Raw genomic sequence first — 112,088 nt, forward strand, 5'->3', positions numbered from 1 at the left:
TTCCATACCCAATTTCCTTGACTTCCCCACACCTGCCCTTCTTGTATTCCAATTCCAATTTTTAGCTCAGCAAATTTTTGTCCCCACACTTTACCTTATTTCCTCTGATTCATTTTAATTACCCAATTTTAACTTATAAACCTCCATCTTTATATTTCAAAACTTATTCTTCAAATACTTTTCCTAAATTCACCCCATCAATTTAATTAACCCATTTTAACTTAAAAACCTCAATCTTTATACTTCAACACTTATTCTTAACAATCTTTTTCTAAGGTCGACCCCAAATCCCTTCCCCAAAATCCCCATTTTTATGTTAGTGGCAAAACCAACTTAATTAAAACAAAATATATTTGTACACCCTTTGGATTCCCAAAGCCCTACCACCCCCTTTCCCGGTTTCGAACCCCAACCAAAGTCCAACAGTCCATCTACAATCAGCCTGGCGACCTCACATCCGAGGCACTTAACTCTCTCTTAATTTCTCTCTGCCGGTTTTTTTGATAGTCCTTTATTTTAAATTCCGAATCTCGAAGAAGCTCTGTTCCAATAAGGTCCATATTTCTTCCAGCCAGACCTCCATATTTAACAATGGAGCTCCATTGTCAAAAATGGGCATATTAAGCCAAATTGCATACAGAAATGTGTATACAGTGGTAACTTGGTTTGCATAAGTTTTGGATTACAAACCAGTCAAACCTGGAAGTGCGTGTCCCGGTTTGCAACCTTTTTTTGGATTACAACCCATTTTTTTTGGATTGTGAACACTTTTTTGGGGGGAGGCCCCATTGGCAAAAGCGCGCCTTGGGTTACAACCTGTTTTGGTTTACAAACAGACCTCCGGAACAGATTATGGTCCAAACTTTTTTCAAAGACGGCCAGATTTGATGAAGTGAAGGGCCATGAGGGCCAATCAAAGGGCCGACCAAAGTTGTTGAAGTTGCTGAGGTTTTCTTAGGATTTTACCCTAAACTGCAACAGGGGCCAGATTAAACCGATCGGAGGGCTGGATTAGGCCCCCCGAAACAGACTTTGGACATGCCTGTGTAAACCAAGGTACCACTGTATTAGGATAAAGGTAAAGGTAAAGGGACTGTGATGGTAAAAAATGCCTTTAGGATGTTGTGACATGCAAGATCCCCACCCTGTCCATGTCCATGTCTACACTTAAAGGTGAAGGTAAAGGGACCCCTGACCATTAGGTCCAGTCGTGGCTGACCCTGGGGTTGCGGCGCTCATCTCGCTTTATTGGCCGAGGGAGCTGGCGTACAGCTTCCGGGTCATGTGGCCAGCATGACTGAGGCACTTCTGGCAAAACAGAGCAGCGCACGGAAATGCCGTTTACCTTCCCGCCAGAGCGGTACCTATTTATCTACTTGCACTTTAACATGCTTTCGAACTGCTAGTACGGCAGGAGCAGGGACCGAGCAACGGGAGCTCACCCCGTCGTGGGGATTCGAATTGCCAACCTTCTGATCGGCAAGTCCTAGGCTCCGTGGTTTAACCCACAGTGCCACCCGCGTCCCTATAAATGCTGCTACACACAGTTTATTTTAGACCTCTGCTGTATGCAGAGAAGGAGAGCTTTTATTCCCCTATCAACACATCTATAATATGGGCCGCATCACCCTGCAGCCACCTTCAGTGAGGTTTATCTGTCACGATTCTCACGTCTCCGAATTTTGCAATGCAATTCATTGGCCAAGGAATATGTACGTGAATGCAGGTGGTGCTGTGGTCTAAACCACTGAGCCTCTTGGGCTTGCCGATCAGAAGGTTGGTGGTTCAAATCCGCACAATGAGGTGAGCTCCTATTGCTCTGTCCCACCTCTGCCAACCTAGCAGTTCGAAAGCACGCCAGTGCAAGTAGATAAATAGGTACCACTGTAGAGGGAAGGTAAATGGCATTTCCATGTACTCTGCTTTCTGTCACGGTGTCCCATTGCACCAGAAGCGGTTTAGTCATGCTGGCTACACAACCCAGAAAGCTGTCTGTGGACAAATGCCGGCTCCCTCGGCCTGAAAGCGAGATGAGCGCCGCAACCCCATAGTTGCCTTTGACTGGACTTAACCATCCAGGGGTCCTTTACCTTTACCTTTTTACCTTATACTAGGGTAAAGCATGCATATATAAATGCACGTGTGAAGAACGGAAACTAAAGAGAAATGAGAAACAGAGAGAATCCATATTTGCCCATCCTTGGCTGCCAGTTGAAAAGTCACATGAATCCAAAGAAGAAGAAGAAGAGTTTGGATTTGATATCCCGCTTTATCACTACCCGAAGGAGTCTCAAAGCGGCTAACATTCTCCTTTCCCTTCCTCCCCCACAACAAACACTCTGTGAGGTGAGTGAGGCTGAGAGACTTCAGGGAAGTGTGACTGGCCCAAGGTCACCCAGCAGCTGCATGTGGAGGAGCGGAGACGCGAACCCGGTTCCCCAGATTACGAGACTACCGCTCTTAATCCAACTCTTTGTGACCTGACATCTGATCATTGCATGTTGGTTCAAAAGTTGCGCAACAACCAGCAAAAGGAATCTGCCAACCGGGTGTTGCTCGATGTACTGGAGCACAACAACATCCTGAGTTTCTCAGCGTGATGCTGTGAAGAATGCGCGTCGGCCTAAGAACGGATCCATAAAGGAGGAAGTCGTGGAAAAGAAAATAAGCTGAACAAAGGCACCAGAGGATAATCAACAAGAAAGAAAACTCCCGGAGTCGTATATGGAAAGAAAGAAAAGGGTAGATGTTGCAATAATAAGCAGTTATGAACCCTTTTTTTTAAAAAAGAATGCTTCTCTGGTATATAAGTTGAAGAAACAGTTGCATCCTTGCTGGAGGGCATTAATCATGTAGTCCCTTGAAATGAGTAGTGTATCGAATTGGCTTGTTTTCCTGCCCAGCTATACTTCCTGCCCATGCTTGCAGCGCTGTAGCTCTTGTGAAGTTCTCAATTAATTTCTGCTTTGAGAGGGGTGGCTTCCCTCTTGAGCTATGATTTCTTGTCAGGAAAAGAAATTGTATCGTTCCATTTACAGTGGTACCTCGGGTTAAGAACTTAATTTGTTCTGGAGGTCCGTTCTTAACCTGAGGTACCACTTTAGCTAATGGGGCCTCCCGCTGCCGCCATGCCACCGCCGCCATGCGGTTTCTGTTCTCATCCTGAAACAAAGTTATTAACCCGAGGTACTATTTCTGGGTTAGCGGAGTCTGTAACCTGAAGCATCTGTAACCTGAAGCATCTGTAACCCAAGGTACCACTGTACAGTAGTACCTCGGGTTAAGTACTTAATTCGTTCTGGAGGTCCGTTCTTAACCTGAAACCTGTTTATCCAGGCTAAACATAGAGCACTCTGGGAAGAGTGCTCTGCTCAGATTTGGAAAGAGCTGGGGCAGGAGAGTGCTAGAGTCCTGTCTAGTCAAGTTGTATGGGATCAGTTCCAACCTGTTGCCTCCGAGGATGTGGACAGGCAGCTTGGCAGAGTGAAATTGACCACTTGTCTCCTTGATCCTTGTCCATCCTGGCTCATAAAAGCAAACCAGGCAAGGCTGGGCAATGGGCTCTGTGGGGTGGTGAATGCCTCCCTGTGTGAGGGAGTCTTCCCAGACCCACTAAAAGTTTCATGCCTTCCTCTGACCTTCAAAATGGTGCCCTAAATCCAACGAAGAATATGTTTGACTTGCTTTCTAAGAAATATTTGTAGTCTAAACAAGTTTTTCCCCATACACAGACAGAACAGACAATGCAGTACATTCACAAACATCCAGACAAGACCTGACCATGCCAGCAGAACAAGGAAATTAGGCCGCAGCCCAAGACAAAAATGCAAAAATATTTATTTTTTTCTTATAGTGGTGCTTATTTATCTGCACAGAATAGCACCGGTTAAGTGTGTGCTGGTTTCTGAATATAAGCTCTATCTCTCCTAGACGTGAACCAGTATTCTGGACTATAAATTTTCATTTAAAAGCAAATTTATCTAATTTTCATTTTCCAAAACAATGAAAGAACCGAGACAGAGTGTTTCCGTTTGCGGACTGTTTCAGAAAGTGTGAATTAGAGAAATACGTGTTTGAATGCAAACTGAATTGAATTTCTGTGCTGCCTGGCACAGAATACTTTTTCAGGGGAGTCTTCTGCAAACCTTGGGGTATCCCTAAGTCTGGTCATACTCCACTCTTGTTCAGTACCATTTTGTCCAAAAAAGAATGCGTACTCAAAGAATATGTGAAAATATATAAATGAACACACACACACACAAAAGTTTATGTCAAACTGAAATCACCATCACAGCTAAATCCACATGTTTTAGTTACTTCTCTTCTTTATGTGAACTCTGCCACCCTTGTACCTTTGAGCAGGCTGTTTTTAATTCAAGCTGAGGTAATAGGAAGGCCAAAAGGATGTCACAATCATTTTGGAACACAAATGGATCAGATTTCATGTGTTTGTCTTCAGAACGAAAAAACAAAAAACACAAAACAAAACCAGAACAACTCTTTGCTTGAATGTGTACCAAACAATCTCTCTTCTACACAGCGTCCAAGACATTCCTGTGAACGCATCAGATAGTTTGCATCAAGCAAAATTGCCCATAGCTTTGTAAATATCAAGAGAAGAAGGGCAGCATGTAGACCAGAGGCGCCATCTTGTTAAGAGGATTGAGGGGGCTCGTGTGTGACACCGCGCAACGTCGTGACGTCAAGCATGCGGCATTGCATAACTCTCTGATGCAACACGCGATGCTGCAAGGAGCCAGGGGGCAGAGCAGAAAGCCCCCTCAAAAAATATTTTGGGTGTGCTGAAAATGCCTCGGCCCCTAGGAGATGGTGTACTTGTATACCATCTCAGGGGAGCCTGTTTCCACATACACCCCTTCTTGGAGTACTTTTTCAAGATGATAGATAGATAGATGATGATAGATAGATAGATAGATAGATAGATAGATAGATAGATAGATGATAGATAGATAGATAGATAGATAGATGATAGATAGATAGATGATAGATGATAGATAGAGATAGACAGATGATAGATAGATGATAGATAGATAGATAGATAGATAGATGATAGATAGATAGATAGATGATAGAAAGATATATATAGATGATAGATAGATGATAGATAAGATCTTTCCCAGAGAGGATAAATCCAGATCAAATAGGGTGGGGAATACAGGCTAGCATTCTGAGGCCAGCAACATAATGTGGGCATTGCAAAAAAAATAAATTTTTAAAATCAATGTATTGGAATCCCACCAAAAATACCCACCTGGGAGCACCCACAGTATACGCCAAATGGGGATTGTTATCAGTGTTTTCAGTGATTTGCAATAACCCCACACCTCAGTGTTTTCCAGCTGGCAGAGGTGTGTGTGTGTGTGAACAATTAAGGGGAAATTAAAACAATTTTATCTAATGCAAAGCTTCTTTTCTCTGGTTGCGTGTAGCTGAACGACATAATGGGCCTCGGTCGGCATCTTTTGAAGTGAGCAGCCATTTGCAGGAAAATTCAATGGGAAAGGAACATAGGATGACATACTGAAGATTATAACCATTTCCTTTCCAAAACATAATGACTGCAATCGCACTCCATGGTGGTTTAGAGGCTTTGCAGAGGTGGCTTTCAAGTCTATCCAAGATTTATCTACTTTTCAGAATCTAGCTTTTGCAAGAAAGCCCAGAGGGTTTGGTAAAGTCGGACCTCTTCCAGCTTAGCGGGCTCCACCTTTTACTTAAATTGGCCTCTCCTGCGCATTCGCTTCTTCATGCCCACAGAAAACTGATAGGAAACGTAGGAACCTGCCTTATCCTGAACCAGACCCATTGATCTATTTAGTTCTGTGTTTACACTGATCCAGTGGCAGAGCAAGCTGATCGGGCGCCTGGGGATCCAACTCTTTGTGAAGAATGAACCTCACATCTACTGCATTCAAGGCAGATGCTCTACTACTAAGTGAAGGAGCCTTCACTAAAATGAAGACGAAAGAGCCTGGGTAGGCTGAACCTATTAGTTTACAAACTGCACTGCTTTTGCCAATAATCTCTATTGCATCATCAGTGCGTATGGTGTTTTACGCCACAATGGTTGCAGAATGGATAGTTACCTGACCTGAGGAGCTTGCAAGCTAACATGAGAGAGAGAGAGAGAGAGAGAGAGAGAGAGAGAGAGGAAGTAGAGGCAGGGGTCAACAAGGAAGCATGATGTGGCTGTTTTGAATGCAGGTGTTTTGGCTAAGCCAAAGGCTGAGCTACAGTGGGCTATGTGAATGAGGGAGTTGTGTCTTCAAGGAAAAGGTGGGTTTTGAGGAGGGATTTGGAATAAGCAAGGGAGGTGGCTTTGCGCAAGTTTTCCTGGAACCACTTGCGCAGTTGCAGAGTAGCAAAGGAGACCAAGGGTGCCTTGAGACTGTTGCTATTTCTGGGTGTGATTCAGTCACATCCTGGTGAGTTCAGGTTGCAAGATTATCATCGACTGGGAACTCTTGCATGAGAAACCCGCTTCTCCAAAATATGACTTTTTGCAGTAAGGGAAGTGATGGGGAAAAGCACTGGGAAGTGTATTATTGGTCTGTGGCCATAACGGATCATTCATTCATTACCCTGGAAAGTGTGGGACAACACTTGCTTGAGGCAATGTCTTCTAATCTCCCCATAGAGAAACAGATGAACGCTCATTAAATAGTCAATTATTTAATTGTCTGATGTGATGATGATGATGATCTAATCTCCTATCAAACCAATAAAAAAACAGGTCGTCTTGAAGCATCCATCAACTGCTAACAAGTGAAGTCAGACTGAACAAAGTTTGTGTGTGTCCATGCGTGCATGTGTGTGCAGAATTTGCAATGTGCTAGCAAAATTGTGAGAACCTATCTAGAATCACAACCTTTGAACAACACCGTGTTGTTACAGCAGAGAAATGAGACACCACACTCATATCTCTTGCTCGATTTGTTTCTGCAAAATGGCAGCCATGTCTGGCACCCTAATCCAGTTGCTTTGGTATGAGAGGTCGTGTGGGTGTTCTTACGAGCTTAACGCTCTGCTGTGCGTGTGGTAAATGATGTGCCATATTACGCTGCTTATCTCCTAAGATGTGAAGGGATTTCAGAGCGTGACAGTATCTCCTTATTTATTCTTCTCTCACTCTAACTCTCCTTTTTATAATCATTCTGGCAAGTTCCCACAAGTACCACAGTAAGAACTGTTAAGCTTTTCCCTTGCTAATCTTGATAAAGCACAGGGTTCCCCACCACCAGTCAAAGAGTAGTTGGTTTGGGTGTGATGAAACTTATTCAGGAGCTATCTGATGCTCAGTAAACAAGATAGCGCCTTTTATCAAAGACATCCAGGATTTAAGACGCCCACACTCAATGCTTGCTCCCCCCCCAAAAAAAAGTTTTGTAACGATTTTCTGTTTTGCCCTCAGCAGCAAAACGTCCTGGATCAGTTTGCTCTTCACGCAGCACATATGTATTGATGTTTCATAAAATTTAATTTTTATGATTGATTTTTTAAAAATGGCTGCTCAGTTGAACTGGATCTCCCCCTCCACAGAGCTATACGATGTCCACTTGTGTGGATGGAGAAGGCCAAGCTACACTCAGAAGAAATTTGTTGTTGTTGTTTAGTCGTTTAGTCGTGTCCGACTCTTCGTGACCCCATGGACCAGAGCACGCCAGGCACTCCTGTCTTCAACTACCTCCCACAGTTTGGTCAAACTCATATTCATAGCTTCAAGAACACTGTCCAACCATCTTGTCCTCTGTCGTCCCCTTCTCCTTGTGCCCTCCATCTTTCCCACCATCAGGGTCTTTTCCAGGGAGTCTTCTCTTCTCATGAGGTGGCCAAAGTATTGGAGCCTCAGCTTCAGGATCTGTCCTTCCAGTGAGCACTCAGGGCTGATTTCCTTAAGTATGGATAGGTTTGATCTTCTTGCAGTCCATGGGACTCTCAAGAGTCTCCTCCAGCACCATAATTCAAAAGCATCAATTCTTTGGCGATCAGCCTTCTTTATGGTCCAGCTCTTACTTCCATACATCATTTTCTCTAATAGCGTGGAATGTCAACTGCAATTTTCCTTCTAGCTTAAGAGGAGAAAAGCATCTTGAGTGATAAAACAACAACAGCCCCAAAACCAGCTTAGTTCTAATGAAAAAACGTGGTTGCCAGACTTTGACATCGGTGGGGAAGAGACTTCTTGGAAGCGTCAAAGTCATACAAGGTGTGAGCTGCTTGAGCCATGCCAGCGAAGATTATTTTTAAAACCAGCAGGGAGAAAAGCAACCTCTAACCCACACAGCCTTGTGAATGGGCACAGAAATGTCTTTGCTGGCTCTGGTCCTGCCCAGCGTAGATCAAAATTCCTAAGGCTTTGTAAACACGTCACAAACAAGCTGCGTCGTGACATTTTCGGGAGGGCCTATAAAAAGAAATGTCTCCCTCCCAGAGCCACCATGTGTTTTCGATTTCATTCAGCGATGGGCGGAACAGTGGTCTTTGTTAGAAACACACAGCACTTCCCCCAGAGATGGACTCCTCTTTATTCTTCTTTCAAGCAGCCCAATAGACAAAGCTGAGGAGGATGGAAGGGGAAGCAGAACGGTGAGAAGATTTGCTTGGTGTATTATTCATGCACCACCCTAAATTATTTATCCTGATTACTTAAGAAAGTACAACAGTCCCCTGCAAGCTACTTAAGGGAGCCAGTAATCTCCATTACAGGGTAGACATACAATTCATCGGATGCTTACAAAAAATAAGAAAAGCCACTATTCAACACCGTCATGTTTCACACAGATTCTCTGCCTCAGTATCATTTTGTATTCTGATAAAGTGGGAGGGAAGGGGGACGTAAATAAACAGGGGATGAACCATAGTTCAGTGACAGAGCCCATATTCTGTACACACAAGATCTCAGGTTGATTCCCTGCTGTCACCTGTTAGGGGTGTCAAACAGTAGGGCCGGGCTGGGCCCAAGACATTTTGCTGCCTGAGGGAAAGGACAAAATGGCCGCTTCTTTCGTTCCATAATACTTCAACTCTGCATCAAAGCTGTGGGCTGCAGGTTAACTTAGGGGGGCACAGGGCAGCTCATGTGGCACACCAGCTCTATCCTCTAAGAACATAATAAGTGCCCACTGTTCAGTTGCGTGAACAGCCTCAACCCACCCACCAGTTAGCGCCATGTTGAAACGCACTCCTGGCCTCCCCAGACCTAGTAGAAGAAGAAGAGTTTGGATTTGATATCCCACTTTATCACTACCCGAAGGAGTCTCAAAGCGGCTAACATTCTCCTTTCCCTTCCTCCCCCACAACAAACACTCTGTGAGGTGAGTGAGGCTGAAAGACTTCAGAGAAGTGTGACTGGCCCAAGGTCACCCAGCAGATGCGTGTGGAGGAGCGGAGACGCGAACCCAGTTCCCCAGATTACGAGTCTATCACTCTTAACCACTACACCACACTGGCTCTCTCTAGTGCAGCTCTCTAACCACTATATCATGGTTAGTCTCCAGTGGCCATCCAGGAACATGGATGTAAAATCACATTAGATATATTCTCAACTGTTCCACAGTTTTCTGCAGACCACTTGAACACAGCTTGAGGACTGCTAGTGGTCTGTGGGTGGACCACAGTTTGAGGACAATTCGTGCCTGCAAAACTCTGAACTTAACAATGTCAACAAGCAAAATGGTTGGCAGCTTAGCCCAATGAAGGAGATGAAAACATACACTGAACAAAGCTTCTGAGCTGTAATCCATTTAAACAAGCAAGCAAGCTTTAAAAACCAAGGGAGATTTACTAGAAAGGGGTTTATTTGTTTTTTAATAATGACGCTTTTCAGCTCTGCAACAACTTGAATCTGAGGATCCAATCCTCCTTTTCAAAAACCGATTTACCTCCCCGCTTAAATACCCAGAAGACAAGTTAACCCAAAGAGAATGAGAAGTGATTTGCTGAGTCTTCACAGCATAGCAACAATCCCTCCCCAACCATTTAAGAAGAACAAGGCAGAATGGCTTAGCTAAAATGTTGTTACCGTATATTTGCATCTTGCCACTTTCATGGGAAGATCTGAAACCTGACTCTAGAGAAAGTTCAAAGACCTTTGTAACCGGAACACACATCCTAAGTTCACACATATGTATTGATGTGTTTTAAATAAGGTATCACTTCCTAGAAACTGGGGGTGGGGAGGGAAGCATCCTTGAGCATAACAGAAAACTTACTGGAAGCATCAGCTAAATGAGTAGGGCACGTGTGTGTGTGTGTGTGTGTGTGTGTGTGTGTGTGTGTGTGTGTGTGATTCAGTGGGCTAGATTCAACTACCCCATTCTGCTAGACAAAGCCAGTCCTAGCACAATAGAGTTCCCCCCAACCTTTCCTCGCTCTGCTCCCTCCATGCACCCCCAAACCCACTCTGGAGGGTCTGGAGAAACCCCCAGTGCATGGGGTGGAAAGGGGAGATTTTTTGGTCCGGCAAGTAAAAATGCTTGCAGTAATGGAATGATCACCTAGGTGCTACGTTGAATTCCTCCCAATGTTAAGAATTATAAGTGGAACGTGCTAGAAAATGTTTCAGGGCTCCTGATCAGGCTTCCAGCCAACCAGCCATGCCCTGTTCCAGGATACTCCATTCCACCCCCTCTCACCTGGGAGCCAGTGTGGTGTAGTGGTTCAGAGCAGTAGTCTCGTTCACTTTCCCGCTCCTCCACATGCAGCTGCTGGGTGACCTTGGGCCAGTCACACTTCTTTGAAGTCTCTCAGCCCCACTCACCTCACAGAGTGTTTGTTGTGGGGGAGGAAGGGAAAGGAGAATGTTAGCCGCTTTGAGATTCCTGAAAGGGAGTGAAAGGCGGGATATCAAATCCAAACTCTTCTTCTTCTGTCCTATTCCCGCCAAACAGTCAGCCATCATTCCATGCTCACTTAGTATGCTCTGTTTCGTGTTTTTGGATTCCCTGCCCACTTGGGGTTTTTCCGCCTAGATATTCTTTGGACCTCTACAAATCTCAGGGTTCCCCAAGCCTGCTTATACTTGCCACTTATGAACACGTGGTAGCTACATAAGGATATACACCAGGCAGAGGCAAACTCGGCCCTCCAGATGCTTTGGGACTACAACTCCCATCATCCCTAGCTAACAGGACCAGTGGTCAGGGATGATGGGAATTGTAGTCCCAAAACATTTGGAGGGCCGAGTTTGCCTATGCCTGATATACACGCAGAGAATGATTTAATGACGAGTGTGTATAGAGTTAGGAGAGTTATAAAACAACATATTATAAGTCCTCTCTAGTCTGAGCAAAACCATGATGGCATATCTATGGTGGAATCTATACACATATAAAAAAAATGCTGTGAAATGCTTTTTTTAAAAAACGTTTTGCAAAAGACATTGAATTTTGCATAGCTTGCTGTCACTATCTAGTTCCACATTTGTATGCACTTTACCACACATTTAAAATGTTTTATTTGCAGCTGGGGGTGGCGCTGGGGGTTAAACCACAGTCAAGGGCTTGCCAATCGGAAGGTTGGCAGTTTGAATCCCCGCAACGGGGTGAGCTCCAGTTGCTCGGTTCCTGCTCCTGCCCACCTAGCAGTTCAAAAGCACGTGAAAGTGCAAGTAGATAAATAGGTACTGCTCCAGCGGGAAGGTAAATGGCGTTTCCGTGCACTGCTCTGGTTTGCCAGACGGGGCTTAGTCATGCTGGCCACATGACCCGGAAGCTGTACCCCGCCTCCCTCGGCCAATAAAGCGAGATGAGCGCTGCAACCCCAGAGTTGGCCACGACTGGACCTTATGGTCAGGGATCCCTTTACCTTTAGCTGAGTCCTCTCTCTCTCTCTCTCTCTCTCTCTCTCTCTCTCTCTCTTTCTCTCTCAAATCAACTATCATCAAGGATCACCAACAAGTTATTCTGTACTTTGGATCTAGCATAATTTCATGTGTTCTGAGAAGAAGTTGCATGTCAGGGGAACCTTGTGTCCGGATCATTACGACTACCTCTAGAGTCCTTGGACATTGTCTCCTTCTGCCAATTCAAGGATAGCCAAATGATTTGTGTCATTCTCATGTGCTCCCATAGATTGCCTCATGTCGGGATGTCATGTTCTGCTCACAATCTCTGCCTCTAAAAATACGATAGCTGCTTCCATTCCCACCCCAGATCCCCCGCCACCATATTTACACAGGCATTATGGACTCACTGTAAAGACAGTGTTCATGGAAGACTATCATACTCGGCTACGAGCGATCATCAAAAAAGAAAGAAGCTATGCGAGCGCATAAAAGAATTTTGCCCTCGAGTTACTCATTGAAAATCTAGACTCTGGCCAGTTTTGGCTGATTTCCCCCTCTGTCCCAATGTATGTCCAGAGACTGCTGCTTTCATGGTCTTTGAAACTCGAAGCCTCTCGGTCCCAAATCTGATGTGGGGCCCGACTTCTTTGCCTTATATAGCCAGAGAAGTGGGTCTCCAGGAGGTCACGTTCAAAATGACAGTGAAAAAATGCAGTTGGGTTGGAAAACAAACAAGCTGTGGCTTATTGCCAGTGGCTTTCTGAGTTTCCTCTTTGTTCTTCTTTGATGAGAACCATACTGCCTTGCAGGGAGAGGTGGACCTGTGTATGGTGAGAGCCCTGATATCTAAAGAGAAAGAGGTAGGCTTGTGGAGGTTTCAAGCATGACCAGGGGCCCACAGCACATTCCCTAGAACCGCCAGCTCCTCAAGGCCTGCACGCCTTCCTGCTTCAGTCTGATGGGACGGCTGCCACCAGATATTCACCAATGCTTCTGACCTACATCTCCCTTCCACACTTTGTGATGGCTGTGGCCATACAGTAACGTGTAAGGCATGAACACAGCCCTTGTGAACTTTCTAACCTACTTTTCTACTTCTTGGCAACCGCATGAGAAAATACAACTGTGTATATACGGGGAACCTGGTTTGTTGCTAATGTAACCAAGGAGCAGAGCACAGCATACGTGAGCATCTGCAGAGAGAATAATTAGGTGCACTTTTCCCACCTTGGATCCAATCTACACTTCCAGGTGTCATAAGAAAGCTGAAGAGATAGTGCACACCCCGGAAATGGTCTCTTTCAGCTTCTGCCTTCTGGAAGAAGGTACAGGGTTATAAAGACTAGGACTAGCCGCCTGAGAAACAGTTTCGATCCAAATGTGATTTTGTTTTTAAACGCAGTGTAAGGTACTCTCTATGGGAGTACGGTATATTGCATTTAATTGTGGGGTATCAGAGTTTTTAGGGGGCTAACCAGGCTGGGATAGCAGGCTTGTTGGTTTTTGAATGTCTGATGTAGATTTTTTCAATTTTGTTGTTCTGTATGGGACAATGACAATAAAGATTATCGTATATTCACCTGGAAGGTATGTAGAGGGGGGCGGCCAAGGTGATCAAGGGTCTGGAAACTAAGCCTTATGAGGAATGGCTGAAGGAGCTGGGCATGTTTAGCCTGAATAAAAGAAGACTGAGAGGAGATATGATAGCCATCTTCAAATATAACAGCAGCTGTCACGTGGAAGCTTGTCTTTTCCTGCTCTGGAGGGCAGGACTTCAAGTTAGCAGAAAGAAGATTCCGACTAAACATCAGGAAGAACCTTCTGACAGTCAGAGCTGTTTGACAGTGGAAGGGACCCCCTCAAGAGCTGGTGGATACGCCTTCTGAAATATACTCGGAGTCGAGTGTGAATTTCATGCTCTTTATTCAGCTCGCAGTAGCAATGAATGAGACTTTCCCCCAAACGTCTAGCTATACATACATTATTTACACAGTGGGCCCCACATGATTGGCTAATTCCGGGCTGCTCCTGTAAGCCAATCAGGTTGCGGATTCACTTCCTCCAGAAGCCTGATTTGCTGCTCCTGCAGGCCAATCAGGTTGCTGATTCACTTCATCCAGGAGCCTGATTGGCTGCTCCTGCAGGCCAATCAGGTCTCTGATTCACTTCCACTTGGAGCTGGATTGGGTGGCTCCTGTGGACCAATCAGACTACTGCATTCTGGATCCTATTGTTCTAGGATTCAGCTCAGTACATAACACCTTCCTTGGAGGTTTCTAAGCAGAGGTTGGATGGCCATCTGCCATGGATGCTTTAGCTGAGACTCCTGCATTGCAGGGTTGGACTAGTTGGCCCTTGGGGTCCCCTCCAACTCTACAATTCTCTGATTCTGTCATCTGCTTTGCATGCAGAAGGTCCCCAAATTAAAATTCCTGGTATCTCCACGTAGGCCTGGAAGAGACACACCTGTCTGGAAGCTGCTGACAGGCAAGGCAAGCAACCAGTGGTCTGACTTGGTAAAAGCCAGCTTCCTGCACACAAAATAATACGGCCAAGTATATAAGCCATTCCCACCATGTTCACCTTTGACCTTCCTCCAATTTAGAAACTCCCACGGATGCTATTCATTACAAAAAACTGGGACAAGAAAGTAAACAGGCAGCTGTGTGTACTGTTTGTGGTTAGGCCCTTCAATAAAATCCTGTGGTGGCGGGAGAGGGGTGGGTAAGCAAATTTGTGGCTCAACCCAAAAGGAACCCAGGAGCAAAACCCAGCCTGCAATTTTGAGGGCTTGGACCAGCCCAAGCTGTTTATCGACAGGGGCAGATTCAGGATTGAAGATCACGAAAAAGTCAAACCTCTTCAGAAATATATAACATTTCTCTCTCTCTCTCTCTTCTAAAGGGGCCTTTTATGTGGCAGGCTGTCAGCTTAGCTTTTTGTCAACCTCCTAAGCGCTCCAGGGCCTACTGCTTTTTTAAAAAAAGAAAGAAAAAGAATACAGGTAAAACTAGATTCCTGCAGTTTCAAGTGACTTGCATTTTCTAGGTCACATCTTCAAGACAGCTCACACCTGTTCCTTAGATCTCTAGGGTATTTAATTAGAAAATAAAAATAATGACATCCAGTTTGGTGTGGAAAGAGTGTTTTCTGTTTTCACTATTAATTTTAATTTGTCTCACCCTCTATGTGCTTTTTGGAATTTTTGCACACCACTTAGAAACTGCAGTAACGAAGTGGTATAAATAGCTTAAATTAGTAAGAGACTTGGCTCAGGAGTCCTGGATTCAAATTCCTGATCAATCCCACTGTACAATCTTGGGCTAGCTGCTCTTTCTTTGTGAAGCCTACCTTACATGATTGTAGTGAAGACTGAATGGAGCTTAGAAGAGGGAGGGGGGCTGGTTGGGAAAAAATGTAAACAATAAATAAGAATAAAATAAGAATGAAGATTGGGGTCTGTACAAATTCACTCATACAGGATGTGGGCTCCTTTATTTAAATCTAAGTATCCCACTCCTAAAAAAATACTAGGAACTGTAATATGCTGAGAAGGTCCAAATTGGTCAGGACTTTCAGATGGATTGTGACTTTCAAAAATCTTGATGGAGTATATATTGTTATAGGATTGGGGAGAGGGTTGGCCTGGATGATATTGTCTGTGGTTCCCTTCCAAGTATATGTTTCTGAATCTGCGAGGTTAAAATCTATAAGAGCTGCCAAATCAGCCAAACCAGCTTCTTTGTTAAATGGCCTGAGTTGGCCAGTTAAATACTGCAGCTTAAAGGGTAAAGGGGACCGCTGACCATTAGGTCCAGTCGTGACCGACTCTGGGGTTGCAGCACTCATCTCGCTTTATTGGCCGAGGGAGCCGGCGTACAGCTTCCAGGTCATGTGGCCAGCATGACTAACCCGCTTCTGGTGAACCAGAGCAGCACACGGAAACGCGGTACCTATTTATCTACTTGCACTTTGACGTGCTTTCAAACTGATAGGTTGGCAGGAGCAGGGACTGAACAACGGGAGCTCACCCTGTCATGGGGATTCGAACCGCTGACCTTCTGATCGGCAAGTCCTAGGCTCTGTGGTCTAACCCACAGCGCCACCCGCATCCCTAAATACTGCAGCTTGTTGTTGTTGTTGTTTAGTCGTTTAGTCGTGTCCGACTCTTCGTGACCCCATGGACCAGAGCACGCCAGGCACTTCTGTCCTCCACTGCCTCCTGCAGTTTGATCAAACTCATGCTGGTAGCTTCAAGAACACCATCCAACCATCTCATCCTCTGTCGTCCCCTTCTCCTTGTGCCCTCCATCTTTCCCAACATCAGGGTCTTTTCCAGGGAGTCTTCTCTTCTCATGAGGTGGCCAAAGTATTGGAGCCTCAGCTTCACGATTTGTCCTTCCAGTGAGCACTCAGGGCTGATTTCCTTCAGAATGGATAGGTTTGATCTTCTTGCAGTCCATGGGACTCTCAAGAGTCTCCTCCAGCACCAAAATACTGCAGCTTACCTGTCCCCAAACATTGCCCTATTGCCATATAAACAAATGGATGGGCCCATTCCCACATCACCTGGCTGGTTGCCAGGCCATCCTAGGAGGGAGAACCATAGGCTAAAGGTGAACTGTGTGTGAGAGAGTTTTGCTGGATGCTGGAAGCCGGAGGCACAGAGGTTTGCCTTGCAAACCAAACCTTAGGCTTTCCTGGAAACTTAATAGGGAAGCAAGATCTATTGGAATGTTAATGTCTGTACTGGGGGAACCACTTACTTGATGAACCCTGGATCTGCTTGTGCCTTGCGTAGCTGCCGTTCCTCAGAAGCTCTTCAGTTTGATTGTAGTTTTCTTTAGTGATTATACACACACACCCCTGCCCTTTTGCTCTGAAACATGTATCTAGCCAGATATAAAATAAATCGGCAAACCGCATCAGGGCCACATTTCTCTCCCTGCTCCTCCAAATATATTGTGAGTGGAGAATCTATGGCACAATTATCAAGCCTTGTGACAATATCACACTACAGCAAAAATAAGTGATCGGGCATGCTTACTGGGCAAAAGTGCCATTTGGATGCAGTCCTAAGCATATGTTCTCTTGCAAGCAAGTCCCGCTGATATCAGTGGGGCTTACTTCTGAACAAATATGAAGAAGATCAGGCTTAGCCCTTCTAACCTCTGCTATTTTGCTTGGTCCCTCAGCCTGAGATGCATTTGGGGTGGGGTGGGGGGAGGATGGAAGGAAAAGCTTAGAAGACATTTTTGTTTTTTCAATTCACTGGCGTTCCAGCCTGTGTTCAAGCCCCATAATCCTACTTAATCACAGCAAATAGCTTTAAACCTTCATCCTTCTTGAATCGTATGCTCCTAACTCAGGCCCTGGCTTCTGTAAGAGCTTAGGGACAGCTCTTTGAGCAAAGTTTGCAAAAGGGCCCAACTGCATGGTTTTGATTTATTGCAGACTCTCTTTGTTCAGTACAGTGGTACCTCGGTTTAAGAACGGTTTATGAACTTCTCAAAACCAGAAGTACTGCCCCGGTTTGCGAACTTTACCTCAGTCTAAGAACGGAATCCGAATGGTGGAAGGGCACCGGTGGCGGGAGGCTTCATTAGGGAAAGCGCGCCTCAGTTTAAGAATGGTTTTGGTTTAAGAACAGACTTCCGGTTCATAAACCGAGGTACCACTGTACTGGCCATTTATTAATCTACTACAAAACAACAGATTTGTGTGTGTGTGTGTCTCTAGAGTGTGTCACCTTTCAAAACAGAGGCTGAACATCCTTGGGGGTGGCATAGTGCACTTCTGACATCCTGAATCCCATTGGCCTGACGGTAGTAAGGTAAAGGGTAAAGGGACCCCTGACCATTAGGTCCAGTCGTGGCTGACTCTGGGATTGCGGCGCTCATCTCGCTTTATTGGCCAAGGGAGCTGGCGTACAACTTCCGGGTCATGTGGCCAGCATGACAAAGCCGCTTCTGGTGAACCAGAGCAGCCTCGGAAACACCGTTTTACCTTCCCGCCGGAGCGGTACCTATTTATCTACTTGCACTTTGACGTGCTTTCGAACTGCTAGGTGGGCAGGAGCAGGGACCGAGCAACGGGAGCTCACCCCGTCGCGGGGATTCGAACCGCTGACCTTCTGATCAGCAAGTCCCAGGCTCTGTGGTTTAACCCACAGTGCCGCCCACGTCCTGGCCTGATGGTACTGGCTGCCAATTACAGTGGTACCTTGGGTTACATATGCTTCAGGTTACAGACTCCGCTAACCCAGAAATTGTACCTCAGGTTAAGAACTTTACCTCAGGATGAGAACAGAAATCATGCGGCGGCAGCGGGAGGCCCCATTAGCTAAAGTGGTACCTCAGGTTAAGAACAGTTTCAGGTTAAGAACGGATCTCCAGAACGAATTAAGTTCTTAACCCGAGGTACCACTGTAGGTCCCAGACCCAATTCAAAGTGCTGGTTTTGACCTATAAAACCTTAAACGGAGGTAGCCGCACCAGAGGAACCCATCTGAGGATCCTGCTGGTGAGTCCACACTGCTCCAACTTCCCTGCTGCCTTGCATCTCCCCCTCTCCTGGAAGAGTGGCAGAGGCACAGGTCTGCTGGGATGCTATAGTGCTGCTGCTCCACCCCATGGAGCAAGTTGCTACTGCCAGGTGAGAGGCATATCCCTCGGGAGAGTGCACTCTTTGTAAGCCCATGCCTGACTTTGCTCCCCCAGGACTGTTTCTAGAAAGGGTCCTCGGAGTATGCCTGCAATTCCTTGTTTTTCTTGAGCAGGGAGTCAGTATATTGTGGACTGCGAGGGCCATTAACGTGGGCCCAAGCAAATGCTCGGCTTGGCACCTTTTCCGAACAGACAGCAAGACGGCAGGTTGCATGGCTGATTTCCCAGCAAAGGGCAGAAAACAAGTGCGACAACAGGAAAACCACACAGCGCAGGAGTGTGTGCAAAGGAGCATCAAAGGCAGCCAGCCTGAGGATTTTGCAGAGAAGGCCGGCTTCATCGGGACAAACCAGTAGCCCACATAGCCTTGAATTCTTCTCTTTTGTATTTATAAATAGTTTTAATTCTATAAAATTGTTTTTTAATTATTGTTTTTTTTAAAAAAAAATTTAGTTGTTCCTGTTTTATCTGTAAGCCACCTTGAGTCCTTGTCAGGGAAAAAGGTGGGATATTATCAACACCACCACCACCACAGTTTTTATAATTTTATTTATAATGTTAATTTACAACAGTTATTCAACAAACATTCTAACATTTCAGTTTTCTACTCTGTTCCCCCTTTTTCTGTGGTTCTTTACATTTTTTCCATCATTTCTTGCATACTCCGAATTATCTTAACTTATTCTTTCATTCATCTATTCCCATGTACAGTGGTACCTCGGGATACATACGCTTCAGGTTACATATGCTTCAGGTTACAGACTCCGCTAACCCAGAAATAGTGCTTCAGGTTAAGAACTTTGCTTCAGGATGAGAACAGAAATGGTGCTCCAGTGGCGCAGCAGCAGCGGGAGGCCCCATTAGCTAAAGTGGTGCTTCAGGTTAAGAACCGTTTCAGGTTAAGAACGGACCTCCGTAACGAATTAAGTACTTAACCCGAGGTACCACTGTGTATCTCATATACGTTTTTGAAACTGCAGGCTTTTGCAATAATCCTGCCCATGTCTTCATCTGTTTACAACTTGTTTGTAAAAACTCATTAAAACATTTGCATTCCCATCTAAAAGGTTTGTTGATTTCTCATTCTTCTGGTTAAGTTTCGCCACTTCTGCATACTCCTTTACTTCCTGTATCCATTCTTCTCTCTTCAGAACTTCCTTTTCTTTTCATTTTTGGGCAAATGACATTCTTGCAACCACAATAATAATACGTCTAGACCAGAAGACATGATCAGCCAAGGAGGCCCCTTGAGGAACACTGAGTTTGCTTATATGTGAGTATACACCAGTTGTGGGTTAGATAAGGATTGGAAGGAGTGTTGCTCAAATAAACAAGGACCGCTCCAAGCTCAGATTCTTGTTTGTGAAATCAAGGCAAGCAACACCTACTGCAAGCAGACCCCACCTTCAACTCTGCTCACTATTCAGGGGTTATTCTACAATTTCCACCTCTACCGCACAAGGAAGTGGTTTGAACATTTTCTTACTAAATGAAAAACAGCAGGGAAAGGGAAATGAGAAAAGAAGGGAAGAAAAATTACAAAGAAAGAGAGACAGGAAGAAGAAGAGGAGGAAGAGTTTGGATTTGATATCCCGCTTTGTCACTACCGGAAGGAGTCTCAAAGCGGCTAACATTCTCCTTTCCCTTCCTCCCCCACAACAAACACTCTGTGAGGTGAGTGGGGCTGAGAGACTTCAAAGGAGTGTGACTGGCCCAAGGTCACCCAGCAGCTGCATGTGGAGGAGTGGAGACGCAAACCTTACAAGTTTACCTCTCTTAACCACTACACGACACTGGCTCTCAGGAATTTTGGGGATAAATGAGCAAGCAAGGAAGGGTGGCTTGGGAAGAAAAGGGAGATGTCATTGGATACTGTCCCTTCTCATATAGTGGTACCTCGGGTTAAGAACTTAATTCGTTCCGGAGGTCCGTTCTTAACCTGAAACTGATCTTAACCTGAAGCACCACTTTAGCTAATGGGGCCTCCCGCTGCCGCCGTGCCGCCGGAGCACGATTTCTGTTCTCATCCTGAAGCAAAGTTCTTAACCCAAGGTACTACTTCCGGGTTAGCAGAGTCTGTAACCTGAAGCGTCTGTAACCCGAGTTACCACTGTATTATTTTGGGGTGAGATTATTATGACTATGTATTTAATTTCTGTACCAGCCCTCATAGAAAGATCACAGGGCGGTTTACAATTTAAAAGCACAGAAACACAAATTGGGGTGCATGCGTGTGTGTTAATGGGTTTATCCTGCTTTCTTTTAACCCGGTAGCTTCAGTTACTAATCCTTTGTGCCTAAAATATATTTTTTGCGATTTGCAGCTGGGCTCTCATCCGTGCCTGCTAATGAACCTCAAGTATCTGCCAAGGAGCATGAAGAGCCTGCTTCTGCTGCTCTACCAACACTCTCCAATGTGCCTGTCTCCTCCAAAGTCGAAGAAACTCACCCTTACTGCTGAAGACACTGAAAATACTACATCTAATCCAACCATATCTGGTTTGAGTGTTAAGCATTTTACCAGCTTCCAAGGTCATCGAACATGATCTGAAAGATGACTTTGAACAATTCCGTAAGAATAACAAGCACTATGTGAGATGTAGTAATGTTTTAAGCCTCCAGAAACAGTAAAACAACAACAACAACAACAACAACAACAACAACAACAACAACAACAACAACAACAACACTGTTTTACAGCTGCTGCTAAAGTGTCCCCCAGCATAAAAGAATTCGGAACTCTTTTACAAAAATGAGGCATTCGTAATGCTGTACATGATCCTATGTCTACCTTGCAAAATATTTGCAGTACATCTTACCAATGTTTTGCCCTTGCAGATGTTGTAAATGAGAAGTTTTGCAGGGTCTACACCTGGGTTGGGAAGTTCAGTGAGGCTTACTCCAAAGTAAGTGACTTTAGGGTTACACTTCTGATTCTTTAAGATACTATTCTATGTTTCCGTACCTATGAGCACCATCTTGGGAACAAGAATTAGATTTGAAGAATTAGACTTGAAGAAGGAATGAGACTTGAGGAAGGCCCTCTGTCGTGGATGCTTTAGCTGAGATTCCTCAGCATTCCAGCTCTACAATTCTATGATTCTAAGGAGGCACCATAACAGTGCAATCCTATACTTCTCTACTCAGAAGTAAGCTCCATAAGTTCAAGGATACGTACTCTCAGTTAAGTGGTTACTAGGATGGCAGCCAATGTCTTATCATCATCTGCTAAGTCGTCTCGCTAACCCACCTTTGGCCCTGCTCTTTAGCTCCAGCTTTTGCTGTTTACAGCCTGTACCACACCCCCCACCTTATATTAAAAATTCCATCTCGGTAATTTTCAGACCTTGACAGCAAAAAAATAAATGGGAGGTGGGGTGGAGAGAGAGAAGCTGCAGTATGAAAGATGGGTTTAAATAAGAGGCTGCTTCAATGACTAACTGTTGTTGAGCTGTAAACATTTAGCCCACTCAAGATGTTCCCAAAAAGACTTGCTCAGCATGATAGCACAGGGCTGCGAGCCAAGGATGAGGTAATGTCATAATTACTTTAGCAACACGCTGGCTGAGCCAGAAGCGAAGCAAAACCCTGCGCTCTCTGCATGGGAAAGTCTGGCTGGAGTTTGCAGGACTGCGGCTCCATTCCCCTTCTCCTTCGTTTGCAGCCGTGTGACAGACATACGCTGCAGGCAGTTATCTGAACCTTTGGGGCCAAAGTAGCCGCGACGTTTCTCACAAGTGCTTTGCCATGGCGTAGGTTTTCCTTTGACAAAGCCACAACAGAACTGTGACACCCCCTGAACCAACTAGTTACAATGGGCACGGACCCAATCCAGTTCACTGCCTCCTCATACAGTGGTACCTCGGGTTACATACGCTTCAGGTTACATACGCTTCAGGTTACAGACTCCGCTAACCCAGAAATAGTGCTTCAGGTTAAGAACTTTGCTTCAGGATAAGAACAGAAATTGTGCTCCGGCGGCGCGGCGGCAGCAGGAGGCCCCATTAGCTAAAGTGGTGCTTCAGGTTAAGAACAGTTTCAGGTTAAGAACAGACATCCAGAACGAATTACGGTAAGTACTTAACCTGAGGTACCACTGTATAGGCAATTTGTTAAAAGCATGGCTGGGAGGCCTGAAGCCTTGCAGGTATTGCTAGACTCCAACTCCCAAGCATGGCCAGTGGTCAAGGAAAAAGGGCGTTGGAGCCCATAACATCTGGTTTGCTAGCGGTCCCCCAGAAGCAGTCAGCCTTGAAATTACGACTTTTGCTTCACAATGATCAGACAGCTAAGCTGCTTGTCTTTCTTCTGATGTTTTTAGATTTTATTTTTAGGTTGTCCATTTCTTTATTATTCCTCTCAGGCATGGGAGTTTCTTTTGCTATGATTTTTCTTTGCGATCCCAAGACGATCCCAAAATCAACGGATAAGTTTTATATTTGCATAGATTCTTCAGAATACGAAGGAAAAGGCCCTGCATCTTAACGCAACGTTACTTCTATTATTTTAAGAAACAACCGTGCAAACGTGCGTTTAAAATGAACAAGTTAAATGCAGTCAATTGGTTGTTTATAACCAGAAGTCACTGTGAGCAAATAGTCCTGTATACAGTTTGCAAAAACATGAAGCGGGGCCCTGCGTTGGTTGTTTCCTGTTTCTTTTCTTGACATTAATGTAGCACCTCTCCTGAGTCCACCCACGCCCCCAGGCAAAAAAAGAGTTTCAGCGGCATTCAGCGTGGAAAGAACCACTTCTCATGCAACTGTTTATTCTAACAGAATTGTGTATCTGGGTGGGTGGGGCTTGCACAGGTCCGGATGGGTGCCAGAACTGGCCTGGCTCCGCGCCTGAGATGTTAAGCAGAGGTAACCATGAAATATATTTTCTCCCAGGCCTCAGGACTGGGTCTGTTCTGCTCTGAACAAATTGGCACTGACTAGTATGCATCAAAAAAGTAGAAAGAAAAGGGGGGAAGCAGCTTGTTCCCTGCACTCTCTCCTAGTGAAGGAAGGTGAGGACAGGTGACCCCACCTAGGCCTGAAGTCCCCCCCCCAACCAGGCCTCAAAACTGTCCAAAATTCCTTTTGTCTTCTAAAAATCCAAAACAGCTTTTCTCTGCTCTTCTCTGCTAACTAGCCTAGATGAAGAATGCAAATTATGTACATACACATATGTACGTGTATATTGCATAAGACAAAGGTTAGGACTCTTTTCTTTGTCAAGGGCTACGCTAGTGGGCCGAGGGCATGGCAGTGTGGAAAGTAGGTCCACAGTCGAAAGCAGGAAGACACCGGCTTGTTAATACTAACTGTGGTGAATGTTAACCAGTTCCTAGTTTGGACAATGTGGGAAACTGCGGTTAAGGAAAAGCAGCAGAGAAAATTCAGGATGGTCTCAGCCGCACAAGAGCCTGGGTTGATGCTAGGGCTCCATCAGCACTATTGATTAAAAGCAGCATTGTGCCTAATTTGAACAGTTATGGCTTCCTCCGAAGAATCATAGGAAGTGTAGTTTGTCAAGAAAGCTGTTAGGAGGTACCTGTTCCCCTCACACTATTCCCAGAGTTCCCTGGAAAGAGGGAACCACTGACTTCCGGGTTAGCGCCATCGGCTAATGGCTGATTCCCTCCGAGCTCCGGAGGGAATCGGCTCCGCAGGAACCGGGTCTTGCCGCTGCGGCGACGCGGGGACCCTCAGAAATCACAGGCACTGAAGCCTGTGAACTTGGTGACTCGGCGGGCACCATTTGCGCCCCCCGACCCGCGAAGGAGCCTTTTTAAAGGCTTCGGAATGGGGGACGGGGTGAGCGGCGCGGTGCTGAGAGTCGACTGCTTCTCCTGCGGAGTGAAGCCGCATGCCATGGTCGGAGAGCGCTGACTTCTTCTTGTGAACAATTGGACTCTAAAAGCAACAACCCGTGAGTAATACGGAAATTGGATTTGTAAAGAAAAATTTTTTTTTGAATTAGGCACGATCGGGGAAGGCGCAAACAGGAAGTCCATCTCCCCGTCTTATAAATAATCTAAAGCAAGGACTAGCTAACTAAGGTCGAGAGAATTTCTTCTTCTTTATTGGGTAAAAGACATTAATTTCACGATTTGGCAGTATAAGTAATTTCACTGGAGGATAAGAGCTAATTTTGAGAGCTGAAGTGCCACCCCCCCGGACCCGGGAGTGATCCGCGAGAGAGCCTGTTGAGGAGATATAGAAGAGTTTGACAGCTGTCAAATTAGCTGTCAAGAAGGAAAAAGAGAACTTCGTTTCTGCTGTCTCTGCTGGATATATTTGCTACAATTTGGTTATATTTTGTTGAAAACAAGGAAGAACTGATACAAACTAACTTGATTTTTGGATTTGAACTGGAAGGAAGATAAAGTAACCAAAATCCCTCTAGAGGGGATTTTGGGACATTACAAGAATGGCTGAAGGAGGAAAAATTCAAGCTAAATTGGACAGAGTGTTTCTTCTCTTGGGAAAGTTACAAGGCCAAATTGATGTTTTGGCTACAAATGTTGCAACTCTGGACTTAACAGTAAACAAATTCATTGAATTTGATAAGGACTTGACTCATGAAGTCCATGCAGCTGGACAAGAAGAGAAACTTGAAAGATTTGAGAGTGTGGAGAAAGAGATATATGTTGTTTCTGAGGAAAATGAAGGAGGAGATGTAATGTTGCAGATGACAAAGGAGAGCCAGAGGCCTGACATGATGGCTACAAAGGAAAATAAGTACTGGATGATGAAAATCTGTTTTGAATTGAAGATTGAAGAATAGAGAGATCTCCTTATGTGGAGATCTGAAGACCTATAGATTACAAATTTGATTAAGGTGAAAGTTGGAGCTTTTGGGACATTTGGACTTAAAAGGAGTAAGAAACAAGATTCGGGCTCCACTTTTAAGTATGGAGGTCTGGCTGGAAGAAATATGGACCCTATTGGGACAGAGCTTCTCCGAGATCTGGTGTTTAATATTAAGGACTACCAAAAAAACCGGCAGAGAGGAATTGAGAGAGAATTAAGAGCCTCGGACGTGAGGTCTCCAGGGTGATAGTAGACTAAGACTGATGGACATTTGTTGGGGATTGAAACCGGGAAAGGGGTGGGGTGGGGTTTGGGAATCCAAAGGGTGCAGAATTATAATCTGTTTTTTTTTATTTTGTTTTGTTATTAGTATGAAAATTGGGGAATTCGTGGAAGGGAATTTGGGTCGACTTTAGAAAAAAGTTTTAAGAATGAGCACTGATGTTTAAATACTGATGTTTATAAGTTAAAATTTGTTTTTTATAAATGAATTAAATATAAAAAGGTCAAAAATTGGGGACAAGAACTTGTTGAATTAACAATTTGAACTGGAATATAAGAAGAGGAGGTGTGGGGAAGTCAGGGAAATATGTTATTGAAAATAAGGATTGTAAACTTTATGTGTTTTTAACTTTTTTGTTTTTTTTATTTTTTAATGTATAAAGGTGGAAAAACTCAATAAATATCTTTTTTTTTAAAAAGGAAAGAGGGAACAACTGAGAAACTGTTCCAAGAACTCTGTGAGGGAATTAGGAGGCCTCCTAACGACTCTAAGTGCCCTGAACAAACTACGGTTCCCAGCATTCTTTGAGAGAAGCCCTAATGGTTTAAAGTGGTATGGTTGTGTGGTATAGCGGTTGAGAGTGTTGGACCAGGACTTGGGGAGATCAGGGTTCAAATCCCCACTCGGCCATGAAGCTTGGGCCAGTCGCTGCCTCTCTCAGCCCAAGGAGCCAGGGGTGGGGGTGGGGAGAACCATGTATGCCACCTTGAGCTCCTTGGAGGGAAAAGTGAGATATAAATGCAATGAATGAATGAATGAATGAATGAATCAATGAATGATAAATGCTTATTTGACTGTTTGGGGCCCTAATGTCTTTTGCCCCTGTGAACCATATTGAAGGTTTGGCCTATATATACTGTTAAGAGTACAGTGGTACCTCAGGTTACATACGCTTCAGGTTACATACGCTTCAGGTTACAGAATCTGCTAACCCAGAAATATTACCTCGGGTTAAGAACTTTGCTTCAGGATGAGAACAGAAATCGTGCGGCAGCAATGGCAGCAGGAGGCCCCATTACCTAAAGTGATGCTTCAAGTTAAGAACAGTTTCAGGTTAAGAACAGACCTCCGGAACGAATTAAGTTCTTAACCCGAGGTATCACTGTATCATAGAATTGTCAATCGTCTAGTCCAACCGCCTGCAATGCAGGAAAACACAGCTGTCCCACACAGGGATCGAACCTCCAATCTTGACGTTATCAGTACCACATGCTAACCGACCGAGCTAAGCTGCAATGGAGCCCTCAGGACTGTTTAAAGTGGTGTTGTGATATTTAAATGGATAGCGCAGACGGGGCCTAAGTTTGTTTACGTGGCACACAGTCATGGTTTAGTGTGACATCCAGATGTGGCCAAAGGGAGTTGGCGCTCGAAGGTTGGCTGCTGTGGGGGCCTCCTCTCCTCCTCCCCATGACTCCCTGGATTCCAGTGCCATGCAGATGTTTATGAGGCAGGAGCGAAGGCCTGCGCCCGCAACTCAAAGCTACGTGAGCCATTAGCTCCTTTCTGGAAAGGCGTGCCGTCCTCTTAATTGAAGTGCAGCCGTTTTCCAGGGGCTTGGTGTCCATTTAATGACAGCATTTACAGGGCGTGTTTGTTGTCCCTGCAAATACGGGAAGGTGCCTCAGCAAGTCAGGACACTACCAACTCATTGCTCAATGCATTATCCCGAAAAACAGCCAGGGAAATAATATTCCCTGAGGTCATTTAGCTCCTCCTGGGGGGAAAACAAAAACACACACAAACCTTTCCTTTTTTTTTTTATTCAGAAAGGCAAGAACTTTCCCTAAATATCCTTCTGTTAACTTCATCAAAACTGGCAGATTGAGGCTGGGGAGAAGAAGGGGAAGGTTGGTCACCTGCCAGATAAACATCTGCAGAGAAACATAATTAGAAAGCCCGCTTCATGGCTGCTCACGATCAATCTAAAATAGGCAGCTTCCTGATGGTCTGTCTCTTGGTCACACCCTTGACGTCACACTCTACCCTAGCATGACGCGCAAAAGAAAGTGGTAGAAAAGCATGCACCGCTCCCAAGCTACAGACGGGGGAATCCTGCGGCCAAATGTTCCTTCAGCGTTAAATCCAAAGCACAAGAAACTCCCTGCAAATAGAAAGGGGGGGGAAGGTACTAGGCCCCAGAATGTGGCCTGCTCTGTTAGTTTTCTGTTTGCAAGGAAGATATTAAACTCAAGGGAACATTCAAAAGACGTCACGCTCCATCCACATTCTCAAGGGCCGCCAGCCCATTTTGCCATCCTATTTTGCTGCATGCCTGTTGCCAGTTCCCATTTCTTGGGGCGGGGAACCAACAAATGGGATCACCTGTTTTTTTCAGCAGTGGCCGGGAGCCATTTCGATTTTCCACAACGCTCCAGAGTGCAGAGCATTGCTTCTAACACTGTGTGGGAAATTAAAATGGCCATGTTATGTACTGAGTTGAATAGGATCCAAAAGGCAGCAGTCTGATTGGTACTAAAACAATAGGGTCCAGAATGCAGCAGTCTGATTGGTCCACAGGAGCTACCCAATCCAGCTCCAGGTGGAAGTGAATTCGCAACCTGATTGGCCTACAGGTGAATCCCAGAATTAGCCAGTCACGTGGGGCCCATTGTGTAAATAATGTATATAAAGCAGACATTCTGGGGGAACTTCCCTTCCTCCTCACCACTATGAGCTGAATAAAGAGCATGAAATCCACTCTCGACTCCGAGTATATTTCAGGCCACCGGACCATATTTGTTTTCCACAGCGCCCCTGAGATAGTGGCGCTCTTCAGAGATCACCCTGCCTGAGGTCATGCTTCTTCTTCACCCAGAATGCCTTGCCCTAAGGAAGACCCCCTTGGACCTCGGAGTGGGGAGGAGGAGAACCTTCCAGAAGCTTCTCCTTGCCTCTGCCACCTGAGGCGATTCTCTCAGATTTCTGGCTCTGGTTGCCCTGGGCTGCCTTCTGTTGCCCTGAGATTGGCTGCATGTGAAAAATCTGGTGTGAAAAATAAACATAACACAGGGCAGGGAAAGTTCTAGTTCTTACAAAACTAGCAAACCTGTTTCTAGGATGCAGCACAAGATTGGGAGAGATGAAAGGAGTCACCCCCCCGCCCACCTTTTTTATTTACTTACTTAATTTTGTCTATATTATTTTAACCTGCAAAGGAATCCAAGCCATTCACAGCAGAATCAAAGCTAAGCATAAAAGCAAGCACTATTTTTAAAAAATCACGCATGTCACAAATGCAGTTAACCCAAGTGTGACACCATTAAAATCCACTTAGGCTGCATTCCTAACCACATTTACGTGGAAGTAAGCCCTATTGAATTCAGCAGGACTTACTTCTGAGTCGACATGGCTAGGATCAAACTGTTAATCTGGGAGTAAATCTAAGTTTGTCAGGAATAGATTTGCAGTTAATAGCTGCTCTTTGGAGCCCTGTTGGTGGAACAGAAATGAATGAGTAAAAATAAAACAAACTTCCTTAACTTTAAGGTGGCCTTTTCATTCATTTTGTTTTTCTTATAAAATAGCAGATATATATTTTGGGGACAAGTATTTACACAAGGCCCAGCCTATCTTTTTAAAGAGTAAACTATGAACTCCTTGGGACAGAACATATAAACTCCATTTCCTTTCATTGTCCAGTTCTAGAAACAAACAGACTTTGGAAAAGGTCTCCAGTGAAATTGTTTTCTTTTTGACATCTTCCTCCTGTGTTGGACTGCGGTGGGCCTCAGTCCAAGCTACCTTCTTCCATACTAGGCTGGGTCTCTGGGTTTCCGCCCCAAGACTGATGTTGGAGCATTTCAATAAGTAGCTTTCAGTCAAATACCCCCCAGTTAGGGATTCAGGTAGCAGACCCTCCAAGTGTCCCTATTTTCCAGGGACAGATCCAGATTTACAGCTGTCCCAGTTTCTGATCTGATCCCAGAATGCCCCTCTTTTCCTTAGGACATCCTTCCAACTCCACTTTCATTTCTAACTTGTAGCAGCACCCCTGAGAAAGGCTTTAACAGCCCTGAGATCCCAAAGCAAGCCTTGGTGAGCATTAGCCAAGCTTGCAATAAAACCCCATATGGAGCATGGATCTTTTTGTGCATGGCTCAAGGTTAGTAGATCTGCGCCGTTTTTTGCTTAGTTGTGGTCTTTGTAGACAGATTCAAGAAGAGATTATGTACCGTTGACTAAATTAGGCTTTTGGTCCACAGCACAGAAAATATGTTCTTTCGTTGTTGTAGGAAAAAGTAGCTATGTTCACCCAGCTGTAACTATGATTTGCAAAGGCTTCCTAAGAGCAACACTACTGGTTGTATTAATTAATTAATTAATTAATTAATTAATTAATTAATTATGAAAAAGTTTTTCCTGTGTTATGTTTTCAGAACTGCTGTGTCCTTTAAAATATTATTAGGGGCTGTAATATAATTGTGACAGCAGCCAGATTGAATGAATATCTATCTATCTATCTATCTATCTATCTATCTATCTATCTATCTATCCACTTTTTCACCTGTGTAAAAATGTTGACTTGGGAAGCAGCCCTTATGTTTTTATTCATATAGTTATCATAAACTCTGCATTTAAGAAGCAATCCTTGAAGGTGAAAGTCCAATCCAATCAAAAAAGAATAAGCAGCCGATACAAAATTCTACATAGAGCATGAGACTCTATGTTGGATACAACCCATGATGTCTATCAGTCTCATATGTCTATGTGCATGCCTCCTCTGGTCGCATACAAAGTTCAGCAGAGTAGACAGGACGTGGAAGGCATTATAGGAATAAGGAAAGAGGCAAGCAGGCGAGCGGAAATAAATGCTCCCCTCCAGACTGGCCACTTATGCTTTGCCAAAAAGAGGAAAGACCTTCCTCCCTTTCCATCCCACCATGAAAGGGACAGATTTGCATGAAGTTTGCATATGCTGATTTATATGAAGTTTAAATTTAGTAATTTAGAAATAGTTACTAGTTTAAAGAGAAATGCAATGCATCTCACCATTGTAGGGAAGATATGCTCATCAAGCAAGATATTCACAAAGCCTGGCCCCAAATGTTCCTGAATCCCAAGAGAAAATAAATAATTCAACCTAATTGTTGTCGCTGCCTCCTTTGGGCTCCTGTTGGCAGTAAATCCAGATTAACAGACCCTTGCTGCTGCCAGCAGAGGCTTTGAAGAATCCTTTGCTGCTACAAAGCTAATGAGCTTTATGAGCAGAGAACCACCTTCTAAAGTTCAGCAGAAGGTATGTTTGTGTGCTCTGATTAAGCGAGCGCGAGTGGGAGGCAATGCAGATGGCTGAGAATATGCTACTGGCGAAACACAGATGATGCTTTCACCAGAAACGATCTAACATTCTGTCTAATAGTGAATAGGTAGATACTGATGGCCATGGGTGCAAAGAAAAGTTATTCTCATGCCGGGCCAGACATCTGCACACCCAAACACCCTTGGGTAGCTGCTGCAGTTCAAACCCCCTGGGACTCCCCACCCCAAAACTTTGCAACTTGGAGCTACCATTTGAGTTCGCCACGGTGCACCGGAAGGATGCATTGTCAAAGGCATTGTGGGAAATTTAAGATGGCAGCTTAGGTAAGCCTGCTGGAAGTGGCCTGTGAAGGACAGGGCTCACCACTCCACCTCACCCCCTTTGCCCTTGACAATCGTCTTTTGATAGAAACATTTAATTGATGATTCTTCTTTTTTATATCTTCCAGGCGATGAACTCTGCTCCAGATCAGTCCACTCATGAGACGAAAAGAAGCTCTATGGCTTCCCAAAGGTTGGAAAGAATACTGCTGTTGATACGAGTTATAAACTTCTGAATTCTCCCTTTCAAGGCGAGAGGCGCATAATGGCCTTTTTGTGGGCAGAGATGGCGGAGGTTAGAGAGTCTGGTTTCAGTTCCTTTGGCTTGAACTTGGTTTTATCTTCCACATCTAGGTCAGAAGAGGAGCAACATTCATTTAAGTGAAGCTGAATTCTGAGTGGGCAGAAACTCCCAGCATTAACTGTTCTTATCTCAGCTGCAGCCGAGCCGAGGTGGAGGGGGCTGCCACTGGGCTGGGGAGGGAAAGAAGGGCTCCCATTTGCGGGTGCTGTGTGTGGGGCCTCTCCCCAGCTCAGAAGAGGAGGCCCCATTCCCCACAATGGCAGAGTCTTCAGTTGGCTCCCTCTGTGAAGCTGAATGATGCTGATTGGAGCTTTCACATGTCAAGCAGGCATATCAACGGGGTGAACCTCCTCCTGTGATACAGGCAGGAATTTGGGGGGGATGGCTTAACGCAGTTTTCAACATTACGGACTATGAGTGGATGCAGGCTGTGGGTCCAAACAGAGTGACTTTGGAACAGCTCCTTGGGTGTGGGTACTTGTGAGATACTAGGGCATGGACAATGGCAGCAAAATTGCAGAGGACTCCCTTCGGAAGTATGAGTTACAATCAATGAAAGCCACAGAATTTTGCATCATGTACAAGGAATTTGATTACTTGGTAATCTGGAATATTTTTTCTTGAGTGACTTTTGGAAGAGAAGAAAGCCACTCAATCAATTCCTATGTCACGATCATACAGAGGAAAAATATTATTAGGTTGGATACAGACTAAGGGAGCTGTAGTTCCAATTAAAATCTAAGGACCATAAGACAAGTCACAACTAACTTCACCCCATTGATTTCAATGGGAACCAGGTTATTAGTTTGTGGGAGGTTGGGTGTCCCCCCCCCCATTTTTATGTTGTTGTTGTGAACTGCCCTATGGATGAAGGGCAGTATACAAATTTAATTAATAAAATAATAAAACTAACAGACTGCAATCCTATATCTGCTTACCTGGGAGTCAGCATGTTTAGGATTGCTACTTTTGCCTGCAACCAAACCACTACAATTGCCACCTAACAGATTTATAAATTTAAAGGTAAACCTTGGAGTTGCTCTGCCCTACGCCTCAAATGTACAAAACTGACTTCCCCACAATTCGAGGCTTGGCACACTGAGCCCCTGGGTGATCACGCTGGGCAAAGCAAACCACTAATTTTTAGTCACCCATTTACAAAGTAGTTGTTCTCGTCCTTGAATCTTGCTTGGGACTTGTTGGCTAGAACATGGTAATTTTAGAGATTACATCCAAATGATGGGGTTTTTTGTGTGTGTGTGCTCTTCCAAACACAATACAAGGTGCGGTGCTGAGATTCACAGTGCAATACTAGCTTCAACTCTGTGCCTCCTTTTCTCAAGCCATTTCTCTTTTATTGGCGACTGCCCAGTGACAATTTTGAACAGAAATTACTCCCGAGAACTTCCCCCCAGATTACCAGCCCTCCATTTCAGAACTACATTCCCTTCGGAACCCCATCAAAAGTTCAGTCCCAACCCCAAGAGAAAATTCACAAAAAGGAAACTTTAAACTTTAAACAGGAAAATGCCATCAGTTCACATATGTTTAAATGGCAATGTTTCTGTACAATACACAGAGAAGCAATGGCAGCAAAGTGACCTCAATTGTTCGTTGTTTATTGCAAGTAAACCTGGGCATTTAAAGAGATGTGCATCATTCACAATTAAGCAGGAGTGTCACATTAACTCTTGAATAAGCTGCCACTTGGCAGAGAGATCTCCTCACAGTTAAAGCACCACTGGTTCCTCACCAAGAAGCCACCTATCCACCCATTCTCCAGCTGTTACTATGTGGTACTACCTGAAAATGTTTCAAACAGCTTGGGTCTGGTTATGCCCTAGTAACACACACTTTTGGGTCAGAAGACACTTTACATAGGAATGCTTCTAATATCGTACGTGGGACTAAAGCAGCATCTGGTGGCCAACTGGGTAAAGGCAGTTATTTGTAAATAGTTGGTGGTGAATACTAAAAATTAGACACACCGTGTGAAACATCTGTGCCAATTTTTCTTACATCATCATACAGTACATTCATTCTAGAGCGTGCATAAACTAAGGCCGTACCATATAATATTTCCATGGGTTTGTTTTTTCTAATTAAGAATTTCAGAAGAATGTAGTAAAAACTGTATTTCGATGTGGGAAAGATTCACAAACGGGTTCAAGGCAAACATGAACAAGATTTCACATTTAACCCTTACTACTATTCCATCACTCATCTGTAGGAAGTCAGTATTTTAGTGAAGTAATGCCTGTGCTTGGGACATGCGCCATTAACATTAGGCAGGTACCTTCATTATTCAGTTATCGGTGCTTGCTGAAAACTTTATTTTGACAAGCTTATTCAGACATAATTCAGGCATGTATACTTGTTTTAAAGGGACATGGGTGGCACTGTGGTCTAAACCGCAGAGCCTAGGGCTTGCCGATCAGAAGGTCAGCAGTTCGAATCCCTGCGACGGGGTGAGCTCCCATTGTTCAGTCCCAGCTCCTGCCAGCCTAGCAGTTTGAAAGCGTGTCAAAGTGCAAGTAGATAAATAGGTAGGAAGGTAAATGGTGTTTCCGTGCGCTGCTCTGGTTCGCCTGAAGCGGCTTAGTCATGCTGGCCACATGACCCAGAAGCTGTCTGTGGACAAACGCCGGCTCCCTCAGCCAGTAAAGTGAGATGAATGCCGCAATCCCAGAGTCGTCAGTGACTGGACTTAGCAGGCAGGGGTCCCTTTACCTTTATACTTGTTTTTGAATTCTGTTGCTCTGTATTTTACAGATAAGTTACTCTATTGTTTTATGTGGAGAAGTTTAAGGGAATGTTTTGGTTAAGTAGTTTACACAATTTCTTACAAGTATCGATGGGGCTTTCCCTTTCGTCTCATTGTAACAACTGACACAACACAGAACACAGCCACGGACATACCTGAAGCCCTGCAGCGACTGGAGAACCTCAGGCTTAACCCTCCACCAGAATGGCAACCATCATCCACCAAACGACAACCAAGGCAAAAATACAGCAAATGATTGGACAACAGTCAACAAGAGAAAGAAGAAACAACAGAAACAACATGACAAAGCAAAGACAGTCAAGTACCACTCACAGAACAGCCCCGCAGAACACGCAACACAAGACTATGAACCAACTTCAGCTAAACCCACACACTACAGATTGACAACCCTGCAACAACAACTACTGCCAAATGAAGCACCCAGAAACCACCTCGAACTAATGGACTGGTGAATAATGTTGTTAACAAAACCTCCAGATAAAAACCTGGCAAGCCAAAGGCCTACACTGTCTAAAATACTTCTACAAAAACAACAAACCCATACCAACACAAGAAATACAAGACAAACTAGGGGACACCCAAATACGTTGGCTAACACACTATCAGATACATGCCTTCTTAAACAATCCAGCAGTAAAATCAGCATCCACTAGGCCCATGACCACCTTCGAAAACCTTCTACTGACAGCAGAGGGACACCTCAAAGCAATGGTATCCGCAATATACAAAATACTGCTCCAAAATCCCAAAAAAAACCTTTGACGCCATCAAAGAACAATGGGAGCACGACATAGGCTATGAGATTAACCCCACCCAATGGACTAGAATGTGGTCTAAACCTCCCTTTAAGTCCTTATCAGCCAAAAGAAGGGAACTCACTCTGAAACTCAACACCACAGAAACTGGCACTGATACGCCCAGGAACCTCACCAAGATGTTGGAGAGGCTGCAATTCCACAGGCACATACCTCCACATGTGGTGGGAATGCCCTAAAATCCAACCCTTCTGGACAGCAGTCCTATAAGAGATATGCAAAACTAACTAAACAGGTATTAAAACTCAACCAAGAACTGGCCCTACTGAACATCTTCCAAGATCATAATAAACACTCACATTATATAGGGCTCATAACCCACTTACTCTCAGCAGCCAGAATCCTCACAGCCAGACATTGGTGAGACCTGTCAGCAGTAAACATGGACCAATGGTATCAAATTGTATGAGAAACAGCCTTACTAGAAAACCTAGCTAATAAACTTGAAACTGACATGGGAACAAATAGAAGAGGATGCCAGTATGGCTCCCATTTATCACATACACAGCTCAACAAGAAGAATCCACTGACAGCATAGGAATCATTCTGGCTTACCTGATCCAACAAGCCCTTACCCCTTCACAAATGCAAACAAACCCCACTGCAGCCAACCACAGCCAACCAACCACACCCTGCCCCACAATACCTCTCACTACCAAGGAAATGTAATAAACCAATAGAAAGAGAACCTACCCAGTTGACGCTGACCCCAAACCCCACATGTACATTATATAAACACTCCACCTCTTCTCTTCCCCAACCTTATTCTGTACTCAGCACTAATGCCTCACAACAAATGTAACTGATTTGTAAGAGAATGTACAACCTGAAAAAGAGACAAGGCATGTAGTTTTGTAAACCAAGAAAATCTTTAATAAAAATAAATAATAAAAAATAGAAGAGGTGCATAATGATGTTTTAACAAGCTTTTATTGTGAAATATTGGATTTAGAAAAAAAGTACAAAAATGTCAACTGTCAAATGTGTGCCAGTACAGAATTTCAACAGTATATACACATGTAGCAAGCTGAACAGCTTCACCTTAGAATGGACATACTTTCTAACTAAAAAGAAACTGCAATATTCACAGGCTTAAAATACATAAATAACTGAAGCCCAAGTGAAAGGTTTTGTTCAATGCTAATTAACAATTGGAAAACTGACTTAAATGCACATTATAGTACAATGTATCACCCTCAAAATTTACATTAAAAAGTTCATTATGAAGATAGCTACAACTCCAGGATTTCATTTGCTAGTTCCTAGCCTTAAAAACTCCCAAGAGAGGGTATGAAACTTATAAAACCAGAGTGATTTCTCTTCAAACACTGTAAAGTCCCTAAATGGGTCCATACTAGGATTTGTACAGCTCTGGCAGTTAAAAATTAAAATGCTGGGTCTCTTTTTTCTAGAATGTTCCTGTTGCAGCATAAGCAGGTTTCAATGAGAATGATTTGATCAGAAAGTGAATCAGATTCATGGTAAAGCCATGTGTGGTGTAGTGGTTAAGAGTGGTAGTCTCGTACTCTGGGGAACCGGGTTCGCGTCTCCGCTCCTCCACATGCAGCTGCTGGGTGACCTTGGGCTAGTGACACTTCTTTGAAGTCTCTCAGCCCCACTCACCTCACAGAGTGTTTGTTGTGGGGGAGGAAGGGAAAGGAGAATGTTAGCCGCTTTGAGACTCCTTAAAGGGAGTGAAAGGCGGGATATCAAATCCAAACTCTTCTTCTTCTTAAAAGTTCTGGCAGGTTTTTGTATTAAAAAAAACCACCCAAATCTACCAGTGACAGGTAGTCATTTGACTGGAAAAAGTATCAAAATACTCTGAAATGCAAGTAAGTAATGAAAAAAAACCACCTTCTTAATGATTAAACAGTCCAATAGGATAGCAGCAGTATATTCTACCCTAGCTGTTTTATCATGTTAAGATCATCAAATAGTATTTATAAATTTACAAAGTTCGTCTAGTATACAAAAAATTAAAAATAATCCTCAATATTGTAGAAAGCAGCTTTTTTTTTCTTTCAAATTACATTATTCAGTAGTCTGTTGGGAACAAATCCTCCCAATCTTCAGGTAGCTGGAGGTCCAAAAACAACACATTAACGCTAGCTGAAGCGCAAGTTATTCTTTTAAGTAACTTGATAGTAACTTGAGCACCTTTGAATCAAATAGGATTTCCATTTTATGGAAAAGCAGCTTCATTTTTAAGCTGATGAGACCATGCCTTCTGGAATGAATTCATATCATATAGTAATTCATATCGTAACTCCCAAAGGGAACATTAAAAAAAAATAATCTGAAGAAATGTAAGACAGGGATCTGAAACTTTCCACCTTCGGGTATTGCTTTCCACATTCTGCTGAGGGATGTCTGCCTGTCTATTACCGAACTGGTTTATTCAGAATCCTGGGACTTGTTCTAAGGATGCACAGTTGGGCTTGTGCAATGCTGACAAGACTTTATGGGCTTCGCTATTCCTTGGAACAAATTGGGAGTACATATAGAGCACATGTAATACACTTCCTGCAGCTTGAGATCAGTAGTGATGGGCAAGCTTCCCGCCTTTCAGAGAACTTTGTATGCTATTATTTATGTTTCCATGGAATCCTGCAGCTTCCCATAGGACTTTCTGAATGCCAGCATCTGGCTCTTTATTGAGGAATGAGATACTTGTCTTAAGAGATTTATCCAATTCCTGCTGGGTACATGATTCTTCATCCTGTACTGATCCCACTTGACTATATGGCTGCAAAGCCAGTGAGGGTCCATGGGACTGGCGTTTTTTGTCTCATGTGAGAGCTTCTCCAGGGCCATTTCTTTTGGCTCCGGGGTAACCTGTCCTAGAACAGTGTGACTGCACCCTTAGCAATGTGGAGCTGTTTGTGTGGGGGGTGTTTGTTTCACTCTTGAGAAATAAAAAGGCATATTCTCCCAGCAGTTTAAAAAGGCATAGTACAATGAAAGTTATTAAAAGAAATTGCCAAAGAGTTACATTAGCTCAAATACTGTTCCTGCGTCATTCAATCTAGAACATGCCACAGGGAATATTATGCAAATTAGCACTGAGATAAAAGGTGAAATATATTTTAGAAGCCCTACAGTTTAGTGTGTGGGAGGAAAAAAATTAAGTTAGGCACAACATGAGTTAAGACAAACACCTTCTACACAGACAAATCTGTTACAATTATGTACAGCCAATATTCCTTTCCTGCCAGATCTTAACACCTTCTCTAGCATCCTAAACAACTCTGATCTTAACATCTGATTATTCTGTACATACATTTATTTATATACATCCACAAAGGAACATTTAAACATGATTTTTTTTAAAAAAAGAAAAACTTTATATACAAAATACCAACATTCCTATAAATAATAAAGTTAGGAGAAAAGGCACTTGCAAGAGAAAAAGTCTACAGTAAATTTTCAAAAAACACGTTTTGTTCAGATACTTACAATAGGGAATATCTCTTTAAATTTCTATCACAAGAAATGTAAAACACCAGTTATCACTAAGAATAGAACTGTTAAAATTCTTTTACATATTTATAGGTAATAAGCTTCTTGTCATAAAAGCACCATGATTTTAGACTTTCAATGTACTCTTATTTTGACCAAAAGATAATGCACAATTGTCAGGCATTTAGTGCTCCAGTTTCTGTTTCCAAGCTAGTTGTTGCTGGAATACTGATATGGTTGACCATTATTTTTCTTGATGTGGATCTGCCCAGCTCCTGGGCAAGTTCTGCTTTTGCCTAGGTGTCCTGCATAAATCCAATTTAGATTAATGATTCTGCACAATAGCCATACTTGATGGACTGCTCCCTCAAACTGCTGCCTTGCATATGTTATTGCATGATGTGGTTAAAAATAAGAGCACTCTTACTGATTACCAGTAACTGGCAAGAAGTCCTCTCCTGTATAAATTCTTTTTAAAAAGCATTCTTCAAGCCAGCTGAAGTATTTTAATCCAAATGGCTTAAACTTAAAAAGGAAAAAAAAAGTTCCACTGCATTATCAGTTACAAAAAGGTGTAGGAAACATGCCAACTACTCTGTGTGCAAAAATATTCCTTTTTTCCACTACACAGGCTTCTAAGGAGTTTCCACAGAGTCATTTACCTTTTGAATATTAACACCCATGCAAACAGCCAGCACTTCATGGAGATGTGAGTATGCTCCCACTCTTGTCAAACTTCTTGCCCTTTGATAAAGCCGCAACTTGTTTGAGCAGTTCTCTGTTTTTTGCCTGCAAAAAACAACACACCCCTTATAATTCTGTAGGTTGTATCGTACATACATTGCCATGCAATGTTGGAAAATGCTCCACTTCCCTCTTTGCACCATTCCCATGGTAGTTGCAGAAATGTCTAACACATGTAGGCGAACGCCTGTGCTGCTGAAAAGGGCTCAAAGCCACGGTTCCAAAGAGTTATGTAAGGTTCGGCCCAAGGGTTTTGGTACTCCAGTTCCTCCCCCGCCCCAATCCTATTGCAAACTGTTTGGTATGACGAGGTAATGCTTGAGAAATAGATGTCTCGGGTCCTTTTTGGAACCCTGTCAAGAGCATTCATTAAATCTTGAAGTAAAAATACTGTATTATTAGATAGCTTTCATTTTGATATTTTTAAAGAAGGGCCTTAAAGCACATTTTCAGACAGACGGATGCTTAAATGGAAAGCTGTCTCAACATGACACTGTCCAAAGCTCTCTCCCCCTCCCCCCCAGCCCAGTTTAATAATTTGGCTAATTTATTATTCTTTGGGAGTCAGCTGGAGCTTAACACTGTGTGAAGAGATTGGAATGTTGATTTCACCTAAAGAAACACACTAAAAAGCAGAGGCTATTTCAGCACTAGCAGCCTAGGAAGTTATCCAGGCAAACATGACCACCATTCATCACAACCAAGTCCCTCTCTAGAAAACACAGACACAGCTGTGTACAACACTGAAGGTGCAGGTGAAACAGATTTGCACCAAAGCAGCTCTCCTAGCTAGCCAATTTCTTTAGTTTCTATAGCTGAAAACAAAAATGGGGAATAACAACTTTAGTACAACTGGTAAAACATATCAAAATCTCATGATGAATCCTGTTCAAGTTAGACCCCTGTTACTGAAAGTCAATCAATGGGACCTAACTGATGTAAGCCTTGCTAATTATTTCACGGCTGAGTGTTTATGGATAAAAAATTGCAAACATTGTTACGTAGATCAATTACAATCTACTCTTCATCAATGCTGGGATGACTAGAGATCCAGCTTGTGAAGTTCAATATCTGCAGAGGCTTGTGGGTTCTTCTTGGTGTGATGCCAGAATTCAATGCTATCTTGGGGTACAATATTCATAGTTCAAGAAGAGTGAACTGGATTCAAAAGGTTGCCTATCTCATGACCATTTGTTCTTATATAAATTATATATAACAGAACTATCATAAGCATAGGAAGCTGACTAAACTGACACCAGCTTAAGTTAAACTTGCATAATTACCCCAATTCCAAACTCTGCTGAGCAGTGCTACTACCCACTGAGCCGGCCTAAACCTTGAAGAGGGAAAAACAAGTCATAAAAAGAGTGTTTGAATTGCACCTCCCTTTTTGCCAGCATTAGCTCTGCCAGGTCGTGTGATCAAGCTAAACAGAGTTAGGATCCTTCATATGTCTCCCCTGCCTGGCAGCGCACCCACCAATCCCCACTTTTCAGGTCTTATGCCAGTGTAAAAATTACGTGGCTCAGTCAGCTGAGGGAATTATGCCAGCGTGTCTCCAACAAAACTTGGATGTGGTGCTTACACTGGGCGAGCAACTGGATCCTAACTCACCCATCCCAGTAGATCCTGGGTTTTGATTGCTCCCAAAGTCCTTAGCCCAATAATGTTGTCTGTGAACGATTGCGGTATTTACCTGTAGCTGTTCCACAGTTTCTTTATGAGCTCTCTCCATGCTGTTCATCTTTGTTCTCAAGTTGGACTCTTGGTACTGAAAGTCTGCCTTCAGCTCTGTCAACTAGGAAAAAGAATGGAGATCTTTAAAATACTGTTCCAGGCCTCCTTTAAAGTGATAACCCTCACGTCAACAAGACAGATTCCTGGTGTCTGTCAGATGAACATTTTAAAAGACAAAAAACAATTTCTTCCACTGATTTGAAGACTAGTAATGAAAACAATGCATAGCATTAAATATTATATCTGCACAAACAAAGTAAGCTGAGTATATCCGTAAGACAGAATGTTGTCTAAACATTTTTACTTGTCATAGTCCAGATTATTGTCCTTACGTACACAGTTAAGAAAAAATAAATAAACCATACAGCAGTTATTCCCAGATGTGCAAGATCACCTCCTTCACAACACACTTGTAAGCCAGGTACTACACTTCTCTCTTGGGAAGAGACCAAAATACAATGAAGCTCTGTGGGAGTTAAGATGGTCCCAAATGGTGGAAACTATGGATTTGGAATTTAAACTCCAACCTACCTCTCAACGAACGCAAGCTCAAAATGGGGAAAGGATCGAGAGGGAAGGCCTTCCAAAGCATCCAGAGTAACCCGTATAAACTACAAATATGTTACTATGTATCAGATGTACTTGGGAAAAGATTACCTCTAGCTAATACCATAATGGCTCACCCTCCCTTTTCCCCAAAAGCAATTGTTTGATGGGCAGAAATGATGAGGATACAGTATTATGTGTGCGGGTTTAGCCTATTATTAATTATTATTATTATTATTAATTGAATTTATATACTGTCCTATACCTGGAGACCTCAACTACTCCTACCCTTTGTCAGCATCAAACCTTAGCCAGGGTAGGTTCTGGCCAGCTGGGGAGGAGGGCATACTGTGGAGGAAGAAGATAAAATTGGCCCCTTGTGGACAAAAAAGTTCATCTAAATATAATTATTTCGAGTAACATATGACCAAAATGCATTCCAAATGAACTCTGGGTTTGGGTTGTTTAATTCATATTTGTAATACTGATTTCATTTGGAACTAGAACATTTACAAAATAGCTACTTGTGAGTTGAGGCTTTTACCTTTTTATCTTTTTCCAGAATTGTTTGATCTCTTTGCTGCAAGAGGCGTTTCAGTGACATCACTTCTTCTTTCAGCTGACTAATGAGGACAAAGTTGTCAGTACCTCCGCTGTCTGCTGACTGATTTATAGAACTACTGTAAAAAGAAAAGTGTGGGCTGTGATTAAATGAGGGGGGAAAACTGTATGTATTTGAAACAGTTTCACAAATGTCCTAATGAAAAAAAAAAGTACTTGACAGAAATAAGATGAAACTAGCAAATTAACTTACTAATGGCAAACATTATCAATACCTGCAGAAATATAATTAAGCATTAGCTTCTGACTTTCTAAACGAAGCAGCCTTTTACACAAATTCCAACTGTTTGTCAGAGACTGTTGTATACAATCTCTCTCACCTAACAAGATGCACATGGAACAAAGCTTGTCCATAAGAACCAAATCAAAGCAGGTTTATAGCTACAAATAACTGAACTGTTGCTCCTAGATGCACTGCACGTTGGGCTGTTTTCCTTCTGCTATATTTTAGTTGATTACCCCAAAACCTCCAGAATAAGGAGTGTAGAGCCATCATTTTCCACTAAAGTTTACACCAAGGCATATGGCCAAAATATGAAGTCATGTTGACTTTTTCAGAATAAAATGAAAAAGAAAAGGAAAACGAACAATAATTTCAATGGGAAAAACTGTAAGGAAGGCCATATTTTTACCTATCTCCATTAGATGGCTTGGATTCCATTTTGGGCTTTTTCTTTGGAGTTTCATTCTGAATAGCTGCAGAGGATTTATGGCTGAAAAGACGCCAACACAATCTGTATGACTATACATCTACATTTACACAAAACAGCATGTACATAGATTTCTAAATAATTTGACAAAGTAAGGAACAGGCTGGACTTACAAATTGTTCTTTTTTTAAATAGTCAACATTTACCTCTGTTTCCACAATCCCTGATCTTGCTCTGGACTCAGACTGCTGATTCTGAAATGCAGAATGTGCAATAGGCTTAAGAATGGCCACCTCAATCACGGTTTGCAAAAAAACACCAAACCAAACAAAAAAAGCCCTATTTTATTTACGGCTACCAGTTCTGAATATTCTTCAGAGATAGCCACATATATAGCAGCGCAGTGCAATCCTATATGGATGCAACAAAGCATGCCTAACAAAGGGCAAACCTGTCCTTTCCAGGGAAGACTGCAAGCAGAATTCCAGGCACAGCTATGTAAAAGTACTGCTGGCCACAATCACTTGACCTTCCAAGAGTGGCGGCAGGTCTAGAAGTACTCCCATAAATCTGGTCTTTTAGTTACTTCTGTCTTGTCTGGATTAATTATCATACTCTGATGTGCTGAATGTGGATTAACAACCTCCATAAAACAATTCGGGGTCTTCACTGTCTTTGAGGAATCAGGAGAGTTGACATGGCACCCATATCCTGATGGCACCATACGTCACTCATCCAGATAACCTTGAAGCCAAGAAGGTCTAAGTCTGGGTCAGTGCCTGGATGGAAGACTTCTTGTAAAACCAGGTATACTACCTTAAGTTCTGTGATGAGATAAAAGTATAATAAAATAATAAATAAAATACTGATATTATTGAAAGCAGCTGATGTACAGCAGAACGAAAATGGAAGCTGTTGGGCAACGTCTATCAACACAATTAGCTAGCATTTCCATTTTCTCATGACAAGTGAAACCTCTCTTCAACCACAATGTATCTTATTTGGAATGTGCAGAGACTGAATGGCCATCTGTCATGGATGCTTTAGCTGATATTGCTGTACTGCAGGAGGACTAAGTACTTTCATTAGGACTAAGTGAACCTTGGAGTCCTTTCCAATTCTACAATTCTATGATTCTGGTGCATTTATGCATCTCTTCTTCATTCAGAAAGGGGCCATGCCTAGCTATGTGTATTAGCAACAGCATTAGAATTGAAAGTCCAGCTTGCAACTCAAATGTTTCTAAACTGTTACTGTTTCATATAGGTTTTGTGTTCTACAAAAAACAACTGACTCCCAATTATACACATACGGTCTCTAAAAGTTATGGCAGGATGTTGTGCAATCGGAAATGTGACTTTCTTTGAATAACAGGCCCTATTGTTATGAAACTTCTCTTAGGTTTCCAAAACAATTTGCTATGTGGGAAGCTTCTTTTTCAAGAAAACAAACCCAAAGCTCCCTTGGACAATTGGAACCAGTTGGGCAGATCCTTGGATCCTAGCCTATATAAAGAAACATTCTTAGATCCAAGTCCCTATCTGCCATACACACTTTCAACCTAAGGAAATATTAATAGCAGAAATAAGTTTTAAGTGCAATAGATTAAGTATACCAATTTAGCAGCAAAATTCTTACTGTATCTTGATTTAGTTTCAGAGAATACAGGTACCACCTCTATTCTGCAAGTTTCACAAAACTTACTTGTGATGGCCGCTGCTGTGACGGTGGTGGTGATGGCGATGGCGCTGGTGTTTCAAATGATGCTGGTCTTTTTCAGTAAGAGATGTGGAGGAGGAATTAGAATGTGAAGACCCTAAGCTCTTCCTCTGTTCCTTGGTCTTCTGCAGTACTCTCTTGTAGGACAGCGTACAGAGCCAACACAACAGCTTCCCATCAACCTTTTGGGAAATCATTCGCAGCAAGTTATGTTACACGTACTCAGTGCTAAAAAGACATACAACAGCCAAAATAAAATTATCAAATACTTCTGCTGTCATTCTTTGTGCACACATCTTAATACAAACAAGTTGAAAATACATAGTACAGAACAGCAGCACGTAAAATTAAACATACTGGACATTCTGCTGAAAACTGGGTGAAAAATATTGCAACCTATTTCCTTTAGGTGAGCACACCTGTCAAGATATAAAAGGCCTCTTCCATGGACAGAAGGGCTCTTGATCCAGCAGAGGCCCCCACTAAAGGAAGGGAAGAGAACATTTTTGCCAAAACTCCCATAACCTTTATCGAGAAGTGCCGTGTCCCACACTATTCTCAAGGTTTCTATTTTCAGAAGCTGGAAGGGAAAGAGGAATCTGTAAAAATTACCTTGCCTCTTCCGTTAAGAGAGTGTCAGGAGTGGAACCCCTCTCAAGGGGTATTAGGATCCAACACATACTCATTTCATACTCAAGTGGTAGACCTACTGAAATCAATGAACTTTCAATGGATCTATCTAGACTATAACTAATGTTGGATGTATCTCCCCTGTATCATTTAGTCTTTCACCCAATTTCCAGGATACCCCACAGCTCTCCTCAGATTTGGCCAATGATTTATCTAGGATCCACCATCCCAACTGGTTGCTAAATAGCATCTTGGAGGAAAAGGTTCTCAGTAGGCTTTATCCAAGAGTCTACTCTAAACTCTAATATGTGAATACTCATTATACTGTAATAAAATAAATGCAATCTAAGGGACCACTTGCAGCAACAATGGGGCATTGTCCGAATGTGGATGACAAGCAACCATGCTGAACTAGCTAGGTCTGAGACTGGTCAGTGCCTAAGCTGGGAGACTGATAATCTACAAAAGATTACGAAAGAATGGTGAAATAAAAATGATAATATATTATATTCCATCAATAACTGGGCAGACTAGATACCAGTGTTTTATAGCCTCTGAAAACAACTATCAAAAAGGCATACTTTCAATTATCTTGTTTACTGTTTTGTGAGTTCGATTTTTTTCATGGATCAGCAGTCAAGTGCTGCTATGTAAACTGATAACTGAAGAGTAATACAAATACATAATATAAATTCTATTTCTCCATAATTATTTGGAAACCTTCACTTAAAACTGACTAAAGGTTTCTTATAGAACACCTCATGCCAGAAGTGCAGGGAGCATCCAATTACATGACTTAAGTAAACATGGACCCTAGGTAAGTGTGCCTGGAACCCCTGGACTCTCACACTGCTCAAATTCTGACACCAATACTGGTGTCAGAAGTGAGATCCGTGTTTCCTAGAGGAAAGGCTCATGAGCAAAGTATGCCTGAGTTGGGGGACCCCATTCTCCACATGTGGTTTACAGTTTCTGGGATCAATGAACAGCACTCTGATAGACCATTAGTGCTATAGTGATGTTGGGAAATCTTAGCAAGTTAAAACTTTGGCTCATGCCTAAGAAGAGCATTGTGGGAGAGCCAAACACTGGGGAATGTGTGTCTGCTTCTTTAAATGCAGACTTAGTGTCTTTGGGAGTGTGAATAAGTTATCTTCTCCAGCTGCAGGAGGGAGGCTCATAGTTGATTTGTAGTCTTGACACCTGGCTATCTGAGATGCCGTTTCTGTGTGAACAAGGTCATCAAGCCTTATTACAACAAGAAGGGGAATCTGGTGTGTGTCTGAGAATAAGGGAGGATGCCCTTTCATTTTCAAGGTCTTGGGATAAACAGGATTCAGCTGCCAATTCCCCTAACAAGTTTGAGTTATTGTCCTTCTATGTAACCATTGGCGAATTGCTAATTAATCTAAATAACTGACCGGTTCTCGTTGTAAGTGTGTTCTGTAGTTAGCTATACTAAACCATGTTTTTATTTTCTGTTTGGGATTTGTAAGAGGTGTGCAAACTTTTATGTTTGAATAATCTTGTTTTTTAATAAATTCTGGAAAAAGGAATTTTTCCTGTTTCTGTCTTTTTGCCTTTCTGTCGGGGAAGCTAAACCAGCACCTGACCACTTAGTCGCCTACCAGAGCCTGTTGGATTTCTGCCTGTGCCATGGTAAAGTGACGCAGGGCGGGGCAGCCCGGTAACGCTGAAGAGTAATCTCCTTCCTTAGGTTACTTTTCTGGGCTGTTCTAAGATAAGTGGTGGCAGCAACTACTGTTTGTTTGTTTTGTGTTCTGAAAACGCTTCTGTGCACCCCTCTCTCTCAGCCAGGTCTTGCCGGACAAGTAGGGCAGGTTGGGGAGTGCGCACAAATGCTACAAGTGTGATTCAAAATACAACAATACGATGATGTTCATCATTCAGTTACCACTTTGAGACCAAGTATGAGTAGCAGCAAGACAAAGCTATACCTTTCTTCTTCCTTCCTCTTTGCGATCAAAAGCACATTGCTGCTTGCATTGTTCACATGTTTGAGGGGGTCCATATTTCTTCTCAGAGTTTGTGCAGCGCTGACATTTTGTGCCAATAAACGCTGCAATGATGTTACAGTATTGGCAAGGTTTCGGCTGAAGAAAAACAACAACAAATTAAGAATGCCATTCCTTGTTTCAATATGTCAACATTTTATGCAAAAATGACCTAGAGTCACTGAAGGAAAGAAAAAGTAAAACTGCTGCTTAAACAAGCTCATTATACAGACTTCACTTAGTACAGTAGTTATGTTTGATGCTGAAACTATGTTACATTTTATTAACTGATTCAAAGTTTCTTTAAACTTTCCTGATGTCAGCTGCAGGAAAAACATTATTTTGCTAACTGAAATTTGTTTCTTTTTATTTAGGAAAATGTATAAACTGCTTAATAAAAAATTAAACAGTAATACAGAGCATTTCTGTTATAATTATGGAACTGCAGCTATGGAGTCAATGTATTTTCATGGTGAATTACGCTATCAATTGCTATTAAGCACAATGACTGTGCTCTGCCTCTATGGTCAGAGGCAGAATGCTTCTGAATACTAGTTGCTGAACACTGCAAGAGGGGAGAGTACTCTTGTGCTCAGTTCCTGCTTGTGGGCTTTCCACAGGCATCTGGTTGGCTTTTGTGAGAACAGGACACTGGAGAAGATGGGTCGCTGTCCTGATCCAATAGGCTCTTCTTGTGTGGATCCTTCTCCTACAGTGAAAGTAAGCAATCTCTAGACTATCCAAAAAGCTCTTACAGCCAGCTGCTTAAAGGTGCAATGGAGACTGCAAAGTGCATCTTCTTGGCTGCCCATACTGCCACATGGTAGGTACAATTATGTGTCATAACCAGTGTTCAGTTAACCTTAGAGCAAGACCTACAGTCAAGTCTAGATTGCTTCACAGCCGGTAGCTCTCCAGAATACCGGGGTTCCACTCTTCAGCATGTACATGTTTAAAACTTTATGCAAAGCAAAAGGCAATTTCAACCAGTGTGGAATAAAATGTCATAGTTGTTGTACTTTTCTTAAATCCAAATTTGAATAAGTCCCTGACTATGAATTTAGCAGCCCAGTCACAAAAAAGATCCAGAATTAACTCACCGTTCCAAATTGCTTTACATTTTGGGCACACTTCTTGCATATTGTGTTGGTTTTGCTAAAAGAAAAGGAAATAAAATCCAGTTTTTCAAATACTTAGTTACATAGGAGAAGTACCCATATTCAGGACAGGCCCTTAAAAGCCAGTGTGGTGTAATGGTTAAGAGCGGTAGTCTCGTAATCTGGTGAACCGGGTTCGCATCTCCGCTCCTCCACATGCAGCTGCTGGGTGACCTTGGGCCAGTCACACTTCTTTGAAGTCTCTCAGCCCCACTCACTTCACAGAGTGTTTGTTGTGGGGGAGGAAGGGAAAGGAGAATGTTAGCCGCTTTGAGACTCCTTTGGGTAATGATAAAGTGGGATATCAAATCCAAACTCTTCTTCTAAAGAACTCTAGTTCTCCAAAAAGGTGGCACAAGTTGCTCACCAGAGGCTCTTCTTTATTCTGCCTTGCTCTTTTGCCTCCTTCATGGGACCAGGGTAGGCAGACAACATTTTCCCCAATACGTGGATGACTTTTAGCCATATAATTCAAGGTAAACTGCATATGGAATTTGACTGACCAGCATTACATTTATGGGGCATATAGCAGTTTTCAAGTAATAGCTGATAGTTCACAAGTGTGAAATAACATGAAAAAGACTTACCTCTCTTGTTGAAACTCTGATCGACAGTAAGTACATTTTACCATGGGATGTGCAATGCGACATTCCTAGACAAAAAAAGTCAAAATTGTTTTACTATAGAGAAACTACTGACACAATAAATTCATCTCATTTTATCTTATTTGCTCTGTGGACATTTTATGGTGCTCCCATGTATAAGTTACAGTTGTTCCAAGTCACTTTGGCTTTCCATATGTGGCTGCAAACTGCAGGGCAAGAGAATTCCTGATCTGACTTATTATACAGTCTATGTCACCATCATAAGACTGCAATATAAAGTGCTTTATTGCTTGATTATAAGCCAGGTTTAAGAGATGGAATTTAAGATAACTAATTAAAAACCCACTGACTGCTAATGCTGCAAAACTAAGTATCTTTTTGATACCATGGACTCCTGCAAGTAGAATCTGTCACATAGCTGCTGTAACAAGCAATGATCTATGATGACTTTGATTGCCTATGAAAGCTTGTGCCACAAGACTAGCTAGCTCCCAGAATATTATAGCCTGTTTTAAAAAGGAAACCAAAACAGGTGTTTCTTCATTACAGCAAGCAAGGGATGAAGTAACACATTTAGGTGTGTTTTTTTAATGTGTGACAAAGATGCAATGAATCAGTGATGGAAAACATGAGACCCTCCAGATGCTGTTAAGTCTCCAGGTACCATGGACAGAAACTATGGGAATTACAGCCCAATCATCATTTGGAGGGCTGAAGGTTCTGCCCTGTTCAAAATGAACAAATCAAAATGTAAAAGTCATCAAAATTTTCCAATATGTATAATAAATTCAGGACAGAACTATCCTGAGGAGGGATTGCCACTGAAAATAGTAAACCCCATCCCATCACCATGTAGTGAAAGCTGTATACAGTGGTGCCTCGCAAGACGAAATTAATTCGTTCCGCGAGGCTCTTCGTATAGCGGTTTTTTCGTCTTGCGAAGCAAGCCCATTGACAGCTTAGCGGATTAGCGCTATTAGCGGCTTTTAGCAATCAGCTGTTAAGCGGCTTATCAATGGATCAGCTGATAAGCGGCTTAGCGGCTTAGGAAAGGGGGGGGGGAGGAAAAAACCCCCGAAGGAACTCGCAAGACTTTTTTGTCTTGCGAAGCAAGCCCATAGGGAAATTCGTTTTGCGAAGCGCCTCCAAAACGGAAAACCCTTTCGTCTAGCGGGTTTTCCGTCTTGCGAGGTGTTCGTCTTGCGGGGCACCACTGTACTGTCTGACAGTGGGAGGGAAATTCACTATGGTTCAGAATGGGGTTAGAGCAAATGCAAAATATGATGACATGATATAGAGGGAAGAATCTCATAGTGATGACATTCTGGGTGGCACCATCATGCCAGGCATAACAAATGGGCCACAACACCTACACCACAGGGCAGTTTGGGTGGCGGACTGGCACCTCCCACTGAGTAATCTGAAAAGAACTGATCACCCTGGAATTAGTCACTAAGGCTGAAATCATATAGGCACATGGAGAGCAAGTATCACTGAACTCACATATATAACCTCTCCTCATCCCTTTTTCATTGTGTGTAAAACTAGTTTGTAACTCTGAAAACGAGGCCTGTTTTGCGACTGATCTATGTCACCTTCTCTGAACATATAAAGAGCCTGCTGGGACAAGCCAGTTGCCCATCCAGGCCAGCATATTGTTCTCACAGTGGCCAACAAGGTGTCTGTGGGAAACTAGGCAATCAGGATCCAAGCGCAAGAGCACCTGACCCATCCTCAACTTGTACTCAGAAGAACTGCTGCTGCCTTCAACTATGGAACCACAGGATAGCCATCATGGCTAGTAGCCTTCAATAGTGCTCTCCTCTTCTGAAGTCATGCAAGTTGGTGGTCATCACTTTCCCTCCCTGAGGAAGAGATCCCCATAATTTTAACTATGTGCTACATGGAAGAGAAGTGCTTCCTGTTATCTGTCCTGAGCTTTCCAACATTCAGCTTCACCAGATGCCAGCAAGGACATTTCCTTCGCTTAAAAAAGTGCGGAATAAATGCTCCAAGTGAAAAAGAAACCACACAGCAGCTTATCAGGAGCGTTGTGTCCTTGAAGTTAAACCCTTCCCTTGCCTTCACTCCTCTGCTTCGTCAGCCCCCTTGTAATTCCAAGGCCGCGGCTTCGTTAACCACAAACCCCGAAATCTGGGACTGACCCCAAAACTTTCCTAGGGTTTTGTAGACGATATGTAGGGTCAAAATGCAGGGTTTTCCCTTACAATACCCTACGAAAGGTTTAGAGGGGGGTCTCAAATTTAGGGGTTCTGAGTTAGTTGTTGGGGGGCAGAAAGAACCTACAAAACACAGGATTTGCACTAGGCTCTACAGAACTTTGGGGGGGTCTCAAATTTAGGGGTTCCGAATTAGTTGTTGTTGGGGCTCTACAGAACTTTGGAGTGGATGGGACGTTGGTTTTCTGGGTGTTAACAGCGACCCCCCGTTTGATGTATCACTTACTGAGTATGGGAGCCCCACTAAAAGCTTTAGAGGGGCCCCGAGATTTCGGGGTTCAGGGTTAACGAAGCTCCAGGCCGCCCCGTCCCTTCAAACCCCTTCAGCCCCGGAAGCGGGCGCGTCCCGCCGCGCAGCCGGATATCCTCTGGCCGCCCGCCCTGCCCTGCCGTCCCCACCCCACCCCACCGAGCCGCCCTTCCCTCCCTCGGCGTCGCCTCCCGGCCTACCCCCGCAGCCCCCGGGGAGCGGCACCTTGCAGAGCTGCTGTCCCTGGGAGAGCTCCTCGAACGGGTAGCGCTGGTTGCACTTGGTGCAGGCGTAGAGAGCCGGGGCGGCGGCGGTGGCGACGACGGACCCACCTCCACCACCTCCGACGGCGACGGCCGCCGCTGCCGCCACCCCGGAGGCCCCGGATGTTGCCGCCATCCGCCTTCCCTTCACAGCGCCGAAGGAGCCGGGAAGGAACCAACCACCGGCGGGAGGGCAGGAGCGAACGAACGGCTGAGGGAGAAAGAGAGAGGAGAGATTCTTCCCTCCGCCGCGCGCGCCTGTTGGTTCCTTCAGCTCCTCCGCCGCTTCTTCCTCCGCTTAGGCCCGCTTTCCTCCTCCTTGTGTCGGCATCCGCGTCAAGAGGCCCTTCCGTTCCCCCCTCCTCCTCCTCCTTTCTCCTCACGCAAACAGAGGCCGAGCGCGAGCCAGGGAGCAAACCGACGGAGCGCGAGCTTCGGCGCCCTCGCCCAATCAGCGCGGCGCGGCAAGGCCGCCTTCAAACCTCGCCGCCCAATGAGGAGGCGGGGGAAGCCGCGCGACGTCCCTCACCCCCCACGCCCGCCGCGCTTGCGTCACGATTTATAAGACCAGACCAATCAGAAAAATAAAATAAGGCGGAACCCACTCCCCGCCGCCGCCTCTCATTGGCCGGGCGCCGGTGCCCTTTTTTCCATACAAGAGTCGCAGCAATAAACCGCCATCGCTAGTTTGCGCCTGCGCAGAAGGGAGATAAGCGCAGTTCGCTTCCTTACTCCTCCTGCCACCCACCGAAAGCTACACAAACAAATCCGGAGCGTATCTTCGCCGTGGCTTCTGATTCGCTCGCTCTTGAAACCCCAAGGCGATAATAAGGAAATAAATCCGAGCGCCTGCTGTGGCTGCTTTCTCCCCCCCTTCTTCTTCCTCAACTCTGGTTGGTTAATCCGGGCGTCCATCACCGCCGCGGCTCTGTGACGCAAGCGCGCCGCAAAAGGCAACGCGGGAGAGGCGCGGACATGTTGCTCTTGGGCGGGGCGAGGCGAGGCGAGGCTCCGTTGGCTGCTTCACATGCCACTCAACAGAGTGGCCTTGTTGGCGCCGCCGCGGTGTTTGTGGGGCAGCTGGAGGAGGCGGGAGGCGGCAGTAGCCTCCGCTCTCCGGGCCCCTCTGGCCTTAAAGGGACAGGCGCCCACCGCGGGCGCCCTTTTGCGACATGGCGGTGGCGGGGGACCTGGAGAACACGGTGAGCCCGGAGGGGAGCCTGATGCAGCGGCAGGCCCTGAAACCGCCTCTGTTTTCCCTTGCGTCCGCGCGGGAGGTTGGGCGTGGCTGCTGGGGGGGGGATGACGGCACTCTATACATGCGCAGGGGCACGCTCGCCCGCGAGGGTGGACTTCGCGGGTTCTCGGCGCTGGCACAGTATAAGGAGGAATCTCCAAGCGAGCCCTTCTTCGCACCCAGAGCCCTTTCAGCTCTCAACGGTATTCATTTTGTTGCATTTGTAGCCCGCCTTTCTCCCCGCTCAAGGCGGCGGGCGAGTTTCTCTTCCTCCCCGTTTTATTCCCGCAACCACCCCGTGAGGTAGGGTGGGCTGAGAGAAAGTGTGACTGGCGCGCAAGGCCACCCAAGTGGGTGATTTAAACCCTGGTCGCAATATTTGCCAGAGGTCAATAGTCGGGGCTCTGCAGGGCATTAAGCACCCACTTCCAAGCCTGGGATTTGAGATCTTTCCCCACCATAACTGGGTATACTGTACTGGATATATACTGTACTGGACACCTTCACCTGCAGAAGGTCACTTGCTCTCTAACACTGAACTTTCGCCTTTCCGCAGCTTCTTCCACACCATCTCACATCGCGTTTTGGATATTTCCCAAGTTCTCTCCATCACTCTCTGCACTTAGCTTCCTGCGTGCTCAGAAGCTCTCACTGTTCGTTTTAGATGGTCCACCCATCGCATAGGTGCTCATAGAATTGTAGAGATGGGTCATCTAGTCCAACCCCCTGCAGTGCAGGAATCCTGCCCACAGCCATCCCTGGGTTCGCTCGAACCAACCTTCTGGTTAACAGCATTGACCCGTTGCACCACAGAGGGCCATCCCCTGGTCTTTCAAAATTGCATTGTCCCCGTGCTGATGCTGCTTTACTCTCCCATTATCTCTTTTCCAAATGCCCTACAAATGTCCCTAAGAACATAGGAAGGATCTGCTGGGTCTGGCCAGCGGCCCTTATAAATGTAAGGAACCGCAGAAAGAGGGAGGAGGGAGTCGAAATAGAAAATGTTAAAACTACAGTATGGTTAAACTATGGTTACCTCTAGGTATAAGGTGGTATATAAATTCAATGAATGAATTAATTAAAAATTAAAAGAAAAAGGCCAGTGGCTCATTTAGTCCAGCATCTTCTTATCACAGTTGGCAACCGGATAGATGTCTGTGGGAAACCAGTGAGCAGAACATTAGCACAAGAGTGTTTTCATCTCCTGTGGTTTCCAGTAATTAGAATTCAGGGCCACACCTGTTTTATTCTTGCAGTCAGTCTGGCTCAGAGTGACTACAACTCCTATCCATAGCTGTCAATTTTTCCTTTTTCTTGCGAGGAGTCCTATTCGGAATAAGGGAATTTCCCTTTAAAAAAGGGAAACGTTGATAGCTATCCTCCTATCAGCCTTAACCATGGGCCATGCTATGTTGTGTCCGATGGAAACTGGAGTCCAACAACATCTGGAGAGCCACAAATTAGCCACTGTAGCTCTTATACATAAGTGTGCATAGGGATGACCCATGGATCCATGCTCTAAATATATTAGCTGAGAGCTATGCTCCCTTTGATTCCTTTCTGGAATCTCTAAGATTGTAGGGTCAGACTACTAAAAATCCTCAGCCTCCTACCTCTTTCTTTGTATTGTCTGCATGCTTTCAGGGACTCGCTTGAGTGCTTTTGCAGAATGAATAATTCTGATTAGTTTCTCTCATCTACCCCCTGTCTTGTAAGTCTCCAGTTTCGTATTCCAGGAGAGAAGCTTAGTGACAGTGTTGCATAGGGACCAGCTGAGCAGCATACGGAAACTAAGCATTTATCACTTAAACTGGACTCAGGTTATGGACAATAAGCCATAAAAGATGCATGTGCTGCCCTCTGCCATGTGGCCTAAGCCATTCACTGAGGGTGTGTAGGAGGCAGGCAAAGGAGTTGAAAAATAGTGTGATCATGGCAGCTCAATTGTAGCCATGCCCAATTTGACTGTTAATGTTTAATTGCAATCATACTTGCAAATGAGACTTAAGAGGGGCTTCGTAGCCCGTTCATCCACATGTACCTCATTGGTAGTCCAAAAGAAAGAACTACCTACTTTTTGTAACTCTTCTGTGCTTGATCACCTAGACTAGACACTTATTTATCAGAGGCGATCAGATTTGGCCACCTACAAGCCAACGTGGAATCAATCTGAAGTTGTTTGGACACTTCTGAACAGGCAGGACTGAGGGACACAGTCATAGCACGGGTCAAGTCTGTTGATTGCATTTCCCCCGTCACCGGGAAACTCAGGATAATGTTCCTGGCCAGCTCTTATCTCTGATTACCTTTCTATCTTGCCTTTCCTCCAAGGAGCTCAGAATTCTATACATAATCTCGCTCTAATATCCTGCAAAATCCACTTACTAGGAAAGTAAGTTCTGTTGAACTTGGTGGCACTTCATTCAAAGTAAACTTGAATAGAGTTGAAGTGCAAGTTTCCTGCATAGCTCAGTTGGTTAGAGTGTGGTGCAGGTAGTGCCAAGGTTGCAGGTTCAATTCCCGTAAGGGACACCTGCAGAATCCTGCATTATAGGGGTTTGACTAGGTCCTTTGGGTCCCTTCCAACTCTATGGTTCTAAATATTCTCCATGACCCTAGTTTGCCACTGAAAACACTGTGCCACACTTGCTTTCTGTCATGCTGTTCCTGTTGGCTATGTGGTGAACTTTTTCTTAGGTTTTCCTAAAGACCTACTTCTTCATCAAAGGCTTTTTGGACACTCATTCTAATTGCACTCTGAAAACTCAGATTGGTCTTTCTGGACTGATGAGCCATCCTCTGTGTCTATCAGACAGCTCAAGTGACCATCTCCACCTCTTTCCAGGGTGCTGCTTTCCGTACAAGTCACAGGACCTCATCCTTCACAGATGGGCTTTCAGCAGCATCGTTTACGGAGTACCCTAGGCACAAACCTTTCATTAATGCTGACTTGCGACGACCTCCTGCCAAGCCAGTCATTGCATATCCAGAGAGTAACAGCAGAGGTAACGATTTGACTTGGAGGAATTGGGATAGCGTTGGGAATAAGTTTGCGGTTTGTTTGTATGTCCATCTGGAAGGTTCACAACCCTCAAATCAGTGTGGAAGCACTACCCTTGTTGAGGGGCTGGGATGCCCGTGTTTTGGTTTTTTAAAATGACTTTTATAAAATCTTATCAGCTGATCTGTAGAAAACTAAAAGGTGGGTTGTTTTAAAATGCGGTGGCTTCGTAAAAACATGGTCCTTGTGGGTTTTTAAGAACCAGTTGACAATGGGTTGCTTTCTTTCCACCAGGCATATTCTTGACCCTTGTTTCCTCTGCAATCCTTGCTTTCCAATTCCCCAGTGCAAAGGAAAGCAGCATCTTTGGGTTACTTCAACCAGTAAACCATACGTTCTTTCAATGTGATTTTGGGATGCCTTGCTCCATGTCCCCCACCCCCCTCTGAAGTGAAGCATGTGGATATTGTGGAGCAAGCCTTTTTCTGGAGCAGCGCTCTCTCTGGAATGGTTTGCGGAAAGAGATTTGTCAGGCCTGCTTGTTTGTCATTTCTGCTCGCTTGTGAAGATTTCTGGGAGTCCTACGTGAATCTGCTGTTGCATCTATATTAGGAATGGGGAATGTCAGGCCCAGAGACCAAACACAAACCATCAGGCCTTAATAATAAATAATAATAATAATAATAATAATAATAATAATAATACAGTAATAATAATAATTTATTTATACCCTGCCCATCTGGCTGGGTTTCCCCAGCCACTCTGGGCGGCTTCCAGCAGAATACTAAAATACAATGATTCATCAAATATTCAAAGCTTCCCTAAACAGGGCTGCCTTCAGATGTCTTTTAAAAGCCCAATAGTTGTTTATTACTTTGAAATCTGATGGGAGGAAACGCTACAGGGCGGGTGCCACTACTGAGAAGGCCCTCTGCCTGGTTCCCTGTAACTTTGTTTCTCACAGTGAGGGAACTGCCAGAAGGCCCTCGGCACTGAAACTGAGTGTCCGGGCAGAACAATGGGGGTGGAGATGCTCCTTCAGGTATACTGGGCCAAGGCCGTTTAGGGCTTTAAAGGTCAGCACCAGCACTTTGAATTGTGCTCGGAAACGTACTGGGAGCCAATGGAGGTCTTTCAGGACCAGTGTTATATGGTCACGGTGGCCACTCCCAGTAACCAGTCTAGCTGCTGCAGTTGTAGTTTCTGGATCACCTTCAAAGGTAGCGCACCGCAGTAGTCCAAGCGGGAGATAACCAGAGCATGCATCACTAGCAAGACAGTCCGTGGGCAGGTAGGGTCTTATGATCATTGGGACTCCCCTTGTCCAGGCCATATACTTACTGAGCCGCAGCGCACACATTCCCAGCTTTTCACCCTCCTTAAGTGCTTTTGACTGGGCAGGATGTGTCACTGGACTCTGATCATGCTTCTGGCTTGATTGGATGGAGGGCAGAGGGGTATGTGAGGGTAAAGAAATGAGGCTACAGTACAAAGGCAACCTTCATACTTATCACTCTTCCATTTCTGTCTCTGGCTCAGACATAACAGCCTGTCCACTCATTTCTTACAGTTATGTGGGAATAGTCAAATCACAGGTTCCCTGACCTTGGGGAAGTAGGTGAAGATAGCGTTTGAGAAACTCAGAGCTTAAAACTACCCTGTGAGATCTAAACTTCCTTTCCTTCTTGAAGCGGCTGCTAATTAAATGTGGGTTGTGCTGGCAAGGAGCTCCGTTGGCTATTACAGAGAAGTGGGTCTGCTAATTATTGATGAGACTTCCTTTCAGCTCTGCCAGATGTCAGAGCCTGGGGAACTGAATTCACACAGTGTTGGTAGCCTTTTGTTTTCCTCCTTGGCAGCAGAAGGTCCGTTTGCTCAAATATTTTCTCTGGGAATAATTTTATGGTGTTGATGCTGTATGTGTGGCTAGATGCTGACTCTCAAGTTTCAGGGCCAGTTCTGCTTCAAATGTGACTGGGATTTGGGAATGTGGAGTCCAGTTCCAGATGCTTTTACTTTAAAAAGCATAGAATATACAGAGTGTTTCTAAAACTTGGGTGCCCAGCTGTTGTTGGACTACAATTCCCAACATCCTTGACCACTGGTTCTGCTAGCTAGGGATGATGGGAGTTGTAGTCCTACAACAGCTGGGGACCCAAGTTTGAGAAACATTGCCTTAACAAAAGTTCCAGGGAAGGAGCAATAGCAATATAATATCAGGAAGGTCTTGCTGAGGGCAAGCTTTAGTGCCAAAAGTCAAATGTAAGGCTGTGCCAATATCCATCCAATTTATTGAAAAATTTCTTTGTGAAAGCAGCTCTCCTTTTTTTCTGCCTCATTTTCAAAGTACTTTATCATTCCTGTAGAATTTGGGTGGGTGTTGTGTTTTGAGCTTACCTGGTTGCTGGAAGGTGGCCAAGGGTGGTATGTATGCTTTCCTTTCCAGTAACCATTTCTCCAGCACTCCTTAAGCCTCCCTCACTGCCCACACGTCCTGATTGACAAAAGCGCAATGGGAGGAGCCACCTTTAATTGGAGAGCGGACACCCAGGGAGGCTGCAGAGTACTTGGGAGATGATTTGGAGAATGAAATAAGGGGTATTCATAAGCCCCTCACGACCACCACACCAATCAGGTAAGCACAACGAAACACACCGCACTATCTAAGATTCACAGAAAACTGGATTTTGTTGTAACTTTATCAGATGTATAGCCTAGGAACAACATATATCAGCATATCCCATCTGGGCTTCAATAACCATCCTTGTGAAATAGGTTAGGGAGGGAGCTAGGGACTTGCTCAGGTCCACACACAGCTGAACAGTCTTTGAATGCAGCTTACTGCCGTCTTAAATCCAACCCTGTGTCTGCTGCGTTATGCTAGCTCATTAATAGCTGGTTCTAATTCTATTTGTTGTTTTTGTTAGCAATATTCTCAGCTCTGAAGAACCTGCAAGAGAAAATACGGCGGCTGGAGCTGGAACGGATTCAAGCAGAGGAGAGTGTGAAATCTCTGGCCAAGGAAACCTCAGACTATAAGAAAGTGCTGGGCGAACAGCTGATGGAAAAAGAGCAGACAAAGTTTGAGGTGTCCAGGAAAAACGAAGGTGTGCAAATATCTCCTTTGCTCAACTACAGATTAATAATTCTAGGGGTGTTTGGATGAGCCCCCTTAAGTTATTCAGTGAGGTCACTTCCCATGACCCAGTGTGTACGCTGGCCAAAGTGAACCCCCCCCCCCGCAAATCTCTGCTTCTGGACAGCATGTGAGCCTATCAGAATCCTCTATAGTTGTGGAGGCACCCTATGGCATGTGTGTAAGAGGGAGAAGCAAGAAGCAAAGGGGTAGAAGAAAGAGGTTAATGTCCAAAAATTTACAGTCCAAAGCATTTTGGTGCATTATAGAGGATTCTGGCAGTGGAAGTGTTTTCCAACGATCCAACTCCCGGTCTATCTGGGGCAGATATATGCTATGTGATGCCTAAAGCTGAGATGCTCTGAAAGAGGTGTGGTAACTATTTATTTTTGCACGTTGCCTTCTTCAGATCCAAAAAGATCATTATTCTGCAAGTAGCAGCTGTTCGCTTAGAGTAAGGGTGGGCAGCCAAGTGCCATGGAGACCTTCTGGGCTATAAATTCCCATTGTCCTTGGCCAGCATAACCAATGGCCAGGGATGAAGAGAGGCGTAGCCCAGGACTTCTGAGGGGCACCAGGACGCCTAACCCAGCTCAGCATGCTGAGCTCATCCTACACAACCATGCGGATGTACATTTGAAGGGAGGATCAGTTGTGATGAGCAAGCTGCCTTTCAGGGGAGCTTGCCTGCCGTTCAAGATCTCCTCCTTCAGGAGAAGCTTCCAAGGAACCCCGGATCACCCTGAAACACAGTTTGATAACCCCTGTGTTGGGGAATCGGTGTCATTAAGACCAGGTTGAAGAGATTTATCCAGGAGCCTTTACTGTATTGGTAGCCTCATGGAATTAGAATGCAGAGCCCAGTTCCAAAAAAAACTCCAGTTACCATGATACCTGATTGTTCTTACTTGTTGTGGAACTGACAGATGTCTTTGTATGGCTCCCATTGTCAGCGTACGGCTGAAGTTGGGAGTATGGCTGTGCTTCAGCTGCTGCTCGTTCTCCGCTCGCCTCTTCTGTGTTGAGGCACAGCTGCAGGTGGTCTGAGCATCTCAGCTTTGGGCTCTGCATAGTATATATCTGAAGCACGTACGTATGGCATCTTACCTGCCCCACTGGTGTTCAGATGAGTGCTTCCTCCACTCCATCTCTTGGGCCATTTAGAATTTTGAAGAGCCTGTCCTTGCTCTATTGTAGGGCTGGGCAATATCTGCTTCCCAGCATCGTAATATACTGCCGATATGGGGGTATATTATGGCATCAGAAAGGAGGTGGGGAGGAAGAAGGTCGTTGCTGGCCACAGAGACAATTGGCATCACTGGGTGCAGTTTCTGCCTCTTACTGGCGAGGTCGGATAGGTGGCACTGCCCTGGGCGGAGCACATCAGCTGTTGTATTGCATGGTATGACGCCGGCCTCCCCGGAACTGCCAACCATGGCTCACCCTGACCACAGTGTCTCACCACACAAGCAGTGGCTACGAGGAGCCACTGTTCAGTGCAAGGAAGAACGGAGGAAGGAGGCAGCCTGCCAGCGCTTGCACAGCCAGAGAAAGAAAATGAAGATGTTGGCTGGCAGACAGGCAAACCCCACTCCTGAGGCCGGTGGCTAGGCTGGGGAGGGAGGGAGGGAGTGGACGAGCATCAGGTGCCTGAGGGAAGTGCGCTGTGCTGGCTGTAAGTACATTGCCCAGTCTGAAATTGCTTTTGTGATTTTAACTTTAAACCGTATCAGTACATTGCCTAGGCCTAGTCTACTAGTCGCTTGGGGCTGTAGCCAACTAAATTCTTCATGGAGCAAACCCACTGATATTAATGGACCTAGGTTGGACTTTTCTGAAAATTTAGTGGTTTACTCTGAGCAGTAGGGTTGTATCCATTGTTAGTCCCACATGGACCCATTGAAATTGACGGACACGACAAACTTAGGCCCACCAATGAGTCTACCCTGAATACAGCTGGCAGTACCCCATAGCTTGCAACCTGTATAGTCCTCATGGGGTCCATTATTAGCATTGGGGCTGTAAGGTAAAGGTAAAGGGACTCCTGACCATTAGATCCAGTCGCAGATGACTCTGGGGTTGCGGCGCTCATCTTGCTTTATTGGCCGAGGGAGCTGGCGTACAGCTTCCGGGTCATGTGGCCAGCATGACTAAGCTGCTTCTGGCGAACCAGAGCAGCGCACGGAAACGCAGTTTACCTTCCCGCCAGAGTGGTACCTACTTATCTACTTGGCACTTTGACGTGCTTTCGAACTGCTAGGTGGGCAGGAGCAGGGACCAAGCAATGGGAGCTCACCCCGTCGCAGGGATTCGAACTGCCGACCTTCTGATCGGCAAGCCCTAGGCTCTGTGGTTTAACTCTGTGGTTTAGCCATCTCTCATTGCCCTCCTTTCAGAGTTGGCAGCTCAGCTAGCAGGTGCCGAGACTCGCTGCAGCCTTCTGGAAAAGCAGCTGGATTACATGAAACAAATGATTGCACAGGCGGAACTCGAAAAGACCACCGTCTTGCAGAAGCAGGTACGTCGTCTGCCTTGGTGTCATCTGACCTTCTTAATGCAAACTCTATGAATTTTGCCAACAGCCATAATACATCTGGGTTATACACACACACTTGTGGAACTCACTGCCACAAGATGTGGTGATGGCCACAAGCTTAGATGGCTTTCAAAGCTGAGTGAGACAAATTTCAGAGAAGATATACTAGTCCTTGTGGGCATTCCCTACCTCCAGTATCAAAAGTGCATCTGAAAATCAACTGCAGGTGAATTCCAACCGGAGGAGCTGTTGCCTCTTCATGTCCAACATTTGGGCTTCCTCAAATGTGGCATCTGGTCAGCTTCTGTGGGAAACTGAATGGCAGAGTAGGTGGACCATCAGTCTGGCCCAATCAGGCTTTTATTAGGTTACATTGTGGGACTGGGTTGCCATCATGCGGATCTTGAAAACTATTCCCCTTCATTGAACAGTTTTGCCACCCTATCTGCTACTGGGGCCTGCTGTTGACATGATATAGGCCCTAGTCTCAAACGTCACAATATTCAGCCCTAGAATTAAAAGGTTTGACACGAGCCTTTTGTGAGCTTCACACACACACCCTGCTTCACTTTTCTCCCATTATGTTGCTGTTTTTTAGTGAGATGTTGCAGTTGACTAGGGTTGCAGACTTTTACTGCTGTTGGCCACCCCTGTGCTTTTCAGTGGCAGGCAGAAATTCAGCTGGTGAAGCTCTTCCCATCACTTCTTTCCCGCCTCCCCACGACATGAATAGCTTTCCTCTTCCTCTTTCCAGGCCACATTAGAAAGAGAGAGAATTCTTGATCAATCACATGTGACATCTAAATTGGAAAGGTTGGATCTGCTCGAGAAAGAATATGCAAGGCTTACGTCGATGCAGTCTCATGCAGAGGTAGGTTGTGTTCGTTTGGACGCCCAAGGCCAGGTTTGTGCTCATTGTGGATGCTCAGCATTCTTGTAATGTAGCGATGGAGAACCTGTGACCTTCCAGATGTTTCTGGGCTATAAATCCCACCATCCCTGACCATTGGCTATGCTGGCTGGGGCGGATGGGGGAGTCACAACTTTCTACACCCCTGTCGTCATCATGCCCCACTAATGGGCTTTCTAAACACGATCTGGCTGGCCATTATTGGTCTGATACAAGAAGGACTTCCTTAACGTTTGAATCCACTCAATTTTTATACTGGAACTTGGAGCAGAGATATATAAATGACCTCAGTGGGACTTACTCCCAGAAAACCATGTATAGGGTTAACAGTCTGAAAGTTGCAGTATTGTGCTTCTGCTATTTTAAAGGTAAGCATGGCACGTATTGTGTTCTAAACAGTGGGATGTGTTTTATCCTTTCTTTTATTCATATGCAAATGAAATCAATTAAATTCATTTGATTGTTGTTGTTGTTGTTGTTGTTTAGTCGTTTAGTCGTGTCCGACTCTTCGTGACCCCATGGACCAGAGCACGCCAGGCACCTCTGTCCTCCACTACCTCCCGCAGTTTGGTCAAACTCATGCCGGTAACCTCGAAAACACTATCCAACCATCTCGTCCTCTGTCGCCCCCTTCTCCTTGTGCCCTCCATCTTTCCCAGCATCAGTGTCTTCTCCAGGGAGTCTTCTCTTCTCATGAGGTGGCCAAAGTACTGGAGCCTCAGCTTCACGATCTGTCCTTCCAGTGAGCACTCAGGGCTGATTTCATTAAGAATGGATGCGTTTGATCTTCTTGCAGTCCATGGGACTCTCAAGAGTCTTCTCCAGCACCATAATTCAAAAGCATCAATTCTTCGGCGATCAGCCTTCTTTATGGTCCAGCTCTCACTTCCATACATCACTACTGGGAAAACCATGGCTTTAACTATACGGACCTTTGTTGGCAAGGTGACGTCTCTACTTCTCAAGATGCTGTCTAGGCCTGTCATTGCCCTTCTCCCAAGAAGCAGGCGTCTTTTAATTTCGTGGCTGCTGTCACCATCTGCAGTGATCATGGAGCCCAAGAAAGTAAAATCTCTCACTGCCTCCATTTCTTCCCCTTCTATTTGCCAGGAGGTGATGGGACCAGTGGCCATGATCTTCGTTTTTTTGATGTTGAGCCTCAGACCATATTTTGCGCTCTCCTCTTTCACCCTCATTAAAAGGTTCTTTAATTCCTCCTCACTTTCTGCCATCAAGGTTGTGTCATCTGCATATCTGAGGTTGTTGATATTTCTTCCGGCAATCTTAATTCCAGCTTGGGATTCATCCAGCCCAGCCTTTCGCATGATGTATTCTGCATATAAATTAAATAAGCAGGGAGATAAAATACAGCCTTGTCGTACTCCTTTCCCAATTTTGAACCAATCAGTTGTTCCATATCCAGTTCTAACTGTAGCTTCTTGTCCCACATAGAGATTTCTCAGGAGACAGATGAGGTGATCAGGCACTCCCATTTCTTTAAGAACTTGCCATAGTTTGCTGTGGTCGACACAGTCAAAGGCTTTTGCATAGTCAATGAAGCAGAAGTAGATGTCTTTCTGGAACTCTCTAGCTTTCTCCATAATCCAGCGCATGTTTGCAATTTGGTCTCTGGTTCCTCTGCCTCTTCTAAATCCAGCTTGCACTTCTGGGAGTTCTCGATCCACATACTGTTTGAGCCTTCCTTGTAGAATTTTAAGCATAACCTTGCTAGCGTGTGAAATGAGTGCAATTGTGCGGTAGTTGGAGCATTCTTTGGCACTGCCCTTCTTTGGGATTGGGATGTAGACTGATCTTCTCCAATCTTCTGGCCACTGCTGAGTTTTCCAGATTTGCTGGCATATTGAGTGTAGCACCTTAACAGCATCATCTTTTAAAATTTTAAATAGTTCAGCTGGAATACCATCACTTCCACTGGCCTTGTTATTTGCAGTGCTTTCTAAGGCCCGTTTGACTTCACTTTCCAGGATGTCTGGCTCAAGGTCAGCAACCACACTACCTGAGGTGTACGAGACATCCATATCTTTCTGGTATAATTCCTCTGTGTATTCTTGCCACCTCTTCTTGATGTCTTCTGCTTCTGTTAGGTCCTTACCACTTTTGTCCTTTATTATGGTAATCTTTGTACGAAATGTTCCTTTCATATCTCCAATTTTCTTGAACAGATCTCTGGTTCTTCCCATTCTGTTGTTTTCCTCTATTTGTTTGCATTGCTCGTTTAAGAAGGCCTTCTTGTCTCTCCTTGCTATTCTTTGGAAATCTGCATTCAATTTCCTGTATCTTTCACTATCTCCCTCGCATTTTGCTTGCCTTCTCTCCTCCGCTATTTGTAAGGCCTCGTTGGACAGCCACTTTGCTTTCTTGCATTTCCTTTTCATTGGGATGGTTTTCGTTGCTGCCTCCTGTACAATGTTACGAGCCTCCATCCATAGTTCTTCAGGCACTCTGTCCACCAAATCTAAATCCTTAAACCTGTTCGTCACTTCCACTGTGTATTCATAAGGGATTTGACTTAGATTGTATCTTACCGGCCCAGTGGTTTTTCCTACTTTCTTCAGTTTAAGCTTGAATTTTGCTATAAGAAGCTGATGATCTGAGCCACAGTCAGCTCCAGGTCTCGTTTTTGCTGACTGTATAGAGCTTCTCCATCTTTGGCTGCAGAGAATATAATCAATCTGATTTCGATGTTGCCCATCTGGTGATGTCCATGTGTAGAGTCGTCTCTTGTGTTGTTGGAAAAGCGTGTTTGTGATGACCAGCTTGTTCTCTTGACAGAACTCTATTAGCCTTTGCCCTGCTTCGTTTTGATCTCCAAGGCCAAACTTGCCAGTTGTTCCTTTTATCTCTTGCCTCCCTACTTTAGCATTCCAATCCCCTATAATGAGAAGAACATCCTTCTTTGGTGTCACTTCTATAAGGTGTTGTAAGTCTTCATAGAATTGGTCAATTTCAGTTTCTTCAGCACCAGTTGATATAAATATTTCTTCAGTCAGATGGCAGCCGTACTAAATAGGGTAATGTTTAGATTTTTTTCTGCTGCTGTAGTGTTCTGCATGAGAACCTCTGAATCCCAAATTCTGCTCCAATAAAACATGAAATCTGCTCGCAAGTAAACCTAAAAGCTCAGCCCCAAAATTATGCTATGCCACATTTATTTAGCTTAATATGGTGTGTGTCTTACACTCATATTTAGATTCCTCCCCCCCCCCGCCATCGTGCCACCTATTTTGATTTTTGTAAATTTAGTTTTCTTCTGGATCCCCCTAGTGGTTGAATATAACTGCATAGATAGCCATGTCTCCTACTTTTGTGAGCTGTGGCTCTGGTAGACTCCAGATCTGTTTCTATTATGTATTTGTTGCCTTTGTATTCTACTCCAGAAAGGTCAGAGCAGATCTTAGTCCCCAGCAACCCTAAAAGGAGGCTAGATTATTTCTTCCCTTTAAAAGAAAAAGGGTGGGTTTAGAACCAGGCTATCCCCAGACAGATCTTTGCCTGCGGGACACCCTGCTGGAGGCAGGAGGCAAGACTAAATTGGCTGTTGGGTGATCTTAGGTTTTGCTTTTGTTTAAACTAGAAAAAAATGAAAGAGCTGGAAGAGAAGCTCCTGGAGGAAGAACAAGCGCGGAAACTGGTGCAGGAAAAAGCGGCAGAGGCAAGTCCTTCCAATTTGTGGCCTGAATTTCTCTGCAAAGGAAAGAATTCCTGAGGGCATGTAGGATTTGTAGGATCTGCCTCCTTGCAGAAACATGGAATGATCAGAAACTTCCTTCTGTGCGTAGGCTACAGTCATGGTAGAATTTTTTTCCCCAGAAGATTGCAAGAATATGTCCAGACACAAGCTGCTGGGTAGCATGTCTGCATGCCTGCTGGTGGGCCAGTTACTGTGTCTGCAGATTATTATTATTAATTTTAGGACACTGCAAACATTTTTAGTTGAAAATCTACATCCAGTTTGTTGGGATAGAACTCCCCATCTCTAGCCTTCAATGCAAATGCCTCCAATTACATGCAGTAGATATACATATTTGTGTATCAGTTCCATGCCTCCACCACAAAGCAGACTTCTCCAGCCGAGTGCCTGAATTTGCACTACAATTCTCATCATCCCCAACTCTTGCTGGCTTGAGCTTCTGGGAGCTGGAGTTTCAACAACATCTGGAGGGCAGCAGGTTGGGAGAAGTTTGATACAGAAGCAATGGAACAGGAGTTTGGATAGCACCTCTGGGTTGTTCCCATTTAAGGCTCTGGTACCATCCAAGGGCAGGCTAGACTTTTGATGGGGATGAATATCTAATAATACTGCTTTGCACAGTGAAAACAAGACACACTATACACACCCTATAAACAGTTGCCTTAAGAAGTCCTCTATCTCTCTGAGCCCAGAGAGGGTTTTAGCTTTCAGAATCTTTGCTTGGACCAATTCCACAAAGCAAGAATGAAGTCCGATTGCCAAAGTCCTGCAACTACACTGTCCTTCGTCCAGTTTTCCAACAGCCTTTGGATCTTCAGTTTCTCTCCCAGCAGTTTCAATGTATCTTTGCACATCTCCACAGTTTGTCTCCCCATTCGTCTCCATGCAGGAATGCTGAAAAGGGGGCCTCTTACGTAGGCCGGCTCTACATGCCATGTTGCATAGCAGCAGAGATAAGGAATCACAAGCCCTCTGCAGCTGCGTTTTAGGAAGGAACATTCTTACCAGCTTACAGAGGAATTAACACTTTCCTCAACAACTGGATGCCTGTGGCTGAATGTGTTTAGCACTTCTGGACTGTGTCAGGGATGAGGAGCTTCCAGCCCTTGTAATATTGATAGACTACAGTTCCTATCCCCTGACCATTGTTATACTGGCTGGGGCTAATGGGACTTGAGAGTCCTGCAACATCTTTGGGGTGACCCAACTGTGGGCTGTGCCTTAGCTGGCAAACCACCACCCCCCGACTTCAACTTCTATTATTTTGAATTAAAGAAAATAATAATAATAATCCCCAGTCTTATCTTGGCAGCTTCAGACTGGTTTGGAGAAGAACAGACAGTTGCTGGAAGCACAAACGCAGCCTGTGGTGTTGGTGGAACCGTTGAAACCAAAGAAGATCAAGAAGAAAGCAAAGCAGCTGGAAAAGGTACATCACTGGTGCTAAAAGAGTTTAGATCGCATCCCTGTTTACCTGTGGCCCGTAATCCACATAAAGCCCTGAATTCACGCAGCCCTCATAGATGGGGTGGAGGTGAGGGACAGCTGTGAAACCCTCAAGTGCTGCAGACTCTGCTTTTGATTGGCTGTAGTTTCGCCCATCATCAGTTCTGGCTCCTCCCACCATTTGTTGCCACCCTTGATTGACTTAATTTCTCCTAATGTGAGAGTTTCTCTTCTCTCTTTTTAGAATGACCCTGGAATGGTTCACTGCCACGCACAGCCTCACTATAGGCTGCGGCTGGGGGATGTGCCTTTTGTTGCAGGAAAGGTAAGGAATCAATGAGTTCCCAAGCTTTGATAACTGAATGGAGGGCTCTGTGTTCAGAGACAATACTAAGAAATGGGGTTTCAAGGTACCCTAGAAGCCGCCTGGTCCTACCTTCTGCTTGGGGCGGAGAATCTTGCAACCATGGCATCCCTGAGAGCTGGCTGCTCAACCTGTGCCTCATCTCCAGCAAAGGAGAGCCTGCCATCCCCCAGAGGCTGTCTCTTCCATAGGCAAACAGCTGTTTCCCTAACGTTCAGCTGAAATTGGCTGTCCTTTCCACCTCCTGGTTCTTCTCCACTTTCTGCACAACATGTTGCTGGCATTCATCTGCCTTGAGAGATGGTGGAGGAGTGTGAAGTCAAGCTGTTGGATGGTTGCAGCTCCTGCTGTGACTGTAGAGACTGATGTGGGAGAGACAAGTTTTGTTGCAGCTGGGGCAGATGAAGGCGCCCAGCTGTCGGTCTCAAACACTCCCACTGTACAAAGATATTGGAAGGCTGCTATCGCAGCTCCCCTTAATTTCCTGTCCCAAAGTCCTAACTCCGTACAGTCCTACCTCGGGTTAAATGTGCTTCAGGTTGAGCATTTTCAAGTTACGCTCCGCGGTGACTCGGAAGTAACGGAGTGCGTTACTTCCGGGTTTCGCTGCATGCGCAGACGCTCAAAATGACGTCATGCGTGGAAGCGGCAAAACGCGACCCGCGCAGTCGCATCTTACGTTTTACTCAGGATGCGAACGGGGCTCCGGAATGGATCCCGTTCGCATCCAGAGGTACCACTGTATAAGCCAGTGTTGTATGTACTGATGCATATCCGTGGTACATTTTGCTCAGCGTTCAATTCCCCAGGTCGCCTTTGTCCTCTTCACCTTTCCCCTCCCTTCACTTTCAGTCCACAAGCCCCAGTCACTCCGTGGGAGCCAACGTTCAGCATGTGCTGCACCTGATGAAGCATCATTCAAAAGCCCTTTGCAATGAGCGCGTGGTCAGCAATGTCCCCTTGAGCAAGCCAATGGGCAGAGGAAGGAGGAACTCGGGCTCTTCCATTTCTTCCACGTCCCAGGGAGACCTTTCCGAGGTGCTGTTGACATTGCAAGACGAACTCGGGCAGATGAGCTTGTGAGTCAAAACACTTGCGCGCCTTGCGGATCTTCTGAGTGTGTTCCATTGTGTGACTCAATTCCGGTAGCCACGCCACAGCCCCCCTGAGCAGAAGCACAGGTCATCCTTCACAATTCTATCTGAATGTCGTTGGAAGCAAAGTCTGTGTTGCTTGCTCTCAGGGAGAGGAGCATTGGATTGTAGCCTTGGAGTGTCAAAAGAAAACTGCTAGGGCCGTTGTGACAGCTGGGTGGGGCTGCCCACCTGCCAATCACCAGACATCACAATGATCCCAGATGACTCCAAATAATGTATTTCCTTTGTGAGCAGGCTGGATTGGAAGAGCCTTGCTTTGCCGACTTGAAATCAAGCTTGGCAACGCAAAGGAATATTTGTGCACACAGCAAGCCCTGCTTTGGGAACTCCAAAGCATCAACAGTTCTTCCGGGGCTTGCTGTCACTGCTGATAGCGAGCCCCACTTGGCAAGGAATAACGGGAGCATGCTTCAAGACTTCTGATTGTTCCTTTGCAGATGCGTCCCTACCCATTACGACATCACAGATGATGTCACATGTAGGGCAGGTGGGCATGGTTTGGGGGAAAGAGCCTCTATATGCTGACGAAGAAAAGGCACTCTGCACATACTCAGAGACACTCTTATTGGGTTCCTGGAACTGGAGAGGGGCAAAGCAAATATAGTGATGTCCAGAAGAAGAAAAAGCATGCCCAGAGTGATGTGCTACTGGCAAGACAGTTGACTAAAATCATAGACTAGGACCATCCTGCCCCTGAGAAGAACCCCTATTAAAATGGTAGCTTTGCTACGATAAAGCATCTGGGGTTTTGCCTTCCCACCCCAGACAAATGCACTTAAAGACAGACTTCTTGGTCACATTGTAGCCTCCTCTCTTTCCCTGCCATTCCTAACGATGATGGATAGCCGACAACTTAATCCACCAATTCTGTTTTCCTCCAATCTATCGCAGACACCCTTTATGTTGGTAAATGTGCTTATTCATCTGCCTGGTAACCAGTCGAAAAAATAATCAATATTTTTTGTCGCTGGTTTAACAGCCCAAGATTTTGAAGTTGGATTGTTTCCTCTACTTGCAAAGCGACTCTGAAAATGTATATGAAACATGTTCTTAGCGAGCAAAAAGCGAGTTTAATCCGCCCCTGCCCTGAATCTTTCTATTGCATGTAAGCGATCACCAGCAGCTGGTAAAACTCATCCATGAGGCTCCAACGATTGCCGTAAGAGAAGACCTGGAGAGGGAGCTGGAAGTGCTGGTGAAGAAGATGGAAGCCAAGGCAGAACAGATCTGTAAAATCCAGAGGCATCGGGCACGGGTGAGTTGCCCTTCTGCCTGAGTTCTGGCACCTGGAAAGAAGGAATCATTACAGTCACTCCCCCCGAAGATGATGCTGGACTACGACTCCCATCATCCCTGACCATTGGGGCCGATGGGAGTTGGAGTCCAAGAACGAGGACCACAGGTTGAACAACGATGCCACAACTTTTGAGCAGCTTGATTGCTTTTTATAATAGGTGATGGCAAAGAATTATGTAGTGCCCCACTGGCCATCCCTGTACAAGGCAAATGTACAACTGATAAAGGAGGTGCATCTGAGTTTGTACTCCCTTCTCCAGGGATGGATGAGAGCCAGTGTGGTGTAGTGATTAAGAGCAGTAGTCTCGTAATCTGGGGAACCGGGTTCGTGTCTCTGCTCCTCCACATGCAGCTGCTGGGTGACCTTAGGCCAGTCACACTTCTCTGACGTCTCTCAGCCTCACTCACCTCACAGAGTGCTTGTTGTGGGGGAGGAAGGGAAAGGAGAATGTTAGCCGCTTTGAGACTCCTGAAGGGGAGTGAAAGGCGGGATATCAAATCCAAACTACTACTACAATTACTACTACTACTACTACTACTTCTTCTTCTTCTTCTTCTTCTTCTTCTTCTTCTTCTTCTTCTTCTTCTTCTTCTTCTTCTTCTTCTGTGGCTTTCCAGATGTTGGACTGCCAGCAACAGCAGCCAGCATGGCCAATGGTCTGGGGTGCTGGAAGCCGTAGTCCAGCAACATCTGGAGGGCCACAGGTGCCCGTCCTGCTCTACTCTGATTAGCAGCAGCTCCAGATGTTTTCAGACTCCCACCGCCTGGCCATGCTGGCTGCGTCCAAGTCCACCATTGGTGGGCTGCAGGTTCCCCTTCTCCGATTTAATTCCACCTTTCAAAGTGTGAATTGGTCCATTGATGAGTATTTTATGCTAATATGCACCACTTAAGATAATTGTTTTTCCATTAAGCTGTATGTAATTTTTTGCGAAATAAATTTTAAAAACCCTAAAAATGAATGTCAGGGTGGCTTCGAGCCGTAACTCAACGGTAGAACATCTGCTTTGCATGCACAAGGTCCAGTCTACAGGCAGAACAGCCGGGATAACTGATTTTGTACATACAGCACGAGACTCTGAATCTCAGGTTTGTGGGTTTGAGCCCCACGTTGGACAAAAGATTCCTGCATTGCAGGGGGGTTGGACTAAAGGACTCTTGTGGTCCCTTCCAACGCCACAATTCTACGACCATTGAAATATTGAAGAGCTGCTGCCAGTCAGTGTAGACAGTGCTAAGAAGAGAAGAAGAGTTTGGATTTGATATCCCACTTTATCACTACCCTAAGGAGTCTCAAAGCAGCTAACATTCTCCCTCCCCCCCCCCCACAACAAACACTCTGTGAGGTTAGTGGGGCTGAGAGACTTCAGAGAAGTGTGACTAGCCCAAGGTCACCCAGCAGCTGCATGTGGAGGAGCAGGGAATCGAACCCGGTTCACCAGATTACGACTCCACCGCTCTTAACTACTACACCACACTGGCTCTCTACACCAATGGGTCCAACTTTGTATAAAATAACATCTAGAACAATCTATGAGGGAAAAAAACATGTTATGGTAGAATAACTGTAGAACATAATAGGGGTATAGAATATAGTTTTCTCGATGAGAAGAAGAAAAACCTCTCTCCCCGCAGAGTCGGTGAAGGGGATTGGAGGGAAGGAAGAATATTCCTGAGGTAAAAAGCAGGCCATTCTGAAATGCCCTCTCCCCTTCTCCTTTTTTGACCTCGCAGCTGGCGAAGCAGAAGAGGGAAGGCAGGCTCTCTTGTCCTCAGCAGCCAAGCAGAGGCTGTGAAGCGAAAATGAAGGTCAACCGGGTGAAAGATGCCGGCCTGAAGAGGAGACCCGGAGAGCAGGGCAAGAAGAGTCTGCAGTTGCTGAGGGAGATGCAAAGCATACAGACCTCCCTTCAGAAAGATGACAACAGTTGGGACTACTGAGGCGTCTTGCGTGTGTGTGATTGTTTTTTTGCACCTTTCCCGGCTTGCTGGCTCCAATCTCAGCTGCCTTCCTTGCCGGGCTGCACTTTCTAAACAAAAGCCCCTCATTCCCCACCTGTGGGCCTGATCAGATTACAGCCCCTAATCCTGATGCAGGAGGTGGGGAGGGAAGAAATAAGATAACCCTTATTATTCTTTTAGCACGTTAACAATCCCTTTGCTGTGAACCACTGTATTCTCCTTATCCTACAACTCAGGCAATTAATCTAATTGCTCACCAGGGGCGACTCTTTCCTAAGCCTAGAGGCAGACAATAGTGATTTTCTTCCCCACTCCCCTCCACAGAAGAGGGTATGATGGAGGCATAGTTGTCTCCGGCATGCAGGTTTTGCAGGCCTTTGCCCTGCTTCAAAAATGCCCACTGCCGTCTTGACCAGTGGGGTGAAAGACACAAAAAGGTGTTATTACATTACCTTTCAACTCTCCTAAAATGCATTGTTTTGTCTTCAGCCTTAAACTGTTCCCTCCCCTGCATTTCCCCCCAAAATTGCTTTATGTGTGGTGTTGCGTATTTTCCACCTCAGATGTTCAAACATTCTTAGTAAGATGTTCTCATTTCGAAATATGGAAGTTTTGTAAAGAGTGACCTCTTCAATATTCAGTTGACTACCTAAAGGCTTTTACCTCAGCTTATAATTAAGGATGCGTCCTTCAGTGTTTTTCCATCCTTGGAATCTTAATAATGTGGTTTCAAAGAGGAACTGAACAGCTGTCTGTATCTTCTCTCTTGGTTTTTTCCTCCTTGCAGAAGAGTGAAGTCAATGTGTTTCTTTAGACAAAAACACACACAACAGCACCTCTGATCATGGCTGTTCTGGTATTGGCAGCTGGTTTTTAACTTGGCTTTTAATAATTTTATCCTTAACTGGACTAGGAGATCTGGTGGCTGTTGTGGTACTATGGATTTTTATAGTCACACACATGCACAGAGATATATTATTTATTACATTAATAATGTAAAGTCTTTCCGATGATTGGAATGGAATGATGACTCAAAAATGGTGCTTTTTGAGGTTTGATTGGGATCCAATAAAGGCAACTTGCCAATTGAATAAATTAGGCAGAAAACAGCTTCTCTTGAACTTTTCAAGTACTAGTGCAACTCAGGGATGCATATGCTCTAAACAAATCTGGAAAGCTGATTGCATTCAGAGATTGATGCTTTTGCGTATAGCCTGTGCTCCCTGCAGTTAGATTTGCCGCCATGCAACCTGGACAGTACATGCAAAATCCTCGTTACCTGCTAGAGCAAAAACAAGGTAGCAAGGACCCCTGACTGTTTTTTTCTGTGGACCTGCTGCAAGCTCCCCTCCCTCACCCTCCTTTGTGAGCAGACAGCAAGGCAATGCTGTCTTTGCCATCTCTGCTCAGATGCCCTGAGGAATAGCAGCAGGACCACTGTGTCACCTGGATCTCCCTGAGCCGTTTCTGCGTCATGGCAAAGGACTGCCTTTGCATGAACTGGAACGAGGCCACAGCAAATCGAAAGCAATTGAATATGCCCTTTTGTCAAGAGTTGTGTCCCAATCCCTCCTTGGCATTTCAAGCCTTAAGCAAACCAGTCTCTCTCTGGTAATGCAAGTGGAATGCAAAATGTTAAACCGGGTGTGCCAATTTTGAGATATATTTGCAATTAAGTTGCTTCCACCTTACCCACCAATTGAGCTCAGATACAGAAAGTACCTACCTTAAGCAAATTCCCACGTGTCCAGAACAAGTGACAGCTGTACTGTACAGTCATGTCAGTGGTGACATCAAATGGTCATTTGTCCTTGAGCGACTTGGAAGCACCTGAACGTTGATTGCTCCCTTGGAAAGGAGGCCTCAAGCAGCCCCACGGAAGACTGATGCATAAATAAATATAAGGCGCTATTTTAAAGCTAAAAAATAAAAATCTAAATCATATACCAGTCTTAAATGTGCAATTGCTGGTTAGTTCCTTGGGAGGGCTGGAACCCTGCAAATATGCTTGTTCTTGTACGTTCCAAGTTTGACCGTATAAACAGTTGAAACACTACCAAGAAACGGCAAGAGAACATTTTGGTACTTTGTTTATCATAGCTCTTTCCGCTTGAGACAATACATAGTCGATAAGCATGTTAAAAATAGTAATACACAGGAAAGTCGCCACCCAGGGCAACCTAATACAGTCAAAGGGCCTGCAGAGTAGGTTTTGGTCTACACAAGAGTCGGAAACCCGTGGCCTCCAGCTACTGCTTGGCTACGGCTTCCATCACCCCCGACCAGCGGCTGTGCTGGCGGGGGCTGATGGGAACTGGAGTCCAGGAAGATTTGAACTGGCACAGAGTCCCCCTTACCACCATTGGTCCGAATAGAGAACAGAATGGTAGAACAGATTGTACCACTTCAGACTGCAGGTGAAGGAAATGGCATGTTTTAAATGTTCTGTTGCATGGAAAAGCAACCAGAGTTTAAAAACAAAACCCTAGCACAGCAAGGGCTGAGCTAGGCCTATTCCCCCCATATTTCACTAGTTTGTCATTTGTAGGGAGCTTTATATTGGGAAGAAAATTATCCTGTTTCCCCCCCTGCCCTGTGGTCTGAAGTGGGACAATCCGCTCTCATTCAGCTGCAGGTATGCACCAACGCTAGGCAAACTGCAGTGCCCTAAGTTGTCATAATCAACGTCCACTGTCCGTTCACAAATAAATAATTGCACCCTTTTGCTTCCAAATAACAGAAACCAATGCCGGCAAGTAACAAAAAGGAACAGGATTACGTTACATTGTAAAGTCAGAGCGATGCCATATTTTGCGGTGGCCATCTTCAGAAAAATCCTGAAGACACATTTGGGTTACAGGCAGGGTGTGCTTTTCAGCATGTAAACTGCACACTTGGGAACATTCAGTAAAAGTAGAGGCATGATGGCCAAGAAAGTCTAGATTGGGGACCTGGGAACCTTGAGATGTTGAGCTCCCAGTTCCCACCAGCCTTGCTTTTAGCAGTTCCAGGTTGGGCCTAGTCTCGCAACATGGGGATTACATCAGTTTGATCTACCATCCCTGCTCCCCCTTCTCCCGAGCCTTTTAAACCCAGGCAAACGCTTCCATCACTGATGAAGAAGACACTGCCAGAAATATAAATGTGGTGTCCCCTCCATAATTTCTGCCGTATCCACCCTGGGAAAGGCAGAACGCTGGTTTAGAACATGAAATAACAACCAGCTCGTAGGAGGTACAGTGGAACCTTGGTTTACGAACGTAATCTGTTCCGGAAGTCCGTTCTTAAACCAAGACGCGCTTTCCCTAATGAGGCCTCCCGCTGCCAGTGCCCTTTCACCGTTCGGCTTCCGTTCTTAGACCAAGGTAAAGTTCGCAAACCAGGACACTACTTATGGTTTTGCGGAGTTCGTAAACCGAATAATTCGTAAACTGGGCTGTTCTTAAACCAAGGTACTACTGTACTTGGAAACACATCACAGTCTTGCTTGAACCTGAAGATGTGGACATGCCCAACTGCTGCTGTTGCTTAGGGGTGGGGAACCCATGGCTCCCCAAATATTGCTAGACCACAACGCCCACCATCTCCACCCATTGGCCATGCTGGCTGGGGAGGATGTGGGCTGTTACCTAATACCTGGGATCCCAGGTTGGTGAAACATGATTTATGGCAAAACAGGGGCATCGGCAAGGATGGGTGATGGAGCTGTTAGTCCAACATCGGAAAGACCGTGGGCTCCTCACCCTGGCACAACAGCAAGAGTTGGACATGCCGGGTTCTTCCAAGAGCATGGAGGATAAAAAAGCTAATTGGCTTGGCAGAGCTCACCTGTTTATAAGGCATTAGACAGGTGAGAGGAAAAGCAAGGAAACAAAATGGGTTCAAGATGGGTTGGGGGTTTAGGCAGCAAGCATCCGCCCATCACAATGCAATCACTTGTGTTCTTGCGCACAGCACCATCGCTGGAGAGGCATATGGTGACCCTTTAGTGCTTTTAGCAGAATGTCCAGCATTATGCGCAGTCAAGGGGGAAAAGGGAGCAGGTGTGTACGCTGCACAGAGCTGGGGGAGCCGCAATGGGTCTCTGTGCAGGCCAAGAAAGGCACCCTGCATGCATACAGTACATGGAATTCTTAAGAGAGCAAGACCCCAACCCCCATCATCTTGGACGTTTGGCTGGGCCAGCTGGGGCTGAAAATCACAGCAGCTGGAGGACCACGCATTCCCCATCCTTGTTTAAAGGCCACGGTGACCAGAGTTGGGGAGTGCACACTGCTGTGGTGTCCCTAAGTGAAGCACTTACGTTTTGCCCCCACCCCCAAATTAGTAAAGGTGAGGCTCAGCTTCCACAGAGTTGAGTTTGGGGACTGGGGATGTTTCTGCTCCCTCTCAAAAACCTATGTTTATGTTTGCTCAGCTGAAGGCACAGCTTACCAAACCAGTACCAAGACATCGGCACAATAATGGCAAGCGGTGTCTCTCTCACACAGCAGAGAAACTACACCGGCAATCTGTGGCTGCTTTGGTGCAGGAGGTGGGACTTCATGATCCTCCGGTCTGTCATCCTGAAACGCCCGTGTTTGCACGCACACCACTGAACACGAGGCGGCTACAGCAGTATGACTGGGATGTGGCAGCACATACACACAAACATACAAATACACCAATCCCTTTTCAAGTCACTGGAACAATGCGATAGAACCCAAGCAACAGAGACCACCATCAGAAAGCAACATCACATCACCCACAGCCTAACACTTCACAATGCGATTCCCAGTATGTTTTCCCTGCAACCCAACCCATGCAGAAAGGAGACCTTATCGAAACACCATTGCCATAGTGTTTGTGTCAGTGTGTTGGTGCAATTCTTTCCCCAAAGTATATGATTTATTCTCTTTTTTTCTGATGTCAGGAAAGACAAAACACGTACTCTTGGCAAGTTTCATAGCTCCCCATGTCCCCTTTGCCAATAGCAATGGAAACCAGAGGAAAACTGGAAGACTATGGGTCGTTGGTACCCCTTAGTTCAGGGATGGGGCACCCATAGCCCTCCTGATGTCGCTGGACTGCCATCAGCCCCAGCTGGTATGGCCAGTGCTCAGACTCTGAGAACTGTGGTCCAACAACATCTGAACGCCACAGGTTCCCCATCCCTGCCCTAGGACAATGTTGACATTTGTGTTGTAGGGAATGATGATTTTCTTGCTGCTGCAACTTATGTCCCAAAAGGGGGACACGGGCGCAACATGGAAACGCTTTTCAACGGAACTTTCAAATAACATGACGTTTCTACTCCGATTAAGTAAGGCATTGCTTTAGCACTGGAACGTGGTTAACTATATTTAACAGCAAATTGCTAGCAAGTAGTACCCAGATATTAACGAATGTAAAGCTCTAAAGCCTCGTGACGATGCTCCCTTGTTTTGTTTTAACCCAAATGATGAGAATTAAACTGTTTATAGCGAGCCATTCTTTGTTTTTCCAAATCTAGAGGGAGTTTAATTGTCAGGTGACAACCCCCAACGGATAAATTTTGCTAGCTGTTGATGTTGCCTCGAAGCGGGGGCAAGCAAACTGTTGTTCATGGTCCACCCGTGGACTGCAGCTGCCTGCAGTGGGTTTTTTGTGGCTACAAAATCCCTCAGCAAATATGGTGGCCGTGCCATACATACAAAGCTGGCACAGAAACTGTGTTCGGCTTCATACCTATACAAAGATGGCACTCTGTGAGTCAGATGGATTGCTGTCACCTTTGCTTGGGGAATCACTGTTGGCACAAAAAGGCTGCAAAGGATGCAAAGCACTGCCTTAAGAACACGATGAGACTGGGATTTCCTCCCAAATAATGGGACAAGCTCCTTTGTCGACAGTGTCCGGAAACCAAATGAGCACAACTGCTTTTGCGTGCAGACCAAGATTTCCTAATTCTTCCCTTTTCTGGAATGTAGTTCTTTGTTGTTGCCATTTGCTTAGGTTCCTCTGAGTTTTTGGGAGTAGCTCATCAGATGGCGAGGGAGGGGACAGGATGATGCAAGCTACACTGTGGTCATACCACTGTTTGAAGTCTGCAGCTTCCAGTGTGAGAGCATTGTTCTCGTTTCAAAGCAACACCACCGCTTTCACAACTTGAGCTCAATGAACAAGCGTCCTGTTTCGTCTCAGGAGGCTGTGCCAGCAAGCTTCCTTGTAACTACACCCCCGAGTAAGATAATTATATATGACACCTTTAAACGACAATAAGCAGAACAAAAAAAGAAAGAAAAAAGGCTTTCGCTTCCTGTAGTGTTACATCCTTAATAAACATAATAATAAACCCTGGTGCAGGGACGTAGCATAATAAATAGTGTGTCTGACCTGCTTTCTAAGTTCGCAAAGTTTTCTCTTTTTGAAGTTTCCATTTCTGGACAAGCTGCCATTATCGCGCGATTCTGGAGAGATGACAAATCAAAGAGTCTGCACAGCTGCGTCATACCACAGTCTGGACCGGGGTGGCACACTGGGCAGGAGAGCTGCCTCTCTCAGAGGAGGAAGTGGAATGGTTGGTGATTTCTCGCTGGAGCTCTTCCACCTTCTTCTGGAGCTCGGCTCGTTTGGCCAGGAGTTCCTTGTAGCGGTTGTGCAGCGGCTCCTACAGCAAGACAGGAAGCATCACACTCAAGTCTTGGGAGATGGAGGAGAACCACAGGTAGGAGCTTCATTTGGACCAGAGGTCAGCTATTTTTAGCCCCGAAGCTATTTTCAACGCCAGAACTAAGGCCCAGAACCCAGCGAATTACATAGCTTGAAAGTTTTAAACAATCGTATTTTGCTTTTTTAATGTAAACAGCGAATGGAAATTTTTCTACTAATGTTTTTCTTTTAAATTTTGTTTCCCCCTCCTCTTCTTCCTTTTTTTTAATAAAAAAAACTTTTCCATCCCTTTATTATTTCTATCCTTCTGTTATTTTTGCTGCTTCTTTTTTTTACTTTGCTCTTGCTTTTATAAGCCAGTCTGGGTTAGCAAGCAGACTACACACAGAGGGAGGTAGTGGATGGTTGGTAAACAACCCTGTGTGAGAGACAGGGAAGGGAAGACCTCCCAGGGTAAGAGACTGGGAAAGATCCCAGGTGAGACAGCTGGGAGAGTCTACCTCTTTTCTCTGTGGGATAAGAGTTTAGATCTACCCGGGAGAGAAAACTTTGTGTTTTTCTCTTTATATTTTTCTTTTTGCTTAGTTTTTTTATTTATAGCAATGCAGTATGAAAAGTCTCAATAAAATTTTCCAATACAAAGAAAAGAAGAAAAAAGAACACAGCGAAGCAGTAACATGTAAACAACAGTTTTTTAAAAAAGGTAAAGGATCCCTGGACGGTTAAGTCCAGTCAAAGGCAAATTGGGTGCAGTGCTCATCTCGCTTTCAGGCCGAGGGAGGCGGCGTTTGTCCACAGACAGCTTTTCTGGTCATATGGCCAGCATGACTAAATCGCTTCTGGCGCAACAGGACACCGTGATGGAAACCAGAGCGCATGGAAACGCCGTTTACCTTCCCGCCGGAGTGGTACCTATTTATCTACTTGCACTGGTATGATTTGAACTGCTAGGTTGGCAGGAGCTGGGACAGAGCAACAGGAGCTCACCCCATCACGGGGATTCGAACTGCCAACCTTCTGATCGGCAAGCCCAAGAGGCTCGGTGGTTTAGACCACAGCGCCACCCACCTCTGTCCCATAGTTAATCAAGTCTGGCAAGGGCCCCAGCCTTTGGATCAAGCAAGATTCTTGTCCAGCGGCTCTCCGCCAGAGCATGCGCTCAGGCTTTGAGCAGCATGCAACGCAGATAAACTTTGACCTCCCTGGTTTTCACCCCTTTCCTCCTCCCAGTCACCTTACCTGTGGCTTCATCCGCGGGTTCCACCTGATGTAGTAGCCTACCCAGAGTTCCAGGTGGCGCATGCTGGCCACGGGATACAAAATGTGGTTGGTGTAGCTGGCATAGAGGGGATTGGTGAAGTCTTCGAGTTGGCTGTTTATATAAGACCACAGCGAAACCGTCTTTTTGGGAAGGCCCTGAAAAACAGGAGGGAAGACGGATGCTTTACTGTATTTGTGGCACTTTAGGAGAATGCCTTAGCACAGTTCTGGAGAGTTTTAGCAACTTGCAGAATTAGGACAACTACTTCCATTATCCTTGACCAGGAGTCGCTGGAGGGCACCATGTTGTCTACCGCCTGCTTTGTAGAAGAGGCGTGGATCTTCTATTTATTTCTTTTCCCCCTTAAGATTTTATTAAAGCCTTTGCACATGGATCCACATGTCGTGGAACTGTAAAAAGATCACAACAGTTTTGGGAAATGATTTATAATGAACTTAAGAAAATGTTTAAATGCTCTTTCCCTTAAAAGCCTGAAGCCTTTTTGCTAGGAATTATGGGTAATCAATCTCTCTTCACAGGGAACTTTCAAAAAGGTTCAGGAGATTCTTTATGTATGCTACAATAGTTGCCACAATTCTAATCGCAAAAGATTGGGAGAAGCTACCCCATCCAAACCAGCCTGGCAAAATAAATTAAGAGAGTATGCTGAACTAGTGAGACTATCAGCAAGGTTTTGAGACGTTACAGATGAAAAATTTACCAGAGTGTGGGACACCTACGGAGTTTATATAAAAGAATATTGTCAAAATATCAATCCAGGTTTTGGCAGGTTGAGTTTCTGTCTGTAATTATTCTGTGCGTTGATTATTTCTGTCATACAGTTTTAAAACCAATAAAGCATTAATAAAAACAAATTAAAAAGGTTTTATTAAAGCCTTTTCATGATACAATAAGATAAAAGGAACCAATCTCAATAAAAAACAAAGCAGAGAAAGAAAGAGAAAAGAAAACGCAGAGTCCTCTCTCAAAAGGAGCTCTCAAATCTTGTCTCACCCCTTTGCTCTCTCAGTCTCTCACCTTAGGAGGTCTTCCCTGCCTCTCACTTGGGGTCCTTCCATCCACCCTCATGTGTGTGTAACCCGTGGGCCCCAACGACGGTAGGTAGGAAAGCAAAATGTTTTATTTTTTTTTAAGCAGCCCATGGGGTTTGGGGATGGTTGTTCCTGTTTTACCTCTTTGACTCTCTGCTGCTCGCTGTTACACAAGAACGTCCCAAACAAGCAGCTGTACAGGTGGTCCAGGACGGTGATCAAGAAGCACTCGTTGAATTCAAAGGCGGTGGGAAACTTCAAAAGACAAGCGGTTGAGATTTTGTTTTCACTGGACGCTTCCCCAATGGGACATGAAAACATTATTTCTGCAAAGTGCTTATACTCGAGAGAATATGGGGCTGGGGAGTATCGATGAGAGGAGAGGGGTGGGAGGGAAGGGAGAAATGGACCACCCCTCTTTTGACACCCAGTTAAGAATTTTATTTACAGGATTTATTGACCAGTTTCCACTGAGAGATCTCAAATCTATTTTATGTATTTACAAAAAAAACTATTTATACATCATTATTCTCTCTCTCTCATACATATATGGAGTGGTCATTATCACATCTTGTGGTAGTGAGTTCCACAAGTTAAATTACATAGGTGTACTTTGTGCTTTAAAAAGCAACAATCCCCAAACACCACCCTTGTACCTAAGTAACTCAAATCCTCTCCCAATAAAAGCCCCTTATTTTAAAAAAACACAATAAAAATCCCAAGCTCTGTCCCAACAAAAGCCCCGTATGTACCCCTAGAAATCTACCTGTCTTGTCATCTGCCAGACACAGTCAACAAACTGGAGGAAAACAGGAGATCGGTCTGCATCTGCATGGTTCCTGTCTCCGTGACCGACTCTCTAAAACAAAACGAGAGGCCACAGGATGTGTATCTGAAAACCAGTATCATTTATAGAAATAGGAGTCGTACAGATTAAATCGGGCAAATCACCAGTGTGCAGAGTCTACTCTGAGGATGACTTACCTGGATTAAGCCCTAAATGCGAGAGGAGAGCATAAACAGACCCACAGGACACAAAGTGACATACAAATTCATTTGACAGGCATGGATGTACACTTCCCTACCATTTCTGTTCCATAACGTATTTTTATTCTCTCTATGTTATAATATATTCATGCTTTTAAATGTACCATACTTTTCTTTTTCCGATAATTTTTAATATATTTTTTTTAAATATCTTAAACACAATTCAGCTTAACAATATTATTCTCCTTAAAATCTATATCTTATCCGAATTAACTTCCCTCCACCCCTCTTCTGGCTTCTCTGCATTGCTCTTACTTAAGCGTGATTACTATATATACATTCTATAAATGCCTATAATTCCTTAATAAATTTTTGTATTATACTTTAAACATACAATCCTTATTATACTACAGCATTATATCTTATGGTCTAACCAAATGTTTACAATAAACGTTATGAGTTTATTTATAAGTGTCTTTATTTATATACAGTTTTCTCTAAGTATACCATAAATTTGGACCATTCTTTTTGGAATGTCTCATCGTTCTGCTGTCGGATTCTTCCAGTTAGCTTTGCTATTTCTGCATACTCCAATACTTTCTGTTGCCTAAATGTAGCGTACTTTTCTGTGTATGACAAGTTTTTTTATTCAAAAATCATGTTAAAAATTGGGGGGTTGTCTTACACATGGATAGTGCATTGTGGGGACGTGGGATTGGTTGCTGCTGTGAGTTGAAGATTGTTATTGGAGGCTGGGTGATTTGCTGCCTTTGTTGGTGAGGGGACAGAGGATAGATGGCGGGTGAGCGATTTGCCAATCCCCCCTAAAAAAAAGGTCAACAACTCTGGGCTATTCTCCCCCCAAAAAGCTCAACAATCTCCCCCCCCCCATTTTCTTAATTCTGAACCTCCCAAAATAGGAGGCGTCTTATACACGTATATAAAAATACGGTAAGTTGTTTGGAGAACAATAAATTGTTTTCTCCAGACCTTGAGAAAAATGGGCATATAGCATTAAGCTCGTTACGCAAACTTCCTTGCCTTGTTTCCCTTTCATAGACATTTTTGGAACTCCACCAATTCCTTGCCAACAGCCCTGGAGCAGGTCCCAGTTGTCTGTCCTCCTAAAGCACCTCTTAAATCATTTAAGACAGTGGTTTCCCACTGGGTGGTCTGTGGATCTCAGGGGGTCCACATAACCCACCCAGGGGGTCTGTGGCACAATTCACACAACGAAAACTACCATAAAGATATCAAAAGTTTCAAAAGTAGGGGGTCCATGGCTTGGCTTTTGAAAAACAGGGGGTCTGAAGTATTTAGCTAATTGGGAACCATTGATTTAAGATATAGCAGAGAGGCATGTAATTTTAGGGGGTGAAACTTAATTTCTGCACATTTCTTCAATGAGGGGCCTTAAAAATATGTTTTTGGGTGTGAGGAATTCAAATCTGCTGCTATTTTTATGTTTGAACAACATTTAACTTGGCAAGTCTTTATCTGACAAAGAAGCATGTAAACTTCTTTTGGGAAACGAAAGAATTTTAGTTTTACCTACTGTAATGTTAAATACTAATACTACTAATACTAGTGATATAAGTGCAAGTATTTGGCAATTGTTTTTAATGATTTCCATGCAATTTTTACACACGTTCCATTTACCAAGCAAAACAAAATTATTATTAATTCAACCAAAATATCTTTTTTGGATTCCCTGGTCACGTTACAACTTTTTAGCACCCCTCATTCCTGGAATGCGAAAGCTGAAAAATTCACACACACACCCTAAATTTCAGCAGCCAGTTTGGTAACTCCAGGGGTTGGCGACTCACCAGCTGGAATCTGTGTCCGAAACTCAGCCATTCCTTCTCCACCAGCACTTGAAAGCCCTGGATTGTCCGATAGAAGCCGTCTAGCATCAACATGGCAAGTGAGGTGAGCTGGGCTGTCCGGTCCCAACCATCACTGCAGTGCACGACCACGGAAGTCTTCCCCGACTCCACTTTGTCGGCAATACGAAGAGCGCCGGCAAGAATCAACTGGGGAGAAAAGGGACCTTGCAGCTGCGATATCCATTATAAACAGAGAATGGCCTGACATACAGTAAGACAACATAACCCCCCCTACCCACATGACAATTAAAATTGAGAATGGGAACAAAGACTTGGGTTTTTGTCTGCATAGCCAGGTTACAGAGGTGAGGACTGAATGAGTGAGAAAGGATGTTCCACAAGGAGCGACCACACGTCTTTTCTTTTCTTTTTTACAATTTTGCAACCTGCACAATGATGTATGTCATGTTAGAAACTCAGGTACATAAGCTAGGCGCCCGACGGCTCCTTAAACCAGGGTTACATTCGCCAAAGCGGAATGCCTGGTTCCATTTTGGGGCCGGATAATACGTTTTTTGGGTTCCTGAAATTCATTCTGATTGTGCAGGAATAAAGTAGATTAGCCAAAATGCTGAATTGCTTGAGGTCTGTCACACAAGGTGCGCAAACTCTGCAGATCTCTAAGTGTGCTGGTGTTGGTTGGCATCAATCGCTGTCATGTTCAGGCAGAAGAAAGCTTATGAAGCTCCCAGACGATCAACCAGGAGGGAGAGAACATGCCAGTCGGGCATGTGTCTCTGCCAGGGTCCTACTTGACAATATAATGGATAGAATTCTATAGGATGTGCTGCTAGTGTGTGAAAACAGTCACGATCAAGGACCCCCAGGCATGCACCTCCAGGGGGTTGGAGACATCAGGTGCCATTCTGGCACAGGGACGTCTTCACTTGGTCGCAAGTGGACAATAGCAAGGTACAAAACGCGCCTGCCGAATTTCGAATGCTGGATGTGTGCATTCAGTAATATATAAAAGCATACAGAGGGCCTCGCTGGATCAGGCCAATGACCCATCTGGCCCAGCACTCTGTGTTCACAGTGGCCAACCAGAAGCTCACAAGCACAACCTGAGGGCAACTGCACTCTCCCACACCTGCAATTCCCTCCAACAGGTACTCAGAGCCACACTGCCTCTGAAAATGGAGACAGAACACAGCCACTGATAGCCTGATCTTGCATGAATTTCTCTAGTTCTTTCCGAAAGCTGTTGGCCATTGCTACCTCTTGTGGGAGTGAGTTCCACAGTTCCAGCTAGGGACAGCTGCTTTCTATGTCTCAAAAGGGACAACTTGTGAGCATTTCAAGACTTCCTGCTCCTAAGGCTGATCATCTACACACTCCTTTAACAAACCACATATTTTTCAGTTTTGTCTTCTCCCTCCCTCTTTCAAAAGTTGGGGCCGGGGGAGAGACTTCTTTTGAAGAGGCAGCCAGGTTCCTACACAAAACACTCTGATGAATTAAACTTCCGCTCTTGATGGTCTCTTAGCTGCAATGTTGCAGCAGCATGATAAGTCGCAGAACATCTACCGTATTTTTCGCACTATAGGACGCACTTTTCCCCCTCCAAAAATGAAGGGGAAATGTGTGTGCGTCCTATGGTGCGAATGCAGGCTTTCGCTGAAGCCTGGAGAGCGAGAGGGGTCGGTGCGCACCGACCCCTCTAGCTCTCCAGGCTTCAGGAGAGCCCCACCGCCAGCCCCACAAGCTCGGGGGACAGCGGGGAGGCGGAACGCCGCCATCCCGCTGTCCCCCGACTTGGCTAGAACGCTGGCGGGGGGGGGGAGAAGCCTGCTCCTCCCCGTCGCCAGCCCTGCAAACTCGGGGGACAGCGGGAGAGGCGCAGCGCGCCCTTCCCGCTGTCCCCCGACTTGGCTAGAAGGCTGGCGACGGGGAGAAGCCTGCTCCTCCCCGTCGCCAGCCCCGCAGACTCGGGAGATAGCGGGAGAGGCGCAGCACGCCCTTCTTGCTGTCCCCCGACTTGGCTAGAAGGCTGGCAACGGGGAGAAGCCTGCTCCTCCCCGTCGCCAGCCCTGCAAACTCGGGGGACAGCGGGAGAGGCGCAGCGCGCCCTTCCTGCTGTCCCCCGACTTGGCTAGAAGGCTGGCGGGGGGGAGAAGCCTGCTCCTCCCCGTCGCCAGCCCTGCAAACTTGGGGGACAGCGGGAGAGGCGCAGCGCGCCCTTCCCGCTGTCCCCCGACTTGGCTAGAAGGCTGGCAACGGGGAGAAGCCTGCTCCTCCCCGTCGCCAGCCCCGCAGACTCGGGAGATAGCGGGAGAGGCGCAGCGCGCCCTTCCTGCTGTCACCCGACTTGGCTAGAAGGCTGGCAACGGGGAGAAGCCTGCTCCTCCCCGTCGCCAGCCCCGCAAACTCGGGGGACAGAGGGAGAGGCGCAGCGCGCCATCCCGCTGTCTCCCGACATGGTTTGGAGGCTGGCGGAGGGCTTCCTCCTCCCCCAGCCCCGCAAGCTCCCAGAGCGATGCCAAAGCTGCGCGCAGCTTCGGCATGGCTCTGGGTCCCGTTCTGGGGGAGGGGGAAGCTCAGGCTTCCCCCGCCCCAGCCCCGCGCCTGGGGGGGGGGATAATTTTTTCCCCTTTATTTCCCCCCCCCCAAATCTACGTGCGTCCTATGGACCGGTGCGTCCTATCGTGCGAAAAATACGGTAGGTTTTTGCATCTCTGACACTCACTGCAATTTGCAACCAGTCTGGTGCTGCAACCTGCCAAGGATGGGGGGAAGTTGCCAAAACCACACCGATAGGAGGACTCTCTCTCTCTCTCTCTCTCTCTCTCTCTCACACACACACACACACACACACACATCAATGTACCTTGATGTGTTCCAGCCAGTGGGTGGATTCCAAATTAGACAGCCAGTGCGTCTCTTCTATATTGGGATAGACAATCTCTTTCAGCTTCCTCAATGACTCTCTCATAACGTGGATATTATGGATGTCCAGGAAAACCAACTCTGCGTTCTGATAGGCGTCCTCACTCTCATAACCTCCTCCTTTGGCCTGAAGAAGAAAATGAAGGTTAGACCGCCTTTGTCCCGAGTAAGACCCTAAGCCTGCAGGTTGAACTTTTGCCAAGTGTGCTGCCCTACGGCAGGGACAGGTAATCTGTGGTGCTCAACAGATGCGGTTTATGGGATAGGACCATCCTTTATCCAACTTTTTAGAATGCCTTTTGGGGACTGAGTGCTGCATTTTCTTTTAAAAAATGCTGCTTTGATTTACTACTCTTTTAATTCTACTGCCCTTTCTAATTGTATTTTTAATCAAGTGTTCTGTTGGGCTGGATCCAAGCCTGCCCTTCTTGGCTCAAGACCCCGGCTGCACATACACACAGAGCACATAGCTTACCCCCAAATAATCCTGGTAACTGTAGTTTGTTAAGAGTACTAGGAATTGCAGCATGCTGAGGGATAAACTACAGGTCCCAGGATTCTTTGCAGCCCCAGCGAAGGCACCTGCTAGAGGAAGGACAATTATCGATCAATTCCTCCTCCTTTCCTTTCTTCAAGTTCCAGAACAATCTCCCACACTTTTCCAGAGCTTCCAACCCTCCAGAGAACATTTCTGGGAGGAAACGGGGGGGGGGGGGGAGAATCTTATACAGTATCAGGTTTTTGGTTTGTTTGTTTTTAATTACTGCTCAGATTCCTCAACACAGTTGGGTAAGGATGGGGAACCTTTTACAGCCAAGGGCTTCTATTCCCTTTTTTGGGCAACATGTCAAGGGCCACATCCCAGTGGCAGGCAGGGCCAGTGCCAAAAGAGGGTGCAGAAACTAAGGAAAACTTTACTTTTGCGCACCAGGTGAGTTTTTGCACACACTTATACACCCAGGCATTATCAGAGTTCAGGCAAACCAAAACAGGGCCAGTGAGTGGGTTGGGAAGAGAACAGAGGGCCAGACAGAGGGGCTCTGAGGGCCACATCTGGCGCCCAGGCATGAGGCTCCTGACTCCTGCTGTTGGGAAAGGCACGATTATCCAACCTTGTTGGCTACAGCGTTCACACTTGGCCTGGCATCGAAGATGAATATCTTGTGGGACTGAGCGTTGGAGTCCATGACGGACTGCAGATACTTCTCGTCCTCTTTGCTCCGTTTCCCGCTCACGCCCACCATCGGCTGGCTGCAGCGCGTGACCGTGGCTTGGCTTTCTGGGTGAATCCAGGACAAAACCTTTCGAGGAGAAGGAAGGCTTTATTTATTCAAAAAGAAAAACAAATACAAGGCCGAAGAAACAGATCACATCTGCACCATACATTTAAAGCGCTACGACGCTGCTTTAAACAGCCATGGCTTCTCTCAAAGAATTCTGGGAGCTGTAGGTTAAGGGTACTGAGAGTTGTTGTTGTTTAGTCGTTTAGTCGTGTCCGACTCTTCGTGACCCCATGGACCAGAGCACGCCAGGCACTCCTGTCTTCCACTGCCTCCCGCAGTTTGGTCAGACTCATGCTGGTAGCTTCGAGAACACTGTCCAACCATCTCGTCCTCTGTCGTCCCCTTCTCCTTGTGCCCTCCATCTTTCCCAACATCAGGGTCTTTTCCAGGGAGTCTTCTCATGAGGTGGCCAAAGTCTTGGAGCCTCAGCTTCAGGATCTGTCCTTCCAGTGAGCACTCAGGGCTGATTTCTTTAAGAATGGAGAAGTTTGATCTTCTTGCAGTCCATGGGACTCTCAAGAGTCTCCTCCAGCACCAGAATTCAAAAGCATCCATTCTTCGGCGATCAGCCTTCTTTATGGTCCAGCTCTCACTTCCATACATCACTACTGGGAAAACCATGGTGGTACCGTGGCGCTTTAAAGGCATGGTGTGGCTGTGGCCACAGTAAAAGATAATGTTAAGCTTACAGGTATGCGTCCCCTGGATCGGAATGCAGCTACTCGCTTCAGCTCCTCGTCCGAGATGTTGGCAGGAACCACCAGGAGGGCAGGGTAGGTGTCGCACAGTTCATACTGCTCGTTCACCTTGGTCATTCTCCAGCTTTCATTAGGAATCCCCTGTTTTGGAAAGAGATAGAGATGTTTGGGCTTCCCGTTCCCATCATTCAAATAGAATACAATAATGTAATAATAATTTATTATTTATACCCCGCCCATCTGACTGGGTTTCCCCAACCACTCTGGGCGGCTTCCAACAGAACATTAAAATACAATAACCTATAAACATTAAAAGCTTCCCTAAACAGGGCTGCCTTCAGATGTCTTCTAAAAGTCTGGTAGTTGTTGTTCTCTTTGACATCTGGTGGGAGGGCATTCCACAGGGTGGGCGCCACTACTGAGAAGGCCCTCTGCCTGGTTCCCTGTAACTTCGCTTCTTGCAGTGAGGGAACCGCCAGAAGGCCCTCGGATCTGGACCTCAGTGTCTGGGCTGAACAATGGTGGTGGAGACGCTCCTTCAGGGTATACTGGGCCAAGGCCATTTAGGGTTTTAAAAGTTCAATGAAGTTATTTAGGATTTCTACCACCACCGCTCTCCAAAAAACCCCAGCAATCTAAAAATTATTTCAGAGCTGGTGACAGGGGAAGCTGCCTTTCACAGAGTCAAATCATTGGTTCATCCAGGCCATTACTGCTTACACCAGGCTTCCTCAATGTTTTGAGACTACAATTCCCATCTTCCCTGACCACTGGTCCTGCTAGCTAGGGATCATGGGAGCTGTAGGCCAAAAACATCTGGAGGGCTGAGTTTGAGGAAGCTTGGCTTAACACTGACTGACTGGCTCAAGTGTTTCAGACAAGGGTCTCTGCCTGGAAATAACAGCGACTGAACCTTCCACATGCAATTCCACCTAAACATTAGGAAGAACTTCCTGACAGTAAGAGCTGTTCGACAGTGGAATTTGCTGCCAAGGAGTGTTGTGGAGTCTCCTTCTTTGGAGGTCTTTAAGCAGAGGCTTGACAACCATATGCCAGGAGTGCTCTGATGGTGTTTCCTGCTTGGCAGGCGGTTGGACTTGATGGCCCTTGTGGTCTCTTCCAACTCTATGATTCTATGATTCAATGCAGATGTTCTGCTACTGAGCTATCTATGGCCCTTCCTGAAGGCATATGCTGTTGCACCTTGCTTCCGTGAATAAGAACACGGCCATCGAATATGAACTGTAGCACAATTCAAGCATCAATATGCTCATATGCTTGGTATCTAACACACACACACACACACACACACACACACACACACACACACAGTTGGTATCTCCTGATAAAGGTCCTCATGTAGCCACAAAGACTTTGAACTGAGACCTTGGGGAGTTGAGCACTACCTTAAATGGACCAATATAAACTCCATATAAATCCCCTTATGAATAACCTTTTGGCAAGATTGTCGCGGTACAGAATGCAAGATGAGTGCTTTTTCCTGGCGAGACAGAGCCCATTGCGCCTTTGGGTGCTTTTGGTTTGCTGAGCCTGGGAGAAAGTAACAGCATACAATACAGGCTTGATGCTGCTTTTAAAATTTTGATTAGCCATTGGCCCGCCTTCCCCAATCTGTTGTTCTCCAAATGGTTTGGACTACAACTCCCACCATCCCTGACCTCTGGTCGTGCTGACTAGAGATGATAAGGAGCTGGAGCCCCAAACAAATGGAGGGCACCAGCTGGGGAAGGCTCTAGTCCAGGAGTGCCAGAATTCCTCCTTGCTCCTGCCACTCATGGTGGCTCCAGAGCCAGAATTTGACCAACCAAGTTAAAAATTATTTAGTGCAATGCTTGATCTGGGCCCAGCTTGGACTTGGGTTAATAAGTTCACCTACAGATCAGAGGTTCCTCGAGCCTAAATCAATAATTTTGACATACATGAAGGAGTGTAAATCAAGAGGTAGAATGGAGGTGCTTACCTGCCTCCTGTACTCCACAACAGGATCATAAAACTTCCAGCCATTTTCTGGGAAAACTTCTTTGTATTCAAATGCAAAAAGAGACTTAAAAACGAGACAGAGAGAGAGAGAAAAAAATCAGTTCTTTTCAGCTCATTTTCCATTTCATTTGGCATCTCAAATAACAATTTCTGCACAGTCTTTTTTGTTTCTATAACACTGAGGCATGAACGAAAAGAAACTGTCTTTGTATGTTGTAATTAACACATCAGCGCACACTTCTTCATATTCCTTTGTATTCTGATCTATTACCTACAAAATCTCCAAGGGAGTGAAAAACTGGGGAGAAAAGGGGCCTAGGGAGAAAAGGGACTTTGTGGGGAAATAGTTATTTTTTCTGGCACTGTAAATACAGAGCAGTCTTTCAAGGCAACATCACATGGCTGACACCTATTCCGTTTTTGTGGTGGTTGCCTATGGCAGCCATTTTGTGCCAGCACCCACAGCACAATTATAATTATAGAATGATAGAATTACAGAGTTGTAGAGTTGGGAGGGACCCAGAGAGTCATCTAATCCAACCCCCTTCGATGCAGGAATCTCAGCTGAAGCATCCATGACAGATGGCCATCCAACCTCTGCTTAAAAACCTCTAAGGAAGGAGAATCCACAACCTCCCAATGGAGACCGTTCCACTGTCAAACAGTTCTTACTGCCAGAAAGTTCTTCCTAATGTTGAGTCAGAATCTCCTTTCTTTTAACTTGAAGCCATTGGTTCGAGTCCTACAAACTTTAATTATCATTAAAGTTATGACCTGCCCTTCACCAGCAAGTCTCAGGGCAGGTTACAACAATTTGAAATTCAAAATTAATTCACCTTACGAGTATCCTGGCTTTTTAATACCAAAAACAGCCATGGGGATGCTCATGTTTTGTGGTGCGCTATGAGGAGGTTACAATCAGTGGTGGTACCAGTATTTTTCACCTCAGGAATGGCGAGGGTGTCAAGATCTCAACTGCCTCAATTTGGATTACAGTGTGCAGTTATGGAGTAAGCTAAACCAGCGATGACCTGGAGGGTTTTTGCCCGAGTCTAAGGCTGCAAGCACCAATAGATTTCCCCCAAAATGCTCCAAATTGCCACTGGGAAGCTCGGGGAATAAAAGTTCCCAGATCTCCCAAGCTCAAGATTAAGCCAGATCCACTGGGAATTATTTTAAAGTGTACCAGATTTAACATATAGACTAAGAGAGCAAGAACATCATATGTTTAAAGACTGAAAAACGTTTAATGAGTATGTGGGAAAAAATGGTGTCCAGCTGAAAACGCTGGCAGCCTTAAGATAAATTCAACTGAGTAAATAATTCTTCATGGATGTAGTAGTAGAAAACCAATTGGAATGTTTATTGTAAAATATGCAGGGATGCAAGATATGCAAAATGAACCATGGAAAGAGAAGAAGGGAAGTTGCTGGATATTTTAAAGTTTGTAAAATGTTTATTTGAAATTGTAAAGCAGAAAATTATATATATATTGCTGATGAAAGATTGTCATCCCCTATGACCCAAAGTAATTTATCTCTTAAGAATGGTTAAATTCATGTCGGTTTTACCATGTGCACCACAAGAGCAACAGAAAAGCACTTACCAAATGATTTGACACGGGAAACGCGTATTTTGTCAAGTTCTCAAATATGGACCTTCTTGTGCGGCCCTCGGGGCGATGAGCAAACCGGAGATTCCGGACATCCTGAAAAACGTTAGGCCAAACTCAGCAGACCAGCCTTCTGCAATCGGGTGCCCTCCAAATGTCATTGGACTACAAATCCCATCGTTCCTGACCACTAGCTACGCTGGTGGGGGCTCTTTCTTACCCCCAAGTAGAACTGCAATATCTTGAAGGGGAGAGTTAGGACACAGCAAGAAGAGCACCTACATGACTGCAAGGATCACACATCTTACACCTGACTTTACGGTGCAGGGTAGAGCCTTCTTTGGAATCCCAAAGACCTCATATTTCAGTTCAAATAGGAACAGATGCCAACGACAGAAACAGATGAGTCGTTCCCACGATGGACTGAAGGTCTAAAAGGCTTGGGATTGGTTTTGCTATGTTTCTGTGCATCTTCTGAAACCTCAGTACTATTGTTGTTGGCCTCTATCTGTATCAAGAGACAATGGAGTATGCCTCCAGGGGTGAAGGCAAACTGATGTGTTAGCAGCACCAAAGTGACCTCCCAGGGGTACAAGCCTGGGCAGTGTGTATGGAGGTTTCAATATAGAGCACTGGGGGAAAAGCCCCCATGTATAAGAGGACCCCTATTTTTTGAGCCCCAAATTAAGAAATAAATAATTGCAGCATTCTGTGTACAGTGGACCCTCGGATTACATTACCCTTGGGTAACATAACTTTTGGGTTGCAAATACGGCAACCCTGGAAGTGTATTCTTCCAGGTTTTGCCACGTGCGCATTAGCAGAAGTGCTCTATTGCGCCGTGCGCAGAAGCAGCACCTCTCCTTGCGGATTTTTTGGGGTACATATGGAAACCTGGAACGAATTACATTTGTATCCAGAGGGTCCACTGTATAAGACGACTCCCAGTTTTAAACTTAAAAAAATTGGGGGAAAATATAGTCTTATACACGGAAAAATACAGTATTTTCTTCTTGGTTTAGCCAACTCAGCTTCAAGTCCTACATGGCAGCTTTCTGCAGGGCTGCTCTATTTAAAGTCAGTGAAGAGGAATTTAAAAACATGTGATTTTTAGGAACATAACAGACCACTGCTGTGGGGCAAGAACCTACCCATAATTCACCAACCATAGATGGATCTGCTTTACCTTACACACAATCTCAAGGCCATATGAATTTTCGCCGCGGCTAGAAGCGCCTCCAATTTTCTCCACTCTGTTGATCACTCCCAGAGGAGCGTCAAGAACGAACGGAGGGTCCTGGGGAGGAAATGTAGTGTGTTAATGAAAAGTCTAAAACCTCCTAAAACAAAGTACAGTCGTACTGTGGAAGTCCGTTCGACTTCCAAAACGTTCGGAAACCAATGCACAGCTTCTGATTGGCTGCAGGAAGCTCCTGCAGCCAATCAGAAGCTGCGGAAGCCCTATCAGATGCTTGGCTTCCAAAAATAGTTTGCAAACCAGAACAGTCACTTCCGGGTTTGTGTGTTCAGGAGCCAAAACTTTTGAGAATTCAGCTTTTCAAAAACCAAGGGACGACTGTATTACTGTTAGACAGAGCTTGGAGCACCCAAAAGCTGAACGTCTTGATGACGAAGCTGGAGATGCATTGATACATTCACTGATCTTCTTACAGTCACATTCCACTTTTCTTTCCCCATAGAACATGGGATTCCCAGGTGGTTGCCCATCCAGGCACAGACCAGACTACTTGGTTACAGCACAGTGGTGGCATCAGTGCCTTGAGACAATTCCACAGGACCAATAAACTCACGAGCGTGTAAAGCTAACTCGTACCAAGTCAGAAACTGGTCCACCTAAGCCAGTATTGTCTGCTATGACTGGCAGTATATTCTAGGCTCGGCAGCCACTTACAAATTCCCAAAGAAAGAAAGAAAAGCAAATGCATACTCAGAAAAAGACCCTGATTTGCCTAGAAATGCATATGCTAATTCATAAAGATAGAGGCAAATTTGGAAATTGCGTGTGGTACCCAACTGAATAGATCTGCTAGAGCAAGGGCTTTGGGCTTTGCAAAGGGACTTTGCAAAGAGACCTCTCCTTATGTTCCTCATGGAGATCTCCATTACAGCTAAGTGGCATGTGGTTTTCAACACGGCAATAAATCACCAGCTAAACATTGCAACATACTGATATGTCACAACGTCTGAAATAAGGATGGAAGTATGTAGCAGCGAACAGCAGGGCTGGGCGATATCTGGTTTTCAGCTTCGTGATATATCACCAGCGAAATATCGAGATGCACTGCTCTATCATGATGCTTGAAATAAGGATGGGGCTATGTAGGGACATCGGCTGGCTTCACATCCCCACCCCCCGCATTGTGATTTTTGCATAGCATGCGCGCACACACACATCATGATCTACAATATATTGCCAGTTCAAAAATTATGAAACAGATATCACGATATGGACTTGAAACCAGTTTTGGGCAGCCCTAACACACATAATGATTTGTGATATATTGGCAGATCAAAAACTATGAAACCAATATCATAATATGGACTTTGAACCGGTTTTGGATGATACATTGTCCAACCCTACTCTCAGTCTATTTTTGAGGGGGGGGAGGTGTACCCCCTAACCTTTCAGGCCATGCATGGGGAGAATCGGGGAGAAGTTCCATGGAGCAAGTGGAAACCCTTTCACTAGGCAGGCATGTCCAACGCCCAACAGACTGCGATCTACTCCCAGTAGATCTACTCATTGTCACTGGAGGAGTGTGGGTGGGGTGGGTGGATTGCCCAGAGTTGTTGAGCTATTTTGGGGGAGGATTGGGGGAAGAGTTTTTCAGCTTTCCCCCTGTAACTTTTGTACATGATAAGGATCTACCAGGGGATCTACCGGTAGATCGAGATCTACTGGTTGGACATCCCTGCACTGGGGGATATATTTAGTTGGATACTGCTCAATGACTATAGTCATACCTCTTGTTACGTTTGCTTCATGATATGTTTTTTCAGGTTGCACCCCACGGCGAGCCGGAAGTACTGGAAATGGTTACTTCCGGGTTTAGTCACGCGCATGCGCAGAAACGGCAAATCACGACCCGCGCGTGTGCAGACGCGGGTTGTGTTCCTTTCAGGTTGCGAACAGGGCTCCAGAGCGGATCCTGTTCGCAACCAAAGGTACCACTGTAGTTGGACTTCACCCCAAAGGCACACTCCTCAGTTTTCTCCCAAGACAAATAGACACCAACCAACCAACCAACCAACCAACCAGACTCCTCACCATATTGGGGAAGACTATGGCCAGGGCGCTGGCTTCTTAGGGTTCTTTCTCTTTAAACTAGACTTGGATGAGACAGCAGCCCAAAGAACAGGATGCTTCCAAAAAAGGACCATCCTCTGTAAAGTGGGACATAGAGGTCGTTCCCCCACACCGGCTACCCAATTCTTTCAAAGCATGCACTCTCTACCACTGAGCTCCGCCCCTTCCCAGCTTGCACTTGAAATAAATAAGGTACCTGCCCCCCCCCCCGGAAAAAACAGTGAAAAGTTGCTCAATTTGAGCCTTACCCTTTCCATGCTTTTAAAATACAGCCTGTAATTTGTAACTGTCAGAGTTCCTCTAATGGCACCGGTGAATGGGCAGATGTGAGTAACATCTTTTGCTAGGAGAAAGAAAGAAATATGTTTTATATACATATTATATGTATTTCCACATGGAGGTGCTGCAACGAGGCTTGGAACACCTTTCAATGTCTCTCAAAGCAGGTGAGGAGGAAACTTTCAAGAGATGGAGCTGAACGAACAGCCTCTGTCCCAGGGGTTCTCAAAGGCAGGAGAGGATGGTTAAGTGTTGAGGGAAGATTCAAGGGCAATCAAATAAGCATTTAAACATTTCAGCGCAGTATAGTATAGTATCATTTACTTTTTTAAAATTTGCAGAATATGGAGATATATATTTTCAAAATCAAACACGGCTAGGAGTTGCTTCTTTTTGCTTTCCAGAGCTATTTCTTATATATATATATATATAAATTTCAGTGTGGCACAAGCAAATTTTTATTCCGAAAATGTGGCCCAGAGAATAAAGTTTGAGAACCACTGCTATCCTTTTAAATATGTTGTGGGTGTGGGTGGGAAGGTTATTGTTTTGCTCTTGTTTTCATTATGTATTTTGTATTTTTATCTTGTAGTTTAATGCCATAAGCCGCCTTGAGATCTTCGGATGGAAGGTGGTATACAAATTTAATAAATGGAATAATAATAACAACAACAACAACAACAACAACTTTAAGTCCCACAATTCCTGGCCATTGGTCTTGTTTGCTGGGCCTGATGGGATTTGTAGTCCAGCAACACCTGGAGGGCCAAAGGGTTTCCTGCTCTAAGGTGAAATCAGCTCAACTTGTGCTTTTCCTTGCCACTGAAAAAAAACTTTAAAAACTTCTTCTCAGTGGCTCTCCTTCAGTTTCACCAAGAGAAGTGGGTGCGGTAATGTAAACGATGACTAAAGAAAGGGAATTTCACACCTCATACCCACACTCAGGCATATGGGAGTAGCATCATATAACACTGTTTACATCTATCCAGCCTAAGAATACGGTTTTATGGATAGATAATGAAGATGCTGGCCCTTTCTGGCTTTCCTTGAACACCTTGGCCAAACGTGCTTTGCGCTTGTCCCTTCCCCCCAGCAAAAAACCAAAAAACCCCTCTGAAGTTCTTTAACAACTAACTAACCCATCCATAGTCATAGAAACACGAGGGTTTTACATAACTATTTATGTAAAGGGGAAGAGCTTTGTGTTCAATCCTAATAAAAGAAACAGTGTGCTTTGTTCTGAGAAATGGCTTCACGTTTTCCTTTCTCTCTGTTTTAAAAGGGAAAAAAGTGGTACCATCCCATTTCTTCTATTCCTTTTGAATAAATAAATGGGTTTTTAAAATTGATTTTTCAACAAAAGCAACAAATAAATGGAGTACAATTAAGGTTGGGGTACAGAGGTCAGTTGAAGTACAAATGATAGGAGCTCAATCTTGATTTAACATACAGTATACTGAAAAATAAAGGAGTATCTGATATTAAACCACTGTGTCTGCTTGTCATACCTATGTATGTGTAACCCAGTGCTATCTACCCTGGGGAAAAACGTCAAAGAGAAATATCTGCACATACCCATGTCTTTAATGGTTTCTCCTGGGAGCAACGGGGGTTCCTCCATTTCGGCCAATTTATTAGATTCCCTGAGAACCTAAGATGAAAATCAGCTACATCAATGTTAAATACTTTTTTTAAAAAAAGGTTATTTTATTGTTTTCCGGGTAATGGCAAGATGAACAAGCCCCCTGTACAGAAGTACAGCACTGATTTTCATAATAAAACAATACAAACAATATTGCCCATCACACAAACGTATATTTCTACAATATGAGTCTTTTAAAAGAGGCCCCATGGAACATGTATAATCTGTATCCACGGGGCCTCTTTTAAAGGACTCACCCTGTAAAAGTCTCCACATGAATTGGGAGCTCCACATTAATGTTCTTTTTTGAGCAGCATATGAAATAAAACTAAGCCAAGCTGAATCATATAAGTTATCGGACTTCTGGGTGCTCCTTTGTTTGTGCAATTCGTTAGTTCTTCCCAGGGGGAAGGAATGACTAAGTCCCACAGTTCCAAAGACCAGGCTTGTTCATAAACCGACCATCTGAAATTTTACTCTTTCCATTCGTGAAAAAAAATATAATTATCCACTGATAATTGGATGCACAATAAATGAAATAATGGACAGTCTGCCGCCATTCTTTCAACCTGCCCAAAATCAGTCACACAAGGTAGCTGCTTCGCTCCAGTTGTCACACAATTCCTGTCTGAAAGTTGAATCTCTGTAGGACCTGCGCAGCAAAATTGTACATGTAGATTGCAATTTGTGAGAAACCTGTCTCCATAAGGGCAAAGATGGGGTGCCTACTACCCTCCAAATGTAGTTCCAGATTGCCCAGCCAGCATTGACAATGCCCTGGGTTAAAGTGTGTGTGTGTATGTGTGTGTGTGTGTGTGTGTGTGTTTTAAAAACAAGATACTGACAACAAGGACATCTTGCACCAATTGCTGGAGTTACTCCTTTTGCACTTTTCTTTTACTTACGTGTAAACTGCTGCATATTTGGACCTGCACAAAATTGTCACACTGCACCACTACAGGATTCTCACAACTTTCTACACAATAGATCTGCTGCAAATCCCCCCCCCCCAACAACAGAACAAAAAGCGAACTGCCTTGCTTTATTATGGCTGCGAAGGGGCTTTTTTCTGGGGATTAAATAAACAGATGTGGGGTGGGGTGGGGTGGGGGAGAATAACTCAAGTCAGAATGATCGAAGCAGCCAGCAAAACCACTAATCCCATGGAAAAGCCTCGTGTCTTAATCTTTTGGCTTTTTAGAAGAGCGGGGGGAGAAGGAGGGAAATAAAATCATGAGGAAACACCATATGCAGATGGGTCGTTTGATGATGATGCACATGGAAGAAATCTGGAGGCATGCCGTAGACTAGGCAGCCAATCAAGCGGCAGGCCATAGGCTTGCCAGCCAATCCGATTCTGCAGATCATCTCACAGCATCCCATTTTGCTTACAAACCGGACATAAAGAATTAAGTTGGCACCCTGCTTTGAAATACAGAAAGTTGTCATTCATAGAGTCTTATGTTGTTGCTGCTTTTTTCTGCAAAGTGCTGCAACATGGACTGAAAAATAAATAAATAGTGCAAGAGCCTAACAGGGCGGACACAGCATTTCTTACTTGATGTCAATGGCAATTCTGGCTGCCTTTGAGCAGCCTCTGCCCTGAAGCATTTTCTCCTAAATCAGATCCAGGAACATAGTGGCAACGTCTAGCCCAGGAGGACAGAAAAGCTCATGCTATCTAGTTCTTCCCTCAGACAGCTGACTTTCCCCCCGGAAAGTATATTTCCCATTCATTCTAACATTATCCTCATACATTTTCTTCCTCCGAAAACATCCCCAAAATTGTTCAGACTGCACCCACCTCTCACGCCACTGTTAAATTAACTACAGCATGCCAATAAGTGGTACCGAAAATCCCTGTTTTTAGCTGTTAGTTAAACAAAGCAGAAGGGAAGCGCCAACGGAAAACTGGTGCAATAGCATCAATTCATCAGAACTGCCCCCCAACCACTAAAAAAGGAAGTGGAGTGGGAGGAAAGTAAAGTGTATTTGCCATTGTGTCAAATGATGGGAGCATTGGCTTCATCACCCAGGGATGAATTTCATGCGGGAATTTTGACACAAACCTGGAACCGCAAATATGAGGCAGCGGTAGCACCTCTTTTAAAAATTCGAAGTTGAAAACCGGGCTTCCATCAGAGGCTGCCTTGCACCTAGTCACTGGTCCCAGAATTGTCAGAACTAACTAGCAGTAGCTCCCCGGGGTTTTAGAAGAGGAGCCTAAGAACCCCAACCTGTTTGGAGATGCCTGGGATTCAATTGTTGCATGCAAAATGCGCACTCCAACAGCAAGCTACTGTGGCGTTCGTACGGAGCCCCCGGTCGTCTCACGGACTATTGACCCGTACACCACTAATCCGCTGCCACCAACCAGGTCCTCCCTGGTAAAATCACTTCAGTCTCAGTAAGCTGCTCGATTAATAAAGAAGAGTGTATTTTAATTCAGACACAAACAAACTTCTACGGCATTCCAAACGTGGTTGCTCTTTTACTTTCTTAGTCTTGTTTTCCTCTCTCTATCTCTTCTACCTCCCCACACTCAAGAACCCACGGCCCTAACTGTCTCTCTATTACCAACTGCCTTTCCCAACCAGCCAACCCACTAAAACCAACCAATTACCCACCAACAACTCCCAACGAACTCCTCCCAGAACTGGTTTTATAGTCCCACTGACTCCACACACCCCCCCCCCCGGGTCCTGACTGGGCAACCTGTTTAACTATTTCCCCTCCAGCACTCTCTCATATATGTTAACGTCACAGCCACAAACCTCCTTGACAAAAAGAACGAGAACCTTTCTTGATCAAAAAGGCACACAAAACCCACACATATTTGGCAATAATAATAGTAATAATTAACCATCTACTTTTGTTCAGATGCTCGGCAGGGCTATCTAAGCTAAAGCACAACTCGGACTGCTTCCCTTTTTGACTCATAAGAGAGAAGAAGAAAATCCCTTACCCCGTTGTACATTGCAAAAAAAGAAAAGGAAAAAAGTCTGCAGGAGGGTTCGTGGTAGGAAGGCAGGCGGACGCCTCAGAGGAAATAACGGATCATGTCCCAAGAGGGCACCCCAAGGCCATGGGCGAACTCCCTTAAGCGCTCAGCTCCTCGCGAATGACAATCATAAATAGTTTCAGGGCAGCTTCCGCACGGCACATTTAGTGCCTATGCAAACATCTAGAGGACCTTGAACATTATTAAGATCACCTTCTCCTTTGGCTGTCTCTTGAAACATGAACATGCTTCGGAGGCACTTCCTTTCCCCCTTGCCTCAGAGACAGAAGATTGACCGAGTCTGGCTCTCCCTGATCTCATTTGCACTAAATCAATATATTGTAACCTGGGCCTTGACAGGTCTATGACGAGAGAGCTATAAATAGAGGGCAGGGGGAAAGGACACTTGGTATTAAAAGCGAATCCTGCTCAAATAAGCAGAATTCCTCCCTGTCAGGAGACAATTGGGGTGGGGGTTGACAGACGAGAAACGGTAATGCTGAGCTTTCTTTGGAAAAGAAAGTACACAGAAAGAAGGCAGAGTCAGTGGATGAGCTAGGCTCGCCAAGGTCCAAGAAAAAAAGATGAGTTAAAAAGAAATTGCTGCACGACCTTCCTTCCTGTCAGGGTCATTTCAGACAATGCAGAAAAGAGAAGCTCCTGCATTGCCAACACAGGTTCCTGCGGTTCCTGAAGGGCATTTCCATGTTTGGAAATATGACGCAGCACACACGTGTCTCCTCATGCACCCAAGCCAGTATTGTAAAACTCCACCCCCCACCCATTCCTCGGCCTTCAGAAACTGAGGTCAGACAAAAAACACGAACGACAGGGCCTTGTTAGCTGTGGCACCACAACCATGGAATGCCCTTTCAAGAAGGGAGGCATGCAGTGAAAATAATGAGCCCCTCTAGGTGAGTTTTTTTGTTAGTTTTCTAGGTTTTTGCAGGTGTATTCTGCAACATGCCTTTGGCACAATAATAGTGTGTTAGTGATGGATTTGTTCTGCTTTACTAGTTGTTCCGCAATGACATTATTACTGTCTGGAGGGGGCTATAGCGCAACAAAAGCAAGACAAAAAAAGACCACTTGCAGCATGAAAAGTTACTGGATTTCAGTGGAGAAAATAAAGGACATGAACCGATTGGAAATGAGCAGTATAATCTCACCCTAAGAGTTGTGGGAACTATAGTTTGCCAAGGAAGCCGAGAATTGCCTCTCCCCTTCCATTCTGAACAGAGGAGAGAGACAAAGAGCCACCCCTCTGTGAGGGAGCACACCTATTTTCCACCACCCCCTACTGCAGGGGGTACTTGATGTGGGGTACGGCATGCCTGCTCCATTGATTTATAAGCTGTGCAATATATGCGTGTATATATATATATATATATATATATATATATATATATATATATGTATATATATGTGTGTGTGTGTGTGTGTGTATAAAATAGACCGCTGTTTCATAAAAAAGAGGCGATCAAAGTGGTTTTTAACAAAAACACATAAACGTATTAAAAAGTTAACAACGGGCACCAATCAGGGGCGTAGGAAAAGTGTGTGGGGGGGTGCGGCCTACCCCAGGTGCCATCCTGACGGGGGAGTTGACAAAAAGTAGCGGGCGGCCCTCACCACAGGGCCTGCAGCACACACAAGCCACGTGTCTCAGCGCCCACAGGATCAGCGCTGTCCGCCCGCTAACTCCCCCCCCGCCAGCTGTAGGGCGGCTGAGGCCCTGCAGCATGCCCCATCCCTATGGGCACCATGCCCTGCCCCTATGGGCGGTTCGCCCCATCCCTGGGCATGCGAACCCAGGTGCCCAAGAGGCTTCCTCCACTTCTGGCACCAATTAACCGTTGTGCTCCTGCCACTTTTTGTGTTGCTAAAAGTCTAAGAATGACTGGGGGGTGGAGCTTGCATGCCTTGTGCTGATCAAATTGGCTGCGTTGCCTGGGGACTCGCCTTCGCTCAGCGTTTCCCAGCGGAGAGGTGATGGTGGTTTTCCTTGAGGCTTCGTTTGGCTGCTGGCTGGGCTTTCTGCCTTTGGCTCGGAGGGGCTCAGAAGTTGAACATACCTGTGCTCGGAAAATCCCTTATTTTGGCTGCTGATCCTTTATTTTTGAGGCTGCTGGCCCCTTATTTTTAAATCTGTAAGTTGACAGCTATGAACCTGAATGGCCTTTCAAAGAGGATTGAAGCCTGCCAGCCCCTACTCTAGAATGCAGATCAATCTCCTGAGCGCATTTTGAGGAAGCACACAGGAACATAGGAATCTGCATTATGCGGAGTCAGATCATTGATCTGCCTAGCTCAATACTGTCTACACTGACTGGCAGCAGCCCTCCAAGATTTTAAGCAGGCGTCTCTCTCAGATATATCTTGAGATGGCAATACTAGATGAATAGCCATTCTACATATGCAGCAAATCCAGTTGCTTCTCCTCTCCCACTTCCAGATTATGGCATTCAGAATTTCTGTGGGGAAATATATAGGGCTGTCATACGTCTGGATTTTCCCAGACACAGCCAGGAAACAAGCTTGAAAATGGCGTCTGGGCGGATTTTTGCTGAATCGCCAAATTGTCCGGGAAAACCTAGACGTATGGCAAGTAGGGTGTTTTTTTAAAAAGCATTGTTTTAGAATCCCAGAAAAGCCCCAAAGCAGTTTTTTTTTGGGGGGGGGGAGGAGAGGTGTTCTCAACAAGTGAGACAAAAAACTCCTCAACAACTTTACTCTGAATTTTCACTTTTGGGAATATGGCAACATGCCGTCTCATGTATTAATCAACATACATCAGGAGATACGCACCGGCCCATAGGACGCACCTAGATTTGGGGGGGGGGGAAATAAAGGAAAACATTTTTATTTCCCCCCCCCCCAGCCCGAGCTTCTCCCGACCCCAGCCCCAGAACGGGCAGAACTTCGGCATCACTCTGGAAGCTTGCGGGGCTGGGGGCGGGGGAAGCCCGAGCTTCCCCCAACCCAAGCCCCCAGAAAAGGCTGCTGCCCGCAAACCTTGTGGGCCCGGCGGGACCTCCCGCCGGGCGCGCAAGGCTTGAGGACATCTGACCGAAGCACGGGGCGTGCTCCACAGCGCACCCCGTGCTTCGGGCTGCAGGCTGCTGCCCGCAAGCCTTGGGAGCCTGGCGGGCACTCTCACCAGGCTCCCAAGGCTTGCGGATAGCTTCCTGAAGCCTGGAGAGCGAGAGGGGTCAGTGCGCACCGATGCCTCTCGCTCTCCAGGCTTCAGCGAAAGCCTCCATTCGCCCCATAGGACGCACACACATTTCCCCTTCATTTTTGGAGGGGAAAAAGTGCGTCCTATAGGGCGAAAAATCCGGTAATTAATCTAATTGTAGCCTCCTCTTTGTACTACTAGTTTTCTACATATAGAAAGTTTTTCTTCAAGGAGGAGCCCCAAAACTCACGGCCCTCTTGTCTAAAGTTTGACAAAACATTACCGTACTACAAATTCAATAAAAGGAAAAATGAATGATCACATGGCTCTGTTGCTGCACATGCAAATTGGCTTACCCTTAGATCCGGAGAAAAATTTTCTGTGGAAGTGGAGACGGAATCCGACGAGACGACAGAAGCAGATTTTGTACGCGCCGAATGATCTGAATGAGAGGTGGAAGCGCTAAAGGAGGAGGAATGGGGGGAGAAGGATGGAGAAAAAAAATAGTTGTTTGGTGTTGCAGTACTGTATATTCTGGAGAAATTTCTTCACAGGTCTGCTGTGATCAAGAGGTCCAAGGACAATTGGTGCTTAGTCTTTTAACTATTATGAGGTGGAGAAAGTAAAAAAGTTCATCAGGCCGTAACATGAGGGTATGGTTAAGGAGCAAACATTACGATTTATTTGGACGTCACAATAAGCCATAGCCTATCAGAACTGGAATGAGCCAACCCTCCAACCAGGCTTGTGAATATCTCCTCTGGTGCAGTCTAGAGGAAATTAATCACATTTTAGTATTACATCCAAGCGATGTAAACTATGAAATAAGCCAGCTTCGCAAGCCAAAGTTTGGAGTTGGTTTGCCTCCGTTTTCTATTAGCCGCAGCTTGTTGTGCTGTATGACCGCAACAAACTGATTAATCTCTTAACTGTGGTTTGTTTGAAACAAAAGTTTCTAAGCTACACCAAAGGAGGTGAGTGGGTAGGAGGAGCCTGTCAGGATAAGCCATGGTTTGTTATAATGACATCTGAATGCAGGCAGGGTAATGGAACTCTAGAGCAGCTGTTCTCAACTTTGGGTCCCCATATGTCTCTGAAGCCCAAGATCAAAAAATCTAAGATCACGGCCACTGGGCCCATCACCTCCTGGCAAACAGAAGGAGAAGAAATGGAGGCAGTGAGAGATTTTACTTTCTTGGGCTCCATGATCACTGCAGATGGTGACAGCAGTCACGAAATTAAAAGACGCCTGCTTCTTGGGAGAAAAGCAATGACAAACCTAGACAGCATCTTAAAAAGCAGAGACATCACCTTACCAACAAAGGTCCGTATAGTTAAAGCTATGGTTTTCCCAGTAGTGATGTATGGAAGTGAGAGCTGGAGCATGAGTTTGACCAAACTGCGGGAGGCAGTGGAAGACAGGAGTGCCTGGCGTGCTCTGGTCCATGGGGTCACGAAGAGTCGGACACTACTAAACGACAACAACAACAATGTCATTGGACTACAACTCCCATCGTCCATGACCTGCTAGCTATGGATGATGGGAGTTGTAGTCCAACAACTTGAGAAAGGCTGCTGTAGAGGTAGAATTCAATCCTTCTGTTCAGAATCAGCAATGCCACTGCTGGGGTCGGGGGGCAGAGGAGCGCCTCCCCTCTGTGCCAGCCAGTTTTCCACACCAGCCCCTCCTGCTGGGGTTACTTAGTTTAGAATAAAGGTGAGTAACGGCAGACGGGAGGTGTACAAAATTATATACGCTGCAGAGAACATGGATAGGGAGGCATTTTCCTCCCTCTCTCATAATATTAGAACCGAAGGTCATCGGATGAAGCTGGACGGGTGGCGAAGGAGGCGAACAGACAAAAGAAAGCATTTCTACCCATGATGATGGTGATATGTTACATCCGAAATCATCATCTCACACAACTGCGATTCCTGACTGTGTGGGGAATGTCTACACAGGAAGTCTTCTCAAACGGCTGCTTTTCAAACATCCTGTTGAATGTCGAAATGGGAGGGAGGGCCAGAGAGGCATGATGACACCAGTGGGGTGGGAGAAGGCCAATATTTGCAGAGCCCCTGCCCACATTTAGCCTCTGTGTGGAGGGGACAGAAGAGGGGCTATGGATTAATATGAATCCACTGTTTACAGCTACATCTTAGCACGGATACCTGCCGATGGAAGGTATTTTTATATTGTGAACTGCCCTGTGGTCTTTGGAGAATTGAACATGCGGCAGAGACTGTGGCAGCCTTAAGAAATATTATTTATTCACCTACTGACACCTTCAATCTGCATGGAAGGAGTCTAGATCTTACAGAATGCCTCTATCTCAGGTGAGGCCCTGCCTTGGAAAGGAAGCTTAAACCTGTATTTTCCAACTGGCCTGCAATATTCTCTTCACAAATAATCAAAATCCTACCATATTATTAATTTCTAGGGTTTCGGGCATGGGTAGGCTGTGGTCTAAACCAGAGCGCCTAGGGCTTGCTGATCAGAAGGTCACGGTTCGAATCCCCGCGACGGGGTGAGCTCCCATTGCTCGGTCCCTGCTCCTGCCAACCTAGCAGTTCGAAAGCACATCAAAGTGCAAGTAGATAAATAGGTACTGCTCCGGCGGGAAGGTAAACGGCGTTTCCGTGAGCTTCTCTGGTTCGCCAGAAGCGGCTTAGTCATGCTGGCCACATGACCCGGAAGCTGTACACCGGCTCTCTCGGCCAATAAAGCGAGATGAGTGCCGCAACCCCAGAGTCGGCCACGACTGGACCTAATGGACCTAATAGCAATCGCCTTCTAAATCCGGCCCAAGAATCAGCGTGTTTTTACATGAGTAAAATGTGTCCTTTTATTTAAAATGCATCTCTGGGTCATTTGTGGGGTATAGGAATTCATTCATTCCCCCCCCAAAAAAATATAGTCCGGCCCCCCCACAAGGTCTGAGGGACAATGGACCGGCTCCCTGCTGAAAAAGTTTGCTGACCCCCTGGTTTAGGGAGACCCCCCTAAAAATCTGTAACGATAATAGAATCATAGAGTTGGAGGGGACCCTGACAGTCATCTAGACCAACTCCCTGCAATGTAGGAATATGCCGTTGTCCCTTGCAGGGATAGTAACCTTGTCACTATGAGCATCATGCTGTAACCAGCTGAGCTATAACAATATAGGAAGCTTCCCTTTACTGAGTCAGACTACTGGCCCATTTAGTTCCATATTGTCTACACTGGCTGGCAGCAGCTCTCCACGTTCCCAGCCCTACCTGAAGAGGATGGGGATTGGGCCTTCTGCAAAACGGATGTCCCAACCCAGCAACAACTCCCAGGTTCAGATCAGTCCACAAAATCTTTGTGCCACAATAAATCTGTTAATGCTCTTTCCTTGTGTATGCTCTAGCGTATGAACGCAGTTAACCCGGCGGAATTTATCTGTAGGATATATTTTCCCAGAACCGAACTGAGAAAGGTACCCTAGACTCTGACCACGGGTGAGCTTCTTTCTGGCTGCGTCCATTCGATGATCACACAATAGCCTACAGTATCCCAAGCAGCAGTCATACACTATTAGACCTTTTTTTTTTAATACTGGATTTTGTGGGGTGGGGGAAGCTAAATTACAGAATTCCTGCAGCCTGTGTAAGGCACTTGGTAAACAAAGCCTGAATTGTTTGGTCCTTTTTTGCTCCACTCCAAGAACAGAAAGCCAATCAGCCATTGAAATGCAATACAGTGTTCCTATGGAACAATCCTCAGGCTCCAGTGAATCAGGCCATTCATGAGCCAAAAGGCCTCTAGGAGTGCAACCCTTTGGTTTTGGCTATAGAACCCAGCTTCGCGAGAATCTTTTGTTTTCCCTTTCTTTTCTTTTCTTTTTTTAAAAAATAGCATGTTTCTAGACCTTAAGGCTATGGAAGGCAAGCTTGAAAGTCGATGAAGGGGGAAGAACCTCAAGACTAAACTACACACACATATATATGTAGTGATGTGATTTAAGCTGCTTGCAACCGCTTTGTATTCAAAAAGGGAAAAAAGTCAGGGAAAACAGGTTGAGTATAGCATTTTCCAAGCTAGCAGGGTGCACTCAGAATTTCTTCCCACCCCACCTGCTTTGCCAGCCACAGGGGGAAAATATAATGGAAGTTCAACATTCCACCCAACAGTGACAAATGGCTATTAGGTCCATAAATTGCCACAAAGCATATATTCAATACAAAAAACAGTGACAATTTGTTGTTGACAAAGGACAGCTGGACATATAAAGGGCCCAATTACCTTCAGTAGCTTAGGTAAAGGTAAAGGGACTCCTGACCACTAGGTCCAGTCGTGACCGACTCTGGGGTTGCGACGCTCATCTCGCTTTATTGGCCGAGGGAGCCGGCGTACAGCTTCCGGGTCATGTGGCCAGCATGACTAAGCCGCTTCTGGCGAACCAGAGCAGCGCACGGAAACGCCGTTTACCTTCCTGCCGGAGCGGTACCTATTTATCTACTTGCACTTTGACGTGCTTTCGAACTGCTAGGTTGGCAGGAGCAGGGACCGAGCAACGGGAGCTCACCCCGTCGCGGGGATTCGAATCACGACCTTCTGATCGGCAAGCCCTAGGCTCTGTGGTTTAGACCACAGCGCCACCCGTGTCCCTTAGGGCCTCATCAAACCTAAATCCGGCCCTGCTGCCAGTGAAACTCCGTGTGCACTGCCACCCGGGCATGTGCTGTTGTGGTCTTAGATGTACACACCTCAAGTTAGAAGCTGGTTTGAGGGGAAATTCATCAAACAGCAGCATTTCTCAAGAAGCTATAGAACACCTAGGGATTGTATACTCCGAACACCTGTGGTGGGAGCACACGGGAGCCAGAGTATACCATAATGCGTACACAGCCTCAGAGTCAGGCAGGAGTACACAACTATTTGCCTTTCTACATCGCTATGCAGAATTTGTTCAGTTTGGTTGTATTTTTTTTAATGCTTTATTTATTGTTGATGGTGACTTTTGCCTTGTTCCGATTATGGACTTTTGTCATGTTGCAAGCTGCCTGTGCATGGTTTGAACTATGGAGAGGCGGCATAAAAATAAAATTATGTATTATATATAAAAAAGACATGCTAATATGCTTAGATTAAGAATGTAAATGCATCAAAACAATAAATTATCAATGACATATGTATGTATATTGAGAAAATAAAAACAATCAGAATGCGATGATAAGGGTAAAATTGATTCTAGAGAAGACAAGTAGCAGAGGAGGGAAGTTAAACAGGGTGGTGGGTTTATTTTATTTTGTTTATGTTTTTTCTTTTTCTGATATTGTATAATGATTTAATGTTTCTTTTCTGTTGTGTATTATTTCTCTTTTTTAATTAAATTGTATGACAGAAAATCCAAATAAAAATACAAAAAGATGGAAAAAAGAAACAACTGTCATATCAGTCTAAAAAAAAATAATAAAAATTATGTACGCATGGAAATAAGGAAATAAATTATCAATTTAAGGCACAATGACGCCCCTTTAACAGGCATCATTTCCTCCCCAAGTCAAATGGACTGAATCATCCAGGGTTCCTTTAGCTTCTTTACCATGGAAACTGTAGTTTACCCCTGACAGAGCTACACTTCCCAGCACCCTTAACAAACCAGAGTCCCCAAGATTTTGGGGGAGAAAGGGGACACTGTGTTTACAATGTATGGTATGTTTGCGACCAAGGTTTATGGGGAAAGGATCATGACTCGGTGGTGGATGACCCAATTTGCACTCAAAGGGTCAAAGCTTCTATTCCTGGCATCTCTAGGTTTTGAAAAAGTAGGTGGTAGATTCTCTGCCTGGAGAATCCCTGGCAGGTTACCTAAGTACCTGAAGGAGCAGAAGAGATTTTGTTGAGGCCCTTCTCCAGATGTCTTTTTAAAACAGTTCCCAGAATTCCCTGGGAAGAGAGACTGGTAAGCCACTCTAGAAATTGCAGCTGGGGGGTGGGTTGGAATAGGGGTCTGCTAACAACACTCTGCACCTCTAACAAACTACAGTTCCCACGATTCTTTGGGAGAAGTCACAACTGCTTCAAGTGGTATGATTCTGCTTTAAATGTCTGGTGCAGATGGGGCCACAATCAAGGTGGATCGCCAGTTCACCCACAACCCTGCCTTAAAATATGATAGGTGAAATTCAGCGTTCCAAATCAAGGATGTGATCAACCTTGCAAGGTAGTCGGGTCAGGAAAAACGAGGCAATACTAAAGTGAGAAATAAAATAAATAAAATAAGAAAATGTCCTCTGATGGAATAAATTAAAAGAAATAAAGATATACAAACACTTCCATTAAGGACGAAATAAAAATAAAGCAAAGACACACAGAGATAAAAAAAAAAATCTCACACACACAAATCCTACAAGCATTGTCCTCTATTTCCCACCACGAAATAGCGCAGCACGGTGAATGGCCCAAGTATCCAAAACCTCACAGGGCGCAACCCTCTCCGCATTTACTCGGAAACAAGCCCCACTGTGCTCAGTAGCACTTACTCCCAGGTAAACTCACGGGATTGCAGCATTAAAATGTTTGGAATCCGCCCCCGCCCTGTTCTATTCAGCGCTCGTTCCTCTGCGTGTTTACTCAGATGTAAGCCTCGCCGAGGGAGGGGCGGGGAAACAGGGTGCGCTCCCGAGCGCAGGGGACCGAAACCGGCGCTTCCTCCGCGGGTTGATGGGCTCCTGTGCAAAGCGCGCTAAGGATCCCGCTGCAAGGAGCGCGCTCGGCCTCGGATGCCCTGGAACCCCCCGGAACCCCCGTGCGCTTACCAAGAAGAGTGCCTCTGAGCATGTGCAGTTCCCCGATCGCACCCGGCCCTTCCCTCCCCCTGGGTTTAACTACACAGGCCACCCAGGTGCAACGGGCGCAGGGTGTGCGTAATAGCGCACCTCTCTCTCCAGCACTGACCTGTGCCAGTTAGAAGCGCAGGTTATGGAAAGGGGATGGAGGGAATATGGGGGTCCGCTTCCTCCCCCGCAGAACAAACAAACCAAACCAAACCCTAGAGATACGAAAGCGCCAAACAACAACTCCCCCCCCCCCCCCGCGCCGCGCCCTCACTCTCTCCTCCAGGGCTTTCCCACCCTGGAGGGTGAAGGGCGGTTTTACCTGGAGAGGGAATCCGGGCTGGGCTGGCGGGTGGCGGGCGGAGCCTCCTTGGAGGCGATGCTCTCGCAGCTGGAGCTCCTCTCCATGCTGGATCTCCTTAAGGGTGTGCAGAGGTTGTGTGTGTGTGTGTGTTGCCGGGGGGCGGGAAAGGAATCCCCTCCGCGGGAAATCGAAGAGCAGAGCGGATTGTCAAAGGAGTGGGAAGCCGAGAGTGGCGAAGGAAGCTGCCATGTTAGCCCACAGTGCTGTGCGCACGGCCGGGGCGGATGATGCTCCGTCCCTCCACCCCCTAAGGGAGGGAGGGGGAATCTGCATCTCTCCTGCGCCCGGGAGGGCGGGAAAAAGAGGAGGCGGAGAGCCTTGTCACCATCGTCGTCTTCATTTTGGTCCCAAACGGCCGCCTCTGGTTTTTGTGTGTCTTGGAATTAAAGGAATTGAGCTCTGTTCGGCGTGGGCTGCCCCGCCCCCAACAAATCAAGTAAATACATCAAAAAATACTCGTAGAAAGATTTTGACACACCTTTCTGAGCACTTGGGGTCATAGAATCAAAGAATTTGAAGGGATCTTGAGGATCGCCCTAAGTCCAAGCCCCTTGTTAGGCAGGAATATTCAGCTGATCACACCTGCAACCTTGACGTTATCAGCGCCACGCTCCAACCAACTGAGCTATGTCCGGGGTCAAAAGAAATTAATTGAAGACAGCTGTCGTTGAGACGATTTCCTTCCGAATCTGTTTGACCATGGATAGGCAAACTAAGGCCCGGGGGCCGGATCTGGCCCAATCCCCTTCTAAATC

At 45.2% G+C, this 112,088-nt stretch overlaps 3 protein-coding genes across 12 annotated transcripts; 1 reads left to right on the forward strand and 2 right to left on the reverse strand.

Moving 5' to 3' along the window:
- Positions 1-37,970: 37,970 nt before the first annotated feature.
- Positions 37,971-52,453, reverse strand: FAM76B (family with sequence similarity 76 member B). Of its 7 annotated transcripts, none has more exons than XM_053385669.1 (10): positions 52,429-52,453; positions 48,910-48,974; positions 48,266-48,320; positions 47,109-47,264; positions 44,506-44,702; positions 43,008-43,055; positions 42,784-42,864; positions 42,075-42,231; positions 40,944-41,045; positions 37,971-39,292 (listed from the first exon to the last, which is right to left on the reverse strand). In XM_053385669.1, exons 2-10 carry the CDS (start codon positions 48,951-48,953, stop codon positions 39,203-39,205), a joined length of 930 nt encoding a protein of 309 aa, XP_053241644.1. In that variant the 5' UTR covers positions 48,954-48,974; positions 52,429-52,453; the 3' UTR covers positions 37,971-39,202. The 7 variants fall into 7 exon arrangements, with proteins under 7 accessions (XP_053241644.1, XP_053241638.1, XP_053241639.1 ...); XM_053385663.1 differs by lacking the exon at positions 52,429-52,453 and adding an exon at positions 51,643-52,134; XM_053385664.1 differs by lacking the exon at positions 52,429-52,453 and adding an exon at positions 51,643-52,126 and having other exon boundaries at positions 42,075-42,210.
- Positions 52,454-52,681: 228 nt separating this feature from the next.
- CEP57 (centrosomal protein 57) lies at positions 52,682-73,533 on the forward strand. Of its 2 annotated transcripts, XM_053385656.1 has the most exons (11): positions 52,746-52,882; positions 55,763-55,922; positions 58,846-59,025; positions 61,451-61,572; positions 62,345-62,461; positions 66,096-66,173; positions 67,525-67,641; positions 67,903-67,983; positions 68,875-69,101; positions 70,290-70,434; positions 72,211-73,533. In XM_053385656.1, the coding sequence occupies exons 1-11, from the start codon at positions 52,853-52,855 to the stop codon at positions 72,415-72,417; spliced, it is 1,464 nt and encodes a 487-aa protein (XP_053241631.1). In that variant the 5' UTR covers positions 52,746-52,852; the 3' UTR covers positions 72,418-73,533. The 2 variants fall into 2 exon arrangements, with proteins under 2 accessions (XP_053241632.1, XP_053241631.1); XM_053385657.1 differs by lacking the exon at positions 55,763-55,922 and having other exon boundaries at positions 52,682-52,882.
- A 4,643-nt stretch (positions 73,534-78,176) lies between these two features.
- Positions 78,177-111,587, reverse strand: MTMR2 (myotubularin related protein 2). 3 transcript variants are annotated; one of them, XR_008330109.1, is made up of 16 exons: positions 111,292-111,586; positions 104,522-104,627; positions 97,920-97,995; positions 96,314-96,408; positions 93,924-94,034; positions 92,732-92,833; positions 91,106-91,189; positions 89,116-89,265; positions 88,256-88,444; positions 87,085-87,270; positions 84,198-84,404; positions 82,148-82,240; positions 81,523-81,636; positions 80,308-80,484; positions 78,793-79,066; positions 78,177-78,662 (listed from the first exon to the last, which is right to left on the reverse strand). XR_008330109.1 is itself a non-coding variant. In XM_053385654.1 (15 exons), the coding sequence occupies exons 1-15, from the start codon at positions 111,375-111,377 to the stop codon at positions 78,905-78,907; spliced, it is 1,938 nt and encodes a 645-aa protein (XP_053241629.1). In that variant the 5' UTR covers positions 111,378-111,586; the 3' UTR covers positions 78,177-78,904. The 3 variants fall into 3 exon arrangements, 2 of the variants coding, with proteins under 2 accessions (XP_053241629.1, XP_053241630.1); XM_053385654.1 differs by having other exon boundaries at positions 78,177-79,066; XM_053385655.1 differs by lacking the exons at positions 78,177-78,662; positions 78,793-79,066; positions 80,308-80,484 and adding an exon at positions 80,491-80,739 and having other exon boundaries at positions 111,292-111,587.
- Positions 111,588-112,088: the final 501 nt, after the last annotated feature.

Source organism: Podarcis raffonei, chromosome 4, assembly GCF_027172205.1.
Source record: "Podarcis raffonei isolate rPodRaf1 chromosome 4, rPodRaf1.pri, whole genome shotgun sequence".
Lineage (NCBI taxonomy): Eukaryota > Metazoa > Chordata > Lepidosauria > Squamata > Lacertidae > Podarcis > Podarcis raffonei.

Bases quoted from the DNA above. Each gene is read 5' to 3' on its own strand.
- FAM76B (XM_053385663.1), bottom strand. From the start codon at position 51,816: ATGGCGGCAACATCCGGGGCCTCCGGGGTGGCGGCAGCGGCGGCCGTC. The intron at 48,321-48,909 runs GTAAGTCTTTTT...CTTTTCTTTTAG, and splicing joins TCAGAGTTTCAACAAGAGAG to CAAAACCAACACAATATGCA. The intron at 41,046-42,074 runs GTAAAAGCCTCA...TCTTTTTCCTAG, and splicing joins TTCTGGAAAAAGATAAAAAG to TTGACAGAGCTGAAGGCAGA.
- CEP57 (XM_053385656.1), top strand. From the start codon at position 52,853: ATGGCGGTGGCGGGGGACCTGGAGAACACG. The intron at 59,026-61,450 runs GTGTGCAAATAT...CCCTCCTTTCAG, and splicing joins GGTGTCCAGGAAAAACGAAG to AGTTGGCAGCTCAGCTAGCA. The intron at 70,435-72,210 runs GTGAGTTGCCCT...TTGACCTCGCAG, and splicing joins TCCAGAGGCATCGGGCACGG to CTGGCGAAGCAGAAGAGGGA.
- MTMR2 (XM_053385654.1), bottom strand. From the start codon at position 111,377: ATGGAGAGGAGCTCCAGCTGCGAGAGCATCGCCTCCAAGGAGGCTCCG. The intron at 84,405-87,084 runs GTACATTGATGT...TTTTCTCCCCAG, and splicing joins ACTGGCTGGAACACATCAAG to TTGATTCTTGCCGGCGCTCT. The intron at 81,637-82,147 runs GTAGATTTCTAG...TGTCTTTTGAAG, and splicing joins TCTGGCAGATGACAAGACAG to TTTCCCACCGCCTTTGAATT.